Below are 138,332 nucleotides of genomic sequence, written 5' to 3'. Positions count from 1 at the left end.
AATAGCATCTTCCTCTGCAAACTTTGATCTGTGTCAAACAATTAGTGGGTGCTCCAGCTGGCATATTATCAAAAAGCAAGATCTTGCTAGCTCCCAAGATGATAAACGTGCTTCATTTCATTGTCAATATTATTATGTGTGATTCAGATTCTGGGGACCAACTAAAAGCTTATCATGCAGGTACGTATCATATATATGTATTGACCACCTTTAGTTCATACAGTAAATGGCCCTTCTCCCCACAGAGAAGCCCTAAATTGGGGAATCTGATTTGAAAAAACGAATGGTGACAATACAACCTCACATGGCAACATACCACACTTCTTTTATTTTCCCTCATGTGGGGTATGACGAAAATTACACGTCATATTGACATAAAAACACTCATTCAGACATCCAAACAATAGAAAATATTACAAAGAAAGGAAATCGGTTATTAATATCTTGCTGGATGATAAATATATAATGAATGGATGAGATTAAACCTTTTTATTTTTATTTTTTAAAGTATTAATTAAGCACGTGAATATTGATGCTGTTGATTTGGATTTTCGGCAATTATTTTTGTCTCAACAACTACCTTAGAATATGTTTGGCTTTTTTGTTTCTTTAATCCTTTACTTCTTTCTATCTCTGTAACTTGGGTACAAATATCTGAATATAAATTAATTGGAAAATATTTTAAAATTAATAGCTTATTTTAGCTAAATAATTAGTATGTTATTTCCATTATAAAAAAAAATTATTAGTTTAAATCAAATTATAAAATTTATTTTTCTTATATTATAATTAATATATACATTTTATATAATAAATGAATATATTAATTTATTAAAAATAATTTTCGTTATAAAGCAATGACTTTCCTGGAGGTTGGTGGGAATTAGAATTTTCCATTAAATTGATTGGGTATAAAATTATTATTATTATTATTATTATTATTATTACGACTTTAGATAAAGGTAAAATGATTATACTGAAATCTCCACTTAAAACTGGGGAAGAGTATTGAATATGCATGCTCATGTAACACATGTAGAAGGTTGCCTTGCCCGTGCCATGTAATCAAACATATAGTAGCGAGCATTAAGATTTCTTTGTAGAAAATATATTTTTAAATTTTATATTCTACCCCTCAAATTAATTAAATTAACTTAATTGGGTTGTTTTTTTTTTTTTAATATCTCTGATAATTCTTTTAAATCATTTAACAGTAAATAAGTAAAATTTTATATACATAATTAAAATAAATAAATAGATGAATAGATATGTACTAAATAATACAAAAATACATAATATTAACTCAAAATTAATATCGAATTTTAGTTTACATGATACCAGCTTAAATCTAAGTAATAATTAAGGAAGGAAAACTAGACAATTTTTTTTTTTCAAATACTTGATAAAATTAAGTTTAATTATTAAATTTAGAATGAAATTAAATTACTACTTTAAGATAAATTCAAAATGCATTACTATATCATAATTGTAGTTACCAAAAATAAAAGCATGGTATAATAAATTTTAATTATATTTTGATTAGTTAAATTGATAATTGAAAACATGTGAGTATAAATAGTTTTAAATTTTTTCTGATTTCCAAATAATAATCGGTTTAATTTGCACCATACATACAGTTTGTATGGAGACAGAAGTTTGAAAAATGAGAGAGATTCCAAAAGTTGCAATTTGCAAAATCACATTTTAAAGTGTGGCATCGCTTGGCTAATATCCAATCGTTTGCACGTGTAAATCCCATATGGGGTGGGACCAAACAATTATTATTTCTTAATCCTAAATCCTAATTTCTAATTATTTTATTAATTTGTGATTAACTCAATCATTAATTTATAGTTAATTCATCTGTAAATTTATATTTTATGCCCATTAAAGAAATTAATAGAAGAAATCTTTCGCCTTGTATTATTATTTCTACAAAAGTAACAATAGTTCGATGCTTACAAACATGAAATCATCCACCTTAAAAGGAATTTCAGGGTAAAACCCATCACCAGTAGCTATTTCAAAACAAAATCAATTTAAGCTTAAAATACAACAAATTGACCATTGCTTATACTACAGAAATTTTTCTTGTAAAAATTTCTGCATCGGTCATTGGTTTGCCCTCTTTCGTTGCTCAAAAACAACCAGTTCCTGCTGCAGATGATGCTGAGTAATTCATGCCGTTGGATTCTGCGTCGGTGCACTCTGCAGATTTCTTGTGTAGGTTGTAAGGAGCTGAATTCATAACTCTGGGATGCCAAAAAGTGTAAAACAAAACATCAGAAGACAATAAACTAGAGTAAATATATAAGCTACACATATCAGATATCATCTAATTTCATTTATAACTAACCTCTCCTTGCGCTTCTCCAAAAACCGGGCCAAGGATGCTTTGCGAGCCTGTGGAACTGTCAAATAAAATACCCAGATTGTTATTCAAGTATGGTAAACATAGAAGCCTTGCTTTTATTATGTCAGATCTGGGGTGACATTAAGGTTATGTATATCTGCAGTATTCATGAACAAGGTTACTGGAATTAATCATGGTAACTATTAAGGAAAACAGTTACCAAATTCAATTTAATACCTGATGGGATCATACTAGTAGCAGAAACAGATCCTACTGCATTCACCATCTTTGGAGGCTCTACTTTGCTTACCGGAGCAGTTGCAATTCCGACAGTTTTAGCTGCCATCATGTCTTCAGTGCTGGTGGACCCACTTCCCGATTGAGCACCAGTATGTGATGACACAGAGAGGGGGCTAGACAGGCCAGAGCTGGGTGGTGTGCTTATGGGCTGATTCACAGGAGAACCATCACCAGCTGCCGGCTTTGAGCTAGGTGCCGGGACATGAACTTTTGGGTGTGTCATCATAGAAGACCCAGTTCCAGCCATGAACATGATAGCCTGTGCCTGGATGAGATACCCAAAAGTCAGTTAGTAATGACCCAATTAACAATTAATATTTGGAAAATAGTCTTTCCTGAAAGATAGAGAATGCGAAAGAACCTTCTCAGGGGAGATATCCTGAAACACATTCACTGTCCCAGCATAGAAGATGGTAAGTTGTGCAGGAGAGCCTGTCATTTTGACATCATTCCTGAACAAGTAAATGCTAATCAGGTTCCAATATCTTCTAATTGAGATTTTTATGTAAGTAGTGTGTCTGTATTTGTCACAATATTTAGGTGAAATCACTCTCGAAGAATATAAAATTACCACGGTTCAGCCATTCCACCAACACAACCAACAGCGGGAAGAACTGAATGTGCAGTTGCAACCGGAATTCCTCCCAGCAATTGAGACTTCATGGTAGCAGCAGGCAAATTCTGCCCACAAGTTGCAAAATGATTTTGGAAAAAACCACTGCTCATAGGAACTGAAACTGCCTGGTTGGCGACTGGAAACATCTTCATCTCATACTGACGATGCAAAGAATGCACATCGTGCTGCATAAAACAACCAGTCAACATAAAAATTAAGTATCTCCTTCCTTGTTGTCACTAAAGGATTTCTAGATAATAAAACTAATAAAGGGAATATAATAAAAACACAATCACAATCATCGAATCAGGATTTTACCGATGACTAACAAATCTACAAAAAATCTTCAAGCAGTCAAGTATACAATCATTGAGCTCAACTTGCAAAGGAAAGCCAAAGAACATACTTCCAAAAATTAAAGCTGAAACATAGATAGACTGTTTCATAGAACTTTTTCTATTAGACCCATCTGAAATACTCTCTGGAAAAACCATAAAGCCAGATTTACTCCAAATGCAAAAGTCCATGGAATGAGAAAAGGAATGCAATAAAATGAAATAAATGTTGGAATTAGAATGCTATTATTGTCTAATTTAATATTTTCTACCTAACCAAATAAGAATAGAAAAATCAACAAAGAATGAAAGTGACTTAATTGTTAGAGTAAGTATGAAACTCTGATCTGATTCTCCATACCAAGTAGGTTGAGAAAGAGAATGAGGGAATTATATGTCAAACCTGAATTTCAGATGTGGGCATGAACACAGAGGACAACAGGGGATCATTCCCGATCTTCTTAGTCTTATCATCTTGTGTAACCTTCAAAGGCATCAAGTGGGGAAGGGCATAAGCCTTGTTTGAGAGAGGCCATTGTATCCCTAAACTCTTAGAAAATCCTGGCAAACATAGCCATAATTTTTCATATGAATATAAACCAAATAAAAAATATCCCTTAACAGAGGAAAATTTTGATTGGATTTTAAACGGAGAAAAGTGGAAATCTCAAGCTCCAACAAGTGGATAAACTTTGGTGTTCTTTATGGGTACAGCCAATTCTTTACCATAAATAGCTAAGAGAAGAAAAATTACAAAAATCACAAGAAATCACTACTACCAATTCAAATTTCACACTCTAATGACTTCCTGGTTATTCAAACATGGAAAAACACAAAAGTTTTAGGTGAATTATTATAAGACAAATTTCTACCTAACTAGGATGTCACCAACTCCACCAAACGGGTTCAAATATCTTAATTGCAAAAGCAACGCAATTGAGAATTTTACAGAGAAAGAAAAGAGTAAATTCGAATCCAAACTAACCAAGGAAACTAAATTGGGCAGATAAAAGAAAAAGACTAAGCTCGCTACGACTTCAAAATCGGTAAAACGTTAAAAGAAGAAAAAGAGAGCAACCAAAGAAGAAGGTAAAAGTGAAATAAGAGGAACATGCACGAACCTATCTCTTTGAACCCGTCATTGTTAATCTCCTCCTTAACCACTGGTAGTGGTTCTTTCAAGCTCAAACCCAAGAAATCTCTCTCCATATCTTACTCCTTACAAATCACTGACCAGACCCAGAATTCAGGTAAATTCAACCTCAAAAATCCAACTCAGAAACCATATAATTAACATTCACAGATCAAATTCCTTCTCCTTCACCACCAAACATAACATAAGATACAGGAAAGGAGGGAGAGAAAATAAGATGAATATAAAGGAAACAAACACAAAAACGAGAAGCTTTAAGCTGCAGCAGACGGAGATGGGAGAGGGGGATTTTTGGAAAAGAGTGATGTCATATGAGAGATCTTGACCGTTAATTTCTAAAGAAGATGATATTAAATTTAAAAAAAAAAAAAAAGAAAAGAGAAATCACAGGCGGGGAAGACTACCGGTGACAGCCGGTACGGTAACCGGTTTGTCCGGTAACTCACCACGTGCTCGAACTTCTAATTCACATTGATACAATTTGCTGAAGAAGCGAACACCTGTCGGTGGTAACCACACATGTGTGCTGTTGGGGACAAGTAAATTAGCACGTTTCATGTGGTAACTCACCATATGTCATTTCATAAAATTTTTAATTAATATTTTAGGATGGGTGATCCAATTTTATAAAAAAATTAATTTATGTACGTCACTTTTTATAACAAAGCTTTTTTAAGTCAATCATCAACGAAGAATAAGAGAAATAGCATTGATGAAGTAAAGATGTGAATAGAATTAATCTAGCTATATATAAGTTACGATTTATTTTTAAATATTAAATAATTACAATCTATAAATTAAATAAAAATAAAATATTAAACTATCTCTTCACCAAATTTTAATGTACCACTATAATTTTTTATCTATTAAAAAAATGTGTATCCAATTGCTATACGGACCACCATAAATAATAAATCTTTACTTGGAGGCATGCTAATTACTTGTATATATATATATATATATCTCTCTCTCTCTCTCTCTCTTCCCCCTATCTCTCTCTCCCTCTCACTCTCCCTATTTTTCTCTTTTTCTCTCTCCCTCACTCTCTCTTTCTCTCTCTCTCTCTCCCTCACTCTCTCTTTCTCTCTCTCTCTCCCTCTCTCTCTCATTCCCTCTCCTTCTCTCTCTCTCCCCCTCTCCCCCTCTCACTCTCCCTATTTTTCTCTTTTTCTCTCTCCCTCACTCCCTCTCTCTCTCTCCCCCTCACTCACACACACACACACACACTCTCTCTCTCTCTCTCTCTCTCTCTCTCTCTCTCTCCCTCCGCCTCTCCTTTATCTATCGCTCTCTTTCTCTCTTTATCTCTCCCTTTTTCTATCTCTCTCCCTCTCTCTCTCTCTCTCATACTATGTAATACCCCGAGTCTGAAAATTAGGCTCAGAAGCCATGCGGGCAACCTGCGTGCCAGGCCGATCGAACGGCTCAGGGCCACTCCCGCGCACATGAATGGTCGAGATCGATTCCCCGAATAGGCTTGATCGAATGACCTGCATTTCTCCAATCGGACAGTCCAAATCAATTTTTCCATTAGGTGCGATCGAATGGCCTTCGCTGCTTCACGTGTCCTTGCATAGACGGCCCAGATCGAAGCTGAGGAGGTATTTAAACATCTCTACCCGAGCTCCCCAAAACCAATCACCGGAGGAGAAGTCGGACACTGTCGTTGCCGCACCGGAGACCTAAACCGACACCAGTAAGAGCAATTTTTCCCCCGTTCATTTTGATTTTCCATTCTAAATTACCCAAAACCCTTCTCGATATAGGAAAACCCGAGGGATAACTAGAAATGGAAGGTGAAGCTCGGCTGAGCCGTCACACCTAAAATAAAAAGACCACTCTGATGAGCCCGAACCCTTTTACCGTTTTCTTTTGTTTCTCGATCCTAGACCATCTAACATGTTTTCGGTGCAGGGTAGTCGAAGGAAAGTCGAGACTGCAAGGGAGAAATGGAAAAGCCATCGCACCAAAAAGTCATAACCGCTGATAAGTTTCAATTTTCTTCCTTTTTCCACCAACAGACAACACCTAACCCTAAAGTGAACAGGTTTTCACCCAGAATTGGTTGAAACCAGTCTGACCAAGAGAGGAGCCGCCATAGAAGGTGGAATTAGCAATGGAGCACGGCAGCGCCGCTGTGCTGGAACCTTAAACCAACCCCCCGGTGAGACTTTTCGCCCTTTTTGGCCATTTTTTACATATTTCCATGCTATTTGATGAATGTTTTAGTTTTAGCAGAAAAATTCAAGAAATTCAAGAACCGAAAAGTGTAGTGGAAAAGGTGGTGTTTCGAAAACCGACTCAGAGTAAAAATCTCTCACCATTTTTCCTATTACAGCTAAATTAAAGTCAAATTGAAAAAAATAAACAGAAATTTTTATGTGGTTGGCAACCCCTTGATTGATTAAATATAGGTTACCGATTGAGCTAGTAACCAGTCAATGTATAATTGTCTCTACCTTATTTGTATTGTCTATTTGTTATTATATTACCTCAATTACTCACTTTACTTCGTGTACTTTAATTTTTGTTATTATGTATTTTTTTTTTATTATTCAGTTTACTCAAACCATTTTGATCTTTATTCTGTTATATCAATTTACAACGAATGTCTTAATTACGTTTCTTAAACCAATGAGTCTTAATTGATATCACTTATTGATTGATCATTTCACTTTTTTGTAATTACGAGATATGAGTTTTTCACATATTTTGTGACTAGATAGCTAATGGAAACTTGTATGTGTAATCAACACTGTTAAATTAAAGGGCTTATCGGGTGTCATGAAAAATGGTGTACGGACTTGGTACATATGGTAAACTATACCATAGACATTAGCCTTAGTCAGACAGGACTGAGAAGCACCATACCAGAAGGAGTTGGAAATTGTTTGATTACGCTCATTAGCAAACGAGGTATTGAGGCGGTGGTGTGTTTGATACCCATTACCGGATCGGGTATGAGGACAGATGTTTGATTTATTGAATGAATGTTTAGTCCACATGTAATGGGGGACCCATATGGACCCCCAGCAACATGGTAAATAAGTAAAAATAGAAAAGTTAATTATTGTTGGTCTTTTAGAATGCATAATGTGAATTACTATTCTAATTCTTTTCTTCATAAATAGCATCTGAAAACTTATATGTGAGTGAGAAATTAATGTTTTCAGTTAAATGAATTTATTTAACAAAAAAAAAATAAGCTCAATTGGTTGTTTTACTGTTTCTACAAACCTTTAATTTTCTGTCTCAGTGTTAAGACGTTGATATTTTTACTGAGCTAGTGCACTCACTCTTTTATTATCAACCATTTTATATCAGGACGATTAAGACTCGGTGTAACGGCCCCGGAAATTTAAATGAAGATGTATGTATTAAAAATCTTAAATGCGGAAGCGTAATAAAAATTTTGATTAACATCCCTTACACAATGACCAAAACCGTACTCAAAACATAAAAGAATAAGTTAATTAAAAGTGATACTCGAAATAAAAACTATAAATAGAGCTATAAAGTCCTTAAGCGTCTAACTCGCCGTCTTCCTGCGGAACGGGCTCGGGAACCATGTCTTCCTGATCTGAAATGGTTAAGTAAGGAATGAGCTACACCAGCCCAGTAAAGACATCACACTATCTCATTACCACAGAAGTAAAAGTCGGTAGAAAATAAAAACGATCAATGTAGCATAATTTATAATAAACTCATTTATTAATATAAAAACATTTACTGTCCACTTACCTCGGTGAGATTCATGAAAATAACCTATGAAAATAATAACATGATAATCATCATAAAATCATATACACTTTGTAATAGAACACATGTCCTACTTTTGCATTTCAATAATCAGACAATAAAGTTCCTCTTTTTACCAGCCTACTAGTATCCATGGGGATCCATAGGGGGTCCTCGCTACACGTGAATCATTAACATTAATAACCTGAATCCAGGGTCGTCCTCATACCCCGTCCGGTATGGACGCCAAAACCATAGGCCTCAATACCCCATCCGGTATGAGGGTGAAATGGGTCGTCCCCATACCCCGTCCGGTATGGGCGCCAAAACACATAAGGTCTCCATACCCCGTCTGATATAAGAGACCATGTTCCCGGTAGGGTTCCCTACGGACCCGGTCCGTCCACCATCTTTCAGGATATCTAGTCAGGCTGTCCACATTATCTATTTATCAATTTACATAACATTTTTGTCTTTTTCCTTGATCTCAATCATCCAATCATATACAACATGTAAACCAGTAATTGACACCAAACAAGACAACACAGTATCGGGTTCACCATAATACAAACCATAATAAAAGAAACCATGATTCATGCATACGAGACCATAAAATAATTACATCAAACATCATACTGCATTTAATACTGAAAATTAGATCAAACAACAACTGGCCAACAATGTATCAGACTCGGGCTCCATTGGCAACCTTAATCAATTACACATCTATAAAGTCACAAAATACCGTTTAATTATTTATTAACCTTTAATACCGTGATAAGAAATAGGGTGAGGGATCCTTACTTGTTTCGGGGTCTGAAATCAGCTCTACAGTACACCTACGGGTTATCCTTAATTTCTCTAAATTTTTTCCCGAAAAAACTGAAACGCACTACCGGTACCTGCACGTGTCCCAAAAAGTCTCAAATCAGACCTAGGGCCCCTTTCAGCCAATATCAGAATTCCGGCACAGTGGCTTCGCCGTGCTCCGGCGGCAGCGATCCGCCTCGGATTGGCCGTTTTCGGCCAAATTCGGCCAAACTTGCATTGGTCCCTACGATAAAACAACCCTAGAGCCATCGGTGGGCCAAAAAATCACGAAAAACTGAGACTTGCCGGAGGTGGTGCTCTCGGGTGCGGCTGCTCCTCCTGCGTGAGTCGCGTTTTGATGTTTGGCTCCAATCAACCTGTAGAGGAAAGAATGATGATCACAGTAGTATAAAATTTGCATCGAACGGAGGCCGGGAAAGGCCTCATCGGAGGCAAAAACAAAGGGGAGCCGCGGTGGCGCTGCCGGACTTCGGCAGGGTTTTTCGGCCGATTGGCCAGTGGTTTGGCTCTGGTTTGGCCATAGGCAGATTTAGCATCGAAAAACGAGCTAGGGGGAGAAAATTTACCTCGATTGGAGGTCAAAAAATTCTCCGGTGCGGCGGCGGGTGGCGGCGGCCGGCTCCTCCGGCGTCTGGTTCTTCTTCTCCGACGAGGCACTGGCGGCTAGGGTTTTGTGGTCAGGTGTGGGTGGGGTTATTTATACCCTTTGCCTTTTAATCTCAACCGTCTATCAAGATTAAATCTGGACCGTCCGATCATGATTTAATTGGGATTAAATCTGGGCCATCCATTGCGATGCAATCTGGGCCGTCCGTGCGCGTGGGAACAGATCTGGGCCGTCTGATTGCGCGCACGCAGATCGCCTACGTGGCCCGTCCTGTGTCAGCATTTCCTTGCCACGCGCCGTGTCCTGGTTGGTCGGGGCTGCTGACCGGGCTGCTGACGTGGCTGTTGACGTGACACAACTTTTTCAAATTGCGTTTTGACCCCTAGTTTCCGATTTTCTTTTCAAAAACACCCCCCCCAGAATCTAAAGTTTCACCACTTTTTCCCAAAATCAATTTCAATTAAATCCAAATAATATTTTTACCTAATTTTATCATTATTATTATTTTTATTTTCATTAAATTAAATTAAATTAAAATCTAAAAAATTCAAATACAAAAAAATAAATAAAAAAATAGAAATAAAAATAATAGAAAAAAATATTTTGGGTGTTACACTCGGATCCTAAACAATAAGAAAACTACTTAGAAAGGTTGCATCCCTTCTTTTCTAGTTGCGTAGCGAAGGTTGATCATATAGGTTTTTCAAATTATACTTTTTCATTTATGTTATTTAAGGGAATTCTCGTAGTCCTATTGGGTGTTTTAATCAAACTGTGCAAAAAATATAACCCTAAGTTCTAAACTGCTTCCACAAATTAATAAATTTCGGTATTATTTTACTTATCATATTTTGGATCTTTACAGTTAGTATCAAATTCGTGTTCCTCGGAACCATTCTTTGCACATAGGGTTAGAGTAAATCAATACAACCCGAATCTCAAACCTTATTGTGAAATGTAGGTGCAAGAACATGATGACAAGAAGGCCCCTGCTAAATAGAGCAGCCCGAGAGGGATCGCTTATAAAAAAAATTAATCGACTCTTCAAGATACTTGAGAGACTCATCTCTACCCAATAGGCTAGGAAAGAGAAAAGGGAGTTGTTTGATCCCCCTCCACCACTGCCATAGTATGAGTCACCTCCACACCGAGAGGATCCAGTACCACCACGATACAACCCTGCTCCTCTACTGTATCAGTCGGCACCGCCGCTATACAACCACGTGCCGCCACAAGGCCACCCGGCTCCTCCCCAGCATAATCCAGTTCCCCTTTAGTAGGATCCAGCTCCACCTATGATGGACCCGGGCTACATTGAGAGGTACAAGAGACTTAATCCCTCTACCTTTACAGATGCGTCCACTTTTGAAGAAGCTGAATACTGATTAGTAGAGACAGAGAAGGTCTTCGCGACCCTTAGAGTAGTTTCCAAATAAAAGGTTGTTATTGCCACTTACATGCTCGTAGGTAAGGCAAGGCGTTCGTGGTAGCTGAAGCAAGCTATTCTACAAACTCTAGTTCCACTTGGAACCGTTTTTGGAAACCTTCAACACTGAGTACCTTCCAAAACACCTCTGATATCTGAAGAAGATGAAATTTACACACCTGGTTCAGAAAGATTTGTCAGTATCAAAATATGCTCGAAACTTTCTGGAGTTAGGCTGATACTCTCCTGAGAGCATAACAGACGAAGGCAGGAAGACAAGAAGGTTTGAGTAGAGTCTTTATCTTGAGATCATATAACAGTTGTATATTTTTGAGCTTAGTACTTATTCAGCAGTCTTGGCTAATGCACAATGATAGAAAAGAATCTTTGCATTTTTTCCTCAGCAGTGGGCAACCCGGGGCCCCTAGTCCCATATCACAGGCCAACACCTACTACACTGAACTAACAAAACAAGAGATTGAGGTCCAAGACTCAGACTCCTTCCCAGGGCCCGATAACAGGACGCGGTAAGGTTTACCAGCACTGTGACAATGATCATGGAGACCAACCTTGTTATCACCTCAACAACATCTGTCGCATATACGGAAGTGCCCAGCACTACGCGAGAGAATGTACGCATAATCAGAATCAAGTCAGACCCGCAATCTAGGACAGAGCCTGTACACTCACTCAGCAAGATATTGAAGTTAACCCATACGTGATATAGGATACGTATAGTATTTATAACCACCTTGCTCATGTTTTAATTGATACTGGTGCTTTATATTTTTTTGTTTCACATGATTTTATTCAGAATTTAAATATGTTACCTGAAAGATTTCATTCTGTACTGTTTGTGTCAACACTTAGGAGCGGGACATTACTGGGGAATATTATATATAAAACTTGTATCATAACAATAACATATAGAGAATTAAGTGTAGATCTGATATCACTTGACATGGGAGATTTTAATGTAATTCTAGGGATGAACCAGTTAGTAATATATCATGCTATTGTGAACTATTTTCATAAGAAGCTTGTATTCAATATTTTTAACAAAGACTCTTTCATAAATTAATAAAAAATTTAGATGTTGTTCAAACATAGTAATTGCATTGTTTATCAAATGCCCATAACTCAATTATTTTTTCCACGTTAGGTAAATCTAAGAAAGAGATTTACATTCAAGATATTCTTATTGTCCAAGATTTTTTGGACATATTCCCTAATGGACTACCAGTAGATCGAGAAGTTGAATTTATAATAAATCTTCAGTCTGGAACCCAACCCATCTCGGTTGCCCAATGAGTCGTGTCGATATGGGAGAACTGAATAAATAGATCAAGGAGTTATAAGATAATGGGTTCATCCGACATAACATATCCTCTTAGAGTGCCGGAGTCACATTCGCAAGAAAAAGTGATGGGTCATTGAGGTCGTGTATTGACTACAGAGAACTGAATAGGGTCACAATCAAGAACAAATATCTCCTCCCCAAGATTGATGATATTTTTGACCAATGAAAAGGTGCATAGATTTTTTCCAAGATTAACCCATGTTTGGAATACCATCAGGTAAAAATCAAGGCATGAAATATCCCTAAAACGGCCTTTAAGACCCGATATGAGCATTATGACTTCCTAGTTATATCATTCGAATTAACTAATGCACCTGCGATCTTTATAGATTTGATGAATAGAGAGGAACATGTTCAATATCTGACTCAAGTCTTACAAGTTCTCAGAAAAAAGAAACTATATGCAAAATTAAGTAAATATAAATTTTGCCTTAAGTAGACTTCCTTTCTAGGGGACAAAATATCAAAAGATGGAGTGTCAGTGAATTCTAACAAGATTGATGCAGTGATGGGTTGAAAATAGTTGACATTAGTTGAGGAAGTTCGGAGCTTATTGGGTATGGGAGGTTATTACCATAGGTTTGTAGAAGGATTTTCAAGTATAGTCGTCTCCCTAACATGACTTACAAAGAAAAATATCAAGTTTGAGTGGGATGAGGAGTGTGAAAAAAGCTTTATAGAACTTAAAGAACAATTAACTATAGCACTAGTCTTGGCTCTGCCAAATGGAACAGGAGGATATACAATATACAGTGATGCGTCCTACAAATGATTGGATTGTTTTCTGATACAGCACGGGAATGTCATAACTTATGGATCCAGGTAGTTGAAAACTTATGAAAAGAATTGTCCCACCCACGACTTGGAGCTTGCCACCATTATCTATGCCTTGAAGACCTGATATCATTACTTATATGAAGAAAATTTTGAAATATATACAGATCATAAGAGCTAAAAACATATATTCACTCAAAATAACCTCTACATGAATTAGAGGCGTTGATAGAACTCCTCAAGAATTATGATTGTAAGATCTTGTACCACCCAGATAAAGGTAATGTGTTAGTTGACACCCTCTGTAGGATCACAATTATAAGATCTTGTACCACTCGAACAAAGATAATGTGATAGCTGATGCCTTCAGCTGGAAGAATGAAAAAATATTAGCTTACATAATGATTTCTGAGGGCAAGGTGATAAAGACTACACAACATATACAACTCCAAGACTTGAAAAATGCCATATGTCTAGACCATTTAGAAATTTAACCCGAATTAATATAGATAATAAGGGAGGTTAACTGACTAATCTCATTCTAGCAGCTCTCAGAAAGGATACAAAACAGGGTTTAAATTTAGAATTTTGAGTTTTTACCGATGAGTTGCTGAAGTTCCAGGATATATTGTGTGTTCCTAGTGGTAACAAGCTGAAAAAAAGATATCATGACAGAGGCCCACAATTTGAAGTTCACCATGCATCCGGGAAGTACTAAGATGTACCAAAAGATGTGGCTCTGATTCTAGTAAAGCGGGATGAAAAAGAAAATTATTGATTTTGTCTTTAAGTGTCTTGTATGCCAATAGGTCAAAGCAGACCATCAATGCCCATGCAGGTTAATTCAACCATTATTAATGCCGAAGTAAAAATGGGAACATATCACCATAGACTTTATAACAGGATTACCTAATACACGCTTGGGACACGATGCGATCTGGATTATTGTTGACCGACTCACTAAGTCCTCTTATTTCCTGAGCATCAAAATTATTGATCCCTTTGACAAGGTAACTAAAATCTATATTCAGGAGATAGTCAGACTACAGGAGTTTCGGTGACAGTGGTATCAGACAGGGACTTTAGGTTCACCTCTCGATTTTGGACAAGTCTTCAATAAGCAATAAGGATAAATTTGTCTCTTTGTACTGCATTCTACCATCAAACAGATGGTCAATCAGAACGAACTATTCACACACTGAAGGATATACTTACGGCTTGTATTCTAGATTTCATAGGGCACTAGGATGACCACCTACTTCTGATAGAGTTTGTCTATAATAACAGTTATCAGACAAGTATTGGTATTGCTTCATACAAGGCATTATACGGTCAACTTTGTAGATCGTATATTTGTTGAGAAAAGGTGGGCAACAGAAAATTAATTGGCCCAAATATTTTAGATGAGACCATAGTGAAGATTGTTATGAACAGGAAAACCATTCAGATAGCACAAAGTAAGCAGAAAAGTTATGCAGACACTCGAATGAGAGATTTAAAATTTGAAAAAAGAGATCGAGTGTTCCTTACTGTCTTCCCCTTTAAGGGCATCACCAGGTTTGGGAAGAGGGAAAATTTGAACCCTCAGTTCATCGAACTATTTGAGATTTTGGATAGGATTGGGGTATCCACCTACAGACTAGCACTACCTCCAGAATTATCTAGAGTCTACAACGTCTTCCATGTGTCAATATTACGCAAGTATAACCCTGACCCCTCATATATTTTATCTTACAAGCCACTCCCACTTTATGAGGATTTATCTTACGAAAAGGTACCGTTTAGTATTTTGGACCGGAAGAGTAGAGTGCTTTGCAACATAGAAATTCTCTTTATCAAGGTCCTATAGCAAAATCACTCACAGGACGAGGCCACCTGGGAGTTGGAATTAGACTTCAAGACCTGATATCCTAAATTGCTCGATTAGTAACAAGGCAGTAATTTAAGGGACCAAATTTTCTTAAGGGAAAGAGAATTGTAACACCTTGAGCTCAAAATTTAGGCTCGGGATGACAAAATTTATTTTAATGATAATAATAAAAATCGTTATTTTTTATTTTATTTTTAAAATTTTTGAATTACATGCATTTTGGACGCGTTTGAAACAATTTTTAAAAGTCATGGTCAAACTGTAAATAAGGGGAGGTAATTTAAAAGAAAAATTGAAAAAAATGAGCCAATTCATAAAAAAGAAAAGTGCGGCCACGTTGGACAGTCACTCGTTAACACGACAAATTGTCATAAGCGACATGACGAACACACTAGCACAATTCCATGGGGAAGCCATGTGGGCGATCCACGTCTCAGGCCGATCGAACGACTCAGGGCCACTCTTGTATGCGTGAATGGTCGAGATCAATTCCCCGAATAGGTTTGATCGAATGGCCTATGTGTCTCCAATCGAACGGTCTGAATCAGTTTTTCCATTAAGCATAATCGGACGGCCTTTGTTACTCCATATGTTCTTGCACGGATGGCCCAGATCGAAGCCGAAAAGGTATTTAAACCTCTCTACCCATGCTTCCCAAAACCCTAGCCACCAAGACCACTGGAGAAGAAGAAGAAGGGCGGCCAAAAAATAAACCAGTCACTAAAGGAGAAGCCAGGCATCATCGCTGCCGCACCAAAGACCCAAATCGACGCCGGTAAGTGCAATTTTTCTCCTATTTGTTCTATTTTTTCATTTTAAATTACCCAAAAGCCTTCTCGATACAAAAAAACCCAAGGATACGCTAGAAACAGAGGGTAGAGCTCGGCTAAGCCGTTGCACCTAAAATCGAAAAACCACTCCGATGAGCCCAAGCCCTTTTTCTGTTTCTTTTTATTTCTCGACCCTAGACTATCTAACATATTTTTAATGCAGGGTAGCTGAAGGAAAGCCACAATTGCGAGGGAAAAGTGGTAGAACCACTGTATCAAAAAGCTAGAACCGCTGGTAAGTTTCAGTTTTCTTCTTTTTTTCACCAGCAGACACCACCTAACCGTAAAATGAATAGGTTTTCACCCAAAACTGATCGAAACGGGCCTGATCGAGAGGAAGAGCTACCATAGAAGGCAAAATCAGTGGCGGAGCACAGCAGCACCATTGTGCCAGAACCCTAAATCTATCCTCAGTGATACTGTTGGCCCTTTTTAGCCTTTTTTTGCATATTTCCATGTTGTTTGACAAAAATTTTAATTTTAGCAAAAAAATTTAAGAAATTCAAGAACCAGGAACCGTTGAAAAGCATAGTAGAAAAGACAGTGTTCTAGACATCGACCCAGAGTAAGAATCCCTCACCATTTCTTCTGTTATAGCTAAATTAAAGTCAAATTAAAAAAATAGATAAAAAATTTTATGGGGTTGGCGACCCCTTGATTAATTAAATATAGGTTACCGATGGAGTCATTAACCAGTTAGTGTATAATTATCCCTACCTTATATGTGTTGTCTATTTATTATTATATTACCTTAATTGCTTACCGTTACTTCGTATACTTCAATTTATTGTTATTATGTGCTTTTCTTGACTATTCAGTTTACTCAAACTGTTTTATCTTTATTCCGTTATATCAGTGTACAACGAATGTCTAAATTATATTTCTTGAACCAGTGGGTCTTAATCACGTTTTCTTGTAGTTACGAAATATGAGTTTTGCACGTATTTGGTGACAAGATAGGTAATGAAAACTTGTATGTGTAAGCATTGTTGTTAAATTAAAGGGCTTACCGAGTGTCATAGGAAAAGATGCACGGACCTGGTACATAGGGTAAACTCTACCGTAGATGTTACCCTTAGTCAGACGGGACTAAGAAGTCTCATATCGGAAGGGGTTGAAAGTTATTTGATTACGAGCATTAGTGAAAGGAATATTGAGGTGGTGGTGTGTTTGACGTTCATTACCGAACGAAATATGGGGACGACCGTTTGATTTATTGAATGAATGTTTAGCCCACATGTAGTGGGGACCTCTATGGACCCCCAATAGCATCGATAAGTAAGTAAAAATAGAAATATTAATTACTGTCGGTCTTTTAGAATGCATAATGCAAATTACTATTATGATTTTTTTCTTCATAAATAGCATCTGGGAACTTACAAGTGAGTGAGAAATTAATGTTTTCAGTTAAATAAATTTATTTAAGAAAGAAAATAAATGAGCTCCATTGGTTATTTTACAGTTTCTAAAAACCTTTGATTTTTCGTATCAGTGAGAAGGTATTAATATTCTTACTGAAGTAGTGTAGCTTACCCTTTTATTATTAACCATTTTATATTAGGACAACCAAGACCTGGATCCTGAACAACAAGAAAACTAGCTAGAAAAGTTGCCTCCCGTCTTTTTCAGTTGCACAACGGATTTCGATCATATAGGTTTTTCGAATTACACTTTTTCATTTATGTTATTTAAGGGCATTCTTGTAACCCTATTGAGCGTTTTAATTAAATTGTGTAATGAATGTAACCCTAAGTTCTAAATTGCTTTCGCAAATTAATAAATTTAGTTATTATTTTACTTCTCATATTTTGGGCCTTTACATGTTCTTTATTTCTCTCTTTCTGTCCCTCTCTCTCTCTCTATTCCTTTTTCTCTTTCTCTCCCTCCCTCCCTCTATTCCTCTTTCTATCTTTCTTTTTCTCCCTCTGCCTCTCCCTCTCTCTCTTTCTCTATCCCTTTTTTCTTTCTCTCTCTCCTTCTCCCTATCCCTCTGTCTATCTTTCTTTCTCTCCCTCTGCCTCTCCCCCTCTCTCTCCCTTTTTTCTTTCTCTCTCTCCTTCTCCCATCCCTCTATTTATCTCTCTTTCTCTCCCTATGTCTCTCCCTCTTTTGATCTCTCTCTCCCTTTCCCTCTCTCTTTTTCCCTTCCTCTGTCTCTTTCTCCCCAACTTTCTTTCCCTCTTTCTCTCTCTCTCACACATACACTCTCTTTTTCCCTCCCTTCCTCCCTCTCTCTCTATCTCCCTCTCTCTTTATCTCTCTCTCTTTCTCTTTTTCTTTCTCTTTCTCTCTCTCTATCTCACTCATACTCTCTCTCTTTCACTCTCTCTCTCCCTCTCGCTCTTTATCCCTTTCTCTCTTTCTCTCTCTCCATCTCCCTATCCCTCTATATCTCTTTCTCTCCCTTTGTCTCTCCTTCTTTCTATCCCTCTTTCTCTCACTCTCCTTCTCCTTCTCTCTCTCTCTGTTTTCTCTCCCTCTCTTTATTTTTTCTCCTTTTTCCTCTCTCTCTCTCTCTTTCTTACACACCCACACACACTCTCTCTCTCTCTCTCTTTTTCTCTCTCTCCCCCCACTCTCTCTCTCTCTCCCCCTCTCTCTCTACCTTTCCATCTCCTCTACATGTTCAAGGAGATACTTTATCCTTAAATTCGCTAGCACTTTCACTTCTGTTGATGATTGGGATACTTTATGTTGCTTTTTAATTTTCAACTAATTAATGATATCCTAAAGAATACATAATATCTAGTTACATATCTTCGCATGTCTTGACATACTCCCTAATCACTATCATAATATGCACTACAATATAGTTTAGAAATAAAAGAGTAAAACAGTCTATGTCCAAGTGCCATCTTGATGTATCTCAAAACCTTATATGCTACTTCCAAATGTTAGTATTCCCTTAGATGTTCCATGTATTGACTCAACAATTGTATGGAGTGTGATATATCAGGTCTTGTGATTGTTAAACATAGAAGTCTTCCAATTAACTTTATGTAAATTATTATATATAAAATTAATACACCACTTTCTTTTGAGAGCTTCAGATTTTGGTCCAAAGGACCAATTGATGTTCCGGCACCAAGAATTTTAGTATCTTTAAGCAAAGTCAGTACATATATGTAAGAGGCTACTATTTGCTTTTTGAACAAAATATTTATTATATGTTTCTTTACAATACTTGTTTTGTTTAATTAAAAAATTAAATGATTAAAAAAAAACATTTAGTCCATAGGTCATAATGCTCTTATAAAAGAAATAATTATTCACGTTTTAGCCTTCCCCTCCATACCTGTCTAAAAATAAAGAAGAAATTTGGTAGTCAGGTAAAGTTCTTTGTAGTTTCTTTCATTAATTAATTTAAAAGCATAATTTCCACCACCCTGTTCCAAATTATTTAAGGAGCTGACAATTCCGTACATGTACAGCCCATGGTATCCCATGCAAATCGCCTGAGGGAGAATAATCAACTAACTAATACAAAAATATAATCTCAATTAAATACCCAACCGACAGGTCATGTTTTTATTTAGTGGTTTTAATGAAATCAATTACGTTAATCATTATTTTATTAGTGGGTATTAAAATAATCAGTACGCTAATCATGTTATTTATTATTAATAATAGTCACGTGTTATTTATTTTAGGGTTACTTACAAACCCTGTTTCTTAGTTACCAAACCCAACTTGTTCAACTATTTCTTTTTCTAACATATCTTATAATATTAAACAACGTTATCAAACATGTTTCTTTTACTTTTCTAATTATTAAATTCTCATCTAAAAAATTAATTTCGACTAATTCTATATAAATGAGTATTTTTATATCTTAATCAAGTTTTTTTTTTCCACTATATGAATAAACAATTGAGGTAGTAATTATTAATTACATTATCAATTAAGGTTTAAATTTAAATTTTTTAAAAAATTAGAACGTTTGATGATTCCGCAAATTGAATTTGACATTTCTTGTAAAAAATAAAACAAATTAAATTTGGATTTTGATTAACAATTTAGTTCTCTAATCTCGTCATAAAAGTACACAAGGAGTTAAAGATTCAACTTGGTCTGAGTTGATTAATGTTATATAGGGTTAGGTGACTGAATTAGTGAAAGATAATATTGTATTAATTAACACACTAGCGATTATCTTAATTCAATATATGATCTAATCATGTATGTATTAGTTAACCTTACTATGCTACTTTTTCTTTCCTAAAATTTTATAATACAATATTATCTTGTTAGAACATTTTAAAAAAATAATTGAGTTCGGAACTCATTAATTTTGTATTAACTTAATTAACGGTTGAATATAATTAATTATCTAAATAGTACTTATTTGCATTGACAAGTGTTTTGAGAGTATTTTTTATTATTAAGAGAAATATATCAAGAATATATTTTTCGAAGTTACTTAAAAATAGTTGAATTCTTATTTTTTAATAACAAAAAGGCTTTATCTTTTAGTTAAATATTAATTGTAAAAAAAAGCAGTCTTTAATTACTATAGTATACATTTATCAAAAGGTTTTTTAGGACATAGGTGATAGAATTAATTGATTAATAATATATATCATTTCTGTAACACCCGAACCCAAAACTTTGGCATTTTCAATCTATAAATATATGTATAGCTAAATCTTTATTTTAATTTAATTTTTGTTAAATTTTTTAGAAAAACTAAATTAGAGACGAAATTGAAAATAATTCTGAAAAAAATGGGTAAAATTGTGAATAAATGATGTATTTTTAAAAGAAAATTTAAAAAATGGGGAAAAATCACAAAAAAGAAAAGTTTCATAACGTGAGACAGCTCGGTCAGCAGCCACGACGAGTCAAAACGCGCTGCGTGATGGACACGCTGACATCGACTCCACGCAAGCGATCCGCATGCATGGGCGATTCGACAGCCCAGATTGCATACCACGCACACGAACGACTTAGATGCATTCCCTCTTCGGATGTGATCGAACGGATGAAACTGATTGCCATGGAGAGTTCAAATTCACTCACGCTTAACCAGACAACGATCGGATAGCTCTCCTTGCTCCACGTCAACGCGGATGAACGGTCAATATCAAAGAGAAGAGAGGTATTTAAACCCCTCTTCAGTTGGCCCCAAAACCCTAGCCGATACCCAATTGGAGAAGAAGGAGGAGGGCGGCCGGAGGGAAGACCAGCTGGACATTGTCGTCGATGCACCCGAGCCACCGCTGACCGTTGAGAGAAGTAAAATTTTCTCATTTTCGCTCGAAATTCGATCCTGAGTTTCCCTATGGCCATATCAGAGTCAAATGACCGATGAGAGAGCTGAAAACCACGGATAAAACTTGGTCAAGCCGTCGCGGCGAAAAACTCAAAACCCTCTCTGATAAACCCCTTCTTGTTTCTCGTTTTCTGTAATTTTTTTTACCATTGTATTCTATGTCCTTTCCTAGTGTAGGTTAGCCGAAAGGGAGCTTTAGCCACGAAGGAGGACCAGTAGTAGGATTTCAATTTTTTTTACCTTTTTTGGCCAATCAATGCCTCCTAACTTAGTTTTTTTGCAAGTTTACCTGTAAAACCGATCAAAATTGGCCTAAACTGGTTGAAACCGGCCAACTTAAGGCTAACTGCCGCCATAGACGGCAGAGCTGGCGCCGGAACACATCGGCATCGCTGTGCTGGAACCCTAAAATTGGCCGAAAATATTTTAAAACGTCTATTTTGACCTTTTAGGATATTTTTGGATATGTGACTGGTATTTTAATTTTCGCATGAAAAATCCAGAAAACATGGAGACCGCCAGAAGACACAGTAAAAAGTACGGTATTTTGGATACCGGTTCGGAGTAAGAATCCCTCACCACTTTTCCTGTTACGGTAAATTGAAACTTAATAATCAATAATGCTGTATTTTTTAAAAATTAGGAAACTCTAAAATTAATTACAGGTCACTAGTATAGGCAGAACCGATCAGTGCATATTTGTTATAGTTTACTGTTTATTTTATCATATACTGCGTAAAATGTTTACTATTATATTGTGTCTGTTATATTATTAGATTTAATTGTTTTCTCAGTTATTTAGTTTACCTAACTACATAGCCCTCATTTGTAGCTTTGTTTTACAATAAATATCTCAATAATGTTTTCTTAATTTATGTACTGTCTCTTTTGCATGACTTACTGCTAATTTGTAAATATGAAATATTAATATATAATTGGTAATTGTTTAATTGTGTGAATCTATATATGAGTGGCTTACAGGGTACCCTATGAAAGGGTGGATGGATCTGGTACATAAAAAAAACCCTACTGTATATATTATCTCAGTCAAACGAGGTTGAGAAATCCTATACCGGAAGGGCTTTGGAGATATGGTTCACTCTCATATCGGAAGGAATATCAAGGCGATGATATATTTGGTGCTCATTACCGAACGAGGTATGGGAATAACCGGTTAATAGACAAATTTGATTATTGAGTTCATGTATAAGGGGACATCTCTATGGACCCCCAGAGGTACTGGCAAATAGGTAAAAATGTAATTTATTATTCTTGCTCACTGGATATGAAATCACAATGTTGCTTGATTGATTGTCTTCACAAGTCGATTTTGAAAACTCAAAACAGTAAGTATGGAATAGAAAGTTTTTATGTTAAATAAATTTATCTAAACTAATGGATCAATTAGTTATTTTATAATTTTTATCAACTTTCGATTTTTGTATCAGTGGTCAGTATAATATTCTTACTGGATTAGTGTAACTCACTCCCCATTTTTAACAATTTTAGATCAAGAAAACCAATATCCAAATCCTAAACAGCATGAGGGTTGCAAGTAAGGTTATCTCCTAGATCCCATCAAAGTTGCTAATAGAGGTTAACCCCATAGAATTTTTATTTCTTTATTTTAAATTATTTATTTCATTTTTATGAACCCTAGAAGAAATAGACATTCCCGCATCCCTATTGAGCATTCTAATTTATTATGTAAGAAATATAAATCTTAATCATCATTTGCTTCCACTATTTTAATGTATATTCTTTTCCTTAAGGTTTCAGGCTTTTACAATCTTAAATAATTTTAAATTATTTAAATGAGATAATTTAATAAATTGATTAGATATAATAAATAAGAACTTAAAGAATTTAAAATAAAGTGCTTTCTTTTTTCTTACTTTTCTAAGGTCAATTTTAAGAATGTAAATATATACCTCTAAACAAATATCTAAAAGATAACCATTTAAATTTAATATCCTTTTATATTATTATTTGATTGGTAATAATGGTATGATGATTTTTCTTAGGACTAAATAAATTTATGTTAAATAAATTTATCTAAACTAATGGATCAATTAGTTATTTTATAATTTTTATCAACTTTCGATTTTCGTATCAGTGGTCAGTATAATATTCTTACTGGATTAGTGTAACTCACTCCCCATTTTTAACAATTTTAGATCAAGAAAACCAATATCCAAATCCTAAACAGCAGGAGGGTGCAAGTAAGGTTATCTCCTAGATCCCATCAAAGTTGCTAATAGAGGTTAACCCCATAGAATTTTTATTTCTTTATTTTAAATTATTTATTTCATTTTTATGAACCCTAGAAGAAATAGACATTCTCGCATCCCTATTGAGCATTCTAATTTATTATGTAAGAAATATAAATCTTAATCATCATTTGCTTCCACTATTTTAATGTATATTCTTTTCCTTAAGGTTTCAGGCTTTTACAATCTTAAATAATTTTAAATTATTTAAATGAGATAATTTAATAAATTGATTAGATATAATAAATAAGAACTTAAAGAATTTAAAATAAAGTGCTTTCTTTTTTCTTACTTTTCTAAGGTCAATTTTAAGAATGTAAATATATACCTCTAAACAAATATCTAAAAGATAACCATTTAAATTTAATATCCTTTTATATTATTATTTGATTGGTAATAATGGTATGATGATTTTTCTTAGGACTAAATAAATTTATGTTAAATAAATTTATCTAAACTAATGGATCAATTAGTTATTTTATAATTTTTATCAACTTTCGATTTTCGTATCAGTGGTCAGTATAATATTCTTACTGGATTAGTGTAACTCACTCCCCATTTTTAACAATTTTAGATCAAGAAAACCAATATCCAAATCCTAAACAGCAGGAGGGTGCAAGTAAGGTTATCTCCTAGATCCCATCAAAGTTGCTAATAGAGGTTAACCCCATAGAATTTTTATTTCTTTATTTTAAATTATTTATTTCATTTTTATGAACCCTAGAAGAAATAGACATTCTCGCATCCCTATTGAGCATTCTAATTTATTATGTAAGAAATATAAATCTTAATCATCATTTGCTTCCACTATTTTAATGTATATTCTTTTCCTTAAGGTTTCAGGCTTTTACAATCTTAAATAATTTTAAATTATTTAAATGAGATAATTTAATAAATTGATTAGATATAATAAATAAGAACTTAAAGAATTTAAAATAAAGTGCTTTCTTTTTTCTTACTTTTCTAAGGTCAATTTTAAGAATGTAAATATATACCTCTAAACAAATATCTAAAAGATAACCATTTAAATTTAATATCCTTTTATATTATTATTTGATTGGTAATAATGGTATGATGATTTTTCTTAGGACTAAATAAATTTATGTTAAATAAATTTATCTAAACTAATGGATCAATTAGTTATTTTATAATTTTTATCAACTTTCGATTTTCGTATCAGTGGTCAGTATAATATTCTTACTGGATTAGTGTAACTCACTCCCCATTTTTAACAATTTTAGATCAAGAAAACCAATATCCAAATCCTAAACAGCAGGAGGGTGCAAGTAAGGTTATCTCCTAGATCCCATCAAAGTTGCTAATAGAGGTTAACCCCATAGAATTTTTATTTCTTTATTTTAAATTATTTATTTCATTTTTATGAACCCTAGAAGAAATAGACATTCCCGCATCCCTATTGAGCATTCTAATTTATTATGTAAGAAATATAAATCTTAATCATCATTTGCTTCCACTATTTTAATGTATATTCTTTTCCTTAAGGTTTCAGGCTTTTACAATCTTAAATAATTTTAAATTATTTAAATGAGATAATTTAATAAATTGATTAGATATAATAAATAAGAACTTAAAGAATTTAAAATAAAGTGCTTTCTTTTTTCTTACTTTTCTAAGGTCAATTTTAAGAATGTAAATATATACCTCTAAACAAATATCTAAAAGATAACCATTTAAATTTAATATCCTTTTATATTATTATTTGATTGGTAATAATGGTATGATGATTTTTTTTAGGACTAAATAAATTTATGTTAAATAAATTTATCTAAACTAATGGATCAATTAGTTATTTTATAATTTTTATCAACTTTCGATTTTCGTATCAGTGGTCAGTATAATATTCTTACTGGATTAGTGTAACTCACTCCCCATTTTTAACAATTTTAGATCAAGAAAACCAATATCCAAATCCTAAACAGCAGGAGGGTGCAAGTAAGGTTATCTCCTAGATCCCATCAAAGTTGCTAATAGAGGTTAACCCCATAGAATTTTTATTTCTTTATTTTAAATTATTTATTTCATTTTTATGAACCCTAGAAGAAATAGACATTCTCGCATCCCTATTGAGCATTCTAATTTATTATGTAAGAAATATAAATCTTAATCATCATTTGCTTCCACTATTTTAATGTATATTCTTTTCCTTAAGGTTTCAGGCTTTTACAATCTTAAATAATTTTAAATTATTTAAATGAGATAATTTAATAAATTGATTAGATATAATAAATAAGAACTTAAAGAATTTAAAATAAAGTGCTTTCTTTTTTCTTACTTTTCTAAGGTCAATTTTAAGAATGTAAATATATACCTCTAAACAAATATCTAAAAGATAACCATTTAAATTTAATATCCTTTTATATTATTATTTGATTGGTAATAATGGTATGATGATTTTTCTTAGGACTAAATAAATTTATGTTAAATAAATTTATCTAAACTAATGGATCAATTAGTTATTTTATAATTTTTATCAACTTTCGATTTTCGTATCAGTGGTCAGTATAATATTCTTACTGGATTAGTGTAACTCACTCCCCATTTTTAACAATTTTAGATCAAGAAAACCAATATCCAAATCCTAAACAGCAGGAGGGTGCAAGTAAGGTTATCTCCTAGATCCCATCAAAGTTGCTAATAGAGGTTAACCCCATAGAATTTTTATTTCTTTATTTTAAATTATTTATTTCATTTTTATGAACCCTAGAAGAAATAGACATTCTCGCATCCCTATTGAGCATTCTAATTTATTATGTAAGAAATATAAATCTTAATCATCATTTGCTTCCACTATTTTAATGTATATTCTTTTCCTTAAGGTTTCAGGCTTTTACAATCTTAAATAATTTTAAATTATTTAAATGAGATAATTTAATAAATTGATTAGATATAATAAATAAGAACTTAAAGAATTTAAAATAAAGTGCTTTCTTTTTTCTTACTTTTCTAAGGTCAATTTTAAGAATGTAAATATATACCTCTAAACAAATATCTAAAAGATAACCATTTAAATTTAATATCCTTTTATATTATTATTTGATTGGTAATAATGGTATGATGATTTTTCTTAGGACTAAATAAATTTATGTTAAATAAATTTATCTAAACTAATGGATCAATTAGTTATTTTATAATTTTTATCAACTTTCGATTTTCGTATCAGTGGTCAGTATAATATTCTTACTGGATTAGTGTAACTCACTCCCCATTTTTAACAATTTTAGATCAAGAAAACCAATATCCAAATCCTAAACAGCAGGAGGGTGCAAGTAAGGTTATCTCCTAGATCCCATCAAAGTTGCTAATAGAGGTTAACCCCATAGAATTTTTATTTCTTTATTTTAAATTATTTATTTCATTTTTATGAACCCTAGAAGAAATAGACATTCTCGCATCCCTATTGAGCATTCTAATTTATTATGTAAGAAATATAAATCTTAATCATCATTTGCTTCCACTATTTTAATGTATATTCTTTTCCTTAAGGTTTCAGGCTTTTACAATCTTAAATAATTTTAAATTATTTAAATGAGATAATTTAATAAATTGATTAGATATAATAAATAAGAACTTAAAGAATTTAAAATAAAGTGCTTTCTTTTTTCTTACTTTTCTAAGGTCAATTTTAAGAATGTAAATATATACCTCTAAACAAATATCTAAAAGATAACCATTTAAATTTAATATCCTTTTATATTATTATTTGATTGGTAATAATGGTATGATGATTTTTCTTAGGACTAAATAAATTTATGTTAAATAAATTTATCTAAACTAATGGATCAATTAGTTATTTTATAATTTTTATCAACTTTCGATTTTCGTATCAGTGGTCAGTATAATATTCTTACTGGATTAGTGTAACTCACTCCCCATTTTTAACAATTTTAGATCAAGAAAACCAATATCCAAATCCTAAACAGCAGGAGGGTGCAAGTAAGGTTATCTCCTAGATCCCATCAAAGTTGCTAATAAAGGTTAACCCCATAGAATTTTTATTTCTTTATTTTAAATTATTTATTTCATTTTTATGAACCCTAGAAGAAATAGACATTCCCGCATCCCTATTGAGCATTCTAATTTATTATGTAAGAAATATAAATCTTAATCATCATTTGCTTCCACTATTTTAATGTATATTCTTTTCCTTAAGGTTTCAGGCTTTTACAATCTTAAATAATTTTAAATTATTTAAATGAGATAATTTAATAAATTGATTAGATATAATAAATAAGAACTTAAAGAATTTAAAATAAAGTGCTTTCTTTTTTCTTACTTTTCTAAGGTCAATTTTAAGAATGTAAATATATACCTCTAAACAAATATCTAAAAGATAACCATTTAAATTTAATATCCTTTTATATTATTATTTGATTGGTAATAATGGTATGATGATTTTTCTTAGGACTAAATAAATTTATGTTAAATAAATTTATCTAAACTAATGGATCAATTAGTTATTTTATAATTTTTATCAACTTTCGATTTTCGTATCAGTGGTCAGTATAATATTCTTACTGGATTAGTGTAACTCACTCCCCATTTTTAACAATTTTAGATCAAGAAAACCAATATCCAAATCCTAAACAGCAGGAGGGTGCAAGTAAGGTTATCTCCTAGATCCCATCAAAGTTGCTAATAGAGGTTAACCCCATAGAATTTTTATTTCTTTATTTTAAATTATTTATTTCATTTTTATGAACCCTAGAAGAAATAGACATTCTCGCATCCCTATTGAGCATTCTAATTTATTATGTAAGAAATATAAATCTTAATCATCATTTGCTTCCACTATTTTAATGTATATTCTTTTCCTTAAGGTTTCAGGCTTTTACAATCTTAAATAATTTTAAATTATTTAAATGAGATAATTTAATAAATTGATTAGATATAATAAATAAGAACTTAAAGAATTTAAAATAAAGTGCTTTCTTTTTTCTTACTTTTCTAAGGTCAATTTTAAGAATGTAAATATATACCTCTAAACAAATATCTAAAAGATAACCATTTAAATTTAATATCCTTTTATATTATTATTTGATTGGTAATAATGGTATGATGATTTTTCTTAGGACTAAATAAATTTATGTTAAATAAATTTATCTAAACTAATGGATCAATTAGTTATTTTATAATTTTTATCAACTTTCGATTTTCGTATCAGTGGTCAGTATAATATTCTTACTGGATTAGTGTAACTCACTCCCCATTTTTAACAATTTTAGATCAAGAAAACCAATATCCAAATCCTAAACAGCAGGAGGGTGCAAGTAAGGTTATCTCCTAGATCCCATCAAAGTTGCTAATAGAGGTTAACCCCATAGAATTTTTATTTCTTTATTTTAAATTATTTATTTCATTTTTATGAACCCTAGAAGAAATAGACATTCCCGCATCCCTATTGAGCATTCTAATTTATTATGTAAGAAATATAAATCTTAATCATCATTTGCTTCCACTATTTTAATGTATATTCTTTTCCTTAAGGTTTCAGGCTTTTACAATCTTAAATAATTTTAAATTATTTAAATGAGATAATTTAATAAATTGATTAGATATAATAAATAAGAACTTAAAGAATTTAAAATAAAGTGCTTTCTTTTTTCTTACTTTTCTAAGGTCAATTTTAAGAATGTAAATATATACCTCTAAACAAATATCTAAAAGATAACCATTTAAATTTAATATCCTTTTATATTATTATTTGATTGGTAATAATGGTATGATGATTTTTCTTAGGACTAAATAAATTTATGTTAAATAAATTTATCTAAACTAATGGATCAATTAGTTATTTTATAATTTTTATCAACTTTCGATTTTCGTATCAGTGGTCAGTATAATATTCTTACTGGATTAGTGTAACTCACTCCCCATTTTTAACAATTTTAGATCAAGAAAACCAATATCCAAATCCTAAACAGCAGGAGGGTGCAAGTAAGGTTATCTCCTAGATCCCATCAAAGTTGCTAATAGAGGTTAACCCCATAGAATTTTTATTTCTTTATTTTAAATTATTTATTTCATTTTTATGAACCCTAGAAGAAATAGACATTCCCGCATCCCTATTGAGCATTCTAATTTATTATGTAAGAAATATAAATCTTAATCATCATTTGCTTCCACTATTTTAATGTATATTCTTTTCCTTAAGGTTTCAGGCTTTTACAATCTTAAATAATTTTAAATTATTTAAATGAGATAATTTAATAAATTGATTAGATATAATAAATAAGAACTTAAAGAATTTAAAATAAAGTGCTTTCTTTTTTCTTACTTTTCTAAGGTCAATTTTAAGAATGTAAATATATACCTCTAAACAAATATCTAAAAGATAACCATTTAAATTTAATATCCTTTTATATTATTATTTGATTGGTAATAATGGTATGATGATTTTTCTTAGGACTAAATAAATTTATGTTAAATAAATTTATCTAAACTAATGGATCAATTAGTTATTTTATAATTTTTATCAACTTTCGATTTTCGTATCAGTGGTCAGTATAATATTCTTACTGGATTAGTGTAACTCACTCCCCATTTTTAACAATTTTAGATCAAGAAAACCAATATCCAAATCCTAAACAGCAGGAGGGTGCAAGTAAGGTTATCTCCTAGATCCCATCAAAGTTGCTAATAGAGGTTAACCCCATAGAATTTTTATTTCTTTATTTTAAATTATTTATTTCATTTTTATGAACCCTAGAAGAAATAGACATTCCCGCATCCCTATTGAGCATTCTAATTTATTATGTAAGAAATATAAATCTTAATCATCATTTGCTTCCACTATTTTAATGTATATTCTTTTCCTTAAGGTTTCAGGCTTTTACAATCTTAAATAATTTTAAATTATTTAAATGAGATAATTTAATAAATTGATTAGATATAATAAATAAGAACTTAAAGAATTTAAAATAAAGTGCTTTCTTTTTTCTTACTTTTCTAAGGTCAATTTTAAGAATGTAAATATATACCTCTAAACAAATATCTAAAAGATAACCATTTAAATTTAATATCCTTTTATATTATTATTTGATTGGTAATAATGGTATGATGATTTTTCTTAGGACTAAATAAATTTATGTTAAATAAATTTATCTAAACTAATGGATCAATTAGTTATTTTATAATTTTTATCAACTTTCGATTTTCGTATCAGTGGTCAGTATAATATTCTTACTGGATTAGTGTAACTCACTCCCCATTTTTAACAATTTTAGATCAAGAAAACCAATATCCAAATCCTAAACAGCAGGAGGGTGCAAGTAAGGTTATCTCCTAGATCCCATCAAAGTTGCTAATAGAGGTTAACCCCATAGAATTTTTATTTCTTTATTTTAAATTATTTATTTCATTTTTATGAACCCTAGAAGAAATAGACATTCCCGCATCCCTATTGAGCATTCTAATTTATTATGTAAGAAATATAAATCTTAATCATCATTTGCTTCCACTATTTTAATGTATATTCTTTTCCTTAAGGTTTCAGGCTTTTACAATCTTAAATAATTTTAAATTATTTAAATGAGATAATTTAATAAATTGATTAGATATAATAAATAAGAACTTAAAGAATTTAAAATAAAGTGCTTTCTTTTTTCTTACTTTTCTAAGGTCAATTTTAAGAATGTAAATATATACCTCTAAACAAATATCTAAAAGATAACCATTTAAATTTAATATCCTTTTATATTATTATTTGATTGGTAATAATGGTATGATGATTTTTCTTAGGACTAAATAAATTTATGTTAAATAAATTTATCTAAACTAATGGATCAATTAGTTATTTTATAATTTTTATCAACTTTCGATTTTCGTATCAGTGGTCAGTATAATATTCTTACTGGATTAGTGTAACTCACTCCCCATTTTTAACAATTTTAGATCAAGAAAACCAATATCCAAATCCTAAACAGCAGGAGGGTGCAAGTAAGGTTATCTCCTAGATCCCATCAAAGTTGCTAATAGAGGTTAACCCCATAGAATTTTTATTTCTTTATTTTAAATTATTTATTTCATTTTTATGAACCCTAGAAGAAATAGACATTCCCGCATCCCTATTGAGCATTCTAATTTATTATGTAAGAAATATAAATCTTAATCATCATTTGCTTCCACTATTTTAATGTATATTCTTTTCCTTAAGGTTTCAGGCTTTTACAATCTTAAATAATTTTAAATTCTATGATTGTTCAAGAGCTTTTTGATCTTCTAGCCCTTTTAAATGAGAACATATCACCATGCTAACTCGGTGCCACACGGGAGGCCACGCTGGCAATTCGCGTGACCGCAATCGGACGGTCCAAATGCATTCCCTCGTGCGTGGACGGTTCGGACCCGTTCCCTCCTCAGGCACGATCGGGTAGTCGTGATTAAATGTGATGAACGGTTCAGATTAAATCGCGATGAACAGTCCAGCTTCATTTCATCTTTAAACGCAATCGGACGGTCGAGATCAAACGCAATAAACGATCCAGATTTAAGGAAGATGGGTATAAATATCTCATATCATACCGAATCCGAACCTTAGCTGCCAGCCCCCTGCTGGAGAAGAAGAACCAGTCGCTGGAGAAGGGAGCTTCCCACCGCCGCGCCGGAGCCACCTCTGATCGCCAAAAAAGATAAAAAAATTTCTATCAGCTCGGAATTTGATTTTGAACACCCCCATGGCCAAATCAGAGTAAAAGGAATGGTGGATGAGCCGAAAATTGCGGGTAAAGCTCGGCGACGCTGCCGCGAGCAAAATCTAAAATCGCCTCCCATGAGCCCCTTCCTGTTTCCTATTTTGTGCAATTTTTCTACTATTGTATTCACCATTCTGTTTTCTACAAGTTGATCGAGAAAAAACATTCAGCCGCGAAGGTGAGTCAGCGGAGCCGCCGCATCGAAAATTTTTGCAGCCAGTAAGTTTTTATTTTTCGACTTTTTTCGACTAACCGATGTCCCCTAACATGTTTTCTCGCAGTGATGAGTATAAAACCGACCGAAAATAGCCAGTACGAGGCAAACTGCCGCCGCAGGCGGTGGTTTTGTCGTTGGAGCACGGCGATATCGCTATGCTGGAATTCTAAAATTGGCTAAAAAATATTTTTAACACCGATATTAGATTTTTTGAGGTATTTTTAGGTACATGAAGTATATTTTAATCTTCATAAGAAAATTTAGAAAAATCGGGAACCGTCAGTAAGCGCAGTAGAAAATTCAGTATTTCAGATACCTTCTTCAGGTAATAATCCATCACCTATTCCATGTGATGGAATTGAAGTTTAATTATCAATAATATGATATTTTGCGTAATTTATAAAACTTTAAGACTTAATTATAAATTACTAATGGAGCCAGAACCAGTTATTTATTATTGTTTGTCATGTTTGATTTTACAGCTTTAAATGCATGATAATTTACTGAAATTCGTAAAATAATTGAGTTGTATTTCCTTGATGTATGTATTGTTTGTCTTACGCTGATTTATGGTTAAATTGTAAAACCGAAAATCAAATATAAACGAAAAATTAATTGGTTAAGTGAATGAATGAATGGTAATCTTACTGGATATCCTGAGAGATGGTGGACGGACAGAGTACATAAGAAATCCTACCGTGAACGTCACCTCATACCGGACAGAGTATCGAAGATTGATATTTTTGGTGCTCATACCGAACGGGGTATGGGGACGACTTGTTTCATCCTCATACCGGACATGGTATCGAGGGATTGTATTTTTGAAGCTCATATCGGACGGAGTATGAGGACAGCCGGTTAGTTGATAAAGTTGGATGTTAGTTTACGCGTTGTGGGACATCCTTATGGAGCCCCATAGATACTAGTAGGCAAATAAAAAATGAAAGTTGTTATTCTTACTTACTTGAATATGAAATTATGATATTGTTGAGTTATTGTCTCTATAGGTCGATTTTGAAAATTTCGCAATGGTAAGTGTGCAATAAATGGTTTTACTTATGATAAATGAATTTATTTAAATTAATAGCTTTATTGGTTGTTTTTATGATTTTTATCAACCTTTAGTTTTTATATTGGGGAGTAGTGTGATATTTTTACTGGGTTAGTGTAGCTCACCTCTTCATGAACTATTTCAGATCAAGAGGATCAAGATTCAAATCTCGATCAACAAGAGAGTTGTTAATAGTTTACTACCTGGACTCCTTCAAAAATTAGTGAAGGTCGTGTTAAGATTCTCAGTTGTTTACTTTTTGTTGATTTCTTTGATTTTTATTTATTCTTTTAGAATGAATATTTTCATAACTTTATTATGTATTTTAAATTATTGTGTAAGAAATGTAAACATTGACTTTATTATTTCACTTCCGCATTTAATTTATAATTTATTTTTTTAAAAATTTCAGGTCGTTACATAAAAAGTAATTGAATTTTTGAATAAATTATAGAATTATATATAAAAAGATAGTCCTAGAAAAACATAATTTTTTTAATAAATTATATTACAGAAATAGAAAGAGATTTTTTATATCCCTTGAATAAAATAAAAATAACTTTAAACGATAAATTTTTTTTTTTTATTTATGACCAAAAAATTGAAAAGAAATAAAATAAACGGGTTATTCCTACATTTCTTTTATTTATTTTAAAATAAATTAGCACTTGCTATTGTTACGTACATGATTACGATATTGAGCATGCAAAGGGCAATGGAGTGGAAAGTAGTCGGTGTTGATGTGACGTCACGCACATCCCTTATCTGAATACAAATGATAATTTAAATAAATGGTGGGACCCGCCTTTTTTTAAAGATTAACCAACCAACAAAACAACCAGACTTAATAAAGAATCGGTGAATCGCACAAAATTAACGGTGAATAACTTCATTTCTTTTTCTTTTTTTTTGGTGTTATTTAAAAGTCACCGACTTTCTCTCCCACAATTAAAAGCGTGACCTTTCAAATAATCAAAAACGTGTTTGACTTTGCGTTTTCCTCTTGTAGATATTCGAACCCGAGACCTTGAACTCATAAGATTTGACTTTTCTTAATTTTTATTTTTTTTCAGAAGAAATTGCTGAAAATTCATTCAAGAATTATCTGCAACAAGAATGGAAGGGTTCCTCAACAAAATACTGTTTAACCAAGTTAGCAAGACTTCATTGTGTAAGAGTTTCAAGCGAGTGACAAATAAAGCTGCGAGTCTGTTGCAGGATTTCTATTTTTGATTTAACAGTGTTGATTTTAGAGCTGACATTCCCTGTAACCTCTTTATCCCAGTCTTTCAAAGATTCCCCACAAGCATTAACTTTTTCAACCAGAGAGAGCATGGTGACCCCTAGACCACGAATCAGCAATAACAACTTGACAAGAGGATTTTCTTAATTATTAAGGTAGCCCGGTAAACTGATAACAAGTTTTATGGTCTTCTTCAATGAGTAGATCAACATGGTGAGTTGAATGAGAGAGTATGTCTACAACTAAATCGTCTTTCCACAATACACAGAGACCTCCAGACCTATTCTCTTCGTAACAAGAGCAGTCAACCACAAACAGTTTATGAAATCCCAGATTATCGTCAACGGACACCATTTCCTTCGCCAATTTCTTTTGTTTCCATTAAGAATAAAAAGGAATGGAGATCCTCTGAAGTTTATTAATTGCTGCGGGCCTCCTTAACCCACGACAATAATAGCTAATTAGATTCATGGCTTCCAGCGGGGTTGCGTTGCAACTACCGCAGATAGATCTGCAGGTACCTCACTGTTTGTTTCTCTAATCGCTTTAAAAGTTCCTGTCTAAATTCGCTTAATCGTGAAGAAACATCACAGATTCTTCAATTTCATAGGTAGGGCATTTTACCAGTTTTATTATAATTCTCCAGATGTGGCGATATTGCACGTTCCTTATTGGTTGAGCCAGAGACCGTCTTTGCACCCCTGCGAGCTCTTCTCTTCCATTTATTTGATCCCCCACTGCCAATCTGCTCCAGGAGTGAGAGAATTATTCTTTTTTCGTTACCAGCACCACGCTATCTCACGAAACCAGGGGGATTTCAGTTTTACATGACTGAAAGAGTTAAGTGTCTGAGCTTGTGAGCTGGGCTGGAGTTCTTGGAGATAACCCGAGCCAATTATTAGTAGCTGGGTTAGAGAATGAACTCTGAACTTGGGGTTGTAGCAGAGAAGTAAAAGAGATCGAGCCTTTACCTTCGTCCAGCCCAGACCTACTTCTTTGAAATTGAAATTTTTGTTTCTTAGTTTTTAAAATATATAAAATAAGTTCTTATATTATTTTATACATTTAATAAAATTCATATAATTGGAAGAGTTCATGGCATGTTAACAGGCTCGCCTTTTGTAGCCCAAAAAACCCTTCATCCTTGGCTTGAGAGGGGTAGACATAGAAACATTTAATTTTATCCTCAAATAAAAAATTATATTTCTATATCTTTTGCACAAAGAGTATATATATCCAAATCCATAAATTTTGATATGTACATAAAGATGTACACCCATATATATATATATATATGTAAACTACAAAATCCATTTATCATAAATTAAGACTTGGAAGCCTGCTCAAAGAACTCACAATGAGAAGAAAAAAAGAACAAAAAAAGTGAATTTACAGCAGAAAAAAAAAATATATTTTTAAAAAGATTAAAACAGGAAAGACAAGCACATAAGCTGGCATTCTAATGCCCTATTGAGGTTTACACTCTAACAGCAGCTGAATCAAGAGGTTCAATAATTTCCAGAAGTTCATTGGAGAGCCCTGTGAAAAGAATCGAATCTGATTCAATAGGTCTAAATTTGATAAGCGCAGAGGGAACCAAATCCTCATCATCTAGTGTTCTGGCTTTCTCTCCTGGTGCAGGAAAGGAAGGGATCACTTTCCGTCTTACCAATACGGGATCTAGCAGCTCGAACTCCAAACCCGGTTCTTTCAGTGCTGAGCTCACAAACTGAACATAATAAACCTCTTGCATATCAAATTTACAGTCTCTATGAGCCAAATATAGGAAACAATAACCTAAAGAAAACTTTATAGTCTGTCACTTTCACAGCCAGATAGAACACTTTGACAAGAAAATTGCATTCTTCTCAAACATTCCATCTTGGATAGAATAATAAATCCTCGGTGCTTATATCACGGTGATAACACCGGCTCAAAATTACTGATCAGAAATGTTAAAATGCATTCTAATTACTTAACAACTAAATCATTTATCACATTTTGAACTTATTGCTACGTATAACGTGTAAAACACCTGTTGCCACATGAGTTACCATATTTTTGGCAAGTTTGCTTTTTGGAAATTATATTTTCAACTGAAAATTATCTAAAGAACAAAAGAAAAGGAAGCAATAAACAAAAAGTAAGCAATAACTAAGAGGACTAACCTCATACAGAGCACTGGTTGGCTCCCAAGGGAAGAAAATTCCTTGGAGCACCACTCCGTCAGGAAACTGGACACGTATGACAGTCTTCGTGTACCTTTTCCTAGCAGCTTTAGCCTGCTTTTCCTTGTATGATTTAGGGATCAAAAGCTGAGACTCAGCAATCTTTTTCTTCCTCGTATCGGCCTCTCTCTTCAGCTCTTCAGCTGAGAGGTTGTAAAAAGAATCTGGCAACTCAATTTTTGCTGCTACACTTTCAGGCACAGAAAAGAATATGCGGATCTAAAACACAAAATCAATGGTCATAATATAATATAAAAAATTACGATCGAAGTGGTACAGACGGTTCACATGGAAAATTGTAAGGCAAGAAAAGAGAAGAGGACTGCCAAAGAATTCTTGAACAAACAATTTGAAATACATCCATTCTATTATGAAAATGATGACAAACAGGAGAATAGAAACAAGAAAGGATGAATCATAATATCATAATTGACCACACTGAACTAGTCTGCATGACACGGTTTTATAGTTAATTGGGTTCAACTTCCAACAGTTAATTTGCTGTCTGACTTTATCAGATTCCTAATAGTCTAGGTACCACTACTTTCAATATAAGACATAAAGAAGTCCTAGCAAAGTAACTTTACACTTGAAAGAAACAAAAAGTTGAAACAACAAATCGTGAAGCCTTTACATATCAATTTTGGATCTTATAATCCTGATCACAATGTTAGCTAACATGTCATTTGGATAAGAAACAGTGAAGAATAGTGTTAATTATGGTTGCAACGTACTTCTTCAGCAATAGCTACAGGTGGACTGTAGATTTTTTTTTGAAAAAACAAATTGTACTTAAGCTTAACTCCTTATTTTGTCATACTCAGCAACATTCCACTACTTCGTTTCTCTTGTTTATTTATCCTAACCAACTTTCAATTATTGATGTACAAGTGTAAAATGATCAATCAAGCAATAAGACCGAGAAAAACAAAAAACAGAAATATACAAAGTTCAGTTTGGCCAGGCCAACCAGCAGAGAGATAATCCAAATTCACTATAAGAATAAATTGGAAAGTACATATTCAAACTCTAACCCAATACATATAATCCAAGATAACAGAGAAAAATGCCTAGAGATTACTCTAAAAGTTACATATTCCAGAGATATATAGAGAGGGATTTTACTTGTAATTAACTTGATAAACTCAAGTCACAAAATTTGTTTTCTAAAGTTCAACCATGATACAAAATTAAAGGCCTTAGACTATGATCAATAAGTATCCTATAAACTGAGTTTTGCAGAATAAAGAATACCTGTCGGTTTGCCTTCTTCAGCTGAACCACTTCTTCTGAGTTTGCTGGAGTTGCAGATTTAAAATTCTCAGTCTTTTTAGGCTCTTCCTCTGTCTTTCTCGGTTCTAACAATGCTATTGCTTTGCTAATTAAGCTAATGCCTTTCTCACTAGGAGCCCCCATCATTGAACATATCTCCCCACCTTCCTCTTTCAATTCAAATCCTAGAAACTCCAACAGCTCAACAGCTCCTCCAACCTCACCAATAGCCTCCCTTATCTTAGGATTACTCATTCTAATCTTTCTAAACTTTGGATTCTCTGGTTCCTTGACTATGTTCCTCAACAATCTGAGAATCACATCGACTGACCCTTCTGGTGGGTTACCCGAAAGAAATGCACGAACACAAGCCTCCACTTCAGTCTTCGTCTCCGACCCATCATCAGCCAATCTCGAAACATCAGCATCGCCATTTTTGTCCGCTGAGTTACTATTGAGACAGCTCTCTACATGTGCAGATACCTCTTCCTCAGACCTGTAAGAAATCCCGCAAACTGGGCATTCGAAGACATTCAAAGAATACCCATTTTGGGATCTCTTTCCTGAAGTTATCAATGAATCATATGGATCAAACCCGTTTGCCGGTTTTCGATCTGGGTCCGGACTATTTGTGGAACTGTGTTTGTTCTGGTCAGAATTGAGAGGTTTTTGCGGCAAAGGTTTAGAATTTGTAGGTGCGACCGACGAAGAAGAAGAAGACGAAGGGTTCCGCTGTGGAGCGTGAGTTTGTGGGTGGCTGTAGCGGGCAGGAATCGGGTTAACGGGTCCAGATGAAGCAGAGCCCAAGACTCTACTTTGGCCCTTGAATTTACCCGAAGACGATGAAGTAAATGGATTGTTGACTTTCTTCATGAAACCCTTGACCTTATCTTTCATGTCATCCATTTCTCCAACCCAAGAGGAAATACCAACAGTTAGCAGCAAGAATCCAAGAAGTGAACAAGAAAAGCCGGAAAAATGAAGGTCCTAATGAAGAACCCGATGCTTGATTGTTCTGAGCGATCCAATAAAAAGGAGCTTTCAGGGGATGGAGCAATTACTTTCCTCGCTATTTCGAGAGATCTATTATAGTTTTCAACAGGGTATTCTTCTGAGGTTGAAACGGAGAAAGACGTGAAATCAAGAAAGGAACAAAAGGATTGAGAGAAGAAAGATAGTAAGGATATTAGTTGTTCTGGGCGGAAGGAGTTGATATAATAAATTATAAAGAAACAAATATGGGAATGGAGGATGATAAAAAAATGGTTGACTTGGTGAAAGTAGGGATTTTGTTTTTGCAAGACTGTTGTCGTAATATACGGTGTAATTACCGGTTGGAATTATTCCTTTTATTAGAGACGGCTACTGCGACGTAAATAAAAATACTCCACATATATAATCAGGTTTTCTCACAAACAAGATTTTGAACAGAAGACTCCTTATTACTTTAAAAGAAGGTTCAAGTTAAGAGCAGTTAAAATTTCAGTCCGGATCAGAGAATTATATCAATCCAATTCTCGATCCTAAAGATAAATAAATAGCCAAATATTTTTCAATTATTTTCAAATTGCTTCATTTCTTTCAATCAAATCACCACTTAAACACTAATTTTTTTTAGAACGAAAGAAAAAAAAAAAAAAAAAAAAAAAAAAAACACCAAAACAAAACCCAACCAACTTATATATTAAGATTAGAAAAGAAAAAGATACTAATGTTTCTTATTTGCACTACTTTTTCTCTTCTTCTTCTTCTTCTTCTTTCTTAGCGTTGATGATGAGGAGGTACTTCAGAATTCTTTCTAAATGGTAGGAGATTGAGGGATAAGATGATTCAAAAGATAAAGATTGAGGGTTTGTTCTTTCTGAGGAGGTGGAAAAGGAGGCTTCTTTCCGGTGAGCAGAAGGGAAGAATTGAGGTAGAGATTTTTTAAGAGTTTCAAAGAGTTGGAGAATCAAAAGGTAAAGAGTTTCTAGGACCTTTCTCTTTCTCTTTCACTTTGATGAAAGTAGAAAGGCAAAATATTTATGAGACTTTTTTATCTTTCTCTTTGTGGGGAGATTTTGTTATTTGTATTATTATTATTTTCTTTGGTAAATGGAATAGAACACTAAAATTTTAATCCCACAAAGAGATAATCATACAACTAGAACCAAAAGTTATTGGTTAAAAGATAAGATTATTTTTTTTCTTTTAATCAATGACTACAATTTTTACCAAGATTTTAACCCCGCAAATAGGGAATCATAAATTGAGTCGTAGTATTCACTCAAAACATACTGACTGATTCATATATATATATATATATGTGTGTGTGTGTGTATATATTTTCAAGCTATAATGCATCAGGTTATAATTAAATATGTAAAGGGTTACATGAAAGGAATGATTTTGGATCCACTAATGGTACCAATAAGAAACGAGTTTGTCCAATTTCTATAGCCCATGGGTTCAGTTACTAAGGCTATTGAATTTGACAAGCCCTAAAACACATTTTAGGAGAACCAAATTAAGATAACATAAATAAATATAAATATAAATATTATTTAATTTATTATTATTATTATTTTAAAATATTTTTTTAAAACAAATAATTTTATATCTCATTTTGACAACTAAACGACACAACCTAACCCGTGACACTCGTGTCATTTTCTCTCGACACTTATTAATTTTTTTTTTTTTTTTTTAAAAGGATAAAATAATGTTCTTTTTTGGTGGATAGAGTTGTTGTTTAGTCACACTTTTATTCTTCGTTTTATAAGCAAAGCCCATAAAAATCTTGAAAGACGAATCACTCAACCCATAAAAATTAAAACATAAACCAACAAAAAGAAAAAGGTTCCACTACCTTCTTACTCATTCAATTTACGCAATTCAATCTAAGAATTTTAAAATAAATTAAATATAAATTTAAAATATGTTGGAATCAAATAATTGTGATTAAATTTAAAAAATAAAAACGTATATAAATTTATAACGAAAAAAAATCTTTATGATTTAAAAATTATAATTGTCTTTTTATATTTTTAATTTAATTTATTATAAAATTAAAAATAACGATTTTAATTAAAAATTCATATTTTATTTGATGTATTAAATTTTAATATTTATTTAATATAAATATACTACTTAACTAAAATTAATTAAATTGGTAGTCATTAATACATAATAAATCTACATATGTATATACACAGTTGATTAAAACTCAATATTTAATTTTAAAAATAAATTTTTATTTAATTTATTATTTTATAATTTCTAACAAATACAAATTAAATTCCTCAAACTCTTTGGTCCATCCTTAGTTTTTATATTATATCCAATGAATGACTTCATTTTAGGGGAAGGTGCCAATGTTCAATTTGTTTAGTTTTATATATATATATATATAAACCCACCATAAAAAACGCCAATTCTTTTTTTTTTTCTAAGTGTATAACAAAAGGTTATATGTATATATATATATATACACACGTATGTATAAACATATGAAGCTTGAACCAAAGAGGAAATGATTAAACAACAACAATTTCTACCAAATTGACATCTAAGCAGACAAGATTTCGTGATCAATGATATAATATGTGTGTGTGTGTGTATATATATGTATATATAGACCAATTTTAAACAATTATCATTATATTATTCAAATAACTTTTTGGTTCTTGGCCTCGTATTTTGTCATGCATCTTGTCACTTTTGATACATCTTTTTCCCCTTTTTTAAAAGGTATCAATAATCTCACACCAGAATTAATACATGCATTGTCTTTTTTAAATACATACATATATATATATATATATATATATAATCCCCAATAAACAATGCTTCTGATGCGGGAGTAATCATTACATCACGTCTAATTCATCATTTAAATTTTAGGCTTAATTAACTAATTCAATTATACAAAATGGGAAGTGATTAAATCAAATCATTCTTCCAATTCACATACTTGAAAATTGAAGTGATTAAATTTAAAATGTAAAACAAAAAGTTATAGATAATGGAGGAGAGAGAAGATTCTAAAAAATTCAATCAGGCACCAACTTTTTAAGCCTAATTAAGCTTTTAATCCACTCAAATCCACCTTTAATCTAGAACAGAAGCATGATTATGATTAATGTCTTATTTAAACAAGAGAATATTTGTTTTAATTATTGTAATGATATTAAAATAATTGAAATATTATTTCATTTGCTTGAATCAGTTCCTCCTTCTTGGACATTAGACAGCTAGTCAAACATGAGTTGGGATATTCAACTTTTTTTTTTCTTTTTGAAAAGACATACAGTGAAAATAAGGCTTTCAAATCAAAACCCATCAAAAAAACCAGAATTCCAATTTGAAACAAGAACAGAAAATCATAATTTCAAGTTAAACAAAAATCATAAAGAGTAAATTTATTAAGCTAATGTATGCATAAGTTATGAGTTAAATTATCGCTTATTCAATAAAACTATCGAATTCAAATTATTATTACTCAAAAATTTAAACATTGTACAATTGAACATCGACTTGAATCTTTATGTAGAACTCATAATCAACAATCATTCTATATTAGAATTAAATATGAATTTTATCAAAATAATTATTAGAAGAGAAAGATTAACACAGAAGAGATTGAATGATACTAAGATGAACAATTACTACTTTTGGGTGTTTTTGCCAACTCTAAATTAAAAAAAGCTATAAAACTCTTACAACTATAACCCAACAAAAGCACTAAATTAACTACAGTTGCAGCACCCAAAAAATAAAAAGAACTTTTTTTTTTTTCTCACAAGTGCTTTTAGTAATATTATACAGAGAAGGTAAAACAATATAGCTCAAGTGGGAGGTGTAGATAATGTAGAGAAGAATCTTTAAGCCTTTTTCAATCTTATTGCAACTTTCTTTTTCACTTGTTTCAAGGTTCCCTGTTTGGCATCAACATCTTTGTATTTACCTTTTGAGGGCTTCTTCTTTATAATAAAATATGGAAAGGAACTTCAAGAAAAAATTGAAAAAAAAAGAAAGAACAGAGAGAGATGGTGAGGGAAAAGCAGAGTCCAGAAAACAGAGGAGAACCCAGAAAAAAGAACATTTACCAGAGGAGAAAAGCTTCTTGAATTTATGCCCAAAATTATTTTATCATTTACCATCTGCAAAAGAGAAAAAGGGTTTAGAGATATGAGAATTTTCACGAGGTTCAAAAAAAAAAAAGGAAAAGAAAATTTGAAAAAAAAAAAACAGAGCAAAAAGGGGCATATATGTATATGTATATACATTTGTATGTATCTATACCTTTTCCTTTTTCACACACTTTTCTCAAGAAAGAGAGGAATACAATGAGTAAGGCAACTGCTGCAATGAGTCCAATTAGGATTGCTAGTGTCTTCTCAATTTCATTATCATTGCTATTGTTGTCTGCAAATTAAAAAAAAAAAGAAACACCAATTTATGTAGTACTTGAAAGCTTAATATTATTATATGATCAAAAGCTAAATTAAAAGGAAAAGAAGCAAAAGATTAAATCATTGCGGTTAGTGAATTAGAGAACATTAGCTAAGTTGGGAACGAGCAATACTTGTTGGGTAATTACATGAAATATATATATATATATATATATGATGGTTAGATCAATTAGGGTTTGATAGCTAAACTAATCAAAACTTAATTATGTCATTTGCCATTTAATTGTGATGCTGTACTTGTTTTCGTTATCACTCTTCAATCAATAGGTTTATTATTAAGAACATAACACATTTTATTTTTTTTTTTAAATCTATTCTTAAGAGATTAAAGCTTCAAATGCACTGAGGCGTGTTCTCTAAGTAACAGTTATGAGATAAAAGAAAATTAATAAACATGAAATTGGGATTTGGGTAGCATCACATTGGATCCCTAAGACATTTAATCTAAATGGGTGGGTCCCTAATTCAATGCAACTAGCTAAGTGCTTTTACATGTAATATTTTCTTGTTTATAAAAGTGGAAAATTCAAATAAAATAATTGTACTACCCTACTAGTCAAATATATATATATATATATGTATATATGTATGTGTATGTGTATGTGTATATATTTCCTCCGCCAAAAGTCACCAGGAAATGAACTCAAAACTTTTTTGGTCAGTTTTTTCCTCCCCACTATTTTCACTCTAACCCATTTAATAATATTTATTTTTTCAAATTCAACCCCTAAGAGTAAATTCTTAATGTAAAAACCGTGAACCACAAAGAGCTGTCGACTATTTTAATTCACCAAAAATAAACACCACCATTATTAAAAATTAGATGGACATGACATTAGATTAGTTCATAATTATGATTAGGTAAATAATGGACAATATATATTGAAATAAAAATAAATATTGTTACTTAATTTCAATGTTCTCCACAATCTTATGTGCGAAGGGTAGGAAGTCAATGGGATAGTTTATTTTGCAACTACTTTTGTAGAAACAGAAAATTATGGTTATAATTAGAAAAGATGATTAAATAATTTAATCTCAGATTATGCAAATTACCATCATGCAAAGCCATAATTAAGAGACAGACAAGCTTATATACATTTTCACACGGACGTAATGGTAATTAAACGGAGTAATTACGATGGGTAATTAGTAAAAAAAATTTAAATTAGACCCATTAAATAATAGTAATTAAAACCAGAAAAAACCAGACAATACCAAAAAAGCCACAAACCACAGTTGGGGGTGGCGAAGCCGCTTACCCTTATCGCCGTGGGAGTGACTCCCACCTTCCGAGTAACGCGCGTAGCACTTGGCCAAGAACAAGTCGCCCCACGCGGCGGCCCCACAGTTGGTTTTAAGCCGTCCGATGGCGTCCGACAAGCAATCCTGGCACTCGCTCGGACTCAAGTCTCCTACGCACTGCGCCACAGCCTGTATGTTCCCCGACCCTCCCACCCTGTACGGCCTGTAACTCCCGTCGCTGCTGCTCGCACCCAGGAACCCCAGCACGGCATCGCGTCTAGTCAACGCGTCGGAGTCGTATCCAATCAACGGTCCGCATTTGCTGACAACCACCGTCTTGTCCTCCACGCCCAGGAAAGTCGCGTTGTCGTACTTAATGAAACATCCTTCGAGCTGCAACGCGCCGCCGCATGAGTCGACACAGAGAGTGCCGACCTGACTCACCGCCCGAGCCACGCAGCGGGCGCAGTCGCCGTTGTTGAGGTCGCCACGACACTGGAAGAGGCCGTAAATGGTGTCTTGCTGGGTGGAACCCTGAATGGTAAAGTTGTTAAAGGATGTTAACATGGCTGAGTTGACGAGGGAAGTGAGTATTGAGTTGACGTTGTTCTCGTATGGTGAACCGGGCGCGTATTTCAGCTTTGAACAGCCACCAAAGACGAAGGTTTCTGTTGCAGAGAAAGATGGGTTTGTATGGAGAGTGATTGTGAGGAGAAAGAAGAGAACTTTCTGCGTTATAGACATTCTTCTGGGCTGTTTGAGAGACAGAGGAAACAAGAGAATGGTTTTGTTTGATGAAGATGAAATGGGTATCTTCACAGAGGGAAAAAGAGTTATGGAGGTTTGGCTATGGCAGAGAGAGAGAGAATGGTTGCTTTAAGGAGAATTTACGTAAGGAAGGGAGTAACTTGATATATGCGTCCGTTGCCAATATATCATTATATGCAATCCTGTGTTTTCTTTTATTTTTTTCTCTCTTCTTTTTCGTTATTTTGTTTTCTTCTTTCTTTTACTCTGTTTTTTTTTTTTTTTTATATCAAAATAGTGGAAATTTCAGGTAATTAAATCAAAAGAGTAGGTTAATATTTGTTCGAAAATTATATACATATCATGTGAGTGTACGGCTGATGAATGGTTTTATTTAGACTAACCATATTCTAATTAAAAATAAATTAAATAATTATTGAATGTTAGTAGAGAATCATGGAAACCTAGTAATACAATATTGGTGATGGAGCAATCTGATGATGATCAAATAGATTAATGAAAACGAAGAAAAGAAGAACGAATAATGTTTAAAAAATTGTGATAAGGTTGGAAAAATGATTGATGTTCATGAATAATATATGATTGTTTATGACTACGTATTTAGCATGCCTAATAAAATCAATTAATGGTCTTAGGACAGGTAAAGGTAATACTTGTTCCTACTATTATACGCACATAGTGAAGTCTTATTATTTCAAAGAATTAGCATAATGCTATTAGTAATACTATTCAAATATGAACATATTAGACTTCATATTATTAATAAAAAATAAGAGATCTCAAAATTTTCTATTTGTATAAAAATTATTAAAATTCATTTAAAAAAATTAAATAAATATTTTCATAATTCTAAACTCTAAATTTATAAACATGAAGCACACAATCCAACACTAATAGTGTAACCCTTAAGTCCCCGGATAAGCATGTTCAAGCCTAACTTGATCGGAGTAACCTTGTAACCCAAGTTCCCTCTCCTATCTCTTTGATTATGTATTCAATCTTTAATCTTTAATGACTTTGTCTTCGCTGACTCTTCTCAATAACAATATAATTTAATTCTTTACTAATTCATCGATTTTAGTTCTTAAATTTTAAATATGATAAATTTATTTTTATTTTGATTGAGCGTTAGGTTGCGACTGTATTAGTATTTTTCACCTTATTAGTTTAGAACTTGTTTTTGACATTAATCCTTTTTTTTTTTAATTTGCAATTAAATTTACTACATATTCAATATTTAAAACAATATACTCTGAAAATAATCAAATTTAATAATTTCATACGAAAGGTGTTAAATATTTGTGATGGATATCAAATCATCCAAAAGAATATATATATATATACACACACACATATAATATATGTGATGGTCCAAAGAGAAGGTGACCGCCGTAGGAACATACAGCCGGCCTCTCTCTGGACCCTTTGCCATCCATTTTTTCCCCTTCACAAATCGAAAAAGCAACAGCTTTATCAGTTTCCCATATGAAGCCTCCTCTACCTACCCAAATTTCAATCTGAGCCTTTAATTTCCCTTCAAGAACACTTTTTTTTTTTAAAAAAAAAAAAATTCTTCATATAATAAATAAATTACAAAAACTAAAATCATGGTCAGCCAAGAAAAATTAAATTTGAAGCTTTAATTTTATAGAAAGGTTCGAAGGTGACCCATATATTGTGGCCATATGTACCTTTGGTCTGAATTCTCAAGGGCACATTTTCTAGTCCTTCTCTACTTTTAAAAATTAAACTAATTAACCATGTTGAAGAAAATGTCCATGATTTTGATCTTTCTAAATTTTGACTCACCTAAATACTTGACTTTCAACAGTTTTTGGTCCTTTGTTGACGCAAAGTCCTAAAAAATTTGAAATTAATTAGGACAATAATGTGACATTAGTGCTTGTTGATTAGGGTATGACCTTTATTTTCAAGGTCTAGTTTACTTTCTCTCAAATTTAATTTCTGTATAAACCCTTTTGTTTCCTTTTTTATGGTATACATATATATATATATATATGTGGGATCAATCAATCTATTGATGCCCAAAAATAATTGTTTAGTCCTACAACTGATATATATATATATATATATATATTTAAATGAGTCTCAATTTTATTTTATTTTATTTATAGTTATATAATCGTGTTGTAGAATTATCAAAAAAAAAAAAAGATATATTAATTATTAGAACTCTATTTCAAGTAGTAATTGTTTAGACTTTTGTGCGGAATCTAAAGTCATGATTAATTATTAACATAACGTAAAGTTATGTTTGATTGAATTAATTTTTATATATTTTATTAATATATGATATAAATATTAATAAATAACACAATTTTATAATAAAAGTCCAAAACGTATAAATAGGTAAAAAAATGTTGACAATCTAATAAAAAAATAATTGAGATAATTTATAAGATAATAATTTGGACCACTCATCTACGTTATGAATTTGTTTAATGGCATTGAAATTAGGTTGAACAGTGAAACATTGATTTCACATCAATCAAACGAGAAAACGAAAAAGTTAATTAAAAGAAATGGTTGTATGCATGAATGATGGAGCTATAAATGAGAGGAATAGGGTTTTGGTTATTTCCTAATTAGTACAGATGAGGGCATTGCACCTTCCATTTTCTATATGAAAAAATCATCCATCTTTGTCGTTGACAATATATATGGAGGGTCCCTAATTTTGAGCTGTAGGTTTTAATAGTTATTATTATTATTGATGTTGTTGTTGTTGTTTAAAAAATATTGAGCTACGAGAAAAGAATTGTATGACCAAATCCGTGCTATAGAGATCGAAACGTTGTATTTCATTAAACCCGCATTGCACTCAGCATAAGATGCAAGTGTCGTATGCATACAACTATAGTCACTTGAGGTACAAATGCCATACTTTTTTTTTAAATATTGATTCGAGCGACTGAATATAAAATTTTAAATTAATTTTTTTTTTATAGATAGTAGTTAATCTTCTTTGATACTTTTAAATTATTTTTTCATTTTTCTTTTTTGTTTTCTTGATATATCTTGGTTGTTAGTAAGGTTATAAGTTGAAAGTTGTGTTTGATTATAATTATTAACTTTAATATCATCATTGGTTAAAAAAAGAATTAAAAATATTTGTATTTCAAGCTTATTATTAGCTGAAACATAATCAATTATAAACCAAGGTTAATTTAGCTCCTATAATTAATTAAATGGAATTGATTATACACACACACACACACACATATATATATATATATATAGAGAGAGAGAAGAGGCGAATATTTAATGTGATTATCCAAGAGATAATTACAGATGAATGGATAAGAATTGGAATAGCATGGCTTCATTCAAGAAATCCAATTATGAAGCCACGGAGCTACAGAAAAAAAAGAAAAATTATAAGAGAGAGATACATAGATCTATATATAAATTCCCAGACAAGAAAAGAAACATATACTTTATAGGCTCTATATATATATATATATGTGTGTATATTATATAGAAGCTGATTATGAATGGATATATGTAGCATGTTTCTTTAATAATTTAATTATAGTTAGAGGCCGTACGAATATTTTATTTAATATTCTTAGTTTTATATGTAACCAATAAATAATATGGCATAGACTATTAAATTCAGCTATATGTTAAAATTTACGCAAAGAAAGCTCATGTTCAGGAGGATTCGGATGTCTGTTATGATTAGATGTATTTGTGTGTGTGTCTCATCACATATTCAATATCATTCGCACATATGCATATAATGTGTATGTATAGATATACATACGTATATATGTAATGTTCTTAGTCGCATAAATTACGATGAGGAATAGCTGTCCATGCAAATGGACCCGACATGAAAGAATGGTCAGAATTTTATAACCAGCGATGCATGAAATCTCATTAAATTATTGGCATGCAAATTAAGATTGATACTCCAAAATTATTACTTAGGAGTACTTGACAGTATAAAAACAGAGTGAATTTACATATGGAACCCTAACCTGATGCAGAATCAAGAAAAACAAATGAAAGTTGGTGGAAGAGAAGATTATGACAGTGAATTTACATATAGAATCCTAACGTGACGCAGAATCAAGAAAAACAAATGAAAGTTGGTGGAAGAGAAGACTATGGAAATGATGGTGAGATTTGATATAAATTTATTGGAATGTTTCGAATTTATAGAATTTTCTAACGTGGAAAGCAAATGACTTGACCGATTGATTAATGCCTTCTACTATTTCTCATCATGCCTATATTGTATATCTAAGTATATATTTTGGTTTAAGATTATATTGTATTTTGGTTTAATTTCTAGCCATATTAATTAATTAATTAATTAATTCTCAACTTTAATTTTATATGGGTTAAAGTAAATTTTATTTTTGACCACACCCAATATCTCTACGTTAAATTTTTTTTTAATGGTGAAAATTCAAAAATGAGTGTACTTATATGCTGTATGTCGAGATCACCAACATAAAGATTAGACTAAAAAATAAAGTAGAAATAAAATAAAAATGGAAAAAATTACACAAGTTAACATCCAATTTAAATTTTAATGCTTAAATAACGAGCATAATATATATCTATGTATATACACATATATAAGCTTGGGCAAATTAGACTGAAACAGAAATATCTTTTTCCGCCTTTTGGCTGAGATCAATTGTAGACTTAAACAGAAAATGGATTCATGATTGGATTCATGATTAACATAATATCATTATATATATATATATGTTTTATTATACTTGAGTTGTATTATATTGTGTGTGTAACGGCTCCGGAAATTTTTAAAAAAATATATATAATAATTTGAATGCGAAAGCGAAATAAAAGATTAAAATTAACATCTCTTACATAATAACTTAAAAGTATAAAACAATATCACAAAATAAGTTCTCTAAAAGAAATACGAGAAATGAGAAAAATAAAGAAAACTATAAAGCATCTACCATCTACTCGCCGTCTTCTTGTGGATCGGGCTCGGGAACCAGGTTCTCATGATCCGAAATGGTTAAATAAAAAATGAACTGCACTAACCCAGTAAGGACATCACACTATATCACCTGTTTTTGCATCCCAATTTAATGTATTACATGATAAACTTGATTCAATGTTATTTGTGTCTACTGCTGGGAGTGTAACACTATTGGGAGAAGTTGTCTACAGGGTTTGTGATGTGAAGATAGCAAATAAGAAACCTAGTGGAGACCTAGTAGAATTAGATACGGAAGATTTTGATGTAATTTTAGGGATGAATTGGCTAGCGGCGTATCACGCCACCGTAGATTGTTTTAGTAAGAAGGTTGTATTCAATCGTCCTAATGAGGAGCTATTTACAAATTAATAAAATCATTTAGTACTTATTCCTTGATGACAAGTTTTCTTATTTGTCGAGTACCTTAACCTTACTATTTTCTCTAACTAGGCAAACCCAAGAAAGAGAATTTTATTCAAGAGATTCTGGTAGTCCGATACTTTCTAGATGTGTTTTCGGATGAATTACCCGGACTGTCAATGGACAGGGAAGTTGAGTTTAACATAGATCTATAGTCAGGCACCCATCCTATTTCGATTGCTCCTTACCGCATGAGCTGCGTTGAGATAGAGGAGTTGAGGAAATATATCATTGAATTGCAAGACAGTGATTTTATCAGACAAAGTGTGTCCCCTTGGGGTGCTGGAGTCACTTTTTTCAGGAAGGGAGATGGAATGTTGAAACTATGTATTGATTACAGAGAATTGAACAGGGTCACAATCAAGAACAAGTATTCCTTTCCCAGGATTGATGACATCTTCGATCAGTTGCAGGGTGCGCAGGTCTTCTCCAAAATAGACTTACGATCAGGTTACCATCATGTGAAATTAAGGACAGAAGACATCCCCAAGACGACTTTTCGAACCAGGTATAGACACTATGAGTTCCTGGTCATGCCATTTGGGCTAATCAACGCCCCAGCGATCTTCATGGATCTGATGAAGAGGGTCTTCAGATAATTCTTAGATCAATTTGTTATCGTGTTCATCGATGACATCCTGGTCTACTCAAAAAGCAGAGAGGAACATGCTCATCATCTAGCTCAGGTTTTGCAGGTTCTAAAAAAAAAAAGCTGTATGCAAAGTTGAGTAAGTGTGGATTCTAGCTTGAGCAGACCGCGTTTCTGGGATACATCATATCAAAGGATGGAGTGTCAGTGAATCCTTAAAAGGTTGAAGTGGTACTCGGCTGGGAGAAATTGATATCAGTTAAAGAAATCCGTAACTTTCTGAGAATGGTGGGCTATTACCGTAGGTTCATTGAAGGATTTTCTAGTCTAGCAGCTCCTCTAACCCGACTCATAAAGAAGAATGCCATGTCTGAGTGGAATAAGGACTATGAAAGAAGTTTTTCAGAACTAAAGAAGCAGCTGACTACTGCATCTGTGCTGGCCTTACCGAGTGGATCAGATGGATATACAGTTTACAGTGATGCCTCCTATTTAGGCCTGGGTTATGTTCTAATGCAGCATGAGAAGGTCATAGCCTATGGGTCCAGACAGTTAAAGATTCATGAGAAAAATTATCCCACTCATGACTTAGAGCTTGCTACAATCATACACGCCTTGAAGACTTGGCGCCATTATTTATATGGAGAGACCTTTCAGATCTATACCGATCACAATGGTTTGAAACACATATTTACTCAAAATAATCTTAACATGCGTCAAAGAATGTGGATAGAACTTCTTAAGGACTATGATTGTGACATCTTGTACCATCCGAGTAAGGGCAACGTGGTAGCCGATGCACTCAGCAGAAAAAGTACAGGTATCTTAGTCCATTTGATAGTTTCAAAATGCAGGCAAATTGGGGCCACACAACATATTCAACTTCAGGACTTGAGGAGAGTCACATGTTTGGGTCATCTGACCGTCCAGCCTAAGTTAATCCAGAAAATAAGAAACACTCAGTCAGCTAATCGCGCCCTAATAGCCCTCAAGAACGATGCAGAACAGGGAGTTAGCTCAGAATTTTGAGTCTCCACCGATAGTTTACTCCGATTCCAGAACAGGGTGTGTGTTCCAGGTGACAGTGAGTTAAAGAGAGACATCATGACAGAGGCCCATAGCTCAAAGTTTGTTATGCATCCCAGAAGCACTAAAATGTACCAAAGCATGCGACCCTGATTTTGGTGGAATGGGATGAAAAGAGACATAGCTGACTTTGTGTCTAAATGCTTGGTATGTCAGTAGGTCAAGGCAGAGCATCAGTGCCCAGACGGGTTACTTCAGTCTTTACCGATCCCAGAGTAGAAGTGGGAATATATCACTATGGACTTCGTGACAGGGTTACCTAAGGCATGCTCAGGACATGATGCCATCTGGGCAGTTGTTGACGGGCTTACCAAGCCTTCCCATTTCTTAGCCATCAAGATGACCGATCCCTTAGATAAGTTGGCAAGAATGTATATCCAGAAAATAATCAGATTGCATGGAGTCCCAGTGATAGTGGTGTCCAACAAGGACCCCAGGTTCACTTCTCGATTTAGAGTAGCTTTCAGCAAGCCATGAGAATGAAGTTGTCCCTCAGTACTACCTTCCACCCTCAGACTGATGGACAATCAGAAAGGATAATCCGTAAACTTGAGGATATGCTTCGAGGTTGTGTCCTTGACTCTGGGGGCCATTGAGACTACCATCTACCCCTGATAGAGTTCACCTACAACAACAGCTACCAAGCGAGCATTGGCATGGCTTCGTATGAGGCGTTATATGGGCGCCCATACAGATCGTCGATTTGTTGGGAAAAAGTGGGCAATAGAAAACTATTCGGTCCGGAGCTGGTAGAGGAGACTACATTCAAGATAGTTAAGATCAGGAAGAACATTCAGAAGGCTCAGAGCAGGCAGAAGAGTTATGCGGACACCCAGAGGAGAGGTTTAGCGTCTGAGAAAGGTGACCGAGTGTTCCTTAAGGTCACTCCTTTCAAGGGAATTAGTAGGTTCGGCAGGAGAAAAAAACTGAACCCCCGATTTATTGGACCATTTGAAGTCTTAGACAGGATTAGTACCGCCACCTACAGACTAGCACTACCTTTAGAGCTTTTTAAGGTCCACAATGTGTTTCATGTGTCAATGCTATGCAAGTACAACCCAAACCCCTCTCATGTCTTGGCCCACGAACCTCTCCCACTCCAGGAGAACTTATCATACGAGGAAGTACCAGTCGGTATTACAGATCGAAAGAGCAGATTACTCTGCAATCGGAAAATATCCTTTGTAAAAGTCGTATGGCAAAAGCACACACTAAGGGAGGATACATGGGAGCTAGAATTAGACTTTAGAGCCCAGTACCCCGAGTTGTTCGATCGAGAGTAAAAGACAAATTTGAGGGACCAAATTTCTTTTAAGGGGAAGAGAGTTGTAACACCCAATTATTTTTATTATTTTTATTTTATTTTATTTTTATTAATTCTATATAAATATAAATATGTATTAATTGAATTGAATTTATTTTAATAAAAATAATAATAGTAATAAAAAAAGGGTAAAAATTTGTTATGGATTTAATTGAAAATAATTTTGTGGAAAAAATGTGAAAATTTAGGTTCTGGAGGTATTTTTGAAAGAAAAATCGAAAACCAGGGGTTAAAATATAATTTAGAAAAGTTACACTACGTCAGCTGCCTGGTCAGCAGCCCCGACCAACCAGGATGCGCCAGGTGGCAGAGATGCTAATGCGAGAGGGAGCCACGTGGGCGATCCTCGTGCGCGCGATCGAACGGCTGAGATCCATTCCCCTGCTAGATCAAAAATGTGCACGAACGGCCCAGATTGCATCGCGCACGGACGACCCAGATTGAATCGCGATGAACTGTCCAAATTCACTCCCTATTTAGTCGCGATCGGACGGTCTAGATTAAAAGCGATGGACGGCCCAGATAAAAGACGGATGGGTATAAATAACCCTATTCGCACCCAAACCCTAACCCTAACCCTAGCTGCATGAGCCCCTTGCCGGAGAAGACAGCCCAGCCACATTGCAGCCGACCGCCACCACTTGCCGCTGTACCGGAGCAATTTTCGGCTGCCAAACGAGGTAAAAATTTTAACCTTTGCTCAGAATTTGACTCCATACCCACCCATGGCCAAATCAGAGTAAAATGACTGGCCAATTGGCCGAAAAACACCGCCGCGGGGTGCTTTAGTTTTTGCCTCCGATGAGGCCCTTCCCGATTCCTGTTCGATGAGATTTTTCCACTGTTGTGATCACCATTTCCTCCTCTACAAGTTGACCGGAGCAAAATACCCAACCGCAACGTGAGCCAGAGGAGCTGCCGTACCGGAGAGCCCCACAGCCGGTGAGTTTCAGTTTTTAAATTTTTTTCGACCCACCGAGGGCCCTAAGTGTGTTTTCTCACAAGAACCGATGCAAGTTTGGCTGAATTCGGCTGAAAACAGCCAACCTGAGGCAGATCGCCTCCGCAGGCGGCGGCGCCGTCGTTGGAGCATGGTGGAGCTGCCGTGCTGAAATTCTGAAATTGGCCGAGTAGGCTCTAGGTCTGATTTTTGGGTTATTTAGGACATGTGTAGGTACTGTAAGCGTGTTTCAGTTCCTGAAGAAAAATTCTGGGAATCCAGGGACCGCCCATAGGCGCAGTAACAATCTAGTTTTTCGACGTCGAATCAAGTAAAGACCCCTCACCCTATTTCCTATCATGGAATTAAAGTTCGAATAAATAGTAATACTGTATTTTGTGTAAATTAATAGATATGCATAATTAATTAAGGTTGCTAATGGAGTCCGAACCGGACATTATTCTCTGTCGATTCCTGCTTGATTCATTTTATAGTTTAAATGTATTATGATATCTGGTCTATCTATTCTATGGTTTTAAATACTATTATATGGTTTTAAATGCATGTATTACTGTCTTATTTGACCACTATGTGATTTTAGAATTTACGATATGATTGTATTACCGGGTGGATATTTATTGTTTATGTGATTATGTTCAACTTGGTAATGGAGACTAAGGAAAAATAGATAAGGTGATAGCCTCACTAGATATCCTGCGAGATGGTGGACGGACCGGGTTTATAGGAAACCCTATCGTGAACGTCGTCTCATACCGGACGGGGTATGGGGACGACCCGCTTCACCCTCATACTGGACGGGGTATTGAGATTTAATGTCTTGGCACTCATACCGGACGAGGTATGGAGACGACCTTGGAATTAAGATTGTTAAGGATAATGATTCATATATAGCGGGGACACCCCTATGGATCCCCATGGATATTAGTAGGCTGGTGAAAGCGAGAAACGGTGATAATTAGCTATTATTAATGAATACAGATTTATGATATGTTTATGTTACTGATTATGTATGAAATTATGATCTGTATGATGTTATTGTCTTTATAGGTTATTTTCACAGGTTCTCAAAGGGTGAAAAAAAGTAAATGGTTTTATTTTAAATAAATTTATTGCTTTAAAATTTGTGCTCTATTGGTTGTTTTTGTTAGTTTTCAACCAACTTTTTTTCTGTGACGGTGATATAGTGTGATGTCCTTACTGGGGTAGGGTAGCTCATTCTTTATTTAACCATTTCAGATCAGGAGGACTTGATTCCCGAGCCTGATCCACAAAAAGATGGTGAGTAAATGCTAGATGTTCTATAGTTTTCTTTATTTTTTTCATTTATTGTATTTTTTTAGAGAACTTATTCCGTAATATTGTTTAATACTTTTAAGTTATTGTGTAAGAGATGTTAGCCTTAATATTTTATTTCACTTCTGCACTCAGATTATTATATATATATTTTTAAAATTTTTGATTCCGTTACAGTGCGTGTACATATATATATACACAGAAAATAGATATATATAAGCTCGGGCAAATTAGACTGAAACAGAAATATCTTTTTCCGCCTTTTGGCTGAGATCAATTGTAGACTTAAACAGAAAATGGATTCATGATTGGATTCATGATTAACATAATATCATTATATATATATATTTGTATATATGTTTTATTATACTTGAGTTGTATTATATTGTGTGTGTATATATATATATATATATGTGTGTGTGTGACATAACTTGAGGGAGACAGCGAATAATAAGAGGAGTTACAAAGCATGTTCGTGAATAGCAAGTTATGTTCCATCACATAAATTAATTTAAAATATATAAGACCAACCATTATTTAGTATAATGGTTGATAAAAAAATTAAGATTAAATGGTTAAAAATAGATAAATAAATAAATATAAATCATTCTTTAATTAAACTATCGGCGTCTTATTCTTTTTATAGGAGAATGTAATATAATTTTATAATTTTTATTGAAAATTATATTATAATTAATATTTATATTAAATGAAATTAATAAAATATTTAAATTTTTATTAAAAAAGATTTAAAAAATCAATAAAATAATTTCTACTTTATAATTATAAAGTAATGATATGTAGGTAGAGGGTGTTTTGTCTTGGGGCGTTTCCGGGTTAACCTCCGACCAAAAACGTTGTCCCTTTCCTACGTACAGATAAGATCGCGCATTTTACCGATTTCCCATACATATATGCCTTCTCTATCAAACTTCTCTCCTTTTATTTTATATGTGCATGGGGTATGTACATATGTAGATAATATATGTATATGTGGGTGATATGTATATGAGTGTGGATGAAGATCTAGGAGGCTAGGCCACAGTCAGCAGTAAGGGTTACGTGCCATGGTCGCAAGTCATAAACATGGATGATCTCTTTTGGTGGAAACAATGTATAATGATACATTCCATACATACATACATACATACATACATATATATATATATATATATTGTGGGTTTCAATTCATGATCAATAATTATAAAGGATCTTCTACCTTCCTAAATTATGTAAAACTTTCTGTATCATCATGTTACATGTTCAAAACTGTTGTACCTATCTTTATTTATTTATTAAAATTAAAAATATATTTACACCCTCACTAAAAATTTAAATTTAAAAAACATAATAAATTTACTGAATTAATTATTCTAATTCAGTCATCATATATTTCGTAATATAGTGGTGAATTAAGTTTTTGATTTCAGTAAATATTATACATTAATTAATATTAATTTCTAATATATTTATAAAATAATATTTAAAAAATAAAATATTATTTTATGTACAGTGTGTGTGGGGGGATGTGATGTGCATGAATTGTTGTCCTAAACAAAACAAATAATTTGGTGTCACGGAATGAAAAGATTCACGCATTTTTAGGAATATTAGAGTGGTGTTACCCATCTCAAAAAAGAAGCTTCAAATGGCCCTACCATTTCATGGGGCAACAAATATTTTGCTTAGATATCAAATAATCAAATTGTATACATACGTGTGTGTGTGTATATATATATATATATATATATATATATAGAGAGAGAGAGAGAGAGAGAGAGAGGAATGTTCCTTAATTAGGATTATGTGACAATTATTACTAATCACCACATTCCCCCACCTCCCATAATTTATTTATAACAATATATATTATTTTTACATGTATTATATTAGTAAGCCTTTAGATTCAGCAACTAAGAAATTATTTTATAAAAATTTATTTTAATTTTTAAATAACCTAACAATCATATACATACATATATATATATATATATATGGTGCAAAGAAACTTATTTTTAATCCATATTGTTACATGTGAAAAATCATTTGGTACAAAAATTTGCAGGTTCCAAGAAGTTTCTACTTGAGCATTTATTCCAAAATTTGGTGGGTTTCCCCAACATCAAGATGTGTACCTGCACCTTTCAATGTATTAATTTATTTTCTCTCCCAACTTCATTCAAAATTTGTTTTATTTTTCAACTTCACTCATGGTATAAGTATATAAATTTATAATTAATAAAATATATAAATTTTTATTTAAAAAATTAATTATTAAACATTTTTATTACACCATCAACTTCCCTCATGACTATCGAATTATCATTTTAATGTAACTAGAAACAATAATAATATACATTGATGTATAAAATTTTATTTATAGTAATGTAAATGCAATTTGGGCCTCTCATTATTTCTAGAGGACTACATTTGGGCCTTTTATTGACTTTTTTAAAAATTAATTTTGTAATTTCAAAACAAAAATTAAATGAAGAGAAAATACAAATTTTATTTAGAATATTAAAAAATTGGTACCATAATAAATTTTATATAAAAATTAAAGTAACGCATATTAAACTAATTTCGAGTAAAATTCTGTAGAGTGTCAACTTTTATTATTAAAAAGATTACTATTTTCTAGTTAAGATAAATTTGAAGTTATAAATTAATTTCACAAATATCTTAAAGTTTATTTAAAATATGACACATTTTTGTTAGTATCTTTCAAATTTCTTTTTTATTTTTTAATAATTATTTTATGTCCATATGAATATGCAAATTTAAAATTTCAAAATTCACAATAAATTTTAACACCTAAAAAAAATCAACAAATATGATATGAAGATAATCTTAGTTATAAGTTGCATTATCATAACTGTAACGCTCCATTTTTTTTTTCAGCGGCGTTGTCTCAAATAAATTAGTATACAGAATACCCGTATCTCATTTCAAATCAATCATACACATAAAGAAAAGTACTGCAACCAATTATTCAATTTCTAATAGAAATTCTCAACTGTAAACGCATCAATATAGTGGATTACGAATTTCATAAATCCTTATTTTTACATATAATTTACATTGCTACTAAATACTTAATTATCATGTTCTACCAGTAGTAAACCCTGCTCCGTTTCCTCTATATGCTAAGTTCAAAAACCTGCAACTCTGATCCCGTCTCAAGTCCTACTTCATCTATAATTAATAGAGAATGACTACTTATAACTCAGTACAGTAAATTTAAATCACAAATATAGCATGAAAACCCAATTAAAAGTCTATTCTTCTATGTTTTTCTTCCCCTTACCTTGGTCATGCTTTCTTCCTACCCACTACTACTCATCTAACTCTATTGTACTACCACATCTCCTCAATGATCAATTGTCAATAATATTATGTGTGGTCACCCCGTGACATCATCCCATCGGCCCTGACTCGGCCACTCACCCACACTATTACCCATATCCGTCACCAGTATCGGCGACCACTCTTTACTTTTCCACCACTCGATCCTTAGCTAGCCACCCACACACACCATTACTGTTTTCTTTCGTCACTAACATCGGTGACTCAACCTGTTACCAATCTGGCAACTCCCAGGCATCACCACTATCAGCGATCGACTTATCTTTCTAAGTGACGATAACCAATATCAACGTCCCCAATTTAGCCACCACTAATGCGACTTCACCCCGTCCCTACTCAATATGCCCCACATACACGCATACTTAACCCACACGCCAGTTATTCTAACTTTAGTTATTACCAAACAATCAACATTGCCATGCAATTCTCAAATTTACAAGCATATTTACATAACAAACACCAATACACACCCACACAAAACATCCACACAAATACACATCTACACCAAATACTCACACACACAACCCTTACATCCATACGCTCACTGTTCCCTAACCTTCATCCCAATCCTCTTTCTCTTCCACTCACTTCACCCTGCATTTCACCTACCACTATCACTCTTTCCAACCGTTCCACTCTCAGTCCCTCTCTTCCTTCATCTTTGTGTTTCTAGGCTCCCAACATTCTTCTCTTTATCATTATCAATCTCTCATAGCCCTTCGCCTCTCTCTCTCTCTCTCACAGCATTTCGCCTCCCATTCTCCCGTATTTGTTCTACTTCTCCCGACTAACCCTTTCAGCACTAATTCATCTATCCTCCCCACGGATTCTCTTATACCTATTCACTCACCGTCCTCCTTCCTCTAACCGTAACCGAAACCTTACATTCACTCTCCCATTCCTCACTTCCTCTACTTTTTTTTCTAGTTCCTTACACTATCTAGATGACACCTCTCCATACCTATCGATCTCTCCTCCCACGGCTTTCTTCACTTCTCTTCACTCACAACTCCAACCGAACTCTTCTGCCACTCACAATCTCTCTCCACTCTCCTATTCCATCAATCACTATTTTCTAATTCCACTTCCTCAGCTGTTTATATATTCCTTCAATCTTTTGCAAAAATAAATCCATATTTCATCATCATCCTATACTCGGTATTTAAATTCACTATATCTCCAGTCTCCATCTTTTTTTTCGCACCTTCGTAGCTCGCACCGTCACTTTCGTTCTTCTCCTGCTCTCTCTTATCATCCTTTCCCTCTCCGACTTCCCTCTCTCTCGAATCCTCTACCACCCGTTTCCTCCTTCCCTTTCCCATTCTCCCTTTTTCTTTCCTCTGTTTTTCTTTTTTTTTTCTTTTTTTTTCTTTTTCTTCCTCCTATTTATACTCCACCTACCATGCATCCTGGCCGTCCATCCCATCTCCCCATCTACACATATCATAGTCGTTTATCCCATCTCACCATCTACACTCCTCCTAAACGATGCTGTTCACTCTTCTCCCTCTCTCCTGTATATATATATATTATTATTACCATGTATATATACATACATATAGACAATTTATTTTTCCATCTAAATCTCAGTTACTACTTACTTTCTCCCTTAAAAAGAAATTTGGTCTCTCAAATTTCGTTACCTTACCTCAAAGAGTTACAGATAATTATTTCTCATCTCGTCCTTCCGTTCCCACATTGCTTCTTCATCTGCATGATGTCTCCATTGTATCTTCACCATAGGTATTATCCTATTTCTTAATTTCTTTTCTTATCACTTGAGAACCCGGATCGATTCCTCTTCATAGGTCAAATCCTTCCCTAATGGCAACGATTCATACTGTACAATATGGTTCGAATATGGGTGATATTTCTGTACCATAAATATGTGGAATACATTGTGAACCCCACTATACCGAGGAGGAAGCGCTATCCTGTACGCAACCATACCCACCTTCTCGAGAATTTCAAACGACCTTGTGAAGCGTGGACTTAACTTCCCTTTTTTCCCAAACCTTAATAAACCCTTCATTGGGGATACTTTCAGAAACACATGATCCCCTACTTCAAAGCTCAAATCCCTTCTGCGATTGTCTGCATATCCCTTTTGCCTACTTTGGGCAGTTTGTAAATTTCGCTATATTACTGACACCTTAATCATAGTTTCTTTCACCAATTTCAGTCCTAATAACTGTCTCTCTCCAACTTCCTCCCAACACACTGACGACCTGCAGGGCCTACCGTACAGAGCCTCGTAAGGAGCCATCTCGATGCTAGTATGGTGACTATTATTATAAGTGAACTCCATCAAAGATAGCATATCCTCCCAATCTCCCCCCATGTCGATAACACATGCCCACAACATGTCCTCCAATACCTGTATAGTCCTCTCCATTTGCCCATCCGTTTGTGGATGAAAAATTGTTTTGAAACTCAACTTGGTACCCAATTCCTGTTATAAACTTCTCCAAAACCTAGAGGTGAATCTGGAATCCCGATCAGAAACAATAGATACAGGAATGCTGTGTAATCTTACCACTTCCTTGATATACAGCCTAGCCAACTGTTCCACTGAATCAGTCACCTTATTGCTAAGAAATGGAAAGATTTAGTTAAACAATCAATTACCACCCAGATACTATCATGCTTCTTGCGATTGCTTGGCAACCCAGTCACAAAATCCATAAAGACATGTTCCCACTTTCACTCGGGTATGGGTAAAGGTGGTAGCAAACCCCCAGGCCTCTAATTTTTCGCTTTTACTTGCTGACATGTCAAGCACCTCGACACATACTCGACCACATCTCTTTTCATACCCTTCCACCAGAAACTTTTCTACAAGTTCTTGTACATCCTAGTACTTCCCGGATATATGACAAATTTGGTGTTATGTGCCTCATTAAGTGTTTCTTTCCGTATCGCACGATTATTGGGAACACACATTCTTGTTCGAAATATGAGTAACCCATCACCCTATACACTAAATTCTCTCGTTGTCCCTTGTTTTACCCCCTTCCAGATCGTCTGCATCTCGGTCTCCATCACTTGTCCCTCCCTGATTTTCTGAACCAAGGTAGGTTGAGCCCTTAAACTAGCTACATATTTCCCACTATCCCCTTCTTGAAAATGTAGTTGTTGCATGGCTTCCTGTGAATTCCACTCAGACTCCATCAAATGAGCCAACACCCCGGTACCCTTACGACTGAGGGCATCTGCCACCGCACTTTCTCGTATGGGATGATACCTGATCCTACAGTTGAAGTCTTTCAACAAGTCCATCTACCTTCTTTATCGCATATTTAACTCTCGTTAAGTGAATAGATATTGCAAACTCTTGTGATCTGTATAAATTTCAAAAATTTCCCCTATAAATAGTGCCGCCATAGTTTTAGGGCATAAACTACTGCAGCCAATTCTAAATCATGGGTCGGATAATTTCTTTCATGTACCCTAAATGTTCGGGACTCATAGGCTATAACTTCCCCTGCTGCATTAATACACAACCCAATCTGACACGAATGGCCAATATCGGGGTAGTAGTAAGTCTGTGTTTAAGTTCTTGGAAACTACTTTCACACTTATCATCCCATTCGAATTTCACATTCTTTTTAGTCAACCTAATAAGAGTGTCGCGATACTCGAGAATCCTTGGACAAACTAGCGATAATACCCAGCTAATCCAAAAAAATTTCGAATTTCTGATATAGTCTTCGGCCTTTCCCACTTTACCACTGCCTCTACCTTTGCTGGGTTTACCAATACCCCTTCTTTCGACACAATATGGCCCAAGAATGCTATTTGATCCAGTCAGAACTCACATTTACTGAACTTTACATACAACTTAGCTCTCTGAAGTATCCCTAACACTGTTTCCAAATGTTCCACATGTTCTATCTGATCCCTCGAGTATATCAATATATCGTCTATGAAGACAATCACATAACGATCCAAAAGAGATCTGAACACTCGGTTCATCAGATCCATGAACACTGCTAGTGTATTCGTTAATCCAAAGAGCATCACCTAAAATTCATAATATCTATACCGCGTGCGGAATGCCGTCTTAGTAATGTCTTCTGTCCTAATCCTCAATTGATGATACCCCGAACGTAGATCTATTTTTGAAAATACCTGTGCTCCTTACAATTGATCAAGCAAGTCGTTTATCCTCGGTAAAGGGTACTTATTTTTTATCTTTACTTAGTTCAGATCCTGACAATCAATACACATTCTCATAGTTCCATCCTTTTTCTTAACAAATAATACCGAGGGCCCCTACGGTGACACACTCGATCAGATGAATTTCTTATCTAGTAATTCCTGCAACTGTCTACTTCTAGTAATTTTGACCTTGCCATCTGATATAGGACTTTGGAGATTGGTTATATGCTGGGCTGGAGCTCTATGGTGAACTCGACATCTCTATTTGGTGACAGTCCCGGAAGATCATCTGGGAACACATTCGAAAAATCTCTCACCACTGGTATCTTCTGGAGTGTGAATCTCTTACTTTCGTTCCCTATCAAAGACATAGGTAAGATTTTTAACTTATGCAAATATTCATTCAATACTACTCTGTACAGTATCTTAAAGCAAAGTTTATTTCTTTATTGATTTTCTCCATATAGTAAAAGATTTTTCATTAGGGATTCTAAGTACAACTCTCTTGTGGAAACAATCTACATGAGCATATTGTGCAGCAAGCCAATCCATTCCTAGTATTACATCAAAATCTTTAATGTCCAGTAAAATTAAATCTACCTTTAGTCTCATCCCCTCTATTTCTATTCCACATGAATTAAACATTATGTCATTACATAAAGCACCATTAGTTGGCGTGGATACTATAAGTACACGATCTAGTACCCGGGGTTCCACTCCTATTCTAGATGTAAACATAGGTGATATAAATGAATGTGTAGCACCAGGGTCAATTAATCCTCTAGCAGGAATATTTGAAATGTAAAGTATATATTGTATTACTTTTGAAGTAGCAGTTGCCTTCAGAGCTATTATGGAAAATACCTGTCCCTGAACCATCGGTCTACTAGGCTCTCTAGGTAGAAAGCAATCACGCACGAAGTGCTGAGTACTCCAGCACCATAAGTAGCCCCGACTGCCACCCATACACGGTCATTCTCCATGGTTCTTACCACACGACGTGCAGCCTGTATTATTCGGAGGTATCTGGTGACTTGGTATTAGATCTTGTAGCATTCTCTGTCTTTTCTCTGTTTGGCCAGATGGGGGTGGTGGTTGTCTATAACTGAAAAATCTCCTGTTATTCTCAGGATGTTCCTTATACAATGTCTCTACCAGTTGCGCATTCTCTAATACCATCTGATAAGTAGGTAGCGCAAACATAGCTACCTGGTGATATAACTCTGGCTGCAATCCCTTCTCAAACCTTCTAGCCTTCCTCACCTCATTCATCATAACTTCGGGTACAAACTGACCCAAATCTATGTATCTTTTGGCATATTCAGCTACTGACAATCTTCCTTATCTAAGTTTTGTGAATTCTGCTTCTTTTCGTTGTTTTAGAAAATCTGGAAAGTATTCCGCATTGAAAGCTTCCAGGAACACCTCCCAAGTGATTGGGGGGATCAGAGCTCATTTTTTCAATTTCCACCAATGCTCTGCTGATCCTCTTAGCATGAATGTGACCAGTTGCGCCTTCTATTCAGTGGTCACAGTTATCACTTCAAATAATTTTTTTGTTTCTTTTACCAATCTTCTGCTACCAATGGATTAGAGTCCCTATTGAAGGTTGGAGGGTTTAGTCTTTGGTATTTCTCAATGTTGCTTGTATCCACTATACCTTGGTGAACCCCCTGTTGTGGCATAAATGATGTCTCAGACCATAATTCTCTCTCTCGAATCATAGTTGCTAAGCTTTCAACTACTCTACATAGCCGGTTAAAATCCTCTTGATGTGCCCTGGATTGCCCCTCATGGGTACCGGGGGGGGGGGGGGGGGGGGGGGGGGAGGGGGGGAGGAGGCACTACTTGGTACGGGGGCGGCCCTTGAAATGCAGCGAGGGGCACTTGGTGAAATACAAGTGCTCGTCGTGGAACTTCCGATAAGCCCTGCGCCACCAGGGCGAATTCCTGACGAGGTCGGCCTCGTCCCTTCTTCGTCTTTCCCCTTGATATACCTGCAAGATAGGGACATACGTAAGTATTTCTCTTAGTTTGCTCTGATACCAACTGTAACGCCTCGTTTTTTTTTCTTCAGCGGCGTTGTCTCAAATAAATTAGTATACAGAACACTCGTATCTCATTTCAGATCAATCATACACATAAAGGAAAGTACTGTAATTAATTACTCAATTTTTAATAGAAATTCTCAACCGTAAATACATCAATATAGTAGATTACGAATTTCATAAATCACTATTTTAACATATGATTTACATTGCTACCAAATACATAATTATCCTGTTCTAACAGTAGTAAACCCTACTCCGTTTTCTCTATATGTTAGGTTCGAAAACCTACAACTCTGATCCTGTCTTCAGTTCTACTTCATCTGTAATTAATAGAGAATGAGTACATATAACTCAGTACAGTAAATTTAAATCATAAATATAGTATGGAAACCCAATTAAAAGCCTATTCTTCTATGTTTTCCCTTCCCATTACCTTGGTCATGCTTTCTTCCTACCCACTACCTCCACTACTACTCATCTAACTCTATTGTACTACCACGTCTCCTCAATGATCAATTATCAATAATACTAGGTGTGGTCACCCCGTGACATCATCCCATCAGCCCTGACTCAGCCACTCATCCACACTGTTACCCATATCCGTCACTAGTATCGGCAACCACTCTTTATTTTTCCACCACTCGATCCCTAGTTGGCCACCCACACACACACCATTACTATTTTTTTTCGTCACCAACATCGGCAACTCAACCCGTTACCAATCCGGCAACCCCCAGGCATCACCACTATCGACGATCAAATTACCCTTTCTAAGTTACAACAACCAATATCGGCGTCCCCAACTCAGCCACCACTAATGCGACCTCACCCCGTCCCTACTCAATATGCCCCACATACACGCATACTTAACCCACACACCAATCATTCCAACTTCAGTTATTACCAAACAATTAACATTGTCATGCAATTCTCAAATTTACAAGCATATTTACATAATATACACCAATACACACTCACACAAACACACATCCACACAAAACACATCCAGACAAATACATATCTACACCAAATACTCACACACACAACCCTACATGCATACGCTCACTGTTCCCTAACCTTCATCCCAATACCCTTTCTCTTCCACTAACTTCACCCTGCATTTTACCTACCACTGTCACTCTTTCCAACTATTCCACTCTCAGTCCCTCTCTTCCCTCCTCTTTATGTTTCTCAGCTCCCAGTATTCTTCTCTCTATCATTATCAATCTCTCACGGCCCTTCGCCTCTCTCTCTCTCTCAGCATTTCACATCCCATTCTCCCGTATTCGTTCTACTTCTCCCGACTCACCCTTCCCACACCAATTCACCTCTCATCCCCACGGATTCTCTTACACCTATTCACTCACCGTCCTCCTTCCTCTAATCGTAACCGAAACCTTAGCTTTACTCTCCCATTCCTCACTTCCTCTACTTCCTTTTCTAGTTCTTCATACTTTCTAGACGACACCTCTCTATACCTATCGATCTCTCCTCCCGTGCCTTTCTCCAGTTCTCTTCACTCACAACTCTAACCGGACTGTTCCACCACTCATGATCTCTCTCTACTCTCCTATTCCATCAATCACTATTTCCTAATTCCATTTCCTTAGCTGTTTATATATTCCTTCAATATTTGCATAAATAAATCCACATTTCATCATCATCCTATACTCGGTGTTTAAATTCACCATACCTCCAGTCTCCATCTTTTTTTTTGCACCTCCGTAGCTCGCAACGTTGCCTTCCTCCTTCTCTTGCTCTCTCTTTTCGTTCCTTCCCTCTCCAACTTCCCTCTCTCTCGAATCTTCTATCACCCGTTTCCTCCTTCCCTTTCCCGTTTTCCCTTTTTCTTTCCTCTATTTTTCTTTCATTTTCTCTTTTTTTTTTCTTTTTCTTCCTCCTATTTATACTCCACCTACCACGCATCCTTGTTGTCCATCCCATCTCCCCATCTACACGCATCCTAGTCGTTCATCCCATCTCACCATCTACACTCCTCCTAAACGACGTCGTTCACTCCTCTCCCTCTCCCTTATATACACATATATATTTATATATTATTATTATTATTATTTCCGTGTATATATACATACATATAGATAATTTTTTTTTTCACCCAAATCTCAGTTACTACAATAACGTCGAACATGATAAATTATATTTAAGCTAACTAAATTAAGACTAAAGCTCCAATTAAAATGAGAATTTTTTTGAAGTTAAAATTAGAAATTAACAAATAAATAAATGAAAAATGAACTGAAAATGTATAATAGTAATATGATTTGATCTTTTATTTATTTATTTTTTTTGTGTAATGGTAAGAATTTTATCCAACTAACTTTAAAACATCAAGCCTACATTTTTCTAAGCAATGGTAAAGACATTTTATCTTATATTAACTTAATGCGTTTAAAATTTGTTTTGAAAATGTGATATATATAATAATTGAACCTATATAATGAAGAATTTTTAAAATAATTGTTATGGACGAAAAATACGGTGGTTTAGTATGTTTTATTTGAAAATAATAAATTTTAATTTTAATAAAAATTTAAATTTATTAATATATTATAAATTAATGATAACAAATTTATAATATTTAATTTAATAAAATTATATTATTATATATTAATGAGATTATACTAAATTTTAGTAAGTTTATTATATTTTTAGTACGGATTAAATATTATGCGACAGTTATATTATTATATATATATAATGGGTTAAAAACTTAATGCAATTTTTATTTTTTATAAAATAAAACCGATTATTATGGGTGATTTGAAGTTATCATAAATTATTATTGTTCTAATTATATAACAACACGAAGAAATAACTTTATCATTATTTAATGGTTTTATTTTCAACTTTCATTCATATATATATATATATATAATATATCATATTTATAGATCAGGGCCCTACTCTAATTTGCCCATTAAACAGAACATAAACTTCTTGTATGTTTAACCATACAAGTAATTAATGGATAATTATTATCTTGAAAGTAAAAAAAAAAAAAAAAAAATAGGAAAAAAAATTCTAACATTAACCAGGAGAGCTCCATCATTATCAAGATGCTTCTGCAACATCCTCCTTCGTTGGTACATTCGAACCCAACTAAATAACACTGCACCAGAGACTCCAAAAACAGTCCCAATTTAATTAAAGGTGAAATTGTATTATAATCGTATATAATATATGTATAAATCTCTTACTTTTTGGCTTCAAAGGCTAATCTCCTTTCCTTCTCCAAGCGATGAAAGAGAGTTCCATCATAGGCTGCTTTAATGGTTTCTCTATGCAACAATCCATGCATGTCCTTGCAAAGATAGTATAACATTTTCCATTCTGCAAAGCTAGCTACCCTGTAATTAATTAATATTAATTAACTAACTATAATTTTACTGGGAAATTTAACAAAGAAAAAAAAGAAAACTAACCATCCTTTAAAGTCATTGGATTCTCTGTTAGCCCTCAGCATTGTCATTAATTCATCAGATGTTAGAGCTCCGTGATGGGTTCGAGCATGTTTGGTAAAAATTTCTTCAAATTTTTCTGGAACAAATCTGCAACAAATATTTTAATTATGTTAAATCAAAACTCTTAAAACTTAAAAAATTGGATTAATATATGTTTTAATATATTATACCTCCCTTCACTATCATAGATGCCCGAGTCACTTCCATGTTTACCCATGTGAACGTTCTTTACCTCTATTGGAAAAAGTGGTGAAAAATATTTCCCCTGCATGCAACATATTAACATGTCAAAATAATTATAGTTTTCAGAATAAATCATTCTTATTTAAAACTCCATTGATTACTTCTCCAATTTTAGTGGGAAACGTGGTAGTAGTAAAAGGAAAGAGAATAGGAGAGGAATGGAGAATTACAGGACGAGTTTTCCCACTAAGTCCCACATTGATGAAAATAGAAGCAATTGTTGATAAGAACATTCCACAACCAATTGCACGAAATCCTGATATAATTAAAAAAAAAATCCCAAATTAACTCTAATTACCTATTAAAATGTTAATTAAGAGATTAATTTTTATGAACATAAAAAAAAAAAAAAAAAAAAAAAGTTGATAGAAAAAAAAAAAAAAAAACCATCAAAGGTCTCCCATGGATAGATGATGCCGTCATGATTTCTGTCGAAAAATGCAACGTGCTTTTGCAGAAGGTTTTGATCATCGAAAGTTATGGACTTGTCATCCTCAGCTTCAGCCATATTATGCATGTTTTAGTAGATTCACAGTAAACATACATACATGCATACAGAAAACTATAATGTGTGTGTGTGTATATATATATATGTATATAAGACACGGTATATATGTATACCTTGTTTGGTATTGTTTGGTGATGTCAAAGCAGAGACAGCCATTATACTGGGAGGTTAAAATCAAACTGTGATAAAGGAAATAGAAAGAAGAATATACAACTGCAAGAGAAACTGGGTATTGTGGAATATACACACACACACACACACACACATATATATATATATATGTATATATAAATAGCGTTGTTCATTATATACAAACTGGGATGGCGTGTATTGACAAATTGGCTTTGTCCCTACCGACCTTCGTATGTATATACTTTAAGTATCAAATTACCCATATTACACTCTTACCTTCGCTCTCTCTTGTTTCTTCTCTAAAAATTTCTAACATTCTCTTCACCTCAACACAATTAAACAAAATTTAACTTGAAATTACCAATAGTAATTTCACTAGTTTTATTATAAATTTATAAATTAACATTACCGAGTAAAAGGAAATTATTAGGGAAAAATTCAGCAGCATCATGTATTTATGGTAACTTTTTACATAGTTACCACCTTTTTTTTTTTTCTGGTCATGTAAATAATAATTAAAGAGAAAACCTGAGTAATGTAAAATCAATAATTGGTGAGATAGTGATAAATATATATACAAATTGTTATTGAGTGAAAAATGTAATGTTGGATATAATAGGGAGTGGTGTACAAGGACAACTATTTGCAGCTTCCCAGAAATTTCTATTTCTAGCATTTTTTTTTTTTTACTCTCATATAAATTTACTTCTTATTTTTTTTATTTTTTTATATGGGAGGTGGAGGAGGTATAACTCAAACTCTGAGTATACAAATATCAGATCATCTGAATTAGATAATCATAATCAAATTTTCTAAATTAATTTACAGATTGTGAGACGTTAAAATTTTTTATACAAAGTAATTATCATGTATCACTCAGCTATTTTCTATCATTATGTATGAACTTTTTTATTAGAATATTAAAATATATTTAGAATATTAAATATTAATTTAATAAGTGGTAAAGGTTAATTTATTATTAAATATTATTTTAAAAAAATAAAAAATTATGTCCAGTTTAATCTGAAATAAAAAATTAAGTCACATCATGAATCTATATTAAACTGAATTTATGTTTGATTCAATTCATTCTTTTCATCCAGATCAGACTATAAAACCCCTTAAAAGCATTCCATAAATCTATCAAATAGATTTAATTTACAACAACTTAAACTCTTTAAGTTTAAACATGATATTCCCACTTGAGCTGAAGAATTAATGGTGGAGAGCTTTTGTTTGGTTATCAGATAGAAAGTTACATGCAGTTTCTTGTAGGGATTCCCTTATTTAGTCTTTGTGATGAAGACAAATATTTCAGTTTCAAAAAGTGATACAAGTGAAAGAATTATTTGAGTTAAATGAGAAAGAAAATAATTTCAATATGCAATGAAGTGATGGATAATTCATGTTATTTTTCTTATCAATCATCCTTTGAGTAAATTAATAGAGATTTTAGCAAGTGATTAATACTAATCCTACACGATAATCACTTACATTCCTTGAACTTAATTTATTTGATCTTGACAACTACTTAAGTACATGAGCAATAATTTCCAAAGTAATAATGATAACTTTCCGGATAGGTTGGATAAGTCTATAATAATTTTCATCTTGGTTGAAGGAATTTCCTCATTATTATCTTCACTACTAGATTGGGAATAGACCATGCCCTTATCCTTTAACCAAAGATGGATACAAATCACCATTCATAATGTAACACCTTGAATTTAATTTATAATATTCAAATTAATATATATAATTTAAATTTTATTTTTTTAATTATTATTTAATGTAAAAATAGAAAAAATTAAATGGAGAATGAAATTGAAAACAATTTTGAGAAAAATGGATGAAAATTTGGGTTGTAAGGGTATTTTTGAAAGAAAATTCAGAAACTGATGGTTAAAACATAATTTAAAAAAATTGTACCACGCAGGACGCCCATTCAGCAATCCCGACGAACCAGAATGCGCCGCGTGGTAAGGGACGCCAATATAAGAGGCCATGCTGGCAATCCACGTGCCCGCGATCGGACGGTCCAGATTCGTTCCCGCGCGCACGGACGATCTAGATTCGTTCCCTTCCCAGACACGATCGAACGGTTAGACTTAAACACGATGAATGGTCTAGATCAAATCGCAATGAATGGTCCAGATTCACTTCCTGTTTTGTCGTGATCGGACGGTTCAGATCAAACGCGATGGACGGCTTAGATTAAAAGGAGAGATATATAAATAATCCTCTTCACACCAAAACCTAACCCTAGCCACCAAACACCCTACTGGAGAAGAAGAGCCGCCTGGAAGGAAGCCGCCCGCCGCCCCCCGCCGTGCCGAAGCCACATCTGACTGTCAAAAGAGGTAAAATTTTCTCTTTTACTCAAAATTCAATTTTAAACACCCTCATGGCCAAATCGGAGCAAAAGGACCGGCAAATTGGGCGAAAACCGTGGGCAAATCTCAACAGCACTGCCGCAAAAAAATACAAAAAAGCCTCCGATGAGGCCCTTCTCGATTCCTGTTATGTGTAATTCTTCCATCATTGTAATCATCATTTCCTTCTCTATAGGTTGACGGAAGCAAAACACTCAAGCACGAAAGTGAGCCGGTAGAGCCGCTGCATCAGAGAACCCCACCGCTGGTAAGTTTTGGTTTTTCGACTTTTTTGGGCCAACGAGGCCCCTTAACGTATTTTCTCGCAGGGATTGATACAAAACCGGCTGAATTCAGCTGGAAACGGCCAAAAATAGCTGACCCAAGGCAAACCGCCGCCACGGGCTGCAGTACCATCACCGGAGCATGGCGGCTCTTCTAAAATTGGTCAAAAAGAGGTCCTAACACTTATTTTGAGTTTTTTGGTACACGAAGCGCGTTTTAATCCTCGAAGAAAAATTCAGGGAACCCAAGGACCGCTAGTAAGTGCAGTCAAAAGTTTAGCATTTCGAATATCAATTTGAGCAAAAATTCTTCACCTTATTCTCTGTTATGAAATTGAAATCTAATTAATAATAATACGGTATCTTGTATAATTTAGAAAATATTCATAACTAATTACAGGTTACTAATGGAGACAGAACCAAAAGTTATTCACTGTTGGCCATGTTGATTAATTTTATAGTTTGAATGCATGATAATACCTGATTGATTGATTTTATAGTTTTGAATGCATGTATTGCTTGCCTTATGTGATTACAGTTAAATTAGAAAACTGGGATGTGATTGTATTCCTTTGATGCATGTTTTGTTTATTTTATGTTATTACAGTTGAATTGGAAAACGAAAGATTAAAGGTAAACAAAAAATTATTTGATTAAGTGAATGGATGAAATGACAACCTTACTGGATATTCCTAGAGATGGTGGACGGACCAGGTACATAGGGAACCCTACCATGAATGTTGCCTCATACCAGACGGGGTATCGAGATTTGGTAATTTGGCACTCATACCGGATGGAGTATGTGGACGACCCGTTTCACCCTTATACCAAACGAGATATTGAGGTTTGGTAATTTGGCACTCATACCCGACGGGGTATAGGAACGGCCCGTTAACTGAAAATATTAAAGAAAATGGTTCACGCGTAGTGAGAATATCCCTATGGACCCCTATGGATACCAGCGGACTGATAAAAGAGAAAATTGTTGTTCCAACTGATTGCATATGAAATTATGATATGTGTTATATTATTGTCTCTATAGGTTGTTTTTGTAAATCTCGCTATGATAAGTAGACGGTAAATAATTTTATTTATGATAAATGAATTTAGTTAATTAAGAGCTCCATTAGTTGTTTTTATGATTTTTACCAACCTTCATTTTTGTGTCAGTGAGTAGCGTGATATTCTTACTTGCCTAGTGTAACTCACTCTTTTATTAATTATTTCAGATCAAGAGGACCAAGATCCAGAGCCCGATCCACAAAAGGGTTGCGAGTAGGATATTCAGTTATTTATCTTTAATTTATTTCTTTGGTTATTAGTTGTTCTTTTGAAAATGTTATACCCGTAAGCCCTATTTGGTACTTTTAGTTATTGTGTAAGGAATGTAAACCTTAACTATTTATTTTGCTTTCGCACTAAATTTATAACTGATCTCTATTTGGAATTTTTGGGATTGTTACAGTTGGTATTAGAGCCAGGTTCCTCAGAACCATTCCTTACACAAAATCCTTAGGAAACACCAAAAACAATGAATAATCACTCAACCGTTCATTGTGAAATGCAGGTACATATAGATGAGGAGATGATGACCCCCACTGAATCGAGCAGCCTAGGAGGGTTCGCTTCGAGAGGATGTTGACCAATTATTTGAGATGCTGGAGAGACTCATCGCTGCCTAGTAGGCTTGGGAGGAAAAGAGAGAGCTACATGACCCTCCCCCACTGCCACAGGTTGAGCCACCCCGGTATGACCCTGCTCCCCCACAGTACCACTCGGCACCACCACAGTATGATCTGGTGCCCCAGCTATAGTACTATCCAGCACCACCACAGTATGGCCCGGTGCCCCAACTGCATCATCCGGCACCACCACATTATAATTTGGTGCCTCCACCGTATTATCCAATACCACCGCAGGGCCATCCAGTCCATCCTCAACACAGTTCAGTCCCACTTCCACGGGACCCAGTTCCTCCCATAATGGACCCAAGATACATCTAGAGGTATAAAAGATTAAACTCATATATTTTTGTAGGAGAATCATCCTTTAAAAAGACCTAGTACTGGTTAGCTGAGACAAAGAAAGCCTTCACGATTCTTAGAGTGATTCCCGAATGGAGAGTCATCCTTGCTACCTACATGCTGGTAGGAGAGGCAAGCCGTTGGTGGTAAGTCAAGCAAGCCACCCTCCCTATTCCAGTCACTTAGGAATAATTTCTGACGACCTTTCATGGAGAGTACCTTCCAGAGCATCTCCGACATCTGAAGGAGATGGAGTTTGCACACTTGGTTCAGGGAGATATGATTGTATCAGAATATGCTCAAAGGTTCTTAAAGTTAGGTCGATATTCTCCTGAGAGCATGATGGGTGAAGGCAAGAAGGCAAGAAAGTTCGAGTGGGGTCTCCGTCCTGAGATCAGACATTAGTTGTATATGTTCAAGCTCAGTACTTACTCGGCTGTTCTGGCCAATGCATAGTTAGTGGAGAGGAACCTTCGCATTTTTCCTTCAGCAGTAGGGAACCTCAAGCCCTCAGCTCTACATCGCAGACCAGTACCTACTGCACCTACTCAACAGAACAAGAGACCCAAGCCAATGACACAGGCTCCCCCTCAGATTCCAATAACAGGATGCGGTAGGATCTGTCAGTACTGTGGCAAGGATCATGGGGACCGACCCTACTATCGCCTCAACAACACTTGCTGCATATGTGGTAGTACCCAATATTATACAAGGGAGTACCCGAGGAACCAGAACCAGACTTGACCTCCTATTCAAGACATGGCTTATAACCTCACTCAACAAGATGTAAAAGCCAACCCAGACATGGTACAGGATACGTACACTATCTGTAACCATCTTGCACATGTTTTGATTGATACTGATGTCTCATATTCATTTGTTTCACATGTTTTTGCATCAAAATTAAATGTATTACCAGAAAGACTTGAATATGTGTTGTTTGTATCTACTCTTGGGAGTAGGACACTATTATGAGAGGTTATATACAGAGTTTGTGTCATAAATATAGCATATAGAAAATTGAGTGTGGACTTAATAGAAATCGACACTGGGGATTTGATATAATTTTAGAAATGAACTAGCTAGTGGCGTATCATGCCACCGTAGATTGTTTTCATAAGAAAGTTGTATTCAACTCTTCTAATGAGGAGTCATTTACAAATTAATAAAATTCTTTAACATTTGTTCCCTTATAAAAAATTTTCTTATTATCAAATTTTTTAACCCAACTGTTTTCTCTAACTAGGTAAACCCAAGAAAGAAATTTGTATTCGAGAGATTCTGATAGTCTAAAATTTTCCGGATGTGTTCCCGAATGAACTATCTAGACTGCTAGTAGACAGAAAAGTCGAATTCGTCATAGACCTTCAGCCAAGTACCCAGCCTATTTCGGTTGCTTTTTACCGCATGAGTCGCGTTGAGATGGACGAGCTGAGAAAACATATCAATGAATTATTGGACAATGGGTTCATCTGACATAGTGTGTTTCCTTGGAGTGCTGGAGTTACATTTGTAAGAAAGGGGGATGAGACGTTGAAGTTATATATTGACTACAGAGGTCTAAACAAAGTCACGATAAAAAATAAGTACTCTCTCTCTATGATCGATGACCTTTTTGATCAGTTGCAGAGTGCACAGGTCTTCTCCAAGATAAACCTGCATTCAGGTTACCATCTGGTAAAGATCAGGGCAGAAGACATTCCCAAAATAGCCTTTCGAACCAGGTACAGACATTATGAGTTCCTGGTTATACCATTTGGACTAACCAACGCTCTAGCCATCTTTATGGACTTGATGAATAGAGTTTTCAGATAGTTTCTAGATTAGTTCATCATTGTGGTTATCGATGATATCTTAGTTTATTAAAAAAAACATAGAGGAACATACTCACCATCTGACTCAGGTTTTGTAGATTCTCAGAGAAAAGAAGTTGTATACAATGTTGAGTAAGTGTGGGTTCTGACTTGAGTAGACTACCTTCTTAGGGCACATCATATCAAAGGATGGAATGTCAGTGAACTTCAAAAAAGTTAAAGCAGTGCTCGACTGGGAAAAATTGACATCGATCAAGAAAATTCGTAGCTTTTTGGGGATAGTAAGTTATTACCGCAGGTTTGTAGAAGGATTTTCTAGCCTAACTGCTCCTCTGACTCGGCTCACAAAGAAGAACGTCAAGTTTGAGTGGAACGAGTACTGTGAAAGAAATTTTTTAAAACTAAAGAAACGGTTGACTACTATACCTGTATTGGCCTTGCCGAGCGAATCGGGTGGATATACAGTTTATAGTGATGCCTTTTACCTAGGGTTGGGTTGTGGTCTGATGCTGCATGGAAAAGTCATAGCTTATGGGTCCAGGCAGTTGAAGAATTATGAGAAAAATTTCCCCACCCATGACTTAGAACTTGCAGTAATTATCCACGTCTTAAAGACTTGGCATCATTACTTGTATGGGGAGACCTTTCAGATCTATACCGACCATAAGAGCTTGAAACACATATTCACTCAAAAGGATCTTAACATGCATCAAAAAAGATGGATAGAACTCCTCAATGGCTATGATTACAACATCTTATATCACCCAGGTAAGGGCAACGTGGTAGCCGACGCACTCAATAGGAAAAGTACAAATATATTAGCTCACTTGATGGTTTCAGAATATAGGGTAATAGGGGCTGCACAACAGGTACGACTTCAGGACCTGAAGAGAATCACATATTTGGCCCACTTGATTGTTCAACCTGAGTTGATCCAAAGAATAAAGGAAGCTCAGTTTGTCGATTCCACCTTAGCTGCCCTCAAGAAAGATGTAGAAAAGAGAGTTACTTCATAATTTCGAGTATCTGCCGATAAGTTGCTTAAATTTAAGGACATAATGTGTGTTTCAGGTGACAGTGGATTGAAAAGGAACATCATGACAGATGCACATAGCTCAAAGTTTGTCATGCATCCCAGAAGCACTAAGATGTATCAAAGTATGCGACCCCAATTTTGGTAGAACGGGATGAAAAAAATGTGGCTGACTTTGTTTATAAGTGTTTGATATGTCAGTTGGTCAAAGCAGAGCATCAACGCCCAGGCGGGCTACTTCAGTCATTATCAATCCGGGAGTGGAGGTGAGAACATATCACAATAGATTTCGTAACTGGATTACCTAGGACACGCTCAGGACACGATGCCATCTGGGTAATTGTTGACTGACTTACCAAGTCTTCCCACTTCTTAGCCATCAGGATGACCAACCCCTTGGACAAGTTAGCAAGAATGTATATTCGAGAGATAGTCAAATTATATGAAGTGTGAGTGACAGTAGTATCCGATAGGAAACCCAGGTTCATTTCTCAGTTTTGGTCTAGTTTTCAGCGAGCCATAGGAACGAAATTGTCTCTTATTACTACATTCTACCTTCAGACTGATGGACAGTCAGAAAGGACGATCCGCACACTTGAGGATATGCTCCGAGCTTGTGTTCTTGACTTCGGGGACCATTGGGATGACCATCTACCCCTAACAGAGTTCGCCTACAGTAACAACTACCAAACAAGTATTGGCATGGCTCCGTACGAGGTTTATATGGCCGCCCATACAAATTGTTAATATGTTGGGAAGAAATGGGTGATAGAAAATTGTTTGGTCCAGAGCTCGTAAAGGAGACTACAGCCAAAATAATTAAGATCAGGAAGAACATTCAAATGGCTCAGAGCAGACATAACAGTTATGTGGACACCCGGAAGAGGGACTTGGAATTTAAGAAAGGTGATCAGGTATTCCTTAATATCACTCTTTTCAAGAGAATCAGTAGGTTTGACAAGAGGAAAAAACTAAACCGCCGGTTTATTGGGCCATTTGAAATCTTAGACTGAATTGACACCACCGCCTACAGACTGACACTACTTCCAGAACTTTTCAAGGTCCACAATGTGTTTCATGTGTCCATGCTACACAAGTACAACTCAGACTCCTCTCACGTCTTTGCCCACGAGTCTCTTTCACTTCAGGAGGATCTGCCCTACGAGGAAGTACCGGTCGGTATTGTGGACCGAAAAATAGAATACTCCGCAATAAGAAAATTCCCTTTATTAAGGTCATATGGCAGAATCACACACCGAGAGAGGCCATATAAGAGGTAGAATCAAACTTCATATCCCGATATCCCCTACTGTTTAATTGAGTGAGAGAGAGACAAAATTTCTTTTAAGGGGGCAGAGTTGTAATACCTGAAATTTAATTTGTAATATTCAAATTAATATATACAATTTAAATTTTATTTTTTAATTATTATTTAATGTAAAAATAGAGAAAATTAAATGGAGGATGAAATTGAAAATAATTTTGGAAAAAAATGGTGAAAATTTGGGTTCTGGATGTATTTATGAAAGAAAATTCAAAAATTGAGAGTCAAAATGCAATTTAAAAAAGTTATGCCACGCAAGACGCCCAGTCAACAACCCCGACGAACTAGAGCACGCCACGTGGTAAGGGACACTGACGCGGTGCCACACAGGAGGCCACGCGGGTGATCCGCGTGCTAGTGATCGGACAATCCAGATTCGTTCTCGTGCACACGGACAGTTCGGAGGTCTAGATTCACTTCTTATTTAAACGTGATCGGACGGTTCAGATTAAATCGCGATAAACAGTTCAGATTTACTTCCTATTTAATCACGATCAGACGGTTCAGATCAAATATGATAGACGACCAAGATTAAAAGGAGGTGGATATAAATTACTTTCTTCACACCAAACCCTAACTCTAGCCATCAGACACCTCACCGAAGAAGAAGAGCCAGCCGCCGTAAAGGAAGAGCTGGAGCCACCTCCGACTGCCAAAAGAGGTAAAAATTCTCTTTTACTCGAAATTTAATTTTAAACACCCTCATATCCAAGTTAGAACAAAAGGACTAACAGATTGGCCGAAAAATGCCAATAAAGCCTGACGATACTACCATAGAAAAATACAAAAAATACCTCCGATGAAGCCCTTCCCGATTCCCGTTCTGCATAATTCTTCCATCATTATAATCATTGTTTCCTTCTTTATAGGTTGACCGAAGTAAAACACCCAACCGTGAAGGCGAACCGGCGGAGCCACCGCATCGGAGAACCCCGCTGCCGGTAAGTTTCGATTTTTTAACTTTTTTCAACCAACCGAGGTTCCTTAACGTGTTTTCTCGCATAAATTGATATAAAACCAACTAAATTCGGCCAGAAATGGCCAAAAATAACTGACCTGAGGCTAATAAAATAGAAAATTGTTATTCCAATCGATTGCATATGAAATCATGATATGTGTTTTGTTATTGTCTCTATAGGTTGTTTTTGTAAATCTCACAATGGTAAGTTGATAATAAATGATTTTATTTATGATAAATGAATTTGCTTAATTAAGAGCTCCATTAGTTGTTTTATGACTTCTACCAACATTCATTTCCGTGTCGGTGAGTAACGTGATATTTTTAATGGATTAGTGTAGCTCGCTCTTTCATTAATCATTTCATATCAAGAAAATTAGGATCCAGAACTCAATCCACAAGATGGTTGGGAGTAGGACATTCAGTTATTTACCTTTAATTTATTTTTTTGGTTATTAGTTGTTCTTTTAAAATGGTTATACCCGTAAACCCTATTTGGTACTTCCAATTATTGTGTAAGGAATGTGAACCCTAACTATTTATTTTGCTTCTACACTAAATTTATAATTGATCTCTATTTGGAATTTCCGGAATCGTTACAGATAAAAAAAAAAACTAGTTTACTTCAAAATAATGTGATTATGTGATCTATAATTAAGTTCATTGATAAGAATGTTTAAAAATCTACTTGGTTTTAGAGACTTGTAAGATAGACATATGCGTTGAACTTTTCAAAAAAATTAGAAAAAAATAATAATTTTAGTACATATTAAGAAGATTACAAAAAGAATTTTAATTTAATCTCTTATTAGATCATAATCTAAGTTATTAATAACTTTTAATTTGTTTTTATTAAAAGTAAATAAAAGATTAATGATTAACTTAGAAATTGTCAATTTGACAAAACTGAGTATATATATTAGGTTCATATTCAAGATAGATTTTGAAAATTTTATTGACCTCATGAATTTTGAATTTTTTTGGTCTTAAAAAAAAAAACACTTATGTAAAAATAGATAACTTGAATTTATTGATGCATGTCCACAATTTTGTTATCAATTTTGGTGAGATTACTCAATAGAAATGTTTCTTACGTATAATGGTCGTCACAAGTAATCTTTTATCTTCCCTTTTTATTTTTAGTGTCTTTTGTTTAAAAAGATACAGATTTACGTGTAATATTAGATATTAATCCGAGAGATGGAGATTTGAATAAGGTTAGTATTTTTTAATTTGTAGATAACATCTTGTTCTATTATAAGAAGGAGAGAAAGTAAAGTGTGTTCGAGGTTTTTGATATGTTTTGAGCAACGATTTGGTCTTAATTTTAATTTTCATTAAAGCAACTTGAATATAGAGTTTCTACTAAAACAAATATTGAGATTTGGTCAAGAGAACATGTCCCCTCGGAGGAATGTTATTTTTAAGAGTTTTGGCTACAAAACCATTTGAGCTTGAGCTCTCCTTCGACGTTTCTTTGTCGAACTTTTAGGATGTCGGGAGTTCAACCACAATTATTTCTCTAAATCATTGTAACTTAAATGTTATTTCATTAACAAATTAGATCATATGTGATAGTTTAATTAATCATCATATAATTACTTTAAAAGTTCCAAATTTAATTTAATCTTTACTTAACTAATACTATAAAATAACCATATTACCCATATAATCATTTTCAAATATAAAATGACCATTATAATCAAGTGCCAAAAAAATAAAGTGTTATGTGTGTCCAGAGGCTGTGAATGGTGTCTAACAAAGTATCATAAAAAGTGCTTAACCATATCTTACATATAAAATTAAATGTATAATTTCCACATCTATATTTGAAAGCAATCTCACCCTAGTTGAAACAGAGAAACCCTATGACACTATAGTCCCTTTACACAACAATTCATCAAAGATACAATATATAAACATAGATATATATTTATATGTATATATCTATCTATACACGCATATTACACCTTACAATTTTGATTATTTGTTTGAACATAAACTTATGTAAGCTAATGATCAAATCAAAGTAGATGCTTGTTACCAAGAGAAATTTAAAAACAAACACAATTTTTTTCCATATTGTAATTATCATGGAATAGCTTTTCAATTACTACTCTTATGATGATTTCTTCTTGTTCTTCTCGTTCTCTTTCTCCAAGCATTCAAAGAGACTCCCGTCATACACAGCCCTAATCGTCTCCTTGTGTAGTAATCCATCTTTGTCCTTACAGAGGTGGTATAATGCTTGCCATTCAGCGAAGCTAGCTATCCTATAATATAGTAAAGTTGATACTTAGAGTCAGGTAAAGAAAAACCAACTAAAAAATTTAAATTATAATTTAAAAAAATAGTTCAAAAAATTATAATCAGTATTACTATCTTAGGTATAATCCAGTTAAATTAGATTGACTGACTCGAGAAACTCTAACTTTACAATCACATCCTGTTGAAATACTTGCGTTTTTGTCTCTAATAAATTTCATTTAGAATGAAAGACATTAGATTTAAATTTTTCTAGAACATATGCATCAAATTTTCCGAACTAAATAGTAAATAACTTAAGACTAACAATCTTGTTTAATTGCGATCAAGCGAATGCAAAAAATCCAAAGAGAAAGAGGAAAAGCTTATCTACCATCCAAACCAGTCCTTGCGTTCTCTGTTAGCTTTTAGCATTGCCTTCAATTCACCAGATGTTAAACCTTCAGGATTCGTGAGAGCATGTTTGGTGAAAATTTCTTCGAATTTCAAAGGAACAAATCTGTAAAATTAATTATCACAAAAAAAATAATCATTTAATTATTGATTAAAAAAAGACATTCCAAATATAGTAACCAGTAGATATATATGTGTATATATATTTGTTTAATGCATGTGATGTACTCAAATTTACACTTTCCACCTAAAGAAATACCTTATTACAAGAGATTAGGGTGTTAACTTAACTATGGTTGTTTTTGGAAAAATTAAGGTGGTTAGGTATTGGTGGGTTCCTTAGAGACTCAAATGCTTCTTCCTTACAAAATCATGGGAGATGTTTGGAAATGATGTTAAAAAGAAATTAAATTATAGAAAATATATATATATTATTATATTACCTTTTAAAGATAATATTTTTATATTTTTTGGAAAAAAATTTCTTCAATCATAATATTAGGATCACGGGTTTGCTTTTGAGGTTGTAATTAACTTTATTTTTTATGGATTAATTTCAAGGTGCTACAGTAACTTAGATAAGTAAATTTTTTAAATTTTTTGTCAAAAGATAAACAAAATTCAAGGAAAAAGAAATTTTATGCTAAAATTGGAATGAACCAAAAGAACCATTACAGTTACAATATGCATGTATATACATACCTTCCTTCTTTATCGTAAACGCCCGAATCACTCCCATGTTTACCCAAATGAATATTGTTCACCTCAATTGGGAATAGCAGAGAAAAGGATTTCCCCTTCACCATATTAAAATGCAATCAGTAAAGGATCTATGGTAAGATATGATTACAAATATATATATATATATGTATGTTACACGTTGAAGAAAAGGAAAAGGTATTAAGTTACAAACTACTGAAATAGAAGAGGATAAAGGAACATAAAGAGGAAAGAAAAGAAAAGAAAAAAGAGGAAAGTAGAGAGAATTACAGCAAGAGTGCTGCCACTAAGACCAACATTAATGAAAATAGATCCAAATACTGATGCTATCACACCAGAACCAATTGCACGCAAACCTGTTAACATGAAGATGAAATTAGAAAACAAAAAAAACCATGAAATTGATATATTAAGATATGGGTAATCAATAATTTTTTTGTTGAAGAAGAACATAAAAAATGAAAGAGAAAAAAAAAAAAAAAAAAGAAAAGAAAAGAAAAATTACCTTCATAGGTTTCCCAAGGATAAATAAATCCATCATTGTTTCTATCGAAGAAAGCGGCATGCTTTTGCAGAACAGTTTGATCAGTGGGAATGGATTTGCTGCCTTCAACTTCTTATAAACATCAATATATATTAAAAAAAAAATCGGTATACAGATGGAAGAAAACCCAAGAAGAAAAGGGAATCTAAAGTAATTCTGGAGAAGAGTACTCTACATAATCTGTTTATGTAAATATACATGTATAAGTACTGCATATTTACAGAAATGCAAGCAGAAAAGGAAAGGGTGCAATGGAAATTACCTTGTTGAGGTTCAGCTGATGTTGAAGAAGAAGGAGATGCCATGTGAAGAAGCAGGTGTAAGATGAGAGAAAGGAAGCCGAACTGCGTATATAAGAAGTTGGGTTTTGCAGATTTTTTTTTTTTTTTTTTTTTTTAATTTAAAAATAAAACTAGGAGTTAAATAAGGAGGAGAAAAGAGACGGCCACTAATATTAAGGAAAAAGAGGTAGGAGATAAACGTGTTTAATTAAGAAACCTGCCCCGCGCGGCCTTCTTTATTAACACACAAGTGTCTTTTCATTTTAAGCAAAGAAAAAAGGCAAGTCAATTAATTATAACACCTTAAGAAGACAAAAGCAAAGTTACGGGGCTAATCTTTTCTACCTTATAAAAATATATATATATATAATCCCTTGTTTCGATAAAATCCAATAACTGTTCGTAAATTTAGAAGCTTAACATATAAATATAAATTAATATTACACAGTAAAAGTAAATAATCATTTCTCCCAAGTTACCATCTCTTACCGATAATGACGCCAGTGAACTTGTTCTCCCTTCTGCTCTGTCTACAGTCGCTGCCCCACATCATCTTCTCACTGCTCGACTTTACAGTGACAGATATCTCAATAACATTTAATGTTCTAACTTCCGGACAATATGGGGCGGCGACAAAACTTCTGGGTTTAATTTATTAATTTAATTTTTAATGAATAAATAAGGCTTGGCAAATTAGGTTCAACTTCTTTAAGAAGAGAATTAAAACAGTTCCGTATGTATCTGCATCACGTCAGTCTTTCATGTCAGCGGTTTAGCATAAAATGACACCTTACGTATAATAACAATTTTCATTCAGGGATAACTCAATTCCACAAAATTAAAATGTCCAAAAGTTAATTAAAGTACTTAATTAGGTTTTTACCTATATGTGTATTTTGAAGTCGGAGGTATATAATTATAATGAAGATATGAAAACAGTTCAACACCTAAAATTTCTTTTTAGATATGGCGAGTAAAGAAGACACCCCCAGGTATTCATACTTTGCTACCATCTCCCTCTAATACTACAAGAACTGAACTGAAGAAACATTGAAGAAAACAATCATAATAATAACAATAATATTGATGGTAAATATTGAATTACCTAAAAAAACAATGGTAAATAGACTGTTGCAAGTATCGTGTGACCTTAGCTTGAAGCAAACATAATCATAAACTTTACATGCACTAAAAAGTTTGGCCTTCTAACTTACCTACCACGCACAAATCAAGGTTCAAAACACATACGCTATGTATAGTTCTGAGCAGTGTATTTAAAGAATGCTAGTTGTACGAATCAATCTATCGTATCATATAATACACTGCTCAGAACTATACATAGCTGTCAAGATGGATTTTCGTATGCTCCAGAAACAGATGCACAGAAATGAAAGGCTGTTTGCATAAACATGTCCAGAATATAATAAGCATTCCAGTCCCAGATGAGAGGGATTCTGAACAGGATAGGTTTTGCTGAAATTTTCCTCATAAAAGTCAAAGATGGGAAGTCATAACTTACAGCTTAGAATGCAAGTTTGGGCAAAAAAAAAAAAAATATTGGAGAAAATGACAGAAAGGCAGTTGCCCAATCTCTTTATAGAGATTCTTGGCTACATATTTAAAATTATCGACAGCAAACACACTTCTCTCACCAAGTTAAAAATTGATACAGCACATAAAACCTGGACATAGCCAATTCAATGAAGAGTTCCCATTTATTTAGCCACCATTTTGGTGGAAATATTTTGAGAGACAAGCATACACATTGACCGAACTAAGCCAGCAGTTGGAATCATCTAGAGTATATACTTTATATACATTATCCTCTTGATACAACTCTGACCTGACTCAGAGAATACAACACTTCAGCACTAACCCCTTTTGATCGATCCTTGCCTCTTCATTACCTGAGCAGAATATAGATCAAATAGAACACAGTTAATACTTCCTGAAAGACCTCTCTATGCATAGCAATCCATAAAGGCAAAAGATCTAGCTCAAACCTCCACCAACTAACACAGCAAACTCATACACGAATTCTTTTACCAGATACACAAGGACAGTCAAATTCCAATTGATAACGCCATTTATTTTTGTGGATAAAAAAGCAATATTATTAAGAAGCAAAGAGGAAATTACAAAAAGACCAAAGTCAAGGCATCCTCAAACAAGAAGACAAAAATGTAAACCAGAACAAGAGAATGAAAAGCCCTTAGCATATAACAGCCTCCCAATTGCTTTACAAAAAAATATGAAGGCATATCCCCCAAAACTCTGTATTTTGGCCCACAAAGAAACCAAAAGCATCACCTTATTCCAATAGAAAAGGCCGCGTAGACTCCAACGAATATTAATTAACATTATCAAGAGAAAACAAAATATTTGTAGGTTCTATTGATCATCAACATACCTAAGAGAGCTTATTTAAAAAAAATATATCTACAAAGCTGAGTGACCCTTAAACAAACAACTAAAGGTCTGGAACCAGTTATCTCTAGTGTTGGCAAAAGGAAAGATAATGCCATAAAACACCCCCTTGTTCATTTCTATCCAAATCACACATACAATAGCCATTCTAGCGACTATAAGTTTCTTATTGGCTTTAACTAAAATTAAAATTTTCACAAACTCACACAGGATTGTTGTCCACCTAAGAAAATTCAATCCTGCAGAGACATTCTTGCTTGCTCATAAAAATGACATGACAAAAACACAAAGAATGCACTTGGACAAGTAAAACTTACAAACCTTCAGGAGGTTGAGCAAGCTTGCGGTTCTGAGGGGTCATCATCTCTTTCTTCAGCTGAGTCAATATGTCTTCCATTGTATGTTCTCTTTGCCAATTGGAAAGCATGGGAAAAAGATTCGGTTCAACCTGGATAATTTGCCAGTCATATAAGTAATTTTTTTTTTTTTTATTCTGCCAACAAAAATCTTGAGCAACATCACCTACCACTCCAGTTTCCTGATTGACACAGGTCATGTTTATCCGGGTCTGGAATCTAACACTTGGTGGATTATCTGGGTAGTCCTTGCCACAGAACAGCTTCAACTGGTAGATGCGCCCTTCATGGACAGTCTGACATGCAAAATCATCAAATAAGATAACAACAATTTCATAAGGAATTATATTTCAAAAAAAATTCATAAAGGAACTGTGAGAAATTGAAGATTCTCCCACTATACCGGCTCCCAGCCTCTCTTTCGAAAAGCTAGATACACAATGTGGCAATGCCTAAAGCACAAAATATGCTTGTAAGATATCAAGTATTTGCCTCATGCTTTTGCCTGTGTAACACAACTACATTTCCTTTAAACATGCTGTCTTGTGTTTTCTGTATCACTATGCCCGTTTGTAACACAGAGAGAAAAAGAAAGAGTATCCAAAAACTGATATAATTTCCTAATTTTCAAGATAATCCACATAAACCCGAATTTATTACCAACATTATGGAATCAAAGAACTAAAAGGTACTCTTAAACTTGAAACTGAAAAAAAAAAAAAAAAGGTGTTCATATTAATTTGAGGTTCAATTGCATTAAGTGACGCATGCATACAACTTTATTAATAAATTAACAAGAAGATTGCAAGATCCAAGACATTTTGCCTGTAACAGAAGTTCCTAACACTAGGCATACCATCATAAGGACAGTCATCTGAAAACAAGAAAAAGCTTTAAGCAAGAAAGATCATAAAAAAATTAGCATATATAAATTAGTCAGAAGTCTGGCTTAGCGCACATAAGCTGGAATTAGGCTAGGGTGACTAGACATCAGGCCTGATCATGTCCATTCACTATACACAAACTAACTGGGGATGGAGGCAAAAAGAAAGAGACACATTTTCTCTAAAGAAGAAGAAAGAGAGACATTGTCCTAATAAAAAAGAAAGAGAGACAAGAGAAGACATACATTAGGGGGACCAATAATAGTCCCTGTCCAAGATTGCATGTATATATCATCAGCATCATCCATTCCGTAGCTGACAGTTCCATCTCCAATCCCTTTTTCACCCCTCTCAAGCTCTTCCAATAATCTAAAATTCCGAGGAACTGAAATAACCACGAAATATGGACCAAATAATCATCTTCATGCACACAATCATTTAAAAAGCACTAAGCAATAGATGCAACAACAGATTCAACCAACATAATCAGTTTCCCAACGACTTGATTCTATTTGATTATTTTCCTTGCACAAATTTAGACAACACTTCTGGTGACAAATGATAATTGACGTATATTCCATATTACTATTTGATGTGGACCTACAAGTGGAAATAGATATTAGTTCAAGATTAAACATAGTTTATTTCAAGTTTACATGGAAGAGTTAAACCAGCATATAGAAAACTACATGCATGAAAATTCACAGAACAAATCCCCATTTAGATATTTGGTAGTAGAACCTCAATGAAATAGATAGAGAAACAATTCAAAAACAACATGAACCCATGTGAATGCCACTGTGATTATGACATGAGATTCCCTGACTTAAGCCATGTTTTGCAGTAGTATTAATGTTCATCTTCAAGAAGGTATAAAGTATACATATGTGTTTATGCTAGCATGTAAGATCAACTGTGACAACAAAGCTAAGACAGAAGAGGCAACATACAAAGACAGGCTTGCACATGCATACATCAGCAGTCATCCTGCGTTACGAATGTATTTGGCATATTCAGTATTAATCCTGTACAAGGTGTCCATTGGGTCAAGAAGTTACATGACTATTATTGATACTGAAGGATTTTGAAGCTTCAAGTATAAAAACACGGATAAAATTTTCCTTCTCCTAGGTTTCCTGCCCTTTATATCCATATTAAAATTAACCATAGCTCCTACAGCTTTCAACATATTAACCATAGCTGCTACAGCACTAAACATGCCCTTTTATCACAGAACTGGTAGCCTAGAGTGTATAGAAGCTTAATTCTATTTGAAGTTTGACTTCAAAATTAGGGTTGCACTCCCAAGTTTCCTCATAAAAAGGAATGCTATAATTCGTTGCAAAACAGCCAGAAGATTTCAGTGAAATCAACTTTTGGACCCTTGAACAACAAAGATCCTTACTGACTATATTATCTAAAAGAAATTCCAAAAATGCTCTCCCAATAACAAAGAGTCTTGCAGCATGGCAATCAAGCAATAAGATCAGTGATTTTAGTGGCACAGTACATCCATGTGAAAACTCTGGTTGCTGAGTTCATGAATCTCATGCGAAACAGTCGTCGCCCCCTGATATTGAAAAGAGATAGATTTATCCCCTATTCTACATTCATTTGTCTCGATCGTCCTACTGATTATAGGACAAACCATCCTATACACCATCGGAAAGCATATAATTGCTCTTTGTTGACATATCCCAGCTGTAAAGTATGATGATATGACCCTAGTCAAAGTTCTTTCCGGATCAATCCAACTCATTAACATCTTTTCGTACATGAATGTGACGTTGTCTAATCTGATCGGAAAGAGATGACATCTGCCCACAATTTATGGTTTAACTTATTTGCATTGGAGATTAGCCATTTTTATTTTAATGCATGACGCAAATCTAAATATGTTACAACAGCTAAATCTTTTACTTGCAAGACAGCCATTAAATGCAAGTAAAAGGAGAGAAAATCCAAATAGTTATAACAGCTAAATCTTTTCCTTGCAGGACAGTCTTTAGCAGCAAGTAAAAGGAGAAGACCTCCCAAGTCAGAAAATGCCTAGATTAAAAGGCTAATTTTCTCAAGAGAACTATAATGGATCTTAAAAGAAAAAGCTACAGATACAAACAGTAGTTCAGACATGGAGACACAAGTGCCAGCAAAACAACACATATCTAATCAAACTAACAATCTTTAGTACACATATCCAAACATGTTATAATAACTAAACCTATTAGTTAACAGAAAACATTATGATTCAGGGCAGCAGTAAATAAAGGGCAAACAACTCAAGGGACAGAAGATCCTTAATTTAAAAGGCCATCAAAGGAAAAGAGACTTATCATCATTGAGCAAGAACTATAACGGAGGTTGAAAAGCTATGGAGGTCAACAGTTGGTCGGAAATGGAGACACATTTCAGCAAAAATTCGGATCCTTAATCAAACTAACAATCCTTATTGTTCGAGGAGTAATTATTACATGCGTCCAATCACGCATTACTCCAATATTTCAACGTGAAAGCAACATGTCACTTCAAATACCAATGGTAAACCCGATGGCTTTATTTACTGTTAGACTGAAGGGATCGTCTCTATAGTAATCACCACCAGTATAAAACCCCCTCATCTTCCATCTCTCACATTACTTCAGAAACTGTAATAAATTCACTCAATTAGCGTTTTCCCCACGGATAACGCAGGAGCAGACAAGGAACGGCAACCAAACACATAAAACCCTAACTGGCGTAAACCTAGATGTCATAAACCCCTCAAAATTCCACCAATGTGTAAATGCCGACAGAATACCGTCAAAACAACAAACAACCACCAAAATTGCAAACAAACTATTCGCATACAATTGAAGAGAACACGAAAAGGGTAGCAAATAGTGAAATACGGCTTCTTAGTGAAACTCACCGACAACCCTTGATCCTTCAGAGCCCATTTTGTGATGTCGATACAAATCAGAGAGTAAAGTAGGGTTTTCCAGTTACAAAACGAAACAAGAAAGAAGGAGAGGGAAGAGATGAAGAAATTTCTAACAAAGAGAGCTCCAGCAGAAAGAAAAAGAGGTTGCAGTCCAACAACTGTTCCCCACGACTCAGATGACCACTCGACAACGCTGTAGATGGTGGATAAAAAGGAGACGAGAGAGGTATGATAGAGTGGGACGCGAGCGGACTTTTTATTCTGTGCACGGGAATGTTACCGTTGATTCTTTTTATATATAAATACAGGCTAAAATATAATAATAGCTCCTATACTATTAATAAATATTCAGATAAATTCGTATAGTCTTTTTTTTATGTTTAAATGCATAGTTTTAGTATTAAAAATATTTTATTAACCTCTAACATATAAAAAAAAATTAATATTATTAATATTTCTAATACCTAACACTTTTTTTATGTTCATAGAATCGTGACGTCGTAAATATTATTACAGTATCAACTTAATATTTACATATAATTTAAATAATATTTAATATATTTTTTCTGTCCATACAGACACGACACATATGTCTCCGTAGCATCTATTTGGTATCTACTTCGAGTTCCTCCTCCTCCTTCTTCCACCTTTAAATCTCAAATTATATTCTTTTATGTTTTTATTGTCTTATTTTATGTTCATCCCTACTATCTAAATCATTAATTCATCCACTAATTTACATATTATAAGTATCTATGTAAATATATAGATTAAATTATATCTCAAATCATATTCTTCATTTCTTTTATGTTTTCATTGTCTTTTTTTACATTCATTTTTATTTATAACCTATTATTTCATCAGTTAATGTATATATTTTAAGTATCTATGTAAATATATAGATTAAATTATACAGTATATGGCAGTTACTCTACTTTTGTATATTACATAATATAGTAGAGACAATAAGAAAGAGTAATTAAAAGAAGAGAAAGAAGAAGAAGAAGAATATGGATGGCAAAAGAGAGAGAGAGTAGAAAATGGTTAAATTTTGTTGGGATAAGGGAAAAAAAGGTGCTAGTACATATGTGTATATATATATATATATATATATATTGGATCGAAGTACGAATCTAGTGGTTAATTTTTCTATAAATTTATTTAATTTTTCTATAAAATTATACATCACTGTTTTTGATGAACCAATATCTCTCCACTTTTATAAAGTCAAAAATTTGAGATTCAATTTTTATCTGATATAAAAATAACATATATAATATATTATACTTAAAAAAAATTATATTCTTTTATAAAGTTGGGTTTTAGTATTATAAATAAATAAAAAATCAAATGAGAATATTTTTACGAGAAACTTATTTTTTTTCTTTTATAAGAGTGTTCCAACAAGAAATTTATTTTTTAACCTGGTTTTTTAATGTCATAAATCTAAAAATTTTAATTTATGACGAATCCCAAAAACATTGAAACACCCATGTTCAAACTTGAATTTCTTGCACCAAAAATAAAATGTGGATATTATTGAAAATTAAATACAAGTAATATTTTAATTTTGGGTTTGTGGAGATAGCCCCATATTCTATTATTTTGAATTATAAAATTATTTTTGGGAGGAAATATGTATAATTTAAATAAATTAAATTTATTTTTGAAAAAATTAGAAGATTTTCATTAAAAAACAAAGGACTGTGTGTCAATTATTAGGAGAGTGGTCCTCCTATTACTCCCCCCCTCCACGTAAACGACTTTTTATCTTTGTACTGCCTTGTCAAATTGAATTTCCTTCTTTTGTCTTTTTTTTTTTTTTTCTTTTCTCAGAAGAGAAGTTTAAAAAGAAAATTCAATTCTTTAGTTTCTTCACGGACGTTCTTATTTATTTTCTTTGATTCCTCTTTACCACCAAGGCGATAATCATGGCGACAGAAATGGTGAAGACGGAGGAAAATTACGATCATTTAAAAGAAGTGAAGCGATTTGATGATTCAAAAACAGGGGTAAAAGGTCTGGTTGACTCGGGTCTTTCTACCATCCCTCGCTTCTTCATCCACCCGCCTCATGTCCTATCCGGACTTAAACCTAACCCGACCGCAATCCGACCCCAGTCCAATCCCATACCCACCGTTGACCTCTCCAACATCGATTCCCCCACCACCCAATCAACCGTCGTGGATCAGCTGAAGCGCGCATGTGGCGAGTTCGGGTTCTTCCAAATTGTGAACCACGGAGTACCCGTTGATCTCCTCGACCGTATGATCGCCGCCGTGAAAGATTTTCACGAGCAGCCAACGGAGGCAAAAGAGTCTTTCTACAGTCGAAGTGGAAAGGCAGTGCAGTTCTTCTCTAATGTGGACTTGTTTCACTCTAAAGCCGCCAGCTGGAGGTAACACATGGATGAGATCAGACAACATCTTTTTGTGAAGTTTATTATTTATTTATTTATTTATTTATTATTACCTTGGCTAAAGTTAACGTTGTAACATGTTTTTTTCAAACATTTTTAATAACAAAAAGCATCATTGGATTTAGTACATGTTTATAAACATGAACTAATGATGTTTTTCTAACAATTTACAAATAAAATTTTCAATTAATTGTAGGGACACTCTTCAGATGAGACTTGGACCAGAGTTGCCAAACCTAGAAGAAGTTCCTGAAATGATTAGAAGGGCGATCGTGGAGTGGAACCAGGAGATCAAACGGCTGGGTGAAGTCCTGATGGAGTTGCTGTGTGAAGGTCTGGGAGTAAATCCAGGGAGGTTGAAAGAAATGACGTTTCTGGACGGAAGGGTGATGGTCGGACATTACTATCCTTACTGTCCACAGCCTGATCTGACGGTGGGGATTACATCACACACTGATCCAGGAGTTTTAACGGTGCTGCTTCAGAGCCAGGTTGGCGGCTTGCAGATCAAGCATGACGGAGAATGGCTGGATGTCAAGCCCATTCCCGGTGCCCTGGTCATCAACGTTGGTGACATATTTCAGGTTACCTTATTTTTATTATTATTTAAATATTATTTTTATTTTCAACTATAATATAAATTTAGCACATAAATAATAACATAATTAAAATTATAATAAGAAAACATCATAATTAACTTACTAAGAATAACATACAGAGAATAATGAGTACCTGTAGTATGAGCTTTCAAATGTAAATAATGTGTAAATACATGTAAGTTTTGTTATTTTAGTATAATAAAAAATTCTAACTTAAAACTGATTGATTTTGTTTTAGATCATGTCAAATGAAGAGTATAAAAGTGTGGAGCACAGAGTCTTGGCTAATTCCCTGGATGAACCACGAGTATCAATCGCGGTCTTCTTCAACCCAACTGCCAGAGAAAACTTATATGGACCGTTTCCAGAGTTGATATCGCCTGAGAAGCCCGCCATTTATAGGCAATTCCAGTACATTGATTACTTAACGAGGTTCTTCACCAAGGAGTTGGATGGAAAATCTTTGACAAACTTCTATAAGCTCTAAAATATAATACCTTAATGCTGCACAACATGTTTATGTATGAAGGTAGGAATATATGTAAGAATATGAAGGGGAAAAAAAAACATATATGCAGCACAGAAATGTGAATTCAATAAATTATTGGATGAAATGAATGAATTTCTACAGAAAATCAGTGGAAGGTGAAACTTTTAGAAACTTGGACACTGAGCAAAAAATATCTCCTGATACTTCTTATGACCTTTGAGTTGGCTAAACAAGTATTCATTATTAGTCAACTCACTTACATTATGCTGTTTCCATGGTACAGACAGGCTCATCTTCAGTCTGGCCCTGTGCTTTCTAATGACCAAACCAATCAGCCATCTCTTTGTCATCCATAGATTCAGGAAGCTTTAAACCTCTCTGTTTATGGGAGGACTGAATTGGATCATTAATTTCTCTTGTTATTGCAGCATTTTGCCTCCTCTCTAACATCTCCAACTTCCATTTTTCCCTATTTTTTGGATTCTGGGACAAGGCACTCTTGCCTCCTTCAATTGGAAAATCTAGAAATCTTGAATCCTCATTCCTAGAAATGGAACTGATTTCGTCATTGCTCTCCTCCTCTGCAAATCTCCACAAAATTGAACCTCTCTTCTGATTTTTACTCCCTTGTCTGACAGATTTACTAGAGATTACTTCAATTCCACTGTCAACAAATCCCCATCTGTTATGATTACGATGCCCTCCACTCTGTCGCTGCGGGCGTGCAGACATGTCGGAAGCATTTGATGCCTTTGGGCGCCTATGATCACAGTTCAAGCATACCATGTTTCTTCTGAAATTGATGAAGTTGCATCTATATAATAACACAACACAATCTTAGAGAATAATGAACTTCAACTTTTTCATCCTGGTTTTGATAAAATTGAGAAGACTAAATGTGGAAAACAACTCACGATTCGCATTCCCATTCCCCTGGATGGAGCTGCCGCTTTGAAGGCTTCTCTTTGCATTGGAAACATCTTGTATTCTTTGCAAAATTCAAAAAATTGCATCTGTAAGAATCAGAAATCTTGTTGAGAAACAGAACCACCATATTAGAAACAACAAAATCTGACTTAGGAACCCTTACTCGTCACATATCCAGTCTCCTTTCTTCATTGGAAGAAAATTCTGATCTTCACTTAATTCTTTGAGTCTTTCTTGGAATAAATAATCACAGCGTAAGCACTTAGCATTTCTGGCAAAATTGAGGAAGTTACATCTACCAAATGAAGAGTAAAAAGTCAAGAGTAAGTTAGATTAGGCGCAGAGGAGACAAAATGCAGAGTTGATATTCAATTCCTATAAGATTAACAGATTACCTGGGACAGTGCCAATCGCCTTGCTTCATTGGAAGTTCTTTGTGGTCTTTTTCCTCTGAGCTAGATTCACACTTTTCTGAAAGTGTGCTGAACTTCACCATTTCTTTCAGCAGTCTTCTCACTGCTTCTTTAACAATTTCATTTTCACATGATCTGTTCTCCACTGTATGAGTAATGGGATTGAGCCCATATGTTAACAGAATACGCATTACATCCACAGTCCGTCCACCTTCATCTTTGCGTGAAGGCACATATGCCCTATCACAGTTTCCCCTTAAATTGCACGAGCTGCAAACCTACTAAGGTGGATGCTTGAATTAGAAGTGATGTGTGACTTCTAATTAATAAAAGTTAGGGGAGTTCAACGATTTGGTTCAAACCATTCTGTAAAGAGATTGCACAGCAAAAAAAAAATTACTTTTTTTTTATTTTTTCCCCCCCTTTTCTTCTTTTTCTTTATGAGAAATTCTATCTTATCCTCCACATTAATGCACTTCTATGATCTCCTTGATAGTACTTTTTCTGTAAATTAAAAAAGAATGTTTTAGCATTTATGCAGTTTTGTATTAAATTATCAAAATTTTTGTGGGTGGAATATTTTTTTTAGCAATATAACCTCAAAAGTGCATAATGAAATTTATAAATGTTAAAAACCAAAAATCAAAACTGAATGATACCAATTTGGTCAAGTTCAAAATTTGACAATTTTGTGTTCTATAATTTTGGTTTTGGTTTGCTTTGTTTTGGTTTTGGCCTTTAAACTGAACCATATCTGCCCCTATTAAAGATCCATCTTCTTCTGCTATTAAAATTGCAACCACATGACCAAAGGAAGCAAAGAAGATTTTCTTTTCCCTGGAAAATCAGCGAAGGAAAAAGCATACATACATTCTCTTCATCAATTTGGACGTAAGCCCTTAGACGCTTCCCTGAGTTTACCACTTTCCTGTCTAGACTTGGGCATCCACATTCAGCAATAACCTTGATCTCTTTCCGGGACAGGTACCTGACATGGAAATTTTGGTGAATAAAATGTTAAAGAGCTTATTTCATTACATCACTTGCTAAAGATCAGTATCGCCCCTTTCATCTAAACAAGGGTCAAATCCACAACTAAAGGAAGAAGATGTGCAAGTCTCACTTGCACAATCCAATCATCAAACAAGTTGTGTGCACATTCAAAATACTTGCGATCAGAAGACACTTCCTTCAAATCATAACTAAGAAAACAGTTTCACAATTGAAAAACAAAACTGTTATTTGTATATTTGGTTACCAATTTCTGTTCTGAATTTCTGTTTTATATTATTCCTTTATTCTTTGTCAGCACACAGCTTACTAGCTAGGAAGGTTGTTATTTGTAGGGTGGGTACATTCTAGAAGCTGGGTACATGCTAGTTAGTTATTCCTTCTTGTATATAATCATTCTCTTGGCTGTATATAATACATAGATGATCAATAAGAATTTTCTTTGTCTTTCTATTGATCAATAGCTTTTTTAAGTTATTTTCTGCTCGTATATGATATCAGAGCTAAAGCTCTTGATTTAATATTTTTCTTTACCCATTCTTCATTTTTTTTTCTAGACGTATGGATGGAGAAGAGGATATTGTTGCAAGGGTTTCACAAACTCTTACTAATGGAAACCCGTTAATAATACATGGGTCAGATAATCTTGGAGTATCTCTTGTTACAGCTCCACTTACAGGAAGCAACTATCTAACCTGAAATATTGCTATCAAAATCTCTCTAGAATTTAAGAATAAGATTGTTTCTGAAGAGATTCAGAAACCAGATGAAGCAAGCAAATTGAGCTAATGTATGAGATCTATAATGGGTCTCTATTATATCAAATTTAAAGAGACATTGTCTTGATGGAACAAGGTAGTAACTCTGCTATTATATATTACAAAAGGATGAAGAAGAATTGGGATGAACTTAATCGCTTGATCCGATTCCAGTTTGTTCTTGCCAAGGTTGCACCTGTGATGTCACAAAGAGAATGAATGTGATGGATTCATTCAGTAAACTTATTCAATTTTTAATGGGTTTGAACTCATCATATGAAGGAGTTCGAAGTCAAATCCTTATGCTAGATCCATTACCCTCTGTAAGCAAGGCTTATTCAACGATTTTACATGTAGAGAAACAAAGACAAGTGACTGTCTCTGTTACTGATGTTGTTGAAAATAGTGCATTACTGGTTAGATCCAACTTTAAAATGAGAATGTTGGAAAAGGGAATTCTAAGAAGAAGGATATGAAGAAGGGAGATAGAATTTGTGAATATTGTAATGCTCCAGGTCACTTGAAGGACTCAATCTTTAAGATACACGGTTATCCTGACTGGTGGAAAGACTTACAGAATCAGAAGGGAAAAGTCGAACAAAAAAAGGTGGCAGCCAACATGGTTGGTGTTGCTGATACTCCTCTTGATTTGGGAGAAACTGACTGGAACAAATTTACATCTATTATTCAACAAGAGATAGCCAGGTTTATGAAAGGTAAAAAACTAGTAGAGGTAGAACAAGCCATGTTTGATCATGGGACAGAATTTGCATCATCAAAAAATACTCTATTCTCATTTCGTAAAAATTTTCAATCTACTATATGGATCATAAACACAAGTGCAAGCATGCACATGTGTTTTAACAAGGAATTGCTTCATGGAATGTATGATATTGGCTTAAGCACCCCTGTATATTTGCCTGATGGAACCACAAAAACTGTGAATCAAGTTGGTATTGCCTTCTTACACCCATGCATACCATTGAAGGATGTGTTATATGTTCCTCATTTTCATTATAATTTTCTGTCTGTTAATAAGGCTATCCAAACCTCTAATTTAATATTTATCTTTTATCTTGAATGTTGCTTGATACAGAACCTAAAGAGTGCTGATATGCTTGCAGTTAGTAAAGTATTTGGATCACTTTATATCCTTGATAACTCATCTTTTAAAGCTACAGTTATAAATAAAGTCAAGAATCAGATATGTCATTTTACTTCTCTGAAAGGAAAAATCCCTATGCCCATTTTTAATACTTCTAACTAGCAATCCAATTTTGTTTATGGTAATGTTTTTTCACATTCCAATAATAAAGATGAGTTTTCTACTCAAATTTGGCACTCTAGATTGGGTCATGCTTCTACTTCTGCTTCTGCCATAAAACATTTACATTTCATTAATCATCAGTCTTGTCCATCCATTCAACCTTGTGATGTATGTTATATGGCAAAGCAACATAGGTTGCCTTTCTCCACTGGCGGTATAAAAACTACTCATATGTTTGATTTGATCCACATGGACTGCAAACTCATAATGGTGCTCAGTACATTTTGACTCTGGTTGATGATTTTAGCAGGGGTATTTGGACTTTCTTACTAAATCATAAGTCTCAAACTAAAACCATTCTTAATAATTTTTTTAAGATGCTTCAAACACAGTTTCAATACTCAATGAAGATACTCAGGTCTAATAATAGTACTGAATATATAAATCAGCAGTGTAAGAAACTGTTGAACTCCTTAGTCATTATTCATCAAACCTTCTGTTCATACACCCCCCAACAAAATGGGGTTGTAGAGAGAAAACATAAGCAATTATTAAAGATAGTTATCGTTTCAATCCAATTTACCTAAACGTTTTTGGGAAGATATCATTTTGACAGCTACTTATCTTATAAACAAACTTCCTAACTCAGTTTTACAATGGAAAACCCCATTTGAAATTATCTATGGTCATACACTAGATTACAGTAGACTTAAGACTTTTAGGTGTTTATGTTTTACATCCAACAATTTGTCCTCTCGAGATAAGCTGGATCCTAAATCTTTTAAATGTATCTTCTTGGGTTATGTAACAGATAAGAAAGCTTACAAGGTTTACGACATAGAACATCATCGATTCCATATTTCCAAGGATGTTGTCTTTTATGAAAACTATTTTCCGTTTCATTTAGTTAATTCTGACCAACAAGACATTCCTCTACCCAAGGTTAATATTTCAGCTTATGTGTCCTTTTCTAATTTTAATTCCTCTCCCATTAATGTTATTGGTTCCATGCATGATTCACATCCAGAGTCTTCACAATCTCCTCAAAATATCTCATCTTCATGAGTCTATTCAATCACTTAGAGTCAGCACCAGACACAGAACCAAACCTGCGTGGATGAAAGATTTCATTTGTTATTCTATCATCACAAATATTATACCAACTGCATTGCACAAGCAGCCTCCAAGTTCGATGGTCAGAGATTACACATCTCCAACTTATCCATATCAGGTTTCTTTCAATTTTTCATCTTCATGTATAGCTTTTCTTGCAAATATTACTGCTATTGCAGAACCATATTCCTATAAACAAGCTATTAAACACAAAGAGTGGGTTGCTGCTATGCAAAGGGAGATTGATGCTCTAGAAGCAAACGACACTTGGGAACTCACAACTCTTCCTGCAGACAAACATACTATTGGCACAAAGTGGGTTTATAAAGTTAAGTTTCTTCCATATGCAACAGTAGAATGATTCAAGACTCGGCTAGTAGCCAAGGGATAAGATCAAACAGAGGGTGTCGATTATTTTGAAAGCTTGTCTCCAGTAGCTAAAACAGTTGCAGTCAGACTCTTCTTAGCTCTTGCTGCTGCTAAAAATTGGTTCCTCTACCAATTGGATATCAATAATGCATTCCTTCATGGAACACTTGATGAAGAGGCTTATCTCAAACCTCCTCCTGGTTACACTAAAACTTCTCATTCACAAGTTTGCAGGCTTAAAAAGTCCTTATATGGACTCAAACAAGCTTCACAACAGTGGAACACTGTTTTTACTGAGAAACTCTTACAGTTTGGCTTTCTTGAATCAGAACACGACCACTGTTCAAATCAACCAAAGTTAATTTCCAAAAATCAAACAGGTTGTGTGCACGTCAAGAATGACCGAAATCCAAACTAATACCTTGTTCAAGCCATGACTAGACACCAGTGCTTAACATACAATACGAAATTAAGTCAGTATATTCGCACTCAAGAAGAAACTGAAACAATAAAAAAGACAAATTTAGCCATCAACATAACAAAATCCTCCTTTACCTGATAAGACTATACCGGTCCCTAGCAAATTTAAGGCATGCTGTGCGGATATAATTCGATTCCTTACAAGCCAATTCACCTTCCTCAAATGGACTCCCATCTGCAACAAAATACCCTTTATTCAACAAGCACTCCATCAAGTTCACCCACTCCGACCATGGATGCTGAATCCTGACCCTTGATTCCTTAGTCCCTTTGGAGGGTACAACAAAATCCGACGGTTCACTTCTCTTCGCTGATGATTGGCTTATGGATTTCGATGATTGAAGTTCTTCAACCCGGTTGGCAATGTAGCCCGCGTTGTGGAGAAGAGAAATTGGAACGAGAGCTTTCGGGCTTCTAAATGCAGCACATAGATATGCATGGCTAGGTTTGAAGAGTCTGCGCATCAGAGAGTCACAAAATGTATGAGTTTGGAGAAATTTTGCTGGAAAAGATTGTTCCTTTTGTTTGTGTGATGGTATTTTGATCTTCTGAAATGGTCCTTGAACTTCTCTGGACTACACACCAAAAATAGTCATGGAGTTGTTTGGAAAAATAAGGATTAGCTATCCGGACACGTGCACGGTAACAGGAATTAGCTATTCAATCTGGAGTACGATATCCAAATTGTTGGGTTAGTGATTGATGTTGCTAATTATCTCAAAATATAATTAATTTAACTAATTAACCCAAAACAACATGTTTATTGAATAATAGTACAATGAGAATTTTTTTTTTTTCCTTTTATATTTGATTAAATGTGCAATTAACCAAGCAAGTGAATAACAAATATGCTTGAAATGACATATATATATATATATATGTAGAGGCATATAATGAGTGTTTGTGTTTCAGGTCCTTGTTTGGGAGGCGTAAGAAAAGAAAAACGTAGAAGAAAACAAAAGACAAGGTGAGTCTGCTTAAGTTGTCCATGACTGACTCTGCATATGTGTGTATATATATATATATATATATTGCATCACAGTGTAAAATGCATTGCATGAAGCTCAAATTATAATTTGCAAACTTGACTCATTATCACATTAACCCACTCTGAATGTACAAGTGTTTTTCTCCATATTTTCTATCTCTTGCCTTCTGAGAGCCCATAAAGTATCACCCATTGGAAACCATGAATGCAGCCATAGTCGTTTACTAGTTTATGATTTTAATTAATATTCTCAATTTTTATTATATAAAATGAGATTCTTAGGTCTTAACATATATAAATATTACATGCATAGTTATATCCGATAAAAATGAAGTGATATAATTATTTTCAGTATGTCATGATAAATAATATTTAATTAGTAGTTGATAGTTCGTGATGATATAAAATTTATTTTTAATTTATTGTGTCTACTTAATTCTTATCTTTTATTTTTTTTCAGTTATTAGATTTAATTTTTCATAATAATAATAATAATATTTTTGAATAAATATTCGTACACTAAATAATTAAAAATATGTGAAAATTAGAAGAATTTCATTCTATGGAAAAATTGATTTTTAGGGTTAATTATTAAAAATGTTAAATTATATATACGTTTTGTATCAAATTGTATTATATATATAATCGATTATATACTAAACAAACATTGAAAGAGAAAATGAAAATAACTATAATACAAGAAACGATTTGCGAAGAGATCAGAATCGATTCAAAAGGAGATTAAATTGAATACCAAAAATTGTAAAACAAAAATCAACGTTGGCATGCAAATCAATTGTAGATTTACTACTTCTTTCTATGGATTTGCACGGGAAACTTTAATTCCACGAACTTCTTCTACCCTAATTCTCCCATTTTTTCGGTCTGCTATTTGATTTTACAAAGACTCAAAAAGATTAACATAATAGATCGATGAACACTATTGCTTAATTTAATCAAGCAAATCATTCAATCTTCCTCTATGTACAATAAAAAAAAACCTAATAAATTAAACTATAGTTATATACTATGTATATATGTATGTGAGTTATCGGTAGCTTCGAACTGAGATTTGAGCTGGTACATTAACATTAACAATGTTGTGTTGATCACCATCTTGCTTTCTAGTAAGCCTTTCAACTAGCACGTCCAATGCTTCCTTCATCCACCAATGCCTACAAGCTTCTCTAGCTTCCTCCACAGTCATCTGTACGGGCATGCATAAATAATTATTAATTTAATTTAATATAATTAAGAAATATTAAACGTAATTATGATTTTTAATTAATGAATTAATTACCCATATTCTTTGGCGCACGTGTTTCTCAGGCCACAGATCAAGTTGTTCCTTGACAAGCAAAGGGAACATATAACCTTCATAGAATGTGCCATGGCTTTTGCTCAGAAAGTTCCATTTTCCCAACTCGCACTGTCAATTTATATATATATATATACGCGTATGGAATAGAATATTAATTTTATTGTATTTACGAATTTAGTTAATTAATTAATTACGAGATAATTGATGAAGAAAATTATTTATACCTCAACATTTCCAAGAACGCCAGCTTCCTCCAGTGACTCCCTGGAAGCTGCTTCCTCGACGGATTCATCCAGTTCCCAACCACCCTGATATCATCACACAGCCTTCGTCAATGCATGCGTATATATATATATATATATATATGTATGTACCCACATATATTATATATATTTTTGTATATAACCAAGTCAGCAGAAGAAATATTCATTCTCAGTTAATTAACTTTATGATAAAAAAAAATTTTTTAAAAAAAAAAACAAACAAAAAAGAAAACAAAAGGAAGAAAAAGGAGGAGGAGGAGGAGGAGGAGGAGGAGGATACCTTGGGGAACATCATTCCTTGACCTTTTTGTGAAGTGATTACAAGCACTTCCAATTCGTTGCCAATACTTCCATCACCACCCTTTTTGTATCTATACGGTATGCACCTATAATTTTCAAAATTAAACAAATTAATTATCTTTTGATGAACTTTGATTCTTGCATGTATCTAAACCTTAAAATCAACAAAAACCTTCATTTCATTTCTGTCCTTTGTTTTTTAAAAAATATTAAATATTAAAATCAAATCTAATTCATACCCGACAACTTGGCGACGACCCATGTTGTCATACCTCTGAAGCTGCCTTCCAGAGCGAGAAACCAAGCAAACCATTGATTTACAGGGAGCGAAATCGAAAGAGAAATAATTGAAGGAAGAAGATTGAAGAAAATAAAGACGAAAGATGCAGTGTTCGGATGAGTTCTATATATGTGTGTGTGTGTGTGTGTGTGTGTGTATATATATATATAAGAGGGAGATAAAAATAGTGTGTCTTCGAGATGATATCCAAATCTGGATGAAACCCAGTTCAGAATCAGTAATCTGGTTTCTTATTATCGTTAAACTTGATTGATCCAATGATAAATTTACAAATCTTAATGGGACGCCTTACAATAAAAACCAGATGAGTTGGCTGTTTAAATGGCAAGTGCCGATGGAGCACAATGCTAAAACCTATTTATAGAAAGAGGCCAACCAACAAACAACGTGTGTATGTGTATGTATTCGCTTCGTTAATTATATAATATATATATATACACACACACACACAAAAAAAAGCTTGCTTCTTTATCGCGTAAATTAATATGATATGTTAGGTAAATAAATATAAAAAGACTATTTTAAAAGTACGTTTTTAAATTAATGATTTTGTCTGGTTTCCTTTCAACTTCCTCTGTCGTTTCCAAATAATTTTCCATCATAGATTTTACTAATTATATGATTACATGATTAACTACTAATCACTATATATAATTAAATTAAATAATTAATTATAAAGATTATATTGGAGAAACTATCTTCTGAAATTCCAGAAAAATTAAATCACCGGATTCTATGATTAGATGATAAATTAAATGATTGATTAATTAATTAATGAATCATTTTTTAGTTTCTGGAAGCAATTATTTGGTGTTCATACTAATTATGAGATTTGAGAAGAAAAAAAAAATTAATATTATAGTAGTCTTAGTACTAATACCGCTACCATATTAATACATGATTACATGATTGAAGTCCCTAACTATTGCTTTTTTGAATGCAAAGTGTAATTTTGTTATTATGTTTAAAATTAACTAAAATCTATTTTGTAAAATTGCAAGGAATAGCAAATGGGTGGAGGTTGATTAGAGACAATAAATCCGATAATAAATGTACAAGTAATTATTAGTCTTTTTTAAAAAAAATAAATTGGATTTATTTGCTAACATAAAAGTGTTATTTATTTTTTTCTAATTGAGGAGATATGTTAAAAATAAGTATAAAAAATGCTAAAATAATGATTTGGTCTCAGCATTATTTATTATAGTTTAAATTAGTATTTACTTTAATTTTTATTAAATTAATCTTTATACTTTTAAAAAAAATTTGATTTAATCTCTCTATGTTAACCAAGATCATATAATTCGCCGTGAGACGATCAAATCTAATGAAAAAAAAAATTATCTAATTCAGTATCAGATAACACAGATTGAGATGTCGCATCCTCACAACTAGCATTAATTACAAGCGTCGGCAAAGCAATAGACTTTAAGTTCAAGTGAGCTGAACATATTATTGGAGTCATGGTAAATAATGATGGTATTAAAAGAGCTCTAATAAATTAGTGAGCCAAACTCTGCGAGTGGAGTCGTTGTAAAGGGAGAGTTAATAGAGAGAAAGGAGAAGAGATGATGAGCCGCCAAGAATGGGAATGTGGTGATGACGATCATAGGTGGAAAGGTCATCTTGATCTTAATCTTGCTTCGGTAAGAAGAAAACTTCAAGTTTGAAGATTTTGGGACAGTTCAAAATTTTATTTATAGACCAATTTAATTGGTTCAAATTTAATTTTTTAATACCATACTATGTCATATATTATACAACTTACACACATACTTATTAAAATATACTATATACTAATAAATTTGATATGTAACACGTAAATTAATAATATTAATTTTTATAAACATAAGAGATTACATCAATTTTTTTAAAAAAAGGAAATACAAGAATTAAGTTGATTAAAAATTAAAACAGTAACCAATTTAAAAAGAATAAATAGTATATCAATTAAATTCGTATTTAGCCTATAACCAACAATTTAAAATAAAAATAAAAATATTTATTTTAGCTCTTATTTATTAAGAGCATATCATATATTATGTTGTACTAAAAAAATAAAATAATAATAAGTTCATTAATATATTTCTAATTAAGCATAAATTATTTATTAATTTGTTGGGTTTATTGAAAAAAAATTCTCTCTTAATTAGTAAGTCTACATCTGATGCAAAAAGTAGTTGACTTTCAAGAACATGCTCACGTGCAAGGAGGATGGCACCATTTGCTTTTGTTGGGAGAGGAATGGGGTAATATAAAATATTTCAATAAGTTAATGATTTTTTGTTGTTTAAATTTCTTTTTTTAATCACAAAATGTACATTTAAACTCTTGTATTGATACAAATCATGCCTTTTATTTACCGGGTATGAACTTTGAAAAGTATACCATTTCTATAAATATTATAATTAATGATGTAATATTTTGTTTAACTAAGTTTATTATATTGAAAAAATTAATAATCTTAATAACATATTTTTATGTTATTATAAAAGCATTAAACAGAATCGAATTTGTTTTCTTCCACCATGTTTCTTCCAATATGAAAACTCTGATATAAAAAGATATATCCAATTGGATAAAAAAATAATAATAATAATAATTTCAGATTTGGAAAAAAAATGAACGTTAAGAACAAAAGTTGTCGCCTTCAAAGGAAGACTAGTTTATCGTGTTGTTTTGAAATGGTCGGACTCACATGGAGTGGAAAAAACTTGCATGCCCCGCCCACTCCTTGAGAATTTATTCCTTCTATATTTTGTCACCTTATGTCTCAACACAAGTGTTTATATATATATATATATATAAACACTATCTTTTACACGTTTTGCTTATACATATATATTATATATGTATATTGAAGCATGCACTGTGTAGCGAGACAATTTAATTGGTGGAAACTACTAGATCATGGAGCAGTTGGATTTTCTAATTAAACTAAATTCCTTAGATAGCTAACCCATGTGATTTGTCTTCTTTCCTTTTTTTTTTTTTTTTTTTTCTTCTTGTAATATATTTAAATTTACTCCTTCTAATCAACTATTGTTTTGTCTTCTTGTTTAACAATTTAATTAGTTATAGATTACAAATTAAATATTAAGTTGGATTAAGCTAATAATAAGTACTTATTATAATTAAGTAATGTGCTCATTAACCAATCATTTTTTGTCTTAATGGTTGGTACGTAAATTTAAGCTAAACTATGTTTCTATATGTGTTGTTTAATTAATTAATGTACATGTTAATTAATTAATATATATATATATGTGTGTGTGTAATTTAATTGAAAAGAATTATTTATCCATGGAAGATTCTATGGTAGAGCCTTTGGTCTCCTCTTGCAATGTGGCTCACATGCCCTTGGATTGTGATAAGCTAGAGGTATTAATTATTTCGTGTATTATTGGAATAAAAAATTAAATTGACCAACAAAATTTCATGAAGCCATTTATGGAGTGTACAATAATAATTAAAAAATAAAGCATATTACATCGACATGTAAATTTTGTGTGAATTAAATTTTCCAAAGTAGGGAAACTAAAAACTAAATTGATTAGGGTTTCAATATATAATATACAAATATTGACAATATCTACCTAGCAAGTTTCAAGAAATTTTCTTAATAGTTAAATTAAAATATTGTTTTTTACCATATGTAATCATGCACAAATCTCGATACCGTAAATATTTTTCATAAGTTTTCAATGAGAAAAGATATAAAAATATTAATTATATACTTACTAATTTTACTATTTGTATTAAGAAAAAGAATATGCGTGAAATTTTTTCTAGTTGATTTTCTTTGTTGATGTCATATACAACAATCTCCACGACACCTATAATAACTCTTATACTTTGCATCTATTTTTTGAATTAAAAAAAAAAGAATAATGCCATTAACGAAAAATGAAAATACGACATTAACATTGTCAATGATCAAATTGAGAGTTTTAGTAGATATATTGCATTTCTCTATCAATAAGTTGAGCCAACTTCTCCATACACAAGATAAGAGAAAAGGGATGATATAAGATCAACGTATCACACACCATTTGCTTGACTAAATTCATTATCTTGCTCCTCATTTTATATAACCTTCGATTGAACAATGATGACACAAAACACAATAAGAATATGAAGTCATTTTTTTATTTTTTCTTCACCTTCCATAATTAATAAAGATATAAAATTTTAAGATTCTGTTTAAAAAATATACTAAAAGAGAGACAGACAAGTGTTGAGGCCAATGAACAAAGGATGTAAGGCTACATAGAGCACGGTAAACTTTCACGAAGAAGAAAAAGAGAAAAGCTCTATGCACAAACATAAAAGAAAGTAATAGAGTGTAGCAAAAGCGAAAGATATGAAAACAGATAAGCAAGTATGACAAATCTTATTTTAAGAATAAAAGTAATACAATATAAATTATATCTTTTGTTATACAAGTATATCCATATATAAGTCTTGTTGAAGATCATAGAGATAGTATCACGATGTGTTATCTGGATTAGTGTCACTCCAGTATACAAGTACTTATTTTAAGTGAACCATCATTTGGTCTTAAAATGATTAATGAGACGAAAATGTTCTTAGTTATCAATATAAGAAAAATTACTAATAGATTTTTTTTATAAAATTTAGATTTATCTTGAATTAAGAAACATGAAAACATGCATAGATAAAAGAATCAAATGGTAGAACTAGTTTATTAAGTGACTTATTCTACTTTAGCATGAATTTTGTAAAGTCCATAATATCCAAGGGAGAGCTTTTTATTCAATTTAAACTATATTGATTGTTGTGTATATATAAGGGCGCAACTACACATAAAATGTGTAACGGCCCCGTAAATATTAAAATGAAATGAGTATTTAAATATATCAAATGCGGAAGCGAGATCAAAATTTCAGTTAACATCCCTTACACGAAAAACCAAAAAACGTACTTAAAATATAAAAGGTTAAACTAACTAAGAAAGAAAACTCGAAAATAAACTATGCGTATGACTACAGAGTCTCTAGGCATCCCCTTCGTCGTCCTCCTGCGGAACGGGCTCGGGAACCATGTCTTCCTGATCTGAAATGGTTAATTAAGGAGTGAGCTACACTAGCCCAGTAAGAACATCACGATATCTCACCGTCACGGAGGTAAAGGTGGGTAGAAAAACACAAAAAGACCAATGGAGCATAATTTACAATAAACTCGTTTATTAACATGAAAACCTTTACCATCCACTTACCTCGGTGGAATTTATGAAAACAATATGAGAAAAAATATAACATCATCATAATCATTGAATAATCTAAGCTGTAAAACATAACACTTATCACGCCTCTTGTAATTCAATCATTGTACAACATATCTTTTTTTCTCATTTACCAGCCTACTAGTATCCGTGGGGGTCCATAGGGGTTCCGCTACCCGTTAACCTTTAACATTCATAATCAGTTTCCAGGGCCGTCCCCATACCCCGTCCGGTATGGGCGCCAAAACCATGAACCTCGATACCCCGTCCGGTATGAGGGTGAAACGGGCCGTCCCCATACCCCGTCCGGTATGGGCGCCAAAACCATAAACCTCAATACCCCGTCCGGTATGAGGGTGAAACGGGCCGTCCCCATACCCCGTCCGGTATGGGCGCCAAAACCATAAGATCTCCATACCCCGTCCGGCATGTGAGACCACAATCCCGGTAGGGTTCCCTACGGACCCGGTCCGTCCACCATCTCCCAGGATATCTAGTCAGGCTGACCCCCATAATACAATTATCAGTCTATACAATCTTTCATTTTCCTTTTCCTCAATCAACATCATCAATTCACATTTAAACAAGCAAATCGTAATTCATACCAACAGACAACATACAATATCAGTTTTTCAGTCATTCAACCCATAATTAATAAAAACGTAGTACATGCACACAAATCTGTAAAATGAACACATCAAACCTCATTTTGCATTTAAAGCTGTAAACAGGCCAAATAACAGTAAATCATCAATCACACTAGACTCGGGCTCCATTAGCAACCTTAAGCAATTTCACACATGCGTTAATTCAAGAAATACCGTTTTATCATTTTGAACTTTAATACCGTGATAGGAAATAGGGTGAGGGGTCCTTACTTGTTTTCGAGATCCGAATACGATTCACAGTGCGCCTGCAGGCCTTCCCTAATTTTCCCTGAATTTTTCCCGGGGAACTGAAACACACTAACAGTACCTGCACGTGTTCCAAAAAAAATCCAAATTAGGCCCAGGGCCCCTTTCGGACCAAATCGCAACTCCGGCACGGCGGCTCCGCCGTGCTCCGGCGACGGCGCCGCCGCTGGCGGCGGCGAGTCGCCTCGGGTTGACTGTTTTCGGCCGTTTTCGGCCGAATTCGGCCACACTCGCATTGGTCCTTGTCAGAAAACAGCCCTAGGGCCCTCGGGGGGCCAAAAAATCACGGAAAAACGGAGCTTACCGGCGGCGGCGCTCTCGGGTGCAGCGGCTCTCCGGCGAAGTTCGTGTTTTGGTGATTCGGCTCCGGTCAACCTCGATCGGCGGTCGGAAATTTCCCCGGTGCGGCGGCGAGTGGCGGCGGGTGGCGGCGGTCGGCCTCTGGTTCGTCTTCTCCGGCGAGTGGCTGGCGGCTAGGGTTTGTGGTCTGGTGTGGGGGTTCTATTTATAACCCCTTGCCTTTTGATCACAGCCGTTCATTTTGTTTTAATCTGGGCCGTTCGTTTTTGATTGAATCTGGGCCGTCCGTGCGATTGAATCTGGGCCGTCCGATCGCGTGATTGATCTGGGCCGTCGGATCGCACCCACGCGGATCGCCAACGTGGCTCCTTTTGGAGTGACGCGGTCTTGCCACGTGGCAGGCCCTGGTTGGCCGGGACTGCTGACTGGGCCTGCTGACGTGGCTGCTGACGTGGCCGCCCTCTTTTTTTTTTTTTTTTTTTTCTTTTTTTTTTTTTTCTCCTCCTTTCCGGGTGCTACAACTCTCCCCCCCATAAAGAAATTTGGTCCCCAAATTTGCCTCATTACTCTTGATCAAACAGATGAGGATATTGGGCCCTAAATTCTGATTCCAGCTCCCAAGTCGCCTCCCTAGGCGTGTGGTTCTGCCACAAGACTTTTACAAATGATATTTCCCGGTTACGGAGTATTCTGCTTTCTCGGTCTGTGATACTGACCGGTACTTCTTCATAAGACAAGTCCTCTCGGAGTGAAAGCGGTTCATGAGCCACGACATGAGAAGGGTCCGGATTGTACTTGCGCAGCATAGATACATGAAACACATTGTGAACCCGGGAGAGCTCAGGGGGCAGTGCAAGTCTGTAGGCAGTGGTACCAATCTTGTCTAAGATTTCAAAGGGTCCAATGTATCTGGGGTTTAATTTTCTCCTTCTGCCGAACCTACTAATTCCCTTGAAGGGGGTGACTTTAAGAAACACCCGGTCACCTTTCTCAAAGGCCAGGTCTCTCCTCCGGGTATCAGCATAACTCTTTTGCCTACTCTGAGCCGTCTGGATGTTCTTCTTGATCTTAACTATCTTGGACGTGGTTTCTTCCACCAAATCCGGGCCAAACAATCTTCTATCGCCCACTTCCTCCCAACAAATCGGTGACCTGCACGGACGACCGTATAGCGCCTCGTATGGGGCCATGCCGATGCTTGCTTGGTAACTGTTGTTGTAGGCAAACTCTATCAGGGGTAGGTGGTCGTCCCAATGGCCTCCGGAGTCAAGGACACAAGCTCGGAGCATATCCTCCAGCGTACGGATTGTCCTCTCTGATTGTCCATCGGTTTGGGGGTGGAAGGCAGTACTGAGGGACAGCTTTGTTCCCATAGCTTGCTGGAAACTATTCCAAAACCGAGAAGTGAATCTGGGATCCCTGTCGGATACCACTGTTACTGGGACCCCATGCAGTCTGACTATTTCCCGGACATACATTCTTGCCAACTTGTCCAACGAATCAGTCATCCTGATGGCCAGGAAGTGGGAAGACTTAGTGAGTCGGTCAACAATTACCCATATGGCATCGTGTCCCGATCGTGCCTTGGGTAGTCCCGATACGAAGTCCATGGTGATGTGTTCCCACTTCCATTCTGGAATCGGTAAAGGCTGAAGCAACCCCCCTGGGCGTTGATGTTCTGCTTTGACCTGCTGACATACCAAGCACTTAGATACAAAGTCGGCTATATCTCTCTTCATCCCATTCCACCAGAATCGGGGTCGCATAGTTTGGTACATTTTTGTACTTCCTGGATGCATGGCGAACCTTGAACTATGGGACTCTGTCATGATGTCTCTTTTTAATTCATTGTCGTCTGGGACACACATTCTGTCCTTGAAACGAATTAATCCGTCGGCAGAGATCTGAAATTCTGAGTTCACTCCCTGTTCTGCATCCTTCTTGCGGTTTACTAGGGCGGGGTCGATTGACTGGGCTTCCTTTATTCTTTGGATTAACTCGGGTTGGACTGCTAGGTGGCTCAAACATGTGGCCCTTTTCAGATCTTGCAGTCGAACCTGCTGCGTAGCCCCAATGGACCTGCATTCCGAAACCATCAGATGGGCTAGGGTGCCTGCACTCTTCCTGCTGAGGGCATCGGCTACTACGTTGCCCTTACCTGGATGGTATAGGATGTCACAATCATAGTCCTTGAGGAGTTCCATCCACCTTCTCTGACGCATGTTGAGATCCTTCTGAGTGAAGATGTGCTTCAAGCTCTTATGATCGGTGTAGATCTGAAAGGTCTCTCCATACAAATAATGGCGCCAGATTTTCAAGGCGTGTATGATTGCGGCGAGCTCCAAGTCATGGGTAGGATAGTTCTTCTCATGATTCTTTAGCTGTCTAGACCCATATGCTATAACCTTTCCATGCTGCATCAGGACACAGCCCAGGCCCAGATAGGAGGCATCACTATAAACTGTATACCCTCCTGATCCGCTCGGTAGAGCCAGCACGGGTGCAGTAGTCAGTCGCTTCTTCAATTCTGAAAAACTCCTTTCGCAGTTCTCATTCCAATCAAACTTTGCATTCTTCTTTGTGAGTCGGGTTAGAGGGGCCGCTAGACTGGAGAACCCTTCGACAAACCGGCGGTAATAACCCGCCATCCCTAGGAAACTGCGAATTTCCTTAACTGTTGTCAGCCTTTTCCAACCAAGTACCGCTTCAACCTTTTCGGGGTTCACCGACACCCCTTCCTTCGATATAACATGTCCTAGGAAGGTGGTTTGCTCGAGCCAAAATCCACACTTGCTCAACTTTGCATACAACTTCTTTTCCCTGAGTACCTGGAGGACTTGGGCAAGATGATGAGCATGTTCTTCTCTACTTTTTGAGTAGATTAAGATATCATCGATGAACACGATGACAAATTTATCCAATAACTCTCTGAAGATTCTGTTCATTAGATCCATAAAGATGGCCGGGGCGTTGGTTAGCCCAAACGGCATAACCAGGAACTCATAGTGTCCGTACCTGGTTCGGAATGCCGTCTTGGGGATGTCTTCTGCTCTCACTTTTACCTGATGGTAACCTGATCGTAGATCTATTTTAGAAAAAACCTGTGCACCCTGCAACTGATCGAAAAGGTCATCAATCCGGGGGAGAGGGTACTTGTTTTTTTTTAATTGTTACCTTGTTTATCCTTCTATAATCAATACACGGCCTCAACGTTCCATCTCCTTTCCTTGCAAAAGTAACCCCGGCACCCCATGGGGAAATGCTGTGTCTAATGAAGCCACTGTTTTGTAGCTCAGTGATTTGTTTCCTTAGCTCTTCCATTTCGATGCGGCTCATTCGGTAAGGAGCTACCGAGATGGGTTGGGTTCCTGGCTGTAAGTTTATGGTGAACTCGACCTCTCTGTCCCCTGGTAGACCGGGCAGTTCATCCGGAAATATGTCTGGAAAGTCTCGGACTACTGGAATCTCTTGGATACAAACTTCCTTCTTGGGTTTACCATGTACCACGTCCGGGTCTGCATCGGCATCCTTCTGGGTAAGGTTGTAAACTCTGCCCTGGATTGGAGGCCTCCCTTGATTCTGGTTCCTAGGGCACTCCCTTGCATAGTGCTAGGCACTGCCGCATATGCGACAGGTGTTGTTGAGGCGGTAGCAGGGTCGGTCAAGGAGGGAGCGGGGTCTCGAGGTAGAGGGACTGGGGCCGGCTGAGGGTGAACTGGGGGACCCTGTGGTGGCGCCTGCTGATGGGGTGGGGGCACTGGAATGTGCTATGGCGGTACCTGTTGGTACTGTGGCTGTGGTACCGGGTCGTACCGCGGCTGTGGTGCCGGGTGGTACTGTGGAGGAACAGGCTCCTGCCGGGGTGGCTCGGGATCAGCCTGCTGTAACGGCGGCTCAACCTGCGCTAGCGGAGGAGGTTCAGGTAACTCCCTTCTCTCCTCTTGCCTTCGCTGGGCAGCTACGAGAGCTTCCACCATCTCATATAATCTGTCCAAACCCTCCCGAAGCGAATTATCTTGGGCCGCTCGGTTTAGTGGGGGCCTTCCTCTCCTCATTTTTGTGTACTTGTATTTACAAGGAATGGTTGAGTAACGACCAATCGGTGAGTATTTCTTTAAAGGACTATAGTGTAAGGGATGGGTCCGAGGAAATGCGGCTCTGATACCAACTGTAACGGCCCCGTAAATATTAAAATGAAATGAGTATTTAAATATATCAAATGCGGAAGCGAGATCAAAATTTCAGTTAACATCCCTTACACGAAAAACCAAAAAACGTACTTAAAATATAAAAGGTTAAACTAACTAAGAAAGAAAACTCGAAAATAAACTATGCGTATGACTACAGAGTCTCTAGGCATCCCCTTCGTCGTCCTCCTGCGGAACGGGCTCGGGAACCATGTCTTCCTGATCTGAAATGGTTAATTAAGGAGTGAGCTACACTAGCCCAGTAAGAACATCACGATATCTCACCGTCACGGAGGTAAAGGTGGGTAGAAAAACACAAAAAGACCAATGGAGCATAATTTACAATAAACTCGTTTATTAACATGAAAACCTTTACCATCCACTTACCTCGGTGGAATTTATGAAAACAATATGAGAAAAACAATAACATCATCATAATCATTGAATAATCTAAGCTGTAAAACATAACACTTATCACGCCTCTTGTAATTCAATCATTGTACAACATATCTTTTTTTCTCATTTACCAGCCTACTAGTATCCGTGGGGGTCCATAGGGGTTCCGCTACCCGTTAACCTTTAACATTCATAATCAGTTTCCAGGGCCGTCCCCATACCCCGTCCGGTATGGGCGCCAAAACCATGAACCTCGATACCCCGTCCGGTATGAGGGTGAAACGGGCCGTCCCCATACCCCGTCCGGTATGGGCGCCAAAACCATAAACCTCAATACCCCGTCCGGTATGAGGGTGAAACGGGCCGTCCCCATACCCCGTCCGGTATGGGCGCCAAAACCATAAGATCTCCATACCCCGTCCGGCATGTGAGACCACAATCCCGGTAGGGTTCCCTACGGACCCGGTCCGTCCACCATCTCCCAGGATATCTAGTCAGGCTGACCCCCATAATACAATTATCAGTCTATACAATCTTTCATTTTCCTTTTCCTCAATCAACATCATCAATTCACATTTAAACAAGCAAATCGTAATTCATACCAACAGACAACATACAATATCAGTTTTTCAGTCATTCAACCCATAATTAATAAAAACGTAGTACATGCACACAAATCTGTAAAATGAACACATCAAACCTCATTTTGCATTTAAAGCTGTAAACAGGCCAAATAACAGTAAATCATCAATCACACTAGACTCGGGCTCCATTAGCAACCTTAAGCAATTTCACACATGCGTTAATTCAAGAAATACCGTTTTATCATTTTGAACTTTAATACCGTGATAGGAAATAGGGTGAGGGGTCCTTACTTGTTTTCGAGATCCGAATACGATTCACAGTGCGCCTGCAGGCCTTCCCTAATTTTCCCTGAATTTTTCCCGGGGAACTGAAACACACTAACAGTACCTGCACGTGTTCCAAAAAAAATCCAAATTAGGCCCAGGGCCCCTTTCGGACCAAATCGCAACTCCGGCACGGCGGCTCCGCCGTGCTCCGGCGACGGCGCCGCCGCTGGCGGCGGCGAGTCGCCTCGGGTTGACTGTTTTCGGCCGTTTTCGGCCGAATTCGGCCACACTCGCATTGGTCCTTGTCAGAAAACAGCCCTAGGGCCCTCGGGGGGCCAAAAAATCACGGAAAAACGGAGCTTACCGGCGGCGGCGCTCTCGGGTGCAGCGGCTCTCCGGCGAGGTTCGTGTTTTGGTGATTCGGCTCCGGTCAACCTCGATCGGCGGTCGGAAATTTCCCCGGTGCGGCGGCGAGTGGCGGCGGGTGGCGGCGGTCGGCCTCTGGTTCGTCTTCTCCGGCGAGTGGCTGGCGGCTAGGGTTTGTGGTCTGGTGTGGGGGTTCTATTTATAACCCCTTGCCTTTTGATCACAGCCGTTCATTTTGTTTTAATCTGGGCCGTTCGTTTTTGATTGAATCTGGGCCGTCCGTGCGATTGAATCTGGGCCGTCCGATCGCGTGATTGATCTGGGCCGTCGGATCGCACCCACGCGGATCGCCAACGTGGCTCCTTTTGGAGTGACGCGGTCTTGCCACGTGGCAGGCCCTGGTTGGCCGGGACTGCTGACTGGGCCTGCTGACGTGGCTGCTGACGTGGCCGCCCTCTTTTTTTTTTTTTTTTTTTTTTTTTTTCTTTTTTTTTTTTTTCTCCTCCTTTCCGGGTGCTACAAAATGTAATCACCAAGAATGTACTAGCAATTAGTACCATAACAATCAACTTGTTATTCCATTTTCTTTTATGTTTTCTATAAATTTTATTTTAGCAAAGAATTGGCAAGTTTCCAACCAATGAAAAATCTATTTATTACTTTAATGGATATATTATATGAAAAAATAGAATGAATGTAACAGTCGTATTTAACTAAAATCTTAAATTGATTGGATTGACTTACGTGTAAACAACGATGTGTTATAATACAACTTTACCAAAAAAGAATCAATTATGTCAATTAGGTATTTCACTAGTCATACATCTCCTACTCTTTTCCATACGTGAATAAATAGTGTTTTGAATTTTATAAATTATAAAAGTATTCTTGAAAGTTACCAAGTAATTTCTCAACAACCAATTACAATAAACAAGTTCATAATTGGTTAGTCAAAAGGCACTGAGAACCTTTAACACTTTCCCCTCACAAATTCCAATCCAGCTAGCAACTAATTTCTTCTGATAAGGATTGGAAATAATTCCTTGTTTGGATAAGATTTTAGTTGCTGGAATCTATATATATATATATATGTTATTGAAATCCTAAATTCAACTTATCCATATAAATAAAATTAAAAATAATATTAATCATTTTTCTAAAAATAAAATAATCACACACAAACACAGCCTTATATATGTATATATACACATGGGGAATTGCAATATTATTTATTTCAATTCATAATTAATATTGCTAAAAAAAATAAAAAATGTTGCTTAACTTATCAAGTAAAGTAAAGTTACAATGCATTTTCTTAATAAATTAACGTTCTTAAATTAATTATCATAATAACTACCTTTGATTTACATAAGATAATGTATACATATATATATATATATCATTGCGTTATAGAGGTCGTAAATAATAATAATATAAATAAATAAATAAATAAAAGAAAAGTGTCAGCATGGTTAAATATATAAATTTGATTTTGTACCCACTGATTCACTTAACTCTCTCTAACTAAAAGTGGTAGCTGACACAATTTCTAGAAGACATTAAATTTTTGCCGTGTGAAAATGAAAAACAATTTTCTGTGGAATTTTTTTAAAAAAAGTATAAAAAATTAATTTATTATTTGAAATTTTGAAGGAGAAAATTAAAAACTAAAAGACAAAGAATAATATTTTTGAAAGCAAACATTAAATGATTTTTTTATCCGACTACAACTTTGCAATAAGCAAAAGTAAATCAATTCTATTGTATTTATATATATATATACACACACATACATACAAATTGTAACACCCACCAAAAACTTCTTTTTCATTTTTTATTAATAAATATAATTATTTATTTACTTAATTTATTTTATTATATTATATTTTATTTTATTTTAATAAAAAAATAGAGTAAAATTTATTAAAGATTAAATTAAAAATAATTTTGAAAAAAATAGGTGAAAAATTGGATCCGGTAACTATTTTTAAAAGAAAAATCAGAAATCGGGGGAATCAAAATACAAATTTAAAAAATTTGCCACGTAAACCGTTCGGTCAGCAGCCCCGACCAACCAAGATGCGTTAAGTAGCAGAGGTGCTGATGCGGTAGGCCACGCGGGGGGAGCCACATGGGCGATTCGCGTGTGCGCGATCGAACGGCTGAGGTCTGTTCCCGCGCGCACGGACGACCCATGGTGAATCGTGATCGACGGTTTAGATTGGATCGCGATGAACGGTCCAGATTCACTCCCTATTTAATTGCGATCGGATGGTCCAGATCAAACGCGATGGACATCCCATATGAAAAGCAGATAGATATAAATAACTTCATCCGCACACAAACTTTAACCCTAGCCGCCAGTACCCCTCACTAGAGAAGACAACTGTAACACCCACTTAAATTTTTTTTTATTTTTTTATTATTTTTATTTTTATTAATAAATGTAACTTTTTTATTATTTAATTTATTTTATTATATTTTGTTTTATTTTAATTTAATGAAAAAAATTGAGTAAATCGATAAAAAATTAAATTGAAAATAATTTTGGGAAAAAGTGGTGAAAATTTGGGTTCTGATGGTTTTTTTGAAAGAAAAATCAGAACCGGGGGTCAAAACGCAATTTAGAAAAATTGTGCCACGTCAGATGCCCGGTCAGCAGCCCTGATCAACCAAGACGCGCCAAGTAGCAGAGGCGCTGATGCGGGAGGCCACGCGAGGGGAGCTACGTGGGCGATCTGCGTGCGCGCAATCGAACAGTTGAGGTTCGTTCCTGCGCGCATGGACGGCCCAGAGTGAATCGCGCACAGACATCCCAGATTGGATCACGATGAACGGTTCAGATTCACTCCCTATTTAATCACGATCGGACGGTTTAGATTAAAAGCGATAGACGACCCAAATCAAAAGCAGATGGGTATAAATAACTCCATCCGCATCCAAACCCTAACCCTAGCCGCCAGAACCCCTCATTGGAGAAGACAACCCAGCCACCAGGGAACCGACCACCGCCGCACCGGAACCATTTCCGACTGCCAAAAAAGGTAAAAATAATTTTTTTTGCATGAAATTCAATTTTAAACCCATCCATGGCCAAATCAGAGTGAAAGAACAAGTTAATTGGCCAAAAAATACCGCCGAAGCCCGACGGCGCTGCCGCGGAAAATTTTACAAACTGCCTCCGCTGAAACCCTTCCCAATTCCCGTTTTGTGTAATTTTTTTCACAATTGTGACCACCGTTTTCCTCTCTATAGGTTCACCGAAACGAAACACCTAACTGCAACGTGAGCCGGAGAAGCCGTTGTACCGGAGAGCCCCATCGCTGGTGAGTTTCATTTTTTCGTATTTTTTCGGCCTACCGAGGCCTTTTAGTGTGTGTGCTCACAAGAATCGATGTAAAATCGACCGAATTCAGTCGAAAACGGCCAATCTGAGGTGGACCACCGTCGCAAGCAGCGGCACCATCGCCATACCGGTTTTCTAAAATTGGCCGAGTAGGCCATGTGACTGATTTTTTGGTTTATTTGGGACACTTGTAGGTACCATAAGCGTATTTCAGTTCCTATAAAAAAATTCAGAGATCACAGGGACCACCCATAGGCATAGTAAATCATTTAGTTTTTTGGCGTCAAATCAAGTAAGGATCCCTCACCCTATTTTTTATCATAAAATTGAAGTTTAGGTAAATAAGAATACGATATTTTCTACAAATTAAATAAATGTGCATAATTAATTACAAATTACTAATGGTGGCCGAACCGGAGATTGTTCTCTGTTGATTTATTTTACAGTCTAAAAACATGATGGTATCTCGTTTATCTATTTTATGGTTTAAATGCATGTATTACTATATTACTATTTATTTATGTGATCATATTTGATTTATAATGGAGACTAAGGAAAAATAAGAAAGATGTGTGATCAAGTAAACAGATAGAATGATAATCTTACTAAATATACTGGGAGATGGTAGACGGACCGGGTACATAGGGAACCCTACTATGAACGTTGTCTCATACCAGACATGGTATGGAGACTTGAAAATTTGGCACTCATACCGAACAGGGTATGGGACAGCCCGCTTCACCCTCATACCAGATGGGGTATTGAGGTTTAATATCTTTGACGCTCATACCGGACAGGGTATGGGGACGGTTCTGTAATTGAGATTGTTAAGGGAAATGGTTCACGTGTAGCAGGGACACCCATATGAACCCCATGGATAATGTAGGCTAATAAAACGAGAAACGGTTATGATTTGATTTATTGTTAATGAATATGAATTTATGATATGTTCTATGTTGCTGATTGTGCATGAAGTTATGATCTGTATGGTATTATTGTCTTTATAGGTTGTTTTCATAAATTTCGCAATGGTAAGTGAATAGCAAATGAACGGTAAATGATTTTATGATTGATAAACGAATTTGCTAAATTTAGTGCTCCATTAGTAGTTTTGATTTTCTACTAACATTTATTTCTGTGCTGGTAATATAGTATGATATCCTTACTGGGCTAGTGTAGCTCATTCTTTATTTAACTATTTCAGATCAAGAGGACTTGGTTTTAGAGCCCGATTCTCAAGAAGATTGTGAGTAGATGCTAGATACTTTATATTTTTCGTTACTTTCTTATTTTTCATGTTTCTTTCAAAGAATTCATTCTGAAATGTTTATTTAGTACTTTTAAGTTTTTGTGTAAGGGATGTAAACCTTAGCCTTTTATTTCGCTTTCGCACTTAAATTATTATATGTTTCCTTTTAGATTTTCTGGGTCGTTACAGTTGGTATCAGAGCCGCGTTCCTTGGACACGTTCCTTGCAAAACGATACTTAGAGAAACACCAAACTAATAAATTATCACTCAACTATTCTTTGTGAAATGTAGGTACAAAGAGTTGAGGAGAGGAAGACCCCCACTAAACTGAGCAGCGCGGGATGGTTTGCTTAGAGAAGATGTTGACCGAATATATTGAGATGCTGGAGAGACTCATTGCTGCCTAGTAGGGCCGAGAGGAGATAAGAGAGCTACCTGGCCCTCCCTCGCTGCCACAGGTTAAGCCACCACTACAGCGAGAGGATCCCGAGCCACCCCGGTACGACCCTGCTCCTCCACAGTACAACCGACACCACTGCAGTATAATCCGGTGCCCCAGCCACAGTACCACCTAGCACCACCACGGTACAATCTGGTGCCCCCACCGTATTAGCAAGTACCACCACAGGGCCCCTCAGTCTATCCTTAGTCTGGCCCAGTCCTTTTTCCATGGGACCTAGTTCCTCCCACGATTGACCCAAACTACATAGTGAGGTATAAGAGACTAAACCCATCTAATTTTGCAGAGGGATCCTCTTTTGAAGATGCTGAGTACTGGTTGGCAGAGACAAAGAAGGCCTTCAAGACCCTAGGGGTGACTCTTGAGAAAAAGGTCACCATTGCTACCTACATGCTAGTGGGAGAAGCAGACTACTGGTGGGAACTCAAGCAGACCACCCTGCCTGCTCCAGTTACCTGAAAATAGTTCCTAGCAGCCTTTCATGCAGAGTACCTCCCAGAGCATCTCCGACATCTGAAGGAGATGGAGTTTGTCTAGTGGGTCCAAGGGAATATGACTATGTCAGAATATGCTCGTAAGTTCCTGGAGTTAGGTCGATACTCCCATGAGACGTTGTTGGATGAAGGCAGGAAGGTTAGGAGGTTCGAGTGGGGCCTCCACCCAGAGATCAGACAACATTTGTTTGTGCTGGAGCTCAGGACTTATTTAGTCGTTCTAGCTAAGGCACAGCTAGTGGAGAGGAGCTTCCACACCCTCCCTCAGGCAGCAGGGAACCTCAGACCCTCAGCTCCACCCTGCAGAGCAGCACCTACTGCGTCTGTTCAATAGCACAAGAGGCTCAAGCTGGTGATCCAGGCTCCCCTTCAGGCTTCAGTGGCAGGACGTGGTAAGATCTGTCAGCATTGTGACAGGGATCATAGGGACCGATCCTGCTACCGCCTCAATAACACCTGTTGCATATGTGGTAGTGCCCAACATTATGTGAAAGAGTGCCCAAAGAATCATAATCAGGGCAGACCTCCTATCTAGGGCAGAGCTTACAATCTCACCCAGTAGGATGCTAAAGCCAACACGGACGTGGTAGATGGTATGTACACTATCTGTAACTATCTTGCTCATATTTTGATTGACACTTATGCATCACATTCATTTGTTTCACTTGTTTTTGTATCAAAATTTAATGTATTACCTGATAAACTTGATTTTATGTTGTTTGTATCTATTGCTGGAAGTATGACACTATTGGGAGAAATTGTCTACAGGGCTTGTGTCGTAGAGATAGCATATAGAAAATTGAGTGTGGACCTAATAGAATTAGACACAGAGGATTTTGATGTAATTTTAGGAATGAATTGGCTAGCAGCGTATCACGCCACCGTAGATTGTTTTAGCAAAAAGATTGTATTCAATCCTCCTAATGAGGAGCCATTTATAAATTAATAAAATCATTTAATACTTATTCCTTGATGGAAAATTTTTTTACTCGTCGAGTACTTTAACCCTACTATTTTCTCTAACTAGGCAAACTCAAGAAAGAGAATTGTATTCAAGAGATTCTGATAGTCCAAGACTTTTCAGATTTGTTTCTGGATGAACTACTCGGACTGCCAGGGGACAGAAAAATCGAATTCACCATAGACCTACAGCTAGGCACCCAGCCTATTTCGGTTTTTCCTTACCACATGAGCCGCATTGAGATGGGGGAACTGAGGAAACAGATCATTGAATTACAGGATAATGATTTTATCAGACATAGTGTGTCCCCTTGAGATGCCGGAGTCACTTTTGCCAAAAAGGGATATGGAACGTTGATGTTATGTATTGATTACAGGGGTTTGAACAGAGTCACAATCAAGAACAAGTATCCCCTTACCAGGATTGATGACCTATTCGATCAGTTGCAGGGTACCCAGATCTTCTTCAAAATATACCTACGTGCAGATTATCATCAGGTGAAAATCAGGACAGAAGACATCCCTGAGAAAGCCTTTCGAACCCGATACAGACACTATGAGTTCCTAATCATGCCATTTGGGCTAACCAATGCTCCAGCCATTTTTATAGATATGATGAACAGGATTTTCAAACAATTCTTGGATCAATTTATTATCGTGTTCATCAACGATATCTTGGTTTATTCAAAAAATAGAGAGGAACATGCTCACTATCTAGTTCAGATTTTACAGGTTCTCAAAGAAAAGAAATTGTATGCAAAGTTGAATAAGTGTGGATTTTGACTTGAGCAGACCACCTTCTTAGGACATATCATATTAAAGGATTGAGTATTAGTGAATCCTGAAAAGGTTGAAGTAGTACTCGGCTGGAAGAAATTAACATCAGTTAAGAAGATCTATAGCTTTCTGGAAATAGCAAGCTATTACCGCAGGTTTGTTGAAGGGTTTTCAAGTCTAGTTGCTCCCCTGACCTGACTCAAAAAGAAGAATGTCAAGTTTAAGTTGAATGAGAACTGTGAAAGAAGTTTTTTAGAACTAAAGAAGCGGCTGACTATTACACATGTGCTAGCCTTACCGAATGGATCAGGGGGATATACAATTTACAGTGATGCCTTCTATCTAGGTCTAGGTTGTGTTTTAATGCAGCATGGGAAGGTCATAGCCTATGGGTCCAAACAATTGAAGAGTCATGAAAAAAACTATCCCACCAATGACTTAGAGCTTGCCGCAACATACACACCTTGAAGATTTGACACCATTATTTATATGGAGAGATCTTTCAGATCTATACCGATCACAAGAGTTTGAAACACATATTCACTCAAAAGGATCACAATATGCATCAGAGAAGGTGGATAGAACTTCTTAAGGACTATGATTGTGACATCTTATATTATCCGGGTAAGGGCAACGTGGTAGCCGATGCGTTCAGTAGAAAAAGTGCAGGTACATTAGCTCATTTGATGGTTTCAGAATGCAGGCAGATTAGGGCCGCACAACAGGTTCGGCTTCAAAACTTGAGGAGAGTCACATGTTTGGGTCATCTGACCGTTCAACCTGAGTTAATCCAGAGAATAAGGGAAGCTCAGTCCGCCGATTCTTCCCTATTAGCTCTCAAGAAAAATGCAGAATAGGGAGTTAGCTCAGAATTTTGAGTCTCTGCTGATGGGTTGCTCAGATTGCAGGACAGGGTGTGTATTCCATGCGACAGTGAATTAAAGAGAGACATCATGACAGAGGCCCATAGCTCAAAGTTTGTCATGCATCCCGGAAGCATTAAAATGTACCAAAGTATGCGACCCCGATTTTGGTGGAACAAGATGAAAAGAGATATAACTAACTTTGTTTCTAAGTGTTTGGTATGTCAGTAGGTTAAGGCAGAGCATCAACGCTCAGACGGGCTACTTCAGCCATTATTGATCCCAGAATGGAAGTGGGAGTATATCACCATGGACTTTGTGACAGGATTACCTAAGGCACGCTCAGGATATGATGTCATTTGGGTAATTGTTGACTGGCTTACCTAAGTTTGTCATGCATCCCTTGGACAAGTTAGTAAGAATGTATATTCGGGAATAATCAGATTGCATGGAGTGTTAATAACAGTGGTGCCCGACAGGGATCCCAGATTTACTTCTCGATTTTGGAGTAGCTTTTAGCAAGTCATGGGAACGAAGCTGTCACTCAGTACTGCATTCCACCCTCAGACCGATGGACAGTCAGAAAGGACAATCCGTACACTTGAGAATATACTCCGAGCTTATGTCCTTGACTCCGGAGGCTATTGGGATGACTATTTAACCCTGATAGAGTTTGACTACAACAACAGCTACCAATCGAGTATTGATATGGCTCCGTATGAGGGGTTATATGGGCGCCCATGCAGATCACCGATTTATTGGGAGGAAATGAGCGATAGAAAACTGTTCGGTCCAGATCTGGTAGAGGAGACTACATCCAAAATAGTTAAGATCAGGAAGAAAATTCAGATAGCTCAGAGCAGGCAGAAGAGTTATGCAGACACCCGAATGAGAGATTTATAATTTGAGGAAGGCGACCGAGTGTTCCTTAAGGTCACTCCTTTCAAGAAAATCAGTAGATTCGGCAGGATGAGGAAACTGAACCCCTGATTTATTGGACCATTTGAAGTCTTAGACAGGATTGGTACCGCCGCCTACAGACTAGCACTGTCTCTAGAACTTTCTAAGATCCATAATGTGTTTCATGTGTCCATGCTACACAAGTACAACCCGGACCCCTCTCATATCTTGGCCCACGAGCCTCTTCCACTCCAGGAGGATCTATCTTACGAGGAAGTACCGGTCGGCATTATGAATCGAAAGAGTATATTACTCCGCAACCGGAAAATTTCTTTTGTAAAAGTCATATGGCAGAACCACACATCGAGGGAGGCTACATGGGAGCTAGAATCAGACTTTAGAAGCTATATTGGATCGGGATGAACGGTCCAGATTCACTCCCTATTTAATCGCGATCAGATGATCTAGATCAAACGCGATGGATGCCCTAGATCAAAAGTGGATGTGTATAAATAACCTCATTTGCACCCAAACTCTAACCCTAGCCGCCAAAATCCCTCGCCAGAGAAGATAACCCAGCTGCTGGGGAGCCGACCGTCGCCACCTGCCGTCGCACCGGAACCCTTTTCGACCGTAAAAAAGGGTAAAAAAAAAAAAAAAATTTTGCATGAAATTCAATTTTAAGCCCACAATTGGCCAAATCGGAGTGAAAGAATCGGCTAATTGGCTGAAAAATACCGACAAAGTCCGACAGCGGCGGCGCGGGGAATTTCATAAACTACCTCTGATGAGACCCTTTTTTATGCCTGTTTTGCGTAATTTTTTCACCGTTGTGATCACCGTTTTTTTCTCTACAAGTTAACCGAAGAGAAACACTAACCGCAACGTGAGCCAGAGGAGCCGCCGCACTGGAGAGCCCTACCATCGGTAAGTTTCAATTTTTCATATTTTTTCAGCCCACCGAGGCCCTTTAGCATGTGTGTTCATAGGAATCGATGCAAATTCGGTCGAATTCAGCCTAAAACAGCTGACCCGAGGCGGATTGCTACCGTGCCGGGTTTCTAAAATTAGCCGAGTAGGTTCTGGGACTGATTTTGGATTTATTTGGAATATTTGTAGGTATTATAAGCGCATTTCAGTTCTCGGAGAAAAATTCAGAGAACCCAGGGATCGCTCGTAGGTGTAGTAAACTGTTTTGCTTTTTGGTGTCAAATTGGGTAAAGACCCATCACCCTATTTCTTATCATAGAATTGAAGTTTAAATAAATAATAATACAGTATTTTATACAAATAAAATAGATGTGCATAATTAATTACGGATTGCTAATTGAGCCTGAACCGGACATTGTTCTCTGTTGATTTATTTTATAGTGTAAAAGTATGATAATATTTGATTTATCTATTTTATAGTTTAAATGCATGTATTACTGTCTTATTTGACTACTGTTTGATTTGGAATTTGAGACATGATTGCATTACCGGATGCGTGTTTATTTGTTTATGTGATTATGTTTGATTTGGTAATGGAGACTAAAAGAAAACAGAAAAAGTGTGTGATCAAATAAATAGATGGAATGACAGCCTTACTAGATATTCTGGGAGATGGTGGACGGACTGGGTATATGGAGAATCCACTGTGAACGTTATATCATACCGGACGAGGTATGAAGACTTGATAATTTGGCGCTCATATTGGACGGAGTATGGGGATTGTCCATTTTACCTTCATACCGAACAGGGTATTAAGGTTTAATGTCTTGGCACTCATACCAGACCGGGTATGAGGACGACCTTGTAATTAAGATTGTTAAGGGTAAGGGTTCACGTGTAGTGGGGACACCCCTATGAACCCCCATAGATACTAGTAGGCTGGTGAAATGAGAAGTGATTATGATTTAGTTTATTGTTAATAGATATGAATATGTGAAATGTTCTATGTTCTATGTTACCGATTGTTCATGAAGTTATGATCTATATGGTATTATTGTCTCTATAGGTTATTTTCATAAATTCCACTACGGTAAGTGAACGGTAAATGATTTTATGATTGATAAATGAATTTGCTAAATTTAGTGCTCCATTAGTTGTTTTGATTTTATACCAACTTTTGCTTCTGTACCAGTGATATAGTGTAATATCCTTATTGAGTTAGTGTAGCTCATCCTTTATTTAATTATTTCATATCAAAATGACCAGTTACAGAGCCCGATCCGTAAGAAGATTACGAGTAGATGCTATATACTTTTTATTTTTCATTATTTTTCTTATTTCTCGTATTTCTTTCAGAGAATTCATTTCATAATGTTGTTCAGTACTTTTAAGTTATTATGTAAGGGATGTAAACCTTAACATTTTATTTCGCTTCCGCACTTAAATTATTATGTATTTCCTTTTGAATTTTCAGAATCGCTACACATATAGACTTTCTTATTTGATTATGTGAATATAGACATACGTGTGTGTATGTGTGTATGTACATATATATATATATATTCAAGGTGATGACTTCAAGTTGGATTAGCTAGATGTTTAGCCAAGTTATTTAACTTTTTGGATTGTTTGGAATTACAATTCATCTCCACTAGCAAATGATTTATTTTAAACATTTATTTAAAAATAAAGTACAAGTTTATGATGAATTCCAATTAAAAAATAAGTAAACGATTTGTTTTAAACATTACCCAAAATTTGAGGTGTTGAAAATTTAAAAAGTATGGAACTGTAAATAATTCCATAATACTAAACTTTTAAGCTAATGTTGAAGTATTCAAATGTAGTTCACCATAAAATCTAAAGTGGATCTCTAACCCATTTTTGTGATAATCTCTGGCCCATATTTCCCTCTCAAAACTTTTAACTCATGGGTCATGCCCTTATACCCATAAGAGTATAATACTTAATTTTAAAACAAAAACTAATAATGAACTTTCATTTGTGTAATAATCGAACAAATTTTTGATGTTAAAAAGTGAGAATAAGATTTCGTTATTATAAAACTAAAAGATATAAATAAAATTGTTCAATTATACACTAAATATATAAATTATAATTAATTTTTACCTGTAAAATAATTAAAATTTAAATAAAATATACAACAATGAAACACGATATAAAATATATTAAAATATTATAAAAATTAACTTGGTTCAAGTTTCTAAATTAAAAAAAAAAAAAGGTTCCCAAATGTAAATAAATTTTGCAAAATTTATCGTGATTTATTCTAATATAAGGTAAAATTTTTGTCCTTTTACTAAACTAAATGTAAGTTTACAATTTATTAAATTTTTATATTTATTCTAAATATATTGTTAATTATTTCAATGTGTATATATATTTTTGAAATCTCACTTTTAGTTACTTTATATTTGGATAAGATAAAACATCATAGCTTCCCATTATTTTGTAGAGCTAACCCATAATCAACACGTGTACCTTAAATCATAAGAAGCTATAATATATAGTATCTAAGGTACAATCATTTCTTGATATCAAAACCTCATTCGTTTGGAGGAAAATCATCTTTCCACTTTAGAAAAGGGATTTCTTTGTTCAAGAGAATCAAATACTTAATCTAATTACAATAATATTCTGACATTTAAAATAAAATAAAATAAAAAATATTATATATAAATTTATAATAAATAAAATATTAAGAATTAAATTATAATAAGTAATAAATTTTAAAAGTTTGTGTAATATTTTATATATTATTTTCAATGATAATGACATATATAGCACTTTTAAATTTTTTCTTTTTTTAAAAAAAAAAGTTTACAAGAAACTTCTTGGAAACATCATTATTGTTTGCATAGACTCCGAGATGAAAATACAAATAAAATTAATTATGAAGAATAAATATTTCGAATCTTCTTTAATTTACTAATCATGTTTATCTTTTTAATTTATTCATTTAATTCCACTTATAACTCTTTTTGATGATGAGTTGGTTTACTGTAAATATTATTAACTTATCTTACTAAAGGAGAAGATAACATTAGCTTATAATATTTTATCATGTTGCGGTTTAAGTGCTAAACGTTCTTTACTAATTTATCTAATTTTAATTAGTTATATTAAAAAATATGTAATAATAAAAAAAATTATTTATTTATATATTTTTAATAAATAAGTCATTATTTTAAAATTTAAATTATTTATCTTTAATAATTTAAACAGATAAATTAATCAAAATTTAAATAAAATAAAAATAAATCATTTAAATAAATATTTTTTAAAAAAATAAATAAATTTTGCTAACAAATTATAAAATAAAATAATATAATATTATGTGATCGGATTGGGTCCGGGCATTAACCTCCTTTTTCTTCATGGTGAAAATGATGTAAAGCAAAAGCAAAATACATATTAGAAGAAAAGAAAAAGTATACATATTTGCTAAAGTGACAATTACATCTTCAATTTAATTAAATATGATTCTTTTAATTTAAAATATATTAAAACGTTATATATATATATATATATATATATATATATAACCAATAGAATATTATTGATTTTTATAAAAATTTAAATTTAAATTTTTTGGCAATCTGTATTTTATTTTTAAAAGTACATTATATTCTTTTTTAAAAAAAAAATTAAAGCATAATATATCGGGTGAGAAAAAGTATAAATTTAAAATCATCTTAAAAAATGTTGTATTAATTAAAAGTAAAAAATATTTCCAAATTGAAAGTTTTTAAAAGTTCTCGTGATTCCATAAATTAAATTTGAAATTAGTGAGGGTTCAGTTATAATAGGAGTATGCATTGCCACGTGTTATATAAAAGTGCACCAATTAAAATATTAATTATCAATCATGATGGCACTCAAATTTGCAAATGTCATTCTGACACGTGACGGAATCCTAAATGCACCAATTGCCGGCATTCCCAACCAAGGGTAAAATATAATTTTAGTTATTGTATTATTTATTCTTATTGAATTTTATTTAATTTAATGTCTACTTTAATTTTGTATTAAATTAATATATATATATTTAATTTATATCTACTAATTACGTTGATATTTCTGTCACATATTATTAGATTTGACATTCTATTTTTTTTTTTCTACTTGTGGTATAGCAGTATCCTTATAATATAGAGTATATAAAATTCAAGTTTCAAAAATAAAAAACACTTAATTCCTCTTCACGAAAATGAAGAAGAACAAGAAGAAACCAAAATAACAAAGAGGGGAAGGAGGAGCGTATTTGAGGTTTTGTTTAAAGTTTTAAACTGATTTATAAACATCATCTAAAAATAATTATTACGCTTTAAATTTAATGGTTCATAACACAAATGTTAATAAATTTAGTAGACATTGAATAAGATGAATTACTATGAAAATTTTTTAAAATACAAAAAACTAATTTGATACAAAATCCAAACAATAATTAAATTAATAAAAATAAACAATACATGAACAAAAAAATGTACTTTGACCGATAGAGGTTCATAACTTGAATGAAAATAAAGTTATAAATTAAATACGAAAGCGAAATAATAGAGTTAGGGTTTACGTTTCTTACACAATAATTTAGAATGCCCAATAAGAATACGAGAATGGTCATTCTAAAAGAACAAAAGAAAATCAAAGAAATAAACGAAAAATAAATCATTAAGCATCCTACGACGACATTCACTAGCTTTTGAAGGGAGTCCAGATGGTAAATTATTCACAACCCTCTTGTTGATTGGGATCTGGATCTTGATCATCTTGATCTGAAATAATTAATGAAGGGATGAACTACATTAACCTAGTAAAAATATCACACTAATCACAGATACAAAAAACTGAAGATTGGTAAAAATCAGAAAAATAACCAATAGAGCCATTAATTTAATATAAATTCATTTACTATAAAGAAAGTCATTTATTCCAGATTTGTATAACAAGTCTTTCACAACAATAACTTATAAAAATTCATATTCATGCACTATTATTTATCATAAAAAATGATCATTTTATATTTTTACCTACTTACCGGTACCCCTTGGAGTCCATAGGGATGTCCTCCTACTCGTGAACCCAATATCCAATTAAACAATTAACCGGTTGTCCTATACCTCGTCCAGTAATGGGCGCCAAATATTCCACCACCTTGATACCTCGTCCAGTATGAAGGTGAACCATATCTCTCAAACTTTACTGGTGAGGGATTTCTCAGGCCCGTTCGACTGAGGTAGCGTTCGCGGTAGGGTTCCCTATATGCCAGGCCCGTCTGCCCTTTTTCGGATATCCAGTAAGTTTTTCCCATACAGATTTCCATTAGTATAATAATCAACCACGCAATAATCATATCTCATTTTATACTCGCGGTTCACTTATACAACAATATAGTTTAACACAACCAAATAACTAATAACCGAAATACCAACACATAATGCAGGAAAATAATAACTAAATAACTAAAAAGACCCTAAAAATCATCAATTGAGTTACGTATAATATAATAGTAACCAAATATAGGCAATACAGGAAACTAAATAGGAAATCGAAATGACTATGAACTAACCGATTCTATCTCAACTAGTGACCTGTAATTATTTTTAAGGTTCTCTAATTTTTCATAAAAATACACAATCATTAATTATTAAACCTCAATTTGCTGTAACGAAAAAAAGGGTGAGGAATCCTTACCCGGATTGGTGTTTCAGGATGTCGCGCCATCTACTACGCTTTATAATGGGTACCAGATTTCCTGAATTATCCTTGCAGAATCTAAAACACTTGTTATGTAACTAAAAATACCCTAGGAATCCAGAATTGGTGTCCAAAACTTCTTATGGCCAATTTCCTCAGCCTAGCCGATTTTGGCCTCTTTTTTTGTTGTTTTGGTCGTATCCCTGCAGAAAAATATGTTAGGGGACTCGGTCGATTGAAAACCCGTAAAAAACCGAACTCACTGGTGGAGGGGGACCTCCGGGTGCGACGGTTCTACTAGTTCTCCTTTGTGGCTGAGATTCTTTCTTCAGTAAACCTGCACAGAAAAATATGGTGAACACAATTATAAAAAAATCACGTGAAATGGGAATTGGGAATGAGCTCATCGGAGGAGGTTACGGGTTTTGCTCGCGGCGGTCCGTCGGGCTTTTTCCGCAGTTTTTTGCTCACCCACCATTTTTTTGCTCCGATATGGCCACAGTGGTGCTCAGAATCGAATTTCGAGCAGGTACGAGAATTTTTACTTTTTTTTTTACGGTCAGCATGGCTCCGTTGCGGCAGCGGTCAGCGGTTGGCTTCCTTCTCCAGCGACTGGTTGTTCTTCTCCAGTAGGAGGCTGGCGTCTAGGGTTCGAGTTCAGTATGATACGAAATATTTATACTCATCTCGCGTTAGGGTCATTCATGGCGTTTGATCTTGATCGTTCAATCACACCTAAAGAAGAAAAGTTTATCGCGATTTGATCTTGATCGTCTGATCGCATCTAAGAAAGAAATGAATCTGAACCGTTCATTGTAATTTGATCTCGATCATCCGATCGCATTTAAAGGGGAAATAAATCTAGGTCATACACATGTGCAGGATCGATCCTTGACCGTTTGATTGCGAGGCACGCAGATCGCACGCGTGGTATCCTGTGTGGCACCGACATTAGCGTGCCTTACCATGCGGCGTGCTCCAGTTCATCGAAATTACTGACTGGGCGGTCCTATATGGCAAATTTTTTTTATTTGCATTATAACCCTCAGTTTTTTATTTTTCTTTTAAAAACACCCATCGAACCTAAATTTTTACCTATTTTTTAAAAAATTATTTTTAATTACTTGCATAGCATGGACACATAAAACATATTATGGACCCTATATAGCTCTAGAGGTAGTGTCAATCTGTAGGTGGCAGTATCAATTCTGTCTAAAATCTCAAATGACCAAATAAACTAGGGATTTTATTTTCCTCTCTTGCTAAACCTACTTATTCTTTTGAAAGGGGTGACCTTGAGGAACACTCGATCACCTTTCTCAAATTTTAAATCTCTCATTCGGGTATTCGCATAACTCTCCTGTCTACTCTAAGTCGTCTGCATGTTCTTCCTGATCTTAACTATTTTGGCTGTAGTCTCCTCCACAATATCTGGGCCGAACAATTTTCTATCACCCACCTTTTTTCAACAAATCGGTAATTTACAGGGGCGGCCATACAACGCCTTGTACGGAGCCATCCCGATATTTGTTTCGTAGTTGTTATTGTAGACAAACTCTATTAAGAGTAAATGATCATCCCAATAGCCCCCAAAGTAAAGAACACAAGCTCGGAGCATATCCTCCATGTGCGGATCATCCTTTCTGATTGTTCATCAGTATGAGGGTGGAATACGGTACTAAGAGACAATTTTGTTTCCATGACTTACTAAAAATTAGACCAGAATTGAGAAGTGAACCTGGAGTCCCTATCGGATACTACTGTCACTAACACTCCATGTAACCTAACTATCTATCATATATATATTCTTGCTACTTTATCCAAGAGATTGGTCATCTTGATGGACAAGAAGTGAGAAGACTTGGTGAGCTGATCAATAATTACCCAACTGGCATCATGTCCTGACCATCTCCTAAGCAATCCTGTCACGAAATCCATTTGATGTGTTTCCATTTCTACTCCAAAATCAGTAATGGCTGAAATAGCTTGCCTGAGCATTGATGCTCTGCCTTAGCTTGCTGACGTACTAGACACTTAGAAACAAAGTCAATCACCTCTCTTTTCATCTCGTTATACCAAAACCAGAGTCGCATACTTTGATAGATTTTAGTGCTTCTGGGATGCATGGTAAACTTTGAGCTATGAGCCCTTGTCATAATGTCCTTTTTCAGCTCACTATCACATGGAACACACACCATGTCCTGAAATCTGAGCAACCAATGGGCAGAGACTTGAAATTCTGAATTTACTCTCTGTTCTGCATCTTTCCTAAGAGCTGTTAGGGTGGAATCAGTGGATTAGACTTCCTTTATTCTCTGAATCAACTCAGGTTGAACAGTCAGGTGGGCGAAGCATGTAACTATCTTCAAGTCCTGAAGTCGTATCTGTTGTGCGACCCATATTACTCTGTATTCTGAAACCATTAGGTGAGCTGACATACCATCACTATTTTTACTGAGTGCGTCGACTACCACATTGCCCTTGCCCAAGTAATACAAAATGTTGCAATCGTAATCTTTAAGGAGTTCTATCCAACATCTCTAACGCATGTTGAGATTTCTTTAAGTGAATATGGTCGATATAGATATGAAAAGTCTTCCCATACAAGTAATGGCGCCAAGTCTTTAAGACATTGATAATCGTGACAATTTATAAGTCGTAGGTGAGATAGTTTTTCTCATGACTCTTCAACTCCCTGGACCCATGTGCTATGACATTCCCATACTGTATCAAAACACAACCCAATCCCAGGTAGGAAGCATCACTATAAACTAAATATCCACAAGTCCCCCTTGGTAAGGGCAACACAGGTGTAGTAGTCAACCACTTCTTTAGTTCTAAAAAGCTGTTTTCATAGTCCTCGTTCCACTCAAACTTGACGTTCTTCTTTATGAGCCGGGTTAAAGGAGCAACTAGGCTAGAAAATTATTCTACGAACTTGCGGTAGTAATTTATCATTCCTATAAAGCTACGAATCTCTTTAACTGAAGTCAAATTCTCCCAACCAAGTACAACCTCAACTTTTTCGAGGTTCACTGATACTCAATCCCTTGATATAATATGCCATAGGAAGATAGTCTACTCGAAACAGAACCCACACTTACTCAATTTTACATACAACTTTTTTTCTCTAAAAACCTGCAAAACCTAAGTCAGATGGTGAGCATGTTCCTCTCTCCTTTTTAAATAGATCATGATATCATCGATAAATACAATGATGAACTGATCCAGGAATTGTCTGAAAATCTTGTTCATTAATTCTATAAAGATGGCTGGTGTGTTGGTTAGTCCAAATGGCATGACCTTATTCGAAAAATTGTTTTAGGAGTGTTTTCTGCATTGATCTTTACTTGACGGTAACCTGAATGCAGGTATATTTTGGAGAAGACTTGTGTAACGGCCCCGGACATTAAAAGAAAATGTATATATTTATTCTAAGTGCGAAAGCGAAATAAAATAGATTATGATTAACATCCCTTACACAATAACCAAAATGAATTAAACGTATGAAAGAATAGACTAACTTAAATGAAATACTATGAATGAATGCTATAAGAAAAATTAATAAATTCTTTGGCTTCTACTCGCCATCTTCCTGCAGATCAGGCTCGAAAATCAAGTCCTCTTGATCTGAAATGGTTAAGTAAGGAATGAGCATCACTAACTCAGTAAAGACATCACACTATCTCACTGCCACAGAAGTAAAGGTTGGTAGAAAATAAAAACGACTAATGGAGCATAATTTATAACAAACTCATATATCAATAATAAAAACCTTTACTGTCCACTTACCTCGGTGAGATTTATGAAAACAACTTATGAGAGACAATAACATCATAAACATCATAAGATCATGCACACTCTGTAATATAACACATATCATACTTTTATATTTCAATCATCAGGCAACAAATTTCTTCTTTTATCAGCCTACTAGTATCCATGGGGATCCATAGGGGGTCCCCACTACACGTGAACCATTCACATTAATAACTTAATTCTAGGGCCGTCCCCATACCCCGTCCGGTATGGGCGCCAAAATCATAAACCTCAATACCCCATCCGGTATGAGGGTGAAATGGGCCGTCCCCATACCCCGTCCGGTGTGGGTGCCAAAACACATAAAGTCTCCATACCCCGTCCGATATGAGAGACCACGTTCACGGGTTCCCTATGGACCCAGTCTGTCCACCATCTCCCAAGATATCTAGTGAGGCTGTCGACTTATCCACTTATAAATTCACATACCATCTTTATTTTTCTTAGTCTCAATTACCCAGTCAACATGAATACGTAAACCAGTAACACATACCAAACCAGACAACACAACATCGGGTTCATAATAATTCAAACCATAATAAATGAAACTGTAATTCATGCACACGTAACCACAAAATAAACAATCAAATACTATACTGTATTTAGACTGTAAAATACATCAAGCAGGAACAGACCAACAAATACATCAGGTTCGGACCCCATTGGCAATCTTAATTAATTATACATATCTATTAATTCATAAAATACCGTTTAATCATTTATTAAACTTTAATGCCGTGATAGGAAATAGGGTGAGAGATCCTTACTTATTTCGGAGTCTGAAATCAAGTTCTCACTGCTCCTATGGGCAGTCCCTAGATTCCCTGAATTTTTCTCGAAAACTGAAACACACTTCTGGTACCTGCACATGTCCCAAAAAAATCCCAAATCAGACCCAGGGCCCTTTCGGCCAATATCGAAATTCCGGCACGGCGACTTTGCCGTGCTCCGGCGACGGCGCCATCGCCCACGACAGCGATCTGCCTCGGGTTGGCAATTTTCGGCTAAATTCAGCGAAACTTGCATTGGTTCCGGTGATAAAACACCCCTAGGGCCCTCAATGAGCCAAAAAATTCCAAAAAACCGAGACTTACCGGCGGCGAAGCTCTCGGGTACGGTGGCTCCTCTAGCGCGAGTTGCGGTTTGGTATTTTGCTTCGGTCAACCTGTAGAGAAAAGGACGGTGGTCACGGTGGTATAAAAATTACTTCGAACGGTAACCTGGAAGGGCCTCATCGGAGGCAAAAATTGAGAAAACCAGTGGCGGCGCCGCTAGACTTCGGCGGTGTTTTTCGGCCAATCGGCTGGTAATTTGGCTCCGATTTGGCCACAGGGAGGTTCGGCATCGAAAAACGAGCTAAGGAGAGAAATTTTACCTCGTTTGATGGCCGAAAAGTCCTACGGTGCGACGGCGGGTGGCGGCGGCCGGTTCCTTCGGTGGCTAGGTCGTCTTCTCCGGCAAGGGTTCTGGCGGCTAGGGTTTGGGTTGGTTGTGGATGCGATTATTTATAACCTTCCCCTTTTAATCTGAGACGTTCATCATGATTTAATCTGGGTCGTCCGATTGCGATTAAATTAGAAATAAATCTGGACCGTCCATCGCGATGCGATATGGGCTGTCCGTGCGTGATCAAATCTGGACCATCCGCACACGTGAGATCTGGGTCGTCCATGCGCGCCTTTGATCTGGGCCGTCCGTGCGCGCGAGAACGGATCTGGGCCGTCTGATCGCGCACACGCAGATCGCCCACGTGTCTCCGTCCCGCGTGGCTTCCCGCGTCAGCGTCCCTGCCACGCGGCGTGTCCTGGTTGGCCGGGGTTGCTGATCGGGCTGCTGTTGTGGCTGCTGACGTGGTACTATTTTTCTAAATTGCATTTTTACCTCCGATTTTCGATTTTCTTTTCAAAAACACCCACAGAATCTAAATTTTCACCAATTTTTCTCAAAATCAATTTCAATTAAATCCCAAAAATAATTTTACCCTATTTTATTATTATTATTATTTTTATTTCTATTAAATTAAATTAAATTAAATTAAAACCTTATAATTTAAATATTAAAATAGAATAAAATTAAACAAAATTCCAATAAAAATAAAAATAAAATAAAAATTTTAGGTGTTACAACTTGGGCATCCTACAACTAGTCAAAGGTCATCGATCCTGGGGATGAGGCACTTGTTCTTGATCGTGACCCTGTTGAATCCTCTGTAGTCAATACATAACCTTAATATCTTATCCCCTTTCCTTACAAATGTGACTCCAGCACCCCAAGAGAATACACTATGTCGGATGAACCCACTATTCTGCAATTCATTGATCTGTTTCCTTAACTCTTTCATCTCAATACGACTCATGCGGTAAGGGACAATCGATATAGGCTGGGTGCCCTATTGAAGATCTATGGTGAACT

At 34.9% G+C, this 138,332-nt stretch overlaps 9 protein-coding genes and 2 long non-coding RNA genes across 17 annotated transcripts; 2 read left to right on the top strand and 9 right to left on the bottom strand.

Moving 5' to 3' along the window:
• Positions 1–1,900: 1,900 nt before the first annotated feature.
• On the bottom strand, positions 1,901–4,980 carry LOC110823744 (protein TIFY 7-like). The gene is made up of 7 exons (XM_088214061.1): positions 4,726–4,980; positions 4,008–4,165; positions 3,225–3,454; positions 3,015–3,105; positions 2,591–2,918; positions 2,357–2,411; positions 1,901–2,252 (listed from the first exon to the last, which is right to left on the bottom strand). Exons 1-7 carry the CDS (start codon positions 4,811–4,813, stop codon positions 2,138–2,140), a joined length of 1,065 nt encoding a protein of 354 aa, XP_088070187.1. The 5' UTR covers positions 4,814–4,980; the 3' UTR covers positions 1,901–2,137.
• A 29,787-nt stretch (positions 4,981–34,767) lies between these two features.
• Positions 34,768–36,051, top strand: LOC110815148 (uncharacterized). Its single transcript, XR_002539784.2, has 2 exons — positions 34,768–35,474; positions 35,604–36,051. It is a non-coding gene; the product is annotated as an uncharacterized LOC110815148 (long non-coding RNA).
• A 151-nt stretch (positions 36,052–36,202) lies between these two features.
• Positions 36,203–40,467, bottom strand: PUX2 (plant UBX domain-containing protein 2). Its single transcript, XM_022042737.2, has 3 exons — positions 38,440–40,467; positions 37,126–37,404; positions 36,203–36,686 (listed from the first exon to the last, which is right to left on the bottom strand). The coding sequence occupies exons 1-3, from the start codon at positions 39,361–39,363 to the stop codon at positions 36,435–36,437; spliced, it is 1,455 nt and encodes a 484-aa protein (XP_021898429.1). The 5' UTR covers positions 39,364–40,467; the 3' UTR covers positions 36,203–36,434.
• Positions 40,468–43,062: 2,595 nt separating this feature from the next.
• On the bottom strand, positions 43,063–46,082 carry PDLP6 (plasmodesmata-located protein 6). 2 transcript variants are annotated; one of them, XM_022043000.2, is made up of 4 exons: positions 45,173–46,082; positions 43,741–43,863; positions 43,545–43,598; positions 43,063–43,443 (listed from the first exon to the last, which is right to left on the bottom strand). In XM_022043000.2, exons 1-3 carry the CDS (start codon positions 45,897–45,899, stop codon positions 43,588–43,590), a joined length of 861 nt encoding a protein of 286 aa, XP_021898692.1. In that variant the 5' UTR covers positions 45,900–46,082; the 3' UTR covers positions 43,063–43,443; positions 43,545–43,587. The 2 variants fall into 2 exon arrangements, with proteins under 2 accessions (XP_021898692.1, XP_021898612.1); XM_022042920.2 differs by having other exon boundaries at positions 43,063–43,598; positions 45,173–46,081.
• Positions 46,083–68,994: 22,912 nt separating this feature from the next.
• On the bottom strand, positions 68,995–70,668 carry LOC110823808 (putative peroxygenase 4). Of its 4 annotated transcripts, none has more exons than XM_088214058.1 (7): positions 70,508–70,668; positions 70,274–70,384; positions 70,057–70,142; positions 69,814–69,908; positions 69,605–69,730; positions 69,380–69,529; positions 68,995–69,303 (listed from the first exon to the last, which is right to left on the bottom strand). In XM_088214058.1, the coding sequence occupies exons 1-7, from the start codon at positions 70,548–70,550 to the stop codon at positions 69,282–69,284; spliced, it is 633 nt and encodes a 210-aa protein (XP_088070184.1). In that variant the 5' UTR covers positions 70,551–70,668; the 3' UTR covers positions 68,995–69,281. The 4 variants fall into 4 exon arrangements, with proteins under 4 accessions (XP_088070184.1, XP_088070185.1, XP_021909980.1 ...); XM_088214059.1 differs by having other exon boundaries at positions 69,380–69,520; XM_022054288.2 differs by having other exon boundaries at positions 68,995–69,291; positions 70,508–70,667.
• An 11,436-nt stretch (positions 70,669–82,104) lies between these two features.
• Positions 82,105–84,681, bottom strand: LOC110823764 (putative peroxygenase 4). Of its 2 annotated transcripts, none has more exons than XM_022054232.2 (6): positions 84,520–84,681; positions 84,219–84,329; positions 83,984–84,069; positions 83,696–83,790; positions 82,974–83,099; positions 82,105–82,608 (listed from the first exon to the last, which is right to left on the bottom strand). In XM_022054232.2, the coding sequence occupies exons 1-6, from the start codon at positions 84,560–84,562 to the stop codon at positions 82,455–82,457; spliced, it is 615 nt and encodes a 204-aa protein (XP_021909924.1). In that variant the 5' UTR covers positions 84,563–84,681; the 3' UTR covers positions 82,105–82,454. The 2 variants fall into 2 exon arrangements, with proteins under 2 accessions (XP_021909924.1, XP_021909925.1); XM_022054233.2 differs by having other exon boundaries at positions 84,219–84,326.
• A 1,553-nt stretch (positions 84,682–86,234) lies between these two features.
• On the bottom strand, positions 86,235–91,367 carry MMZ1 (MMS ZWEI homolog 1). The gene is made up of 5 exons (XM_022054365.2): positions 91,114–91,367; positions 88,451–88,590; positions 87,492–87,617; positions 87,287–87,413; positions 86,235–86,445 (listed from the first exon to the last, which is right to left on the bottom strand). Exons 1-5 carry the CDS (start codon positions 91,139–91,141, stop codon positions 86,387–86,389), a joined length of 480 nt encoding a protein of 159 aa, XP_021910057.1. The 5' UTR covers positions 91,142–91,367; the 3' UTR covers positions 86,235–86,386.
• Positions 91,368–92,962: 1,595 nt separating this feature from the next.
• On the top strand, positions 92,963–94,778 carry LOC110823870 (1-aminocyclopropane-1-carboxylate oxidase homolog 4-like). Its single transcript, XM_022054364.2, has 3 exons — positions 92,963–93,523; positions 93,741–94,128; positions 94,382–94,778. Exons 1-3 carry the CDS (start codon positions 93,057–93,059, stop codon positions 94,628–94,630), a joined length of 1,104 nt encoding a protein of 367 aa, XP_021910056.1. The 5' UTR covers positions 92,963–93,056; the 3' UTR covers positions 94,631–94,778.
• Positions 94,717–101,621, bottom strand: LOC110823869 (zinc finger protein VAR3, chloroplastic-like). 2 transcript variants are annotated; one of them, XM_022054362.2, is made up of 6 exons: positions 101,047–101,615; positions 96,844–96,961; positions 95,956–96,251; positions 95,724–95,855; positions 95,548–95,646; positions 94,717–95,447 (listed from the first exon to the last, which is right to left on the bottom strand). In XM_022054362.2, exons 1-6 carry the CDS (start codon positions 101,433–101,435, stop codon positions 94,949–94,951), a joined length of 1,533 nt encoding a protein of 510 aa, XP_021910054.2. In that variant the 5' UTR covers positions 101,436–101,615; the 3' UTR covers positions 94,717–94,948. The 2 variants fall into 2 exon arrangements, with proteins under 2 accessions (XP_021910054.2, XP_088070183.1); XM_088214057.1 differs by having other exon boundaries at positions 95,259–95,447; positions 95,548–95,621; positions 101,047–101,621.
• A 1,063-nt stretch (positions 101,622–102,684) lies between these two features.
• LOC110823665 (nudix hydrolase 18, mitochondrial-like) lies at positions 102,685–104,493 on the bottom strand. Its single transcript, XM_022054102.2, has 5 exons — positions 104,083–104,493; positions 103,824–103,929; positions 103,505–103,588; positions 103,260–103,388; positions 102,685–103,166 (listed from the first exon to the last, which is right to left on the bottom strand). Exons 1-5 carry the CDS (start codon positions 104,154–104,156, stop codon positions 103,008–103,010), a joined length of 552 nt encoding a protein of 183 aa, XP_021909794.1. The 5' UTR covers positions 104,157–104,493; the 3' UTR covers positions 102,685–103,007.
• Positions 104,494–114,793: 10,300 nt separating this feature from the next.
• On the bottom strand, positions 114,794–116,899 carry LOC148268961 (uncharacterized). Its single transcript, XR_015817236.1, has 2 exons — positions 116,402–116,899; positions 114,794–116,158 (listed from the first exon to the last, which is right to left on the bottom strand). It is a non-coding gene; the product is annotated as an uncharacterized LOC148268961 (long non-coding RNA).
• Positions 116,900–138,332: the final 21,433 nt, after the last annotated feature.

The sequence above is a fragment of the Carica papaya genome, chromosome 2, assembly GCF_054855325.1.
Source record: "Carica papaya isolate Zhongbai chromosome 2, ASM5485532v1, whole genome shotgun sequence".
NCBI lineage: Eukaryota > Viridiplantae > Streptophyta > Magnoliopsida > Brassicales > Caricaceae > Carica > Carica papaya.
The sequence above is the reverse complement of the archived record's forward strand: the minus strand, read 5'-3'. Positions and strand labels throughout refer to the sequence as shown.

Coding starts and splice junctions, on each gene's coding strand:
- LOC110823744 (XM_088214061.1), bottom strand. CDS start 4,813: ATGGAGAGAGATTTCTTGGGTTTGAGCTTGAAAGAACCACTACCAGTG. Junction 4,166..4,725: donor TGACGGGTTCAAAGAGATAG/GTTCGTGCATGT, acceptor TATGTTTGCCAG/GATTTTCTAAGAGTTTAGGG. Junction 2,412..2,590: donor TACTAGTATGATCCCATCAG/GTATTAAATTGA, acceptor TTTATTTGACAG/TTCCACAGGCTCGCAAAGCA.
- PUX2 (XM_022042737.2), bottom strand. CDS start 39,363: ATGGATGACATGAAAGATAAGGTCAAGGGTTTCATGAAGAAAGTCAAC. Junction 37,405..38,439: donor TGAAGAAGGCAAACCGACAG/GTATTCTTTATT, acceptor TTTGTGTTTTAG/ATCCGCATATTCTTTTCTGT. Junction 36,687..37,125: donor CAACCAGTGCTCTGTATGAG/GTTAGTCCTCTT, acceptor TATTATGTTCAG/TTTGTGAGCTCAGCACTGAA.
- PDLP6 (XM_022043000.2), bottom strand. CDS start 45,899: ATGTCTATAACGCAGAAAGTTCTCTTCTTTCTCCTCACAATCACTCTC. Junction 43,864..45,172: donor TCACTCCCACGGCGATAAGG/GTAAGCGGCTTC, acceptor TTTAATTTGCAG/ACAACAATAGCAATGATAAT.
- LOC110823808 (XM_088214058.1), bottom strand. CDS start 70,550: ATGGCTGTCTCTGCTTTGACATCACCAAACAATACCAAACAAG. Junction 70,143..70,273: donor TCCATGGGAGACCTTTGATG/GTTTTTTTTTTT, acceptor TAATTATATCAG/GATTTCGTGCAATTGGTTGT. Junction 69,304..69,379: donor TTAGCCTTTGAAGCCAAAAA/GTAAGAGATTTA, acceptor CTGTTTTTGGAG/TCTCTGGTGCAGTGTTATTT.
- LOC110823764 (XM_022054232.2), bottom strand. CDS start 84,562: ATGGCATCTCCTTCTTCTTCAACATCAGCTGAACCTCAACAAG. Junction 84,070..84,218: donor TCCTTGGGAAACCTATGAAG/GTAATTTTTCTT, acceptor TCATGTTAACAG/GTTTGCGTGCAATTGGTTCT. Junction 82,609..82,973: donor CGCAAGGACTGGTTTGGATG/GTAGATAAGCTT, acceptor ACTATATTATAG/GATAGCTAGCTTCGCTGAAT.
- MMZ1 (XM_022054365.2), bottom strand. CDS start 91,141: ATGGGCTCTGAAGGATCAAGGGTTGTCG. Junction 88,591..91,113: donor TGAAGGATCAAGGGTTGTCG/GTGAGTTTCACT, acceptor TGGTTATTTCAG/TTCCTCGGAATTTTAGATTA. Junction 86,446..87,286: donor GCTTGCTCAACCTCCTGAAG/GTTTGTAAGTTT, acceptor TATTCTGCTCAG/GTAATGAAGAGGCAAGGATC.
- LOC110823870 (XM_022054364.2), top strand. CDS start 93,057: ATGGCGACAGAAATGGTGAAGACGGAGGAAAATTACGATCATTTAAAA. Junction 93,524..93,740: donor TCTAAAGCCGCCAGCTGGAG/GTAACACATGGA, acceptor AATTAATTGTAG/GGACACTCTTCAGATGAGAC. Junction 94,129..94,381: donor ACGTTGGTGACATATTTCAG/GTTACCTTATTT, acceptor ATTTTGTTTTAG/ATCATGTCAAATGAAGAGTA.
- LOC110823869 (XM_022054362.2), bottom strand. CDS start 101,435: ATGCGCAGACTCTTCAAACCTAGCCATGCATATCTATGTGCTGCATTT. Junction 96,962..101,046: donor GACCGGTATAGTCTTATCAG/GTAAAGGAGGAT, acceptor TTTCCATGTCAG/GTACCTGTCCCGGAAAGAGA. Junction 95,856..95,955: donor GGCGATTGGCACTGTCCCAG/GTAATCTGTTAA, acceptor TTCATTTGGTAG/ATGTAACTTCCTCAATTTTG.
- LOC110823665 (XM_022054102.2), bottom strand. CDS start 104,156: ATGGTTTGCTTGGTTTCTCGCTCTGGAAGGCAGCTTCAGAGGTATGAC. Junction 103,589..103,823: donor AAGGAATGATGTTCCCCAAG/GTATCCTCCTCC, acceptor TGATGATATCAG/GGTGGTTGGGAACTGGATGA. Junction 103,167..103,259: donor ACGTGCGCCAAAGAATATGG/GTAATTAATTCA, acceptor ATGCCCGTACAG/ATGACTGTGGAGGAAGCTAG.